We start from the raw sequence: 136,485 nt of genomic DNA, 5'->3' as shown, positions 1-136,485 counted from the left end.
AGAAAATTCTTCCGATTAAAAATCCAAAATTTACCATAATCATCATAAAGCCCAACACATTAAACCGGACGGGGTCACAGGGGCACATATGGCGCAGCAAAGAAAAAAAGGCCCAATGCTACAAGTTTTTATTCGTAACATCTCGAAAAATGCACGTAATTGGATGTCATTATTTTCAGGAAATTCTCCTGATTAAAAAGAGTTTACCATAATCTGTCATAGATCTAAAGATATTCATCATCGAATTATAAACTCCAAGTGTGCACATTGTGTAACTTTCTAGTGGATTTTGTCATTTCATAACACACGCTCTGATCGTGAAAAATGTCATATCATTATTTACAGCAGATTCTCACGATTGAAATGAGTCTAAAATCAAAACAATCCATTTCGTCTGTCATGTGAATAATAATACCTAAACCCATGAATTAAAGAAATCAGTTGGAAATATCCTTTGAACACTTGGCAAGCAGAATATAAAACCTAGAATGTTTCTGTATTTTATCTTTTATATAACTTATATAACTATATATAATTTATGAAATAAAATATGTTTTTTGTTTGTGCCATGTACTCTAATATGTCAGAAACATCATAAAGCTCAGTTAGTCATTGTCATATGCAATTTGAAAGGTCTCATAGTAAAATAAAACAAGTATAATTATTTATAATTATAAACTTGAGTGAGGCATTACTTCAAATTCAAAACAACCATTTCACAACTGTCAAGGACTAAGAGAAAGGCTACCTTGGTTCCAAATGCTGTAACTTTTGATTACTTCATGATATCACCATTAAATGTAATTCACATACAGCACATAACGTTTTTAGGCCTGGAAATTGTTGTTTTAAAATTGCATGGCATTTCCATGTTATTCATGAACAAACAGACCCTAAAAGCAACTGATGCATGCAGTCAATCACTTAAACTGCTGACCAATGTGATTGCGCAAATGCTCCATCACCTCTCCCTCCTGTAATCACATGCCGGATCCGTTACCCCGCTTTGTTCCGGGACCTCGCAATTTACAAATTAAGCACTGCAGAGTCCCTGTTTCATGTTTGTTAGCCCAGGACATTTTACAAATCCAGACCAAACGATGTTCTACGGCCATGTCCGGAATAAAGTGTAGCCTATCCATGTCACACAGTAAGATTTAGGATTTTCACTATATACCTCGCAGTCACAGACCGTATCAACGCCAGTGAGCTATACTAATTGTATTTTGCCACACAATAGGCATCACTGTGGCTTCAACCCTTCGCCTTCGCTTACTCTGAGCTCGATTGCTATGTCTGAGGTAAACCACGCCCTCCTCATTACCCTACGCAGGAAGAAATGTAGGAAGAAATTAAAGCTGCAAGCAGGGATGAACGGGCCCTCGCACCCGGGCTCACCGCCAGCGAGTTGATTTAGTAAAAAGATGAATGGTGAGAAATATGCATTTCATGTCATAAACATAATTGCAATATGTCAAAGTCATTAATATGTGCCAATCTTCATGTTGCCAGCAGGTGACGCTATCATTATAATTGAATATTGGCCTTCAGATGTGTTTAGGCCAGGACTCTTATCAATCATGTGAAGTTTGGGGAAGATTGAACATTTTATGCCTGAGTTACAACAACTTCTCTTGCTGTGGCGAGACATCAAATTTTGTCACGGCACCATGGACACGCCTTTTAACGAAAACTCAAGATCTTCTCAACTAAACATCACACAGGTCTTTAGATTAGACTGACCACAAAAATAACATTGATGACATAAACTTTCTAGGAGTAGTTTGTCGCAGTGTAAAATATTTCCCTTCATGTTGCCAATAGGTGGCGCTATGACTATAACTGAATATTGGCATGCAGATCTGTTAAGGTCAAGAGTCTTATCCAACATGTGAAGTTTGGGGCAGATTGGACATTGTATGTCTGAGTTACAGCAACTTCCTTTTTCATGGCGAAACATTGAAATTTGTCAGGCCGCCATGGACACGCCCTTTAACGAAACCTCAAGTCCTTCGCAATTTAACATCGCAAAGGCCTTTAGATTAGGCATACCAACTTTGGTGTTGATCTGAATGAATCTCTAGGAGGAGTTCGTTAAAACACAACGCATGGAAATGACAAAAATGACACAAAATTTGCTCATAAAATTAAAAATAACCTACTTTCTGTTGGGTTTCGGATTTCGTACCAAGAGACTTTTTTGTAGGTATTGGTGTGTTACATGTGTGTACCGATTTTTGTACATGTACGTGAAACGGAGCTCGAGGCGCGCTATGTTGAAAGTGTATAGGTGGCGCTATCGAGCCATTTTGCCACACCCGATGGAATATTGGCCTAAAGATGTGTTCAGGCCAGGACTCTTATCACACATGTGAAGTTTGGGGAAGATCAGACATTTTATGCCTGAGTTATAACATCTTTTATTCCCATGGCGAGACATCGAACTTCGTCACGGCGCCATGGACACGCCTTTTAACGAAAACTCAAGATCTTCACAACTTAACATCGCACAGGCCTTTAGATTAGACTGACCACAAAAAAGACATTGATGTCATAAAATTTCTAGGAGTAGTTAGTCGTAGTGTAAAATATGTCACTTCCTGTTGCCTATAGGTGGCGCTATGACTATAACTGAATATGGGCATGTAAATATGTTCAGGTCAGGAGTCTTATTAAACATGTGAAGTTTTGGGCACATTGGACATTGTATGTCTGAGTTATAGCAACTTCATTTTTCATGGCGAATCATCGAAATTCGCCAGGCCGCCACGGACACGCCCTTTAACGAAAACTCAAAATCTTCGCAATTTAACATCGCAAAGGCCTTTAGATTAGGCATACCAAATTTGGTGTTGATCTGAATAAGTTTCTAGGAGGAGTTCGTTAAAATACAACTCATGGAAATGGCAAAAAAGATACAAAATTTGCTCATAATATTAAAAATAACTGACTTCCTGTTTGGTTTAGAATTTTGCTCTAAGAGACTTTTTTGTAGGTATTGGAGAGTTACATGTGTGTACCGATTTTCATACATGTACGTGAAACATAGCTCGAGGCGCACACCGTTGAACATGTATAGGTGGCGCTGTCGAGCCATTTTGCCACACCCACTTCTGAAACCTATATCAGATGTACATTTTCGCCGGTTCTGAGGTGTGTGCAAAGTTTCATGACTTTTTGAGTATGTTTAGGCCCTCAAAAATGCGATTCATCCTGGAGAAGAAGAATAATAATAATTAAAGCTGCAAGCAGCGATGAACGGGCCCTCGCACCCGGGCTCACCGGCAGCGAGTGGCTTTAGTAAATAGGTGAACGGTGAGTAATATGCATTTAAACTCATAAATATAAGTGGAATATATCAATGTTTATTCCATATATGTGCCAATCTTTCTGTTGCCAGCAGGTGGCGCTATCATTATAGTGGAAAATTGGCCTTCAGATGTGTTCAGGCCAGGACTCTTATCGAACATGCGAAGTCTGGGGAAGATCGAACATTTTATGCCTGAGTTACAACAACTTCTCTTGCTGTGGCGAGACATCAAATTTTGTCATGGCGCCATGGACACGCCCTTTAACAAAAACTGAAGATCTCCGCAATTTAACATTGCACAGGCCTTTAGATTAGACTGACCACAAAAAAATACATTAATGGCAAAAGATTTCTAGGAGTAGTTTGTCGCAGCGTAAAACATGTCACTTCCTGTTGCCAGCAGGTGGCACTATGACTATAACTGAATATGGGCATGTAGATCTGTTAAGGGCAGAAGTCTTATCTAACATGTGAAGTTTGGGGCAGATTGGACATTGTATGTCTGAGTTACAGCAACTTCCTTTTCATGGCGAAACATCGAAATTTGCCAGGCCGCCCTGGACACGCCCTTTAACGAAACCTCAAGATCTTCGCAATTTAACATCCCAAAGGCCTTTAGATTTAACTGACCAAGTTTGGTGTTGATCTGAATAAATCTCTAGGAGGAGTTTGTTAAAGTACAACCCCTGAAAATGGCAAAAACAACGCCAATTTTGCAGAGAAAATTCTAAATAACCGACTTCCTGTTGGGATTCGGATTTCATACCAAGAGACTTTTTTGTAGGTATTGGTGTGTTACATGTGTGTACCGATTTTTGTACATGTACGTGATACATAGCTTGAGGCGCACTCCGTTGAAAGTGTATATGCACTCAGTTGAAATTGTATAGGTGGCGCTATCGAGCCATTTTGCCACACCTAATGGAATATTGGCCTTCAGTTCTGTTCAGGCCAGGACCCTTATCACACATGTGAAGTTTGGGCAAGATCGGACATTTTATGCCTGAGTTATAACATCTTTTATTCCCATGGCCACACATCGAACTTCGTCACGGCGCCATGGACACGCCTTTTAACGAACACTCAAGATCTTCACAACTAAACATCACACAGGTCTTTAGATTAGACTGACCAAAAAAATAACATTGATGTCATAAACTTTGAAGGAGTAGTTTGTCGCAGCGTAAAACATGTCACTTCCTGTTGCCAGCAGGTGACGCTATAACTATAACTGAATATGGGCATGTAGATCTGTTAAGGTCAGGAGTCGTATTAAACATGTGAAGTTTTGGGCAGATTGGACATTGTATGTCTGAGTTACAGCAACTTCCTTTTTCATGGCGAAACATCGAAATTTGTCAGGCCGCCATGGACACGCCCTTTAACGAAAACTCAAAATCTTCGCAATTTAACATCGCAAAGGCCTTTAGATTAGGCATACCAACTTTGGTGTTGATCTGAATGAATCTCTAGAAGGAGTTCATTAAAATACAACGCATGGAAATGACAAAAATGACACAAAATTTGCTCATAAAATTAAAAATAACCGACTTCCTGTTGGGTTTCGGATTTTGCTCCAAAGGACTTTTTTGTAGGTATTGGAGAGATACATGTGTATACTGATTTTTGTACATGTACGTGAAACGTAGCTCGAGGCGCACACCGTTGAACGTGTATAGGTGGCGCTGTCGAGCCATTTTGCCACACCCACTTCTGAAACCCATATCAGACGTAAATTTTCGCCAGTTCTGAGGTGTGTGCAAAGTTTCATGACTTTTCGAGCATGTTTAGGCTCTCAAAAATGCGATTCATCTTAGAGAATAATAATAATAATAATAATAATAATAATAATAATAATAATAATAATAAACGGAGCAATTCCAAGAGGGTCCTCACACCATCGGTGCTCGGGCCCTAATAATAATAATAATAATAATAATAATAATAATAATAATAAAAATAATAATAATAAACGGAGCAATTCCAAGAGGGTCCTCACACCATCGGTGCTCGGGCCCTAATTAAAGCTGCAAGCAGCGATGAACGGGCCCTCGCACCCGGGCTCACCGGCAGCGAGTGGCTTTAGTAAATAGGTGAACGGTGAGAAATATGCATTTAAACTCATAAATATAAGTAGAATATATCAATGTTTATTCCATATATGTTCCAATCTTCCTGTTGCCAGCAGGTGGCGCTATCATTATAATGGAATATTGGCCTTCAGATGTGTTCAGGGCTGCACTCTTATCGAACATGTGAAGTTTGGGGAAGATCAAACATTTTATACCTGAGTTACAACAACTTCTCTTGCTGTGGCGAGACATCAAATTTTGTCATTTTTGCCATGGACACGCTCTTTAACAAAAACTCAAGATTGCCACAATTTAACATTACACAGGCCTTTAGATTAGACTGATCACAATCATAGATTAATGTCAAAAAATCTCTAGGAGTAGTTTGTCTCAGCGTAAAATATGTCACTTCCTGTTGCCAGCAGGTGGCGCTATGACTATAATTGAATATGGGCATGTAGATCTGTTAAGGGCCAGGACCCTTATCACACATGTGAAGTATGGGCAAGATCGGACATTTTATGCCTGAGTTATAACATCTTTTATTCCCTTGGCGACACATCAAACTTCGTCACGGCGCCATGGACACGCCTTTTAACGAAAACTCAAGATCTTCACAACTAAACATCACACAGGTCTTTAGATCAGACTGACCACAAAAATAACATTGATGTCATAAAATTTCTAGGAGTAGTTTGTCGCAGTGTAAAATATTTCACTTCCTGTTGCCAATAGGTGGCGCTATGACTATAACTGAATATTGGCATGTAGATCTGTTCAGGTCAAGAGTCTTATCCAACATGTGAAGTTTGGGGCAGATTGGACATTGTATGTCTGAGTTACAGCAACTTCCTTTTTCATGGCGAAACATCGAAATTTGTCAGGCCGCCATGGACACGCCCTTTAACGAAACCTCAAGTCCTTCGCAATTTAACATCGCAAATGGCTTTAGATTACACTTGTGTGTACCGATTTTTGTACATGTACTTTAAACGGAGCTCGAGGCGCGCTATGTTGAAAGTATATAGGTGGCGCTATCGAGCCATTTTGCCACACCCGATGGAATATTGGCATACAGATGTGTTCAGGCCAGGACTATTATCACACATGTGAAGTTTGGGGAAGATCGGACATTTTATGCCTGAGTTATAACATATTTTATTCCCTTGGCGAGACATCGAACTTCGTCATGGCGCCATGGACACGCCTTTTAACGAAAACTCAAGATCTTCACAATTTAACATCGCACAGGCCTTTAGATTAGACTGACCACAAAAAAGACATTGATGTCATAAAATTTCTAGGAGTAGTTAGTCGCAGTGTAAAATATATCACTTCCTGTTGCCTATAGGTGGCGCTATGACTATAACTGAATATGGGCATGTCAATCTATTCAGGTCAGGAGTCTTATTAAACATGTGAAGTTTTGGACACATTGGACATTGTATGTCTGAGTTATAGCAACTTTATTTTTCATGGCGAATCATCGAAATTCGCCAGGCCGCCACGGACACGCCCTTTAACGAAAACTCAAAATCTTCGCAATTTAACATCGCAAAGGCCTTTAGATTAGGCATACCAACTTTGGTGTTGATCTGAATTAATCTCTAGGAGGAGTTCGTTAAAATACAACGCATGGAAATGACAAAAATGACACAAAATTTGCTCATAAAATTAAAAATAACCGACTTCCTGTTGGGTTTCGGATTTTGCTCTAAGAGACTTTTTTGTAGGTATTGGAGAGTTACATGTGTATACCAATTTTCATATATGTATGTGAAACGTAGCTCGAGGCGCACACCGTTGAACGTGTATAGGTGGCGCTGTCGAGCCATTTTGCCACACCCACTTCTGAAACCCCTATCAGACGTAAATTTTCGCCAGTTCTGAGGTGTGTGCAAAGTTTCATGACTTTTCGAGCATGTTTAGGCTCTCAAAAATGCGATTCATCTTAGAGAATAATAATAATAATAATAATAATAATAATAATAATAATAATAATAATAATAAACGGAGCAATTCCAAGAGGGTCCTCACACCATCGGTGCTCGGGCCCTAATAAACGGAGCAATTCCAAGAGGGTCCTCACACCATCGGTGCTCGGGCCCTAATAAACGGAGCAATTCCAAGAGGGTCCTCACACCATCGGTGCTCGGGCCCTAATAATAATAATAAACAAAGCAGATACAAGAGGGTCCTCGCACCTCGGTGCTCGGGCCCTAATTAAAGCTGCAAGCAGCGATGAACGGGCCCTCGCACCCGGGCTCAACGCCATCGTGTGGCTTTAGTAAAAAGGTGAACGGTGAGAAATATGCATTTCAAATCGTAAAAATAAAAAATAAAATATGTCCAAGTCGTTTATATGTACCAATTTTGCTGTTGCCAATAGGTGGCGCTATCATGATAATGGAATATTGGCCTTCAGATGTGTTCAGGCCAGGAGTCTTATCGAACATGTGAAGTTTGGGGAATATCGAACATTTTATGCCTGAGTTACAACAACTTCTCTTAATATGGCGAGACATCAAATTTTGTCACAGCGCCATGGACACGCCCTTTAACAAAATCTAAAGATCTCCACAATTTAAAATTGTAAAGACCTTTAGATTAGACTGACCAAAATAAAATGTTGATGTAATAAAATTTCTTGGAGTAGTTCTTTGCAGTGTAAAACATGACACTTCCTGTTGCCAGCAGGTGGCGCTATGACTATGACTGAATATGGGCATGTAGATCTGTTAAGGGCAGAAGTCTTATCTAACATGTGAAGTTTGGGGCATATTGGACATTGTATGTCTGAGTTACAGCAACTTCCTTTTTAATGGCGAAACATCGAAATTTGTCAGGCCGCCATGGACACGCCCTTCAACGAAACCTCAAGATCTTCGCAATTTAACATTGCAAAGGGCTTAAGATTACACTGACAAAGTTTGGTGTTGATCTGAATAAATCTATAGGAGGAGTTCGTTAAAGTACAACCCCTGAAAATGGCAAAAACAACACCAATTTTGCAGGGAAATTCAAAATAACCGACTTCCTGTTGGGATTCGGATTTCGTACCAAGAGACTTTTTCGTAGCTATTGGTGTCTTTCATATGTGTACCGATTTTCGTACATGTACGTGACACGTAGCTTGAGGCGCACTCCGTTGAAAATGTATATGCACTCAGTTGAAAGTGTATAGGTGGCGCTATCGAGCCATTTTGCCACACCCAATGGAATATTGGCCTTCAGATCTGTTCAGGCCAGGACCCTTATCACACATGTGAAGTTTGGGCAAGATCGGACATTTTATGCCTGAGTTATAATATCTTTTATTCCCATGGCGACACATCGAACTTCGTCACGGCGCCATGGACACGCCCTTTAACGAAAACTCAAGATCTTCACAACTAAACATCACACAGGTCTTTAGATTAGACTGACCACAAAAATAACATTGATGTCATAAAATTTCTAGGAGTAGTTTGTCGCAGTGTAAAATATTTCACTTCCTGTTGCCAATAGGTGGCGCTATGACTATAACTGAATATTGGCATGTAGAACTGTTCAGGTCAAGAGTCTTGTCCAACATGTGAAGTTTGGGGCAGATTAGACATTGTATGTCTGAGTTACAGCAACTTCCTTTTTCATGGCGAAACATCGAAATTTGTCAGACCGCCATGGACACACCCATTAACGAAACCTCAAGTCCTTCGCAATTTAACATCGCAAAGGCCTTTAGATTAGGCATACCAACTTTGGTGTTGATCTGAATGAATCTCTAGGAGGAGTTCGTTAAAATACAACGCATGGAAATGACAAAAATGACACAAAATTTGCTCATAAAATTAAAAATAACCGACTTTCTGTTGGGTTTCGGATTTCGTACCAAGAGACGTTTTTGTAGGTATTGGTGTGTTACATGTGTGTACCGATTTTTGTACATGTACGTGAAACGGAGCTCGAGGCGCGTTATGTTGAAATTATATAGGTGGCGCTATCGAGCCATTTTGCCACACCCGATGGAATATTGGCCTGCAGATGTGTTCAGGCCAGGACTCTTATCCTACATGTGAAGTTTGGGGAAGATCGGACATTTTATGCCTGAGTTATAACATATTTTATTCCCTTGGCGAGACATCGAACTTCGTCACGGCGCCATGGACACGCCTTTTAACGAAAACTCAAGATCTTCACAACTTAACATCGCACAGGCCTTTAGATTAGACTGACCACAAAAAAGACATTAATGTCATAAAATTTCTAGGAGTAGTTAGTCGCAGTGTAAAATATGTCACTTCCTGTTGCCAATAGGTGGCGCTATGACTATAACTGAATATGGGCATGTCAATCTGTTCAGGTTTGGAGTCTCATCAAACATGTGAAGTTTGGGGCAGATTGGACATTGTATGTCTGAGTTATAGCAACTTCATTTTTCATGGCGAATCATCGAAATTCGCCAGGCCGCCACGGACACGCCCATCAACGAAAACTCAAGATCTTCGCAATTTCACATCGCAAAGGCCTTTAGATTAGGCATACCAAATTTGGTGTTGATTTTAAGAAATCTCTAGGAGGAGTTCGTTAAAATACAACACATGGAAATGACCAAAATTACACAAAATTTGCTCATAATATTAAAAATAACTGACTTCCTGTTGGGTTTAGAATTTTGCTCCAAGAGTCTTTTTTGTAGGTATTGGTGTGTTACATATGTGTGCCAATTTTCGTGCATGTACGTGAAACATAGCTGGAAGGCTGTTGATTTTCTTAGTATAAGTGGCGCTGTCGAGCCATTTTGCCACACCCTCTTCTGAATCCTATATCAGACGAAAATTTTCACCAGGTTTGACGCGTGTGCAAAGTTTCATGACTTTTTGAGCATGTTTAAGCCCTCAAAAATGCGATTCATTCGGGAGAAGAAGAAGAATAATAATTAAAGCTGCAAGCAGCGATGAACGGGCCCTCGCACCCGGGCTCACCGGCAGCGAGTGGCTCTAGTAAATAGGTGAACGGTGAGAAATATGCGTTTAAACTCATAAATATAAGTAGAATATATCAATGTTTATTCCATATATGTGCAAATTTTCCTGTTGCCAGCAGGTGGCGCTATCACTATAATGGATTATTGGCCTTCAGATGTGTTCAGGGCTGCACTCTTATCGAACATGTGAAGTTTGGGGAAGATCAAACATTTTATGCCCGAGTTACAACAACTTCTCTTGCTGTGGCGAGACATCAAATTTTGTCATTTTTGCCATGGACACGCTCTTTAACAAAAACTCAAGATTGCCACAATTTAACAGTACACAGGCCTTTAGATTAGACTGACCACAAAAATACATTAATGTCAAAAAATCTCTAGGAGTAGTTTGTCTCAGCGTAAAATATGTCACTTCCTGTTGCCAGCAGGTGGCGCTAAGACTATAATTGAATATGGGCATGTAGATCTGTTAAGGGCAGAAGTTTTATCTAACATTCAAAGTTTGGGGCAGATTGGACATTGTATGTCTGAGTTACAGCAACTTCCTTTTTCATGGCGAAACATCGAAATTTGTCAGGCCGCCATGGACACTCCCTTTAACGAAACCTCAAGATCTTCCCAATTTAACATCGCAAAGGCCTTTAGATTTAACTGACCAAGTTTGATGCTGATCTGAATAAATCTCTAGGAGGAGTTCGTTAAAGTACAACCCCTGAAAATGCCAAAAACAACACCAATTTTGCAGGGAAAATTCAAAATAACCGACTTCCTGTTGGGATTAGGATTTCATACCAAGAGACTTTTTTGTAGGTACTGGTGTGTTACATGTGTGTACCAATTTTTGTACATGTACGTGAAACATAGCTCGAGGTGCACTCCGTTGAAAGTGTATAGGTGGCGCTATCGAGCAATTTTGCCACACCCGATGGAATATTGGCCTTCAGATCTGTTCAGGCCAGGACTTTTATCACACATGTGAAGTTTGGGGAAGATCGGACATTTTATGCCTGAGTTATAACATCTTTCATTCCCATGGCGAGACTTTGATGTTTGTCACGGCGCCATGGACACGCCCCTTAACGAAAACTCAAGATCTTCACAATTTAACATTGCACAGGCCTTTAGATTATACTGACCATAAAAAGGCATTGATGTCAAAAAATTTCTAGGAGTAATCTGTCGAAGTGTAAAATATGTCACTTCCTGTTGCCTATAGGTGGCGCTATGGCTATAACTGAATATGGGCATGTCAATCTGTTCAGGTTTGGAGTCTCATCAAACATGTGAAGTTTGGGGCAGATTGGACATTGTATGTCTGAGTTACAGCAACTTCCTTTTTCATGGCGAAACATCGAAATTTGTCAGGCCGCCATGGACACGCCCTTTAACGAAACCTCAAGTCCTTCGCAATTTAACATAGCAAAGGCCTTTAGATTAGGCATACCAACTTTGGTGTTGATCTGAATTAATCTCTAGGAGGAGTTCGTTAAAATACAACGCATGGAAATGACAAAAATGACACAAAATTTGCTCATAAAATTAAAAATAACCGACTTCCTGTTGGGTTTCGGATTTTGCTCCAAGAGACTTTTTTGTAGGTATTGGAGAGATACATGTGTATACCAATTTTCATACATGTACGTAAAACGTAGCTCGAGGCGCACACCGTTGAACGTTTATAGGTGGCGCTGTCGAGCCATTTTCCCACACCCATTTCTGAAACCCATATCAGACGTAAATTTTCGCCAGTTCTGAGGTGTGTGCAAAGTTTCATGACTTTTCGAGCATGTTTAGGCTCTCAAAAATGCGATTCATCTTAGAGAAGAATAATAATAATAATAATAATAATAATAATAAACGGAGCAATTCCAAGAGGGTCCTCACACCATCGGTGCTCGGGCCCTAATTAAAGCTGCAAGCAGCGATGAACGGGCCCTCGCACCCGGGCTCACCGGCAGCGAGTGGCTTTAATAAATAGGTGAACGGTGAGAAATATGCATTTAAACTCATAAATATAAGTGGAATATATCAAAGTTTATTCCATATATGTGCCAATCTTTCTGTTGCCAGCAGGTGGCGCTATCATTATAATGAAATATTGGCCTTCAGATGTGTTCAGGGCTGCACTCTTATCGAACATGTGAAGTTTGGGGAAGATCAAACAATTTATGCCTGAGTTACAACAACTTCTCTTGCTGTGGCGAGACATCAAATTTTGTCATTTTTGCCATAGACACGCTCTTTAACAAAAACTCAAGATTGCCACAATTTAACATTACACAGGCCTTTAGATTAGACTGACCACAAAAATACATTAATGTCAAAAAATCTCTAGGAGTAGTTTGTCTCAGCGTAAAATATGTCACTTCCTGTTGCCAGCAGGTGGCACTATGACTATAATTGAATATGGGCATGTAGATCTGTTAAGGGCAGAAGTCTTATCTAACATGCAAAGTTTGGGGCAGATTGGACATTGTATATCTGAGTTACAGCAACTTCCTTTTTCATGGCGAAACATCAAAATTTGTCAGGCCGCCATGGACACTATCTTTAACGAAATCTCAAGATCTTCCTAATTTAACTTTCCAAAGGCCTTTAGATTTAACTGACCAAGTTTGATGTTGATCTGAATAAATCTCTAGGAGGAGTTCGTTAAAGTACAACCCCTGAAAATGCCAAAAACAACACCAATTTTGCAGAGAACATTCTAAATGACTGACTTCCTGTTTGGATTCGGATTTCGTACCAAGATACTTTTTCGTAGATATTGGTGTGTTACATGTGTGTACCGATTTTTGTACATGTACGTGAAACATAGCTTGAGGCGCACTCCGTTGAAAGTGTATATGCACTCAGTTGAAAGTGTATAGGTGGCGCTATCGAGCCATTTTGCCACACCCAATAGAATATTGGCCTTCAGATCTGTTCAGGCCAGGACCCTTATCGCACATGTGAAGTTTGGGCAAGATCGGACATTTTATGCCTGAGTTATAACATCTTTTATTCCCATGTCGACACATCGAACTTCGTCACGGCGCCATGGACACGCCTTTTAACGAAAACTCAAGATCTTCACAACTAAACATCACACAGGTCTTTAGATTAGACTGACCACAAAAATAACATTGATGTCATAAAATTTCTAGGAGTAGTTTGTCGCAGTGTAAAATATTTCACTTCCTGTTGCCAATAGGTGGCGCTATGACTATAACTGAATATTGGCATGTAGATCTGTTCAGGTCAAGAGTCTTATCCAACATGTGAAGTTTGGGGCAGATTGGACATTGTATGTCTGAGTTACAGCAACTTCCTTTTTCATGGCGAAACATCGAAATTTGTCAGGCCGCCATGGACACGCCCTTTAACGAAACCTGAAGATCTTCGCAATTTAACATCTCAAAGGGCTTTAGATTACACTGACCAAGTTTGGTGTTCATCTGAATAAATCTCTAGGAGGAGTTTGTTAAAGTACAACCCCTGAAAATGGCAAAAACAACGCCAATTTTGCAGAGAAAATTCTAAATAACCGACTTCCTGTTGGGATTCGGATTTCATACCAAGAGACTTTTTTGTAGGTATTGGTGTGTTACATGTGTGTACCGATTTTTCGATTTTGTAATCGAGCCATTTTGCCACTCCCGATGGAATATTGGCCTACAGATGTGTTCAGGCCAGGACTCTTATCACACATGTGAAGTTTGGGGAAGATCGGACATTTTATGTCTGAGTTATAACATCTTTTATTCCCATGGCGAGACATCGAATTTCGTCACGGCGCCATGGACACACCCCTTAACGAAAACTCAAGATCTTCACAACTTAAAATCGCACAGGCCTTTAGATTAGACTGACCACAAAAATAACATTGATGTCATAAAATTTCTAGGAGTAGTTTGTCGCAGTGTAAAATATTTCACTTCCTGTTGCCAATAGGTGGCGCTATGACTATAACTGAATATGGGCATGTCAATCTGTTCAGGTTTGGAGTCTCATCAAGCATGTGAAGTTTGGGGCAGATTGGACATTGTATGTCTGAGTTATAGCAACTTCATTTTTCATGGCGAATCATCGAAATTCGCCAGGCCGCCACGGACACGCTCTTTAACGAAAACTCAAAATCTTCGCAATTTAACATCGCAAAGGCCTTTAGATTAGGCATACCAACTTTGGTGTTGATCTGAATTGATCTCTAGGAGGAGTTCGTTAAAATACAACGCATGGAAATGACAAAAATGACACAAAATTTGCTCATAAAATTAAATATAACCGACTTCCTGTTGGGTTTCGGATTTTGCTCCAAGAGACTTTTTTGTAGGTATTGGAGAGATACATGTGTATACCAATTTTCATATATGTACGTGAAACATAGCTCGAGGCGCACACCGTTGAACGTGTATAGGTGGCGCTGTTGAGCCATTTTGCCCCACCCACTTCTGAAACCCATATCAGACGTAAATGTTCGCCAGTTCTGAGGTGTGTGCAAAGTTTCATGACTTTTCGAGCATGTTTAGGCTCTCAAAAATGCGATTCATCTTAGAGAAGAATAACAATAATAATAATAATAATTAAAGCTGCAAGCAGCGATGAACGGGCCCTCGCACCCGGGCTCACCGGCAGCGAGTGGCTTTAGTAAATAGGTGAACGGTGAAAAATATGCGTTTAAACTCATAAATATAAGTAGAATATATCAAAGTTTATTCCATATATGTGCCAATCTTTCTGTTGCCAGCAGGTGGCGCTATCATTATAAAGGAATATTGGCCTTCAGATGTGTTCAGGGCTGCACTCTTATCGAACATGTGAAGTTTGGGGAAGATCAAACATTTTATGCCTGAGTTACAACAACTTCTCTTGCTGTGGCGAGACATCAAATTTTGTCATTTTTGCCATGGACACGCTCTTTAACAAAAACTCAAGATTGCCACAATTTAACATTACACAGGCCTTTAGATTAGACTGACCACAAAAATACATTAATGTCAAAAAATCTCTAGGAGTAGTTTGTCTCAGCGTAAAATATGTCACTTCCTGTTGCCAGCAGGTGGCGCCACGACTATAATTGAATATGGGCATGTAGATCTGTTAAGGGCAGAAGTCTTATCTAACATGCGAAGTTTGGGGCAGATTGGACATTGTATGTCTGAGTTACAGCAACTTCCTTTTTCATGGCGAAACATCGAAATTTGTCAGGCCGCCATGGACACTCCCTTTAATGAAATCTCAAGATCTTCCCAATTTAACATCGCAAAGGCCTTTAGATTTAACTGACCAAGTTTGATGCTGATCTGAATAAATCTCTAGGAGGAGTTCGTTAAAGTACAACCCCTGAAATGGCAAAAACAACACCAATTTTGCAGGGAAAATTCAAAATAACCGACTTCCTGTTGGGATTAGGATTTCGTACCAAGAGACATTTTGTAGGTAATGGTGTGTTACATGTGTGTACCAATTTTTGTACATGTACGTGAAACATAGCTCGAGGTGCACTCCGTTGGAAGTGTATAGGTGGCGCTATCGAGCCATTTTGCCACACCCGATGGAATATTGGCCTTCAGATCTGTTCAGGCCAGGACCCTTATCACACATGTGAAGTTTGGGGAAGATCAGACATTTTATGCCTCAGTTATAACATCTTTTATTCCCATGGCGGGACTTTGAAATTTGTCACGGTGCCATGGACACGCCCCTTAACGAAAACTCAAGATCTTCACAACTTAACATCGCACAGGCCTTTAGATTAGACTGACCACAAAAAAGACATTGATATCATAAAATTTCTAGGAGTAGTTAGTCGCAGTGTAAAATATGTCACTTCCTGTTGCCAATAGGTGGCGCTATGACTATAACTTAATATGGGCATGTCAATCTGTTCAGGTTCGGAGTCTCATCAAACATGTGAAGTTTGGGGCAGATTGGACATTGTATGTCTGAGTTATAGCAACTTCATTTTTCATGGCGAATCATCGAAATTCGCCAGGCCGCCACGGACACGCCCTTTAACGAAAACTCAAAATCTTCGCAATTTAACATCGCAAAGGCCTTTAGATTAGGCATACCAACTTTGGTGTTGATCTGAATTAATCTCTAGGAGGAGATCGTTAAAATACAACGCATGGAAATGACAAAAAAGACACAAAATTTGCTCATAAAATTAAAAATAACCGACTTCCTGTTGGGTTTCGGATTTTGCTCCAAGAGACTTTTTTGTAGGTATTGGAGAGATACATGTGTATACCAATTTTCATACATGTACGTGAAACGTAGCTCGAGGCGCACACCGTTGAACGTGTATAGGTGGCGCTGTCGAGCCATTTTGCCACACCCACTTCTGAAACCCATATCAGACGTAAATTTTCGCCAGTTCTGAGGTGTGTGCAAAGTTTCATGACTTTTCGAGCATGTTTAGGCTCTCTAAAATGCGATTCATCTTAGAGAATAATAATAATAATAATAATAATAATAATAATAATAATAATAAACGGAGCAATTCCAAGAGGGTCCTCACACCATCGGTGCTCGGGCCCTAATAATAATAATAATAAACGGAGCAATTCCAAGAGGGTCCTCACACCATCGGTGCTCGGGCCCTAATTAAAGCTGCAAGCAGCGATGAACGGGCCCTCGCACCCGTGCTCACCGGCAGTGAGTGGCTCTAGTAAATAGGTGAACGGTGAGAAATATGCGTTTAAAATCATAAATATAAGTAGAATACATCAATGTTTATTCCATATATGTGCAAATCTTCCTGTTGCCAGCAGGTGGCGCTATCACTATAATGGAATATTGGCCTTCAGATGTGTTCAGGGCTGCACTCTTATCGAACATGTGAAGTTTGGGGAAGATCAAACATTTTATGCCTGAGTTACAACAACTTCTCTTGCTGTGGCGAGACATCAAATTTTGTCATTTTTGCCATGGACACGCTCTTTAACAAAAACTCAAGATTGCCACAATTTAACATTACACAGGCCTTTAGATTAGACTGACCACAAAAATACATTAATGTCAAAAAATCTCTAGGAGTAGTTTGTCTCAGCGTAAAATATGTCACTTCCTGTTGCCAGCAGGTGATGCTACGACTATAATTGAATATGGGCATGTAGATCTGTTAAGGGCAGAAGTCTTATCTAACATTCAAAGTTTGGGGCAGATTGGACATTGTATGTCTGAGTTACAGCAACTTCCTTTTTCATGGCGAAACATCGAAATTTGTCAGGCCGCCATGGACACTCCCTTTAACGAAATCTCAAGATCTTCCCAATTTAACATCGCAAAGGCCTTTAAATTTAACTGACCATGTTTGATGCTGATCTGAATAAATCTCTAGGAGGAGTTCGTTAAAGTACAACCCCTGAAAATGCCAAAAACAACACCAATTTTGCAGAGAACATTCTAAATAACTGACTTCCTGTTTGGATTCGGATTTCGTACCAAGAGACTTTTTCGTAGATATTGGTGTGTTACATGTGTGTACCGATTTTTGTACATGTACGTGAAACATAGCTCGAGGCGCACACCGTTGAACGTGTATAGGTGGCGCTGTCGAGCCATTTTGCCACACCCACTTCTGAAACCCATATCAGACATAAATTTTCGCCAGTTCTGAGGTGTGTGTAAAGTTTCATGACTTTTCGAGCATGTTTAGGCTCTCAAAAATGCGATTCATCTTAGAGAATAATAATAATAATAATAATAATAATAATAATAATAATAATAATAATAATAATAATAATAATAATAATAATAATAATAATAAACGGAGCAATTCCAAGAGGGTCCTCACACCATCAGTGCTCGGGCCCTAATTAAAGCTGCAAGCAGTGATGAACGGGCCCTCGCACCCGGGCTCACCGGCAGTAAGTGATTCTAGTAAATAGGTGAACGGTGAGAATTATGCATTTAAACTCATAAATATAAGTAGAATATATCAATGTTTATTCCATATATGTGCAAATCTTCCTGTTGCCAGCAGGTGGCGCTATCACTATAATGGAATATTGGCCTTCAGATGTGTTCAGGGCTGCACTCTTATCGAACATGTGAAGTTTGGGGAAGGTCAAACATTTTATGCCCAAGTTACAACAACTTCTCTTGCTGTGGCGAGACATCAAATTTTGTCATTTTTGCCGTGGACACGCTCTTTAACAAAAACTCAAGATTGCCACAATTTAACAGTACACAGGCCTTTAGATTAGACTGACCACAAAAATACATTAATGTCAAAAAATCTCTAGGAGTAGTTTGTCTCAGCGTAAAATATGTCACTTCCTGTTGCCAGCAGGTGGCGCTATGACTATAATTGAATATGGGCATGTAGATCTGTTAAGGGCAGAAGTCTTATCTAACATTCAAAGTTTGGGGCAGATTGGACATTGTATGTCTGAGTTACAGCAACTTCTTTTTTCATGGCGAAACATCAAAATTTGTCAGGCCGCCATGGACACTCCCTTTAACGAAACCTCAAGATCTTCCCAATTTAACTTCGCAAAGGCCTTTAGATTTAACTGACCAAGTTTGATGTTGATCTGAATAAATCTCTAGGAGGAGTTCGTTAAACTACAACCACTGAAAATGCCAAAAACAACACCAATTTTGCAGAGAACATTCTAAATAACTGACTTCCTGTTTGGATTCGGATTTCGTACCAAGAGACTTTTTCGTAGATATTGGTGTGTTACATGTGTGTACCGATTTTTGTACATGTACGTGAAACATACCTTGAGGCGCACTCCGTTGAAAGTGTATATGCACTCAGTTGAAAGTGTATAGGTGGTGCTATCGAGCCATTTTGCCACACCCAATGGAATATTGGCCTTCAGATCTGTTCAGGCCAGGACCCTTATCACACATGTGAAGTTTGGGCAAGATCGGACATTTTATGCCTGAGTTATAACATCTTTTATTCCCATGGCGACACATCAAACTTCGTCACGGCGCCATGGACACGCCTTTTAACGAAAACTCAAGATCTTCACAACTAAACATCACAAAGGTCTTTAGATTAGACTGACCACAAAAATAACATTGATGTCATAAAATTTCTAGGAGTAGTTTGTCGCAGTGTAAAATATTTCACTTCCTGTTGCCAATAGGTGGCGCTATGACTATAACTGAATATTGGCATGTAAATATGTTCAGGTCAAGAGTCTTATCCAACATGTGAAGTTTGGGGCAGATTGGACATTGTATGTCTGAGTTACAGCAACTTCCTTTTTCATGGCGAAACATCGAAATTTGTCAGGCCGCCATGGACACGCCCTTTAACGAAACCTCAAGTCCTTCGCAATTTAACATCACAAATGGCTTTAGATTACACTGACCAAGTTTGGTGTTCATCCGAATAAATCTCTAGGAGGAGTTCGTTAAAGTACAACCCCTGAAAATGGCAAAAACAACGCCAATTTTGCAGGGAAATTTCTAAATAACCGACTTCCTGTTGGGATTAGGATTTCGTACCAAGAGACTTTTTTGTAGGTACTGGTGTGTTACATGTGTGTATCGATTTTTGTACATGAACGTGAAACGGAGCTCGAGGCGTGCTATGTTGAAAGTTTATAGGTGGCGCTATCGAGCCATTTTGCCACACCCGATGGAATATTGGCCTACAGATGTGTTCAGGCCAGGACTCTTATCACACATGTGAAGTTTGGGGAAGATCGGACATTTTATGCCTGAGTTATAACATATTTTATTCCCTTGGCGAGACATCCAACTTCGTCATGGCGCCATGGACACGCCTTTTAACGAAAACTCAAGATCTTCACAATTTAACATCGCACTGGCCTTTAGATTAGACTGACCACAAAAAAGACATTAATGTCATAAAATTTCTAGGAGTAGTTAGTCACAGTGTAAAATATGTCACTTCCTGTTGCCTATAGGTGGCGCTATGACTATAACTGAATATGGGCATGTGAATCTGTTCAGGTCAGGAGTCTTATTAAACATGTGAAGTTTTGGACACATTGGACATTGTATGTCTGAGTTATAGCAACTTCATTTTTCATGGCGAATCATCGAAATTCGCCAGGCCGCCACGGACACGCCCTTTAACGAAAACTCAAAATCTTCGCAATTTAACATCGCAAAGGCCTTTAGATTAGGCATACCAACTTTGGTGTTGATCTGAATTAATCTCTAGGAGGAGTTCGTTAAAATACAACGCATGGAAATGACAAAAATGACACAAAATTTGCTCATAAAATTAAAAATAACCGACTTCCTGTTGGGTTTCGGATTTTGCTCCAAGAGACTTTTTTGTAGGTATTGGAGAGATACATGTGTGTACCAATTTTCATACATGTACGTGAAACGTAGCTCGAGGCGCACACCGTTGAACGTGTATAGGTGGCGCTGTCGAGCCATTTTGCCACACCCACTTCTGAAACCCATATCAGACGTAAATTTTCGCCAGTTCTGAGGTGTGTGCAAAGTTTCATGACTTTTCGAGCATGTTTAGGCTCTCAAAAATGCGATTCATCTTTGAGAATAATAATAATAATAATAATAATAATAATAATAATAATAATAATAATAATAATAATAATAATAATAATAATAAACGGAGCAATTCCAAGAGGGTCCTCACACCATCGGTGCTCGGGCCCTAATAATAATAATAATAATAAACAGAGCAATTCCAAGAGGGTCCTCACACCATCGGTGCTCGGGCCCTAATAATAATAATAATAATAATAATAATAATAATAATAATAATAATAAGAATAATAATAATAATAATAATAATAATAATAATAATAATAATAATAATAAACGGAGCAATTCCAAGAGGGTCCTCACACCATCGGTGCTCGGGCCCTAATAATAATAATAATAATAATAATAATAATAATAATAATAAACGGAGCAATTCCAAGAGGGTCCTCACACCATCGGTGCTCGGGCCCTAATAATAATAATAATAATAATAATAAACGGAGCAATTCCAAGAGGGTCCTCACACCATCGGTGCTCGGGCCCTAATAATAATAAACGGAGCAATTCCAAGAGGGTCCTCACACCATCGGTGCTCGGGCCCTAATAATAATAATAATAATAATAATAATAATAATAATAATAATAATAATAATAATAAACGGAGCAATTCCAAGAGGGTCCTCACACCATCGGTGCTCGGGCCCTAATAATAATAATAATAAACGGAGCAATTCCAAGAGGGTCCTCACACCATCGGTGCTCGGGCCCTAATAATAATAATAATAATAATAATAATAAACGGAGCAATTCCAAGAGGGTCCTCACACCATCGGTGCTCGGGCCCTAATAATAATAATAAACGGAGCAATTCCAAGAGGGTCCTCACACCATCGGTGCTCGGGCCCTAATAATAATAATAATAATAATAATAATAATAATAATAATAAACGGAGCAATTCCAAGAGGGTCCTCACACCATCGGTGCTCGGGCCCTAATAATAATAATAATAATAATAATAATAATAATAATAATAAACAAAGCAGATACAAGAGGGTCCTCGCACCTCGGTGCTCGGGCCCTAATAATAATAATAATAATAATAATAATAATAATAATAATAATAATAAACAAAGCAGATACAAGAGGGTCCTCGCACCTCGGTGCTCGGGCCCTAATAAATGTATAAATAAATAAATGTATAAATAAATAAATGTATAAATAAATAAATGTAGAAATGAATAAATGTATAAATAAATAAAAGAATAAATAAATATGGAAAAAAAATATATACATAAAAATGGAAATAAATGTATAAATAATTATTTATTTTCGTTTTTTTGCTTTTCTATGTATATTTATTTATATATTTATGTATTTATTTAGTCTTATTTACACTTATTTGTATATTTATTTATGTATTTATTTATCTTTAAAATTGGCAGCTTTGGCATTCCTTAGTGACAACCAAAGACTGAACAAACTGGGGCTTAAATACAAAGACAAATGAGAGTAATTAACAGGACACACCTGAACCAAATGACTTATCAAAAACGAGAGAGAAACTGGTTCACAGGAAGCACATAGGGAGAAAAACACAGCGAAACAGGAACACAAGTCTGTCAATGCGTAATGTTTTTTTTTTATATAAATAAAAATACAAATAAATAAATACTGATTACCAAAGACTACTCTATATATCACTATAATATGTTTTTATTTTTTTATTTTCTGTTAGGTATGGATTTATCTTTATCTTAATTATCAGGTATTAGAAATCAGGTGAAACTGTCTCTAAAAACATACAATACACATCAATATGACTATTTTCTCCATTCAAAGAGACTCCCAACATTAATGTTTTTTCTACCTTTATTTATATCAACATGCAAATAATTACAGACATTAATACACACTTCAACAGCAAGACAAAATGCATTATACAAGCTGGTGTATCATTACATACCACTATTTAAACAAACAAAAGTCAAATCAAAACGACATTCAATTACAACATTCTACCTGGATTTTGTCAAAAGAATGCAGTGTGATTTTTATTTAATTGTATTGCCATTAGTATAACTACAGAATAGCATATGGAAATTTACAGACAATTATTACTTCTTAAATATGTATTCAGATTTTTCTAAAGAGAAAATGTATATAGGATGAACTCAAATGGGTAACATTTTTCCTATAATCTTTTAATCTTTCACAAAGAAAAAAAAAAGTGACTCCCATTTTTTTTTTCATTTTCACTCCATACTCTTTCTTTAATAATAGTTTTTATAGTCATATGTTTCACAATAGTTTTACATATACATACTTCATGATGCCGCCATGTTTGTCATAATTAAAGCTAATATAGAAATAAAGATTAAAATAGATGTAAGAGTATTAGAATTACAAATACAATTCAAAGCATTATATTGAATTCATATCTAAGGAGCAGTTTTTGTTGTTGTTGTTGTTTTGCTTTTGTTCATTATTTGATGCAGTGTTTGGTCTTTATATACCAAACCAAACTACATACTTCAACAACACAGGTAAATGACTGGGAGAGAACCTTATTAGAAATTTCTGTCATTCTGATTCTAAACTAAACAGAACAATCTTCAGTGTAACTGCATATGCAGTCCATTTTACTTCTCTAATGAAACATATTTCCTTTACTAAAAACTGCATATTCCAGGGGAAAAGGTGGGGCTTGATTTTATCCACTGGGAGTTAATTTGTACATAAACAGAGCACAAGCAGTCCTAAATTTTGAGCATACAGCTGATTATTGGAGCCTCAATTTGCAGGGAAGCAAAGCTGAAAGCAAAGTTAAACTATCTTGGCATATAGCTAATGCTTCTTTTTTTTTTAAATCAAAATTTTTCTTAATAAGCATCAACCGGCATTAAGTTGCTGAATTAACTATTAGCAAGATTTTATACTATTTTATATACAATAGTTAGGGATAAAATAATTAGGGATAAAACAATCCCTAAATAGCTATTTGGTTATTATTAGCCTTTGAATTATTAGCAGGTGATGCCAGCTGGCAGCTGTTTTAGAGGTGGAACAAGTTACATTTTGGTGAAAGATTACGAAGGCTAATTAATGTTCCATAACTCATACATTAAAAATTTAAGTATTAATACTTTTTCAATTACATCAGATTTAATAGCAGGTGGAAATTTACAGCTTCACCAAATCTTAACTTAAAATACCACTTTTTGCCATTTAATTTAAAATAAACACATTATGATTTTTCCTCTCTATTTCCTTCCAATTTTTTCATGCACCAGTGATAAAATGTAAGTTGCTGAAGTGGCTAACCTGTACTTCACCACTAATATTTTCTACACAAGTACTATAATAATCAATACATAGGCTAGTAAACATTCCTCATTCTAAAACGTCCCCTTTAATCACAAGTGTGTACTCTCCCCATCGTGAATAAAGTGGTTGAGCCTTTTTTGAGCAGACTCCAGACCAACCATCTCATTTCTATCCTCTCCAGCACCATGGTTGTTCACTTTTCCCCAATTACTTACCATCTCATCCATGTACGGCACTTGTCTGGTGCCGGCTTGTGACTTGTAGAGGTCCATCATGGATTTATTGCTCCTCAGATGGCTGTGATGATCGTGCTGCTGCTCTTGCTGATTCAGAAGCCCAATGGAATGAATCTCTTCCAGGCTTGCAGAGAGTACACGAATGGGAGAGCCCAGGTTACGTACCTCTGTGATCTGGCAGCCATCGCATACTGGACCATCAGGACTCTGCTTGAAGCGAGCCAGGCTGACATCCTCGATAGGAACCGGTAGTGTTTCAGGGTGAACAGTGAATTTGAGATGTGGTATCTGTAGGCCATGATGAGCTTGATGACATTTGCTTTCCTCGCCCCCAGATTCACTCTCCGTATCTATGATTCCTTTTGAATACTGGTTTACCCTCTCCCAACCGCCTTGGCTCTGTTGCCATTGGAAATAAGATGCATTTTCATGACTTCCCTGTGAACCTCTCGGGATGCAGTTTTGTGCCTCCTCTCCCATTTCTGACCAATCAGATTCCTCCTCCTCTGGAAGGGTTCCCAGCGTTTGGTCATCGACATGCATGGAGACTTTGTCATAATGATTACTGTCCATGAACTGAGCTGGAGGTGGTGCGACTGGAAGTGGAGTGATGGGATCATCAGACTTCAAATGTTTCACCAGGGCATCCTGTAGCATTGATGTCACCTAAAGGGGCAGGAATGTCTTAAATTAAGCCAATTCATTCTCATTAGAGAAATATTTGAAATAAGTACGAATTGACTATGAGTTTATGTAATACAAAATATTTGAATAATAAGAGCAAATGTTGTGAAGAACATTTCCAAAAGCAAAAGGGGTGGTGTTGGCGCAGTGGATAAGACACATGCCTTTGGTGTGAGAGACTCGGGTTCGAATCCAATGTGAGACACCTATGTGTCCCTGAGCAAGACACTTAACCCCTAGTTGCTCCAGAGGCGTGCGACCTCTGACATATGTAGCAATTGTAAGTCGCTTTGGATAAAAAGCGTCAGCTAAATGTAAAAGATACGAATGTCAATATGCTTTTTATTTCTAAAATAAATTTGTTATTAAAGGGAATGAAATCATAAAATTATTTCCAATCTTAATTTAAAGTAACTACAGGTGTTTCTCAATAAATTAGAATATCGAAGAAAAGTTCATTTATATCAGTAATTCAACTCAAATTGTGAAACTTGTGTATTAAATAAATTCTGTGTACACAGACTGAAGTAGTTTAAGTCTTTGGTTCTTTTAATTGTGATGATTTTGGATCACATTTAAAAAAAAAAACACCAATTCACTATCTCAACAAATTAGAATTTGGTGACATGCCAATGAGCTAATCAACTCAAAACACCTGCAAAGTTTTCATGAGCCTTCAAAATGATCTCAGACAATCATTGACACCCTACACAAGGAGGGTGAGCCACAAACATCCATTGCCAAAGAAGCTGGCTGTTCAGAGAGTGCTGTATCCAAGCATGTTAACAGAAAGTTGAGTTGAATGAAAACGTGTGGGAGAAAAAGATACACAACCAACCGGGAGAATCGCAATGATGTTTGATGACCATGGTGTTGGTGTGCTTGACTGGCCAGGTAGAGAATCTATAGGGTATTGTCAAGAGGAAAATGAGAAACAAGAGACCAAAAAATGCAGATGAGCTGAAGGCCACTGTCAAAGAAACCTGGGCTTCCTTACCACCTCAGCAGTGCCAAAAACGATCACCTCCATGCCACTCCAAATTGAGGCAGTAATTAAAGCAAAATTACCCCTACCAAGAATTGAGTACATGTACAGTAAATGAACATAATTTCCAGAAGGCCAACAATTCACTATTTCTTTTTTATTGGTGTTATGAAGTATTCTAATTGAGATAGTGAATTGTGGGTCTTTGTTAAATGTGAGCCAAAATCATCACAATTAAAAGAACCGCTTCAGTCTGTGTGCATTGTATTATTTAATATACGAGTTTCACAATTTGTGTTGAATTATTTAAATAAATGAACTTTTCGTTGATATTCTAATTTATTGAGAAGCACCTGTATGTACTGTACTATGAAGGACATCTACATTAATATGAATATTACTAATTAAAATGAACTCAAACTCTCACATTAATGGTCTCTAGACTTTGGATGGTTGTCTGTGCTGCAGACAGTTGTTCTGTGAGCTTTGAGACCCGCTCGTTCAGTTGCTCTCGCTCTCCATCTATATTTTGAGCCTAAATTGAAGTAGCAAAAAAGAAAGGAAAGTGAATAAAGTCAGTAATAATTTGTTGGAATTTTACAGTTATGTAAATCAATGGTCTACAGATATAATGTAATTATGAATCGATTTAAATAAATGGGCTTAATTAGGTTGGAACAATTAAATAAGTCTGAATGGTTAAATTGGGCTTTACCACACAATGCAGTTTCTTTTCCAGAAGATGATTGGTTTGTTGTGTGCAGGAGTAGTTGTCCTGAAGTCTGATGAAATAGAAAGACATAGAAATCTATATGATATATTAACATGAATGCTTTGAAAAAACAAAAAATTTTGGACAAGCCTGAACCAAGGAAGAGGTTTAAGGGACCCATTTCCCCAGAGCCCATTCCAAAGCATGAGTCTGACCAGGTGCAAGAGCTGGTGGATATTTTGAGTAACTTCAGGACATTTTTTAGGAGGATGTTATTGACTGGTTTAAAGAGGTAAATGCAATTCTCCTGAGTTTCTGCTTGTTCCTTCCAGCTCTCCTGCATCTCCTGAGCTTCATGTGTTTCCCAAGTTCTCACCCAGCCTCCCTCTCCCATCTCCTCAATTAGCCAGTTCCTCAGCCCCACTTCTGCTGCTGTCCTTCAGCCCCTCTGCAGCTCCCATTGACATGGATGACCTGCCCAGTGTCTTCTGGCCATCAGCTCCACAAACAGATCAGATCCTCTGGTTCCAACTCTAGCCTCCATACCCATTGCTCCACCTCAGTCTGTCAACACTTCAGCTTAACCTTATCCCTTCCCTTGGCTCAACCGAAAACCATCGGCCATATGGCTTCTCTGGGCTCCCACGTCCCATCGGCTCCACCCTGGTCAGCCGTCGACCTGCCTGTACCTTTTCCCTCGGTCCCACCGGTTCAGCCTCTGTCCTCTGGTTCCTGGGTTCCACCTTGGTCTCCAGGACCATCAGTGTTGCGTGGGCTTTTCAGCTCATCAGCTCCACCTGGGTCTCCATAATTGGTGGCTGCATCTCCAGCAGTAATCCCCAGGGTGTTCATCTATCAAGTTGTTTCCACCATGGCTCCTCTCACCTTCTACTTCATCCTGGGGCCTCGTCCTGGCCGGCCTCTGGATTACAATCCTGTTCTTGGCTCCTCACTGGCTCCTCCCACCATCTATTGCCCCACGTACTGTATCTTCTGGCCCGGACTCTTTGGCTGCATTCTGGTCTTTTTTTTAAAATACCCTTCACTCACAGACTTCCCTCCATCTTGTTTACTTGGATGTACTTCATTGATTATGTTGCATGAGTGCCCACTACTGGCAGAACCTTTGCAATGGGCTGAATTGGAACATCTTAAGCCACATACACACCAGGATGATTATCTTGTGCTTATTATCATCATTTTTCAATGTGTCTTTTGTGTTCTTGTCCAACCGATTTTCGCTGGCGATGAGCCGAGTGAACGTGCAAATTCACTCGCTGTTATTAGATGGCACTTAATGAAAAACAGAAATACCTGGAAAATACACATCAAATCCTATTTGACCTGCAATTCCTCTCCAAAACAACTCTTATCAAGATTTCTGTAATCGCTGTCACATTTGTCATAAAGCTCTTTGTTTTCAGACACCACTGAGACCAGCAGCTCTACATTCATCTTACCTCGATGCATTGTCTTGGTCAACTTACGTCCTCTTTATCATTAGGTATCGAGTGTGCTTGGCCGCCACCAAGTGGCATTTTACTGTAACTTCAGCAGCTCCAGGCACATGAACAAAAGCTTGCATTGTGTTCTATGGAGCATCCTGAAGTGTGTATATGAAGCAGACTCGCTCCCTTGCTTAAAGTCGAGGGTCGGTCCATATAAACTTCCCTCGTTCACTTCATGAAGTGGAACACGCTTCAAAATGGCAGCAAGGATTCCTCTAAGAGGAAGTGCTTAGGGAAGTTTGCAAATGCATGTCTAAATTTGAGTGGAACGCAGACGCTTTTTTTTAATTAACTCTTTGGTTCCTTTATCTGCTTTGTGTACTTAAACCCTTAGTTCTCCCTTTGTCCTTCTTTTTGATTATTTGGAATGTGTATACTGGTTTATTATTAAAGTCTGTTTCCTGTTATTTTTTGTGTGTTCATGTTATTGAGTGTTTTATAATACCAACCTTTACACATGTACTTTAGTACATCAACTAAACACATCAAAATACTTATTTAAAGAAAAACAAAAGGTTATTCAAACATAATGATTTTGATGTACTTTAAAGTAAAACTTTTAATTTGACATTATTAAAAAGTGCACCTTTTAAAAGTGTACGTATAAAAATTTTTATAATTCAGCATTGTCGAGACTGCCCTCTTATACATCCTCTTTATATATCTATTCAACATTAAAATATATGGTTTACTAAATTAATGTAGTGTATGAATATAGTGCATGCTTAAGAATGCACATTGCCCACAGAACCAAAAACCCTGACTGTTTGAAGTTTTAGCTCAAATTATGTAAAAAACAGTATTTTTGAGCAGGTCTATTTTATGTGCATGCATTATATAAGAATAGAATAGAATAGAATAGAATAGCACAGTACAATTTATTCTAGTGTCTCACCTTGTGAATCGCTCCATTAAGCTGCTAAGCTCTATGCGAGTTCTTTGTAACTCAGATTCAAGAAGCTGGTGTCCGGTTTTGAACTCAGCTCCCATACATTCCATTTGCATAGTGGTCTGCAGCAAGCTGTGGTGGAGAGCCTCATTCTGCTCCTGTAACATCCTGGATGGAATAAACACACAGACAGTCCATTAAGCATGCCTCCAAGAAAACACAAACTGCAAGATACAGAATGCTTTTATGAGCTATAACATTCCAAGAAGGGATAATTTGTATCTGAGTGCATCTTAAAGCAAATTGTTTCCCTACCACCCAGACAAAGCTGAAAAGCCATGTCCAGAACCAAATTTAAGGCAATTAGTACTTTAGCAGGCAGCATGCAAAAAAGAATGCAAAAAAACCAAAAACTCACATTAACTTCTCCAATTCTGAATCCTTATCCTGGGTAAACATGAAAGCCGAGTCAAACATGGAAAACCACAACAGCAAATAATTATCAGTATATATAAATATATACCAAAGCAATAAGCAGCTATGGTTTGTAGTGAATTTATAACTGCTAAGAGGTGTTGTTGCCTAAAACCCCCTTAGCTGTTATAAAGCTGTTAGTCCATATACATAGCAAGGTTTCACAAAATAAAACAAAGCAAATCAAATGTAGTGATTTTAATAAAAAACATTCTTCCGCTAAACAATCTAGTTCCTCAGAAATGGTTGTGGTTGCAACAAAGTGGTTGCCGAGCAATACAGAAACAAAGAGGTATATGTTTGTAGAGTTATTTACAACAGTTTAAAACACAACTCAACCAATCAGAATCAAGGACTGGTTCTATCCGTTTTATAAATTTTCATTCTACTTCAACACTAAATAAAAAATTATCACCTTTGGGAATGAGGATGACTCTTGGTAGCTCACTGTGGATTGATCGTCTTGGATAGTGGAGCTAGCTGATGAATCTGACTTGTTAGAATGGGGAGAAGTAGACTGTTGGCCAATTGGAGAGTGGCGAAGATGGCTTGGGTGATCATCATCTTTGAAGTGGGAATGATAATGGTTTGATTCAGAATGAAAGTGGTGATGTCCCATATGGGAATGTTGATTCTGTGATTCTGGATGGTCATGGCGATGATTGTGATCTTGGGAATGGTGATGGTGGGATTCTGGTTGAGAATGATGATGAGATTCTGAATGCTCATGATGTTGAGGATGATTAGTCTCTGGATTGGAATGGTGATGGGCATTTGAATGGGAATAATTGTGGGATTCTTGAGATTTGTGGTGATGGTAATGATCTGATTCAACAGGGGGCTTGTCATGATTTCCTGAGTGGAAACGGTTAGGAAGAGGTTCTGGAGAATTGTGATCACTTTCGTGGTGGAATTCCAAATTTGAAAGTTGTCCTTTAGAATGTGACGTGCTGTGCTTTTGGGACTCTGAATATGAGCTGGGATTATTTTCATAATGATGGGGTGAATTAGAGTGTACAGGACTTTTTGGATGACTGTCAGACAAGTGATGTTGATGAGGATTATGGTGAGTGTCAGTGTGAGAAGAATGATAATGGTGTTCAGGTGTAGAGGATGCATCATGTGAATGAGAGTATTGGTGAGTTTCAGAGTGTGAATCATCATGGAAATTGTGGTGCTCTGGTTCTGAAACTGAAGTGTGATGGTGATGATCAGGGTTTGATGAGTGATTAGGATGGGAATGATGATGGTGATGATGCTGGTGAGACATGGGATGAGAGGACTCATAGTCAGAATGATGATGTTGAGATTTCACACAAAACTGATGTTGTGTTTCTGAGTCAGTAGAAAGATGAGATATACTACTATGGTGTTCTCCATGGTGTTGGAGAGGAGAAGGAGGCGAATAGTGGTGAGATTTTGGATGGAAATGAGGGTGGGAAGTTTCTGAATGGGTGGAATGATGATGTGAAGATGAAGGGTGCTGACTTCCATGGTGGTAATGTGGTGGCGAAGGTGAATGATGATGTTGGTGGGATTCTGCATTAGAAGGATAGTGATGAGCTTTTGAATGATGGTGAGTTTCTGATTTAGAAGAATGTGTTGGACTATGATATGATTCATGATGGTAATGTGATGGAGAAGTGGAACGATTGTGGGAATCTGAATGAAGAGAGTTATCGTGTGGTGATGGGCTATGATGAGTTTCATGGTGGTGATGAGATTCTGAATGGACATGGTTGTGTTGAGATTCTAGCTGGACATGATGGTGTTGAGATTCTTGCTGGACATGATGGTGTTGTGATTCTGATTGAGAATGATGGTGTTGAGATTCTGGATAGGCATGATTACTATGGGATTCTGAATGGGAATGATGCTGAAGGGATTCTGAATGGGAATGATGCTGAAGGGATTCTGGTTGGACATGATGGTGATGAGGTTCTGGATGGGCATGATGGTGATGAGGTTCTGGATGGGCATGATGTTGATGAGATTCTGGATAGGCATGATGGTGATGAGATTCTGGATGAGAATGATGGTGATGAGATTCTGGATGGGCATGATGGTGATGAGATTCTGGAAGGGCGTGATGGTGATGAGATTCTGGAAGGCCATGATGGTGATGAGATTCTGGACTGGCATGATGGTGATGAGATTCTGGATGGGCATGATGGTGATGAGATTCTGAACGGGAATGATGGTGATGAGATTCTGGATGGGCGTGATGGTGATGATATTCTGAACGGGAGTGATGGTGATGAGATTCTAGATGGTCATGATGGTGATGAGATTTCTGATGGATGTGATGGTGATGCGATTCTGGATGGGCATGATGGTTATGATATTCTGGATGGGCATGGTGGTGTTGGGAATCTCGACGGGTATGATGGTAATGCGATTCTGGATGGGAATGATGATGGCAGTTTTCTGTTTCTGGAGAACAAGGACATGAAGGCGAGCTATGATTATCTTTGTTGTAATGGTGGTGTGATGGAGACAATTTGTGGTGTGACGTTCGATGAATCTGTGAATTGAAATGTTCTTTGGGGGCAGTTTGGTGCTTTTTCTGACTTTTGTGGCCAGGTTCAGTCCCAGATGAAATACCTTTTGAAGAAGAACTAGTATAGCTTTTATCACTTTTTGCACTGTCACATCGATGCCTGGGAACAGCCTGGTGTTGTTGTTGATAGATGAGCTCCCTTTTAGGATAAGAATGTTTGTTTGAGCAGGAAGTCTTGCTTGAATGTGAGTGCCGATTGGAATGGAAGCTCTTACTTGAGTGAGAGTACTTACTTGAGTGAGAATGCTTACTAGAGTGCGAGTATTTGCTGACATGGGAGTGAGCAGTTGATGTTATGGAGCTAGCACTACTTCCAAGCCGGCTTCTGGTAATTTTTGACTTCTTTTCTGTTTTATGTTCAGGCTTTTGAGACAATGCCTTTGGATGCAATGAAGTCTGACCAGGGCTCAAGGGCCTGTGACAATCTGTTACCCCAAGTGATGTAAGTCTTGATGGGCTAAGTACCTGCCTTGTGATTTCATTCAGAAAGGCAGAAAACTTCATCTTCTCCTTCACAAAGTTCTTATGAGCCTCTTGTTTCCTTTTCTCCAGCCCTTTCTCATCCAAGTCTCCAACACCAGCATGATCTATTTGCCTTGACAAAACCTCCATAGACTTGGTCTTTCTTATGTTTGCAGCCCCTTTAACACAATTATGTTGTTGCTCCTTATTGCCCTTTTCATTCTTTTGTTGAGAATTTGTTGCAGTCTTCTTGGCAGTGCCTCCACTTTTTTCTTTGACAGTAAGGTTCTTTTCAATGCTTGTGGACTTCTTCAGTTGGCCATCAGCATCCAATAAAGGCATTGTATCTACATCATCCTCATCATCTTCAAACGCTTTCCGTCCTCTGCTGATATCCGTACATGATTGTGAGTGCTTTGGATGTTGAATAGCTCGCTTGGACTCAGTAGGCAAAGGGGCATTTTCCAGACTGGTTTCAGATGACCATGAAGTACATGAACCAGAGGAAGAGGAAGGCGAAGAGGAACAGCTATAATTGGAGAAATATGATTTGTAGGAAGAAGATAAAGAGGAATTGGAGGAGGAAGAGGAATCAGAAGAAGAAGAATCAGAACTGGATGAGCTTGATGAAGACTTAGTCAGAGAACTAGGGGAAGACCTAGAAGAGTTTGAGGAAGTGACTGAAGCTTTAGAGTGAGTTTTCTTTTTCGGTGTGTGATGTTTATCCTGATGTTGTGGATAATGATGATGATGATGGCTGTCAGTTTGGGGGTGATGATGGTTATAATGCTCATGAATGTGATGATGACCACTGCTGGCATCTGAAGTACTATGGATAAAAGTGAAGAAAAAATAATTAGTGGATCCTACTAAGGTACTAATTATTAGTTACTACAAATATAAATTATGAAATCCCCATTACTTATTTATGTATACTCATTTGTGCTGTAGATGTAATGTAGGCCAGCTATTAAGAGCTGTGCAGGTAAGCCTCAGTCCTCTGATTTCAAAAGGGGCACTAGCAACTGACACAAGAGGCTGCAGTCTTTTGCGTCTTTGTTGGCGTTCCCACCTCCCATGCCAGAAACTCCAGTTAGAATCCCACAGTCAAATAGAACTGGAGGGGTTAAATTGGTGCCATGACCTGGATGGAGGTGAGGTTTAAGGTGGTGAGTGTAAAAGAGGCCAGCTAGTAAGAGCTGTGCAGGTAAACTTCACTCCACTGATCTCAAGAGGCACAGCAACGGTTAACACTAGAGCTTGTGGTCTTTACTAACCTTGTTAGTTTGCCCACCTCCCATGCTGAAAACACCAGCTCGAATGTTGCTTGGTGTGTGGCGAGTAAAACCAAAGGGGTTACATAGTAATAACTAATAACTATTATGATGAGTTTTGTTCCACCCGCTTAAATGATAAAAGTACTTGTGCTGTAAAAACTATTAAGACTGTGTCTGTTCCCCGAATAGTGAGGTCAAAATATAATGTAGGATCTAGAAAAAATCTTATCGTAATTAAACCAGAAAAATGTAAAGTAAATGAACAAAAACAATTTTTAAAGTTTGGGCTCATAAATATTAGATCACTCACACCCAAAGCAGTTATTGTAAATGAAATGATCACATAAAATAGTTTTGATGTACTCTGCTTGACTGAAACCTGGCTAAAACCAAATGATTATTTTGGTCTAAATGAGTCTACTCCACCAAACTACTGTTATAAGCATGAGCCCCGTCAGACTGGTCGTGGAGGAGGTGTTGCAACAATATATAGTGATATTCTCAATGTTACCCAGAAAACAGGATACAGGTTTAACTCTTTTGAAATACTTCTGCTAAATGTTACACTGTCAGACATGCAAAAGAAATCTAATGTATCTCTTGCTCTGGCTACTGTGTATAGACCACCAGGGCCGTATACAGAATTCCTAAAAGAATTTGCAGATTTCCTCTCAGACCTTCTAGTTACAGTTGATAAGGCGCTAATCATGGGAGATTTTAATATTCACGTTGATAATGCAAATGATACATTAGGACTTGCGTTTACTGACCTAATAAACTCCTTTGGAGTCAAGCAAAATGTCACCGGGCCCACTCATCGTTTTAATCATACACTAGATCTAATTATATCGCATGGAATCGATCTTACTGCTATAGATATTGTACCCCAATGTGATGATATCACAGACCATTTCCTTGTATCGTGCATGCTGCGTATAACTGATATTAACTATATGTCTCAGCGTTACCGTCTGGGCAGAACTATTGTTCCAGCCACCAAAGACAGATTCGCAAATAACCTGCCTGATCTATCTCAACTGCTATTTGTACCCAAAAATACACATGAATTAGACGAAATTACTGACAACATGGGCACTATTTTCTCTAATACATTAGAAGCTGTTGCCCCCATCAAATTGAAAAAGGTTAGAGAAAAACGTACTGTGCCATGGTATAACAGTAATACTCACTCTCTCAAGAAAGTAACTCGTAGTCTTGAACGCAAATGGAGAAAAACTAACTTGGAAGTTTTTAAAATTGCATGGAAAAACAGTATGTCCAGCTATAGACAGGCTCTAAAAACTGCTAGGGCAGAGCATATCCACAAACTCATTGAAAATAACCAAAACAATCCAAGGTTTTTATTTAGCACAGTGGCTAAATTAACAAATTACCAGACGCCACCTGATTCAAATATTCCACCAACGTTAAATAGTAATGACTTTATGAATTTCTTCACTGATAAAATAGATAACATTAGAAATACAATAGCGAATGTAGATTCTACAGCGTCTAACACTTCAGTTTCATCCATCGCACCCAAAGATAAACTGCAGTGCTTTACAAATATAGGACAGGAAGAGCTAAATAAACTTATCACTGTATCTAAACCAACAACATGTTTATTAGATCCTGTACCCACTAAATTACTAAAAGAGCTGTTACCTGTAGCCGAAGAACCACTTCTCAATATCATTAACTCGTCGTTATCTTTAGGTCACGTCCCAAAACCATTCAAGCTGGCGGTTATCAAGCCTCTTATTAAGAAACCAAAACTAGATCCTAGTGTACTGGCAAATTATAGGCCTATTTCAAATCTTCCATTTATGTCTAAAATTTTAGAAAAAGTTGTGTCTGCTCAATTGAGCACCTTCCTGCATAAAAATGATCTGTATGAAGAATTTCAGTCAGGTTTTAGGCCCCACCATAGCACAGAAACTGCACTTGTTAAAATTACAAATGACCTGCTTCTTGCGTCAGATCAAGGCTGCATCTCATTTCTAGTCTTACTTGATCTTAGTGCTGCGTTCGACACCATAGATCATGACATACTCATAGATCGATTACAAAACTATAGAGGTATTCAAGGGCAGGCTCTAAGATGGTTTAGATCCTACCTGTCCGATCGCTACCATTTTGTTTACTTAAATGGGGTGTCATCTCATTTTTCATCAGTAAAATATGGAGTGCCACAAGGATCCGTCCTAGGTCCCCTTCTATTTTCAATATACATGTTGCCCCTTGGTAATATTATTAGAAAATACGGAATAAGCTTCCACTGTTATGCTGATGATACTCAGCTATATATTTCAACGAGACCAGATGAAACTTCCCAATTATCTAAGCTAACAGAGTGTGTTAAAAATGTAAAAGATTGGATGACAAATAATTTTCTCCAATTAAATTCGGATAAGACAGAGATATTAATTATTGGACCAAAAAACACCACACAGAATCTTGTAGATTACAATCTGCAACTAGACGGATGTACTGTTACTTCCTCTACAGTCAGAAATCTGGGTGTTATATTAGACAGCAATTTGTCTTTTGAAAATCATATTTCCAATGTTACAAAAACTGCATTCTTCCATCTTAGAAACATTGCCAAGCTACGAAACATGTTATCTGTTTCTGATGCAGAAAAGCTAGTTCATGCATTCATGACCTCTAGACTGGACTATTGTAATGCACTTCTAGGTGGTTGTCCTGCTTCATCAATAAACAAGCTACAGGTCGTCCAAAATGCAGCAGCTAGAGTCCTTACCAGGTCAAGAAAATATGATCATATTACCCCAATTTTACAGTCTCTGCACTGGCTACCTATTAAGTTCCGTATCTGTTACAAATTATCATTACTTACCTATAAGGCCCTAAATGGTTTAGCTCCTGCGTACCTAACTAGCCTTCTACCACGCTACAACCCATCACGCACCCTAAGGTCACAAAACGCTGGACTTTTGGTAGTTCCTAGGATAGCAAAGTCCACTAAAGGAGGTAGAGCTTTTTCACATTTGGCTCCCAAACTCTGGAATAGCCTTCCTGATAATGTTCGGGGTTCAGACACACTCTCTCTGTTTAAATCTAGATTAAAAACGCATCTCTTTCGCCAAGCATTCGAATAATGTATCTCTTAAATTGTGAGTGTAGTTGCATCTGCATTTTTATTCTTTAGCTTGGGTTAAACTAATTTTACTTTGTTGGATCAGCAGCTAAGCTAATGATGTCTCTATTTTGTTTCTATGTTTTGCCACGGGATTTACATCCCGTGGTAACTAGGATTTACACAAGCTCCAGTCTGGATCCAGAACACCTGAGAAGAGATGATGCTGACCCTCAGAGGACCCCAGATGATCCTAACCTTGAATCAACAAACAGAACTAACAATTATTGCTACATGTGTGACTGCATCATATAATTACTATTAATTAATAATATTGATAGTTCATCATCTAGCTGACTACGTCTTGTATTATTATTATTATTTTTATTTTTCTAAAATCCTGTCAAACGTGCACAAACTACTAGCTACTACTAAATATTGTAGAAACATAATTTTCTGTAAAGTTGCTTTGTAACGATTTGTATTGTAAAAAGCGCTATACAAATAAACTTGAATTGAATTGAATTGAACATAGACATGAACGATACCTAAAACCATGTGCTTTCTTTTGATTTGGGCTAGTCAACAACCTCTCAGTAGACCCTAGCAACAAGCTCGCAATGCCCTAGAAACCACCCATAATACCATAGCAACCATCCTAAATACCCTAGCAACTGTTTAGCAACAACACTCACATTTTCTTAAAGCTGCAGTCTGTAAGTTTAGCCTCTTTGTCACCATGATTGAAACCTGTAGTTGCAGCTATTTGTGGAATTATTATCTTTGCATGGGTTGTGCATCAGTATAGTTTCTCAGCGCAGCTAAATCTAATGTTTTGAGGTGTATGTGAGTGCTGTCAGTCAACTCATCAGTGTGGATATTCACTGTACTTCGGAATTACAGATACTATGTTTTGGAAGTATGTCCAAAATAAGAAGTTTTGCTGGAAAATGTCATCTGAAAAGTAAGTAACATGTCTTCCAGTATTGTTCTGACCAACAAAAAAAAAAAAAATGTTTACCAATAAATTATGCAACCAATGGTGATTAAATCTAACGATCGCAAATTTAGATCATGTCAAACAGTTCAAATTATTATTATTGATATACAAACAACTTGTTAATGGTAACAACATTATCATTGTGTGACTACATATATTTAGTGTGATCTGTAGATTAAAAATTCTGTATAATCTAATATCTAATTGTCACCAAAATTCATTGAAAGAAATTGTTCTTTTGACCTAAAAAAACCAATTTAATCAATTTCCTTAAAACTCATTCTAAACACATTCTGACAAGTTTTATTATTCCAGCTGCTTTAAGAAGAGGCTACAAATAATCCGCCACCTGCAGCATTCACACATAAAGTATAGCCTAATAGCCAGGACTCCTTTTTATATACACGTTACATAATCATGAATAGCGGCAAACTTGGAAAACATTATTACAAGCTTAAGGTTGTGAATTGTTGAAGGTAAGGAGATAGTTCTGAACACTGATTAGTCATGTATTTGCTCAAAAATTGATTTTGGATCATTTTTAACCAAAGAAAGAATGAAGCTTTAAGAAAATAATGTAATTGCTTCTAATATTGTTAAGTTTTTGAGCTTCAAGATAACAACCATGTGTATATACATTGTAAATGTTTATATATATATATATATATATATATATATATATATATATATTTTTTTTTTTTTTTTTTTTTTTTTGCCTTTCTAATGTTTCTTTTTTTACAAATATATATTTTTATTACCTCTTATCCTCATGTTCCTCTGGCATGTGTGCACCACGATGGTGATGATGAGATGAGTGGTGATGCTGATGATGAGGATGGTGTTGACTATGGTGATGTATATGATGATGAGCCATTGTCTATATTCTTGCTTCTCCTCAGAAAGACAATTTAATTCAATTCAGTTGTTCTTGCTTTGTAAAACTGCTCGTTTCCTGAGCTAAAAATCATCCACAGTGTAATAGAAAGTACTGTGGGAATACATAATAGATATGGTAAAGGATTGGTAGTGGTAATTTAAAATGTAAAAATATGTATTGCCAGTTACAAAGCATCAAACATTGAGCACGTGGTAAAGCATGGAATATCTGACTGAATTACATTTTATAAATTGGCACTTAGATTTTACATTGGAACAAACAGGTTTATATAATATACAGTATACTTGTTCTAAGAAAAATAATATAATAATAAATAAACAGGAATAATAAAATAATAATAAATATAATAAAATAAATAATAAATAAACAGGAATTAAAATAAAATACTTAATGATTATTTACAGGTGTCAGATAAAATTGTAATACATACCTAATTTTTAAAATTAACATAAAATTAAAACTGTTACAAGTTAGCTGTGTGATATTGCAATATCTTACCGCAAAATGTTCAAAAATGCCAACAGAGAAAAGAAGCCAGACTTCCTCAAAGGATTAAAGAAAAATAAATATTTTGTAGTATCAATTTAGCACAATTTCAATTCTTAATTTCAAACAAATGCAGCTTTGAGCAAACAAGTGTTGCTTTATTGAAGGGTTCAAGAAAGATGATGAGAGCGCTGGCATTTTCACAACTTTTCTATCCATGTCTGTCCGGCCCCTTTATCTGACATGGATGATTTTCCAACAGTCATCAGCACAGTGTGAGCACCAGATGTCAATAATTCCTATCTCATTGTCTGAAATGCCCATGGCAAATTTGTACAGCATTGACAATAACATCAGTTCACAGCTAAAATACCGTTGGAGGGGAGATTATTTTCCATGGTAGGCACTAGTGGCAACCTCTTTTAATTTGGGGGGCCATGAGATAAAATAAGCTGCATGCATAATGTTTTTCAATTATGCTTTTGGGTCTTTAGAAATCATTTGTAATTCTATAGAAATACTTTTTTGGAGTTTTCACTAAGTGACAGTCTCATCTTTTAATTTGACCTCAGGGCCCATCAGGACTGCCTATGCATAGGGCCCGGGATCTTGTGCCAAGCCCCTGTGAATCTGTCATCACTATTGATGCATACGTTAATGCAACAGGGATGATGATTCAATTTGAGAATGGAATCATTGAGAATCAATTTGAATTTACAACATTAATCATAATACACGTTCACAGGCACATGTTTCCCCTTAGCGTCCATGCCATCATTTAACCATCCTGATCACAGCACTGATGCCATAGGGAAAAAACAACTATGAAACCTTATGATATAAAAACTAAATAGAGTAGCAATTGAATATACTTCTGATATAAGTTCACAAGTATTTTTGTGTTATTTTGGGTTGATTTCTGTTATATTTTATTATACTGTATTTGACTTGATATAGTACATTCCTAATTATAATAATTAAAATAATACTGACCATCTATTGTTAGGGTAATAATAACTACTATATTTCAGAATAACAATGTAAAAACATTGCAAAAGACAATCCAAACAATATTTATCATGTATAAAGAGAATCCAAATCTAAAGTTTTTAACTGACAAGGAACACACTCAGGAGAATACTATGAGAATTATAAAAATTAACCACATTACAAACAAAAGCAATTACACACACGTTTACAAAGGAACTTAATTTGCAAAATTTCACAGCAAAGCCCATTGCTATGATTTTTTTGTCTTTCCCTGCAAGCTAGGAAGTTGCTATAATTTGGATACGTACACCTCAGAGCAGTCATCTAGCATCCCTAAATGTTTAATGATTCTGGAATATAATGAAAACCCTCTGATTCATGCTATAAAACCTAAAAATGCATATTTCAAAGCCAGCAGTGCAACTGCTTTGACCTGACTGCAATGTATCTGAACAGTCTCCATTTTTCTATAGCTTCATTACATTATGGTAGCAAAAAAAAAAAACATTTTGAATGTTTATCTATGATTTGTTTATATATGATTTATTTTGTTCATAACAACAGAGGCCGTGCTGTGTTGCGCCTAATGATGCTATTTATATTGTGACTATATTCCAAAATTGCACAACCACTTATACCCTTTTGTTCAAGTAAGGCACATGAGGTTGTATTTTATTGCAAATATAAAGTTATATTAAGAAAGAAAATATTTAACTGTGAAGTAGTTTTATTCATAGAAGTCACTTGTACATTTTTTGCTTAAATAAGCCACAGGATGAGAAACAGCAACACCTACATTGGGGGATAAAAGGGAAATTCCTGTTAGAATTGTAGGGGAATCTCCAGGGTCTGTGGCTAGGTAGGTATGAATTTGTTCATTCCATTCCATGCTAGAAACAATCAATGATCAATTATGTAACACTGGTGAGGCACCCAACCGTAATCAATGTCAAACTGGAATGAAATGTAACCTTCAGAAAAAGAACAAATAGCCACAGACCCAATTACAGCTGAGTCCTAAATTAAAAGCCATACAAGGATGATCATTTCCTATCAACTTCCTTTTATTATATAATACCAGAATTCACACATGGCCATAACAGTATGTGAATTCATTGCCAACGTGTCTTCTGGAACTATTCACCCCTCATTGATTATTGTTGTACTGCTGTGCTGTAGCACCACGTTGGATGTTTCTGTCCCAGTGTAATTCTCTGTCATTTTAAAATAAAATAAAGTTCATAAATGTATTAAAATACAAGTATAAAAAAATTATATTCACCCCATCATGGTTTAACAGCCTAGGCTAGGTGAAGTTTGCAGGCAAGATAACTGACACAAATGCCTCCCTAATCAAGATACATGTGTGCAAGTGAATCACGTTTAGTAGCTTGATTACAAGAAATCTTTGTCATGGTCTCACAACTATATTAAAATCAGACTAGTCAGAGCAGGTGATTTAATGTAAATCAACAACAAATGTCTAAGTATTTTATTATTCATGTATTTTATACATGAAATCACCTGCTCTGACTGGTCTTATCTTTTTTTTTAATTGGGTACAACCTAAACTGAGTCAGATATTCTGCTTTTCACTCAAGTCAATATTCTGAAAAATAAGAGATTAATTCTATAAAGCCTACGGTATCATGTTTGAATTCTAAGGCCTGTTACTTTTACCAGAGTAAAAGCCCTTGTAGTATAAAAAAAAGAATAATGAAACCGCTCACCTCGCATTAATTGGTGGCAGTTCAACAGCTGGTCGCTTATGACAGGCCTATTTTGCAATAGTTTGTATATAAACAATATTGCATATTGATATACATCCATGACATCCATGATAAACAAAAAACACTTATGCATTTTTTGCTTCATATTCTATCTCTTAACCTTTAGCAAATGAATCTCATTGGACCTCTCACAAGAAGTGAATCACACATGCTCTGTGTTGCAAGGCAAGTCATGTCACACATTCATGTGCACGTGCTCCACAAACTCAGGAGCAAAGCCTGAGTTGACAAAGAAAGCTGATGATCAGCATCATGGTACCAGCAAAGCCAGATTGGTGTGGTTTGGTTTTGTCAACTCAAAACTAATCCTGTAACCCTGAGTTTGTTTAGCCACCATCATGGTACAGGCCCTTGAAGATCTGTTGACATGCTGCAGCTAAACTAATTGTTTTTTTACTAATTGTTTTAGCTAAACTAATTGTTTTCCTGCCATCTATATTAAAACTTTTTTTTTTTGCATTAATTAACATGGTTTCTTCTCGTTTTGTTTTGTAATGTGAGGAAATTTGTCTTTTTTTGTTTTCATTAAATTGAAGAGCTTCCCAGTTTCCTGTTTAATCCAGCCAACACAATAGCTTCAAAATGTTTTGCTGTTTTCCAGAATGTAAAATTAATCATGTAAAGCCTGACATATGAAGTAATTATCAGAAATAATATGAACGAATATGAAGTAATTTTCTTTTGAGATTATTGAGACTAAACAATATATATATATATATATATTTAAAAAAATTAGTGGTTTTTTTGAGTCATAAGTGTTTTTTGTTTATCAGTTATAGATGTATATCAATATGCAATATTAATATTTATATAAAAACTATTGCAATGTGGGCCTGTCATAAGCGACCAGCTGCTACCAATTAATGTGAGGCCATCCGTTTCATTCTTTTTTTTTTTTTTTTTTTACTACAAGGGCTTTTACTCGCTAAATAAATATGGCTTTCATCATAGATTTGATCATGTTGGCAATTTAGAGGCCTTAGAATTCAAACATGATACCATAGGCTTTATAGAATGAATCAGTTATTTTTTCAGAATATTGACTTGAGTCAGTTTAGGTTGATTACAATTTTAAAAAAAGATCAGACCAGTCAGAGCAGGTGATTTCATGTATTAAATACATGAATAATAAAATACTTAGACATTTGTTGTTGATTTAAATTAAATCAACTGCTCTGACTGGTCTGATTTTAATATAGTTGTGAGACCAAAGATTTCTTGTAATCAAGCTACTAAACGTGATTCACTTGCACACGTGTATCTTGTTTAGGGAGACATTCGTGTCAGTTATCTTGCCTGCAAACTTCACCTAGCCTAGGCTGTTAAATAATGATGGGGTGAATATAATTTTGTTTATTATGTACTTTATTTTAATTTTAAAATGACAGAGAATTACACTGGGACAGAAAAATCCAACGTGGTGCTAAAGCACAGCAGTACAACAGCAGAAAAACTGGAGCAGGTTAGCTGTGCAGCACAAGTTACTATGGCTATAAATGCTGCTAAAACCAAGCCACTTTCGTGATACCTAAAACCCAGGATTGAAACAAAAACCTGGCTAGCCAGCTAATCCAGTTTCATGGTACAGACTCCTCAGCATGCATTGATCCACTCCAGCTGTACTCAGGTTGTTAGATTATTGATGGATGGATTGTACTGACATGCTGATCACACTGCATACAACTAAACAAATGTTCTGGAACCATGTTGGAACATAGTAAAGAATAGTTGCGCATATGAATAATATGATCAGGGGCTTACTCTAGTGGTGAGGCATAGTTAAATCACAACATGCAGCAATGACTGCTCATACTGATTTCTGTATTTGATTCGAAATAAAAAAAAAATATTTTAAAACATTTGAAATGTCTATAGTTCAACTTATCTATAATTTAAAAATACCTATATCTATTTCTTAAACATGTCATCTAGCCAGACAGAATTTATGAAATAGGTCATATGAAAAGTGTATTACATATTGTACCAGTGATCATCCCTTTTGCCGACATTTTATCATAGGAAAAATACTTGAAACTTTTAACAAAAGGATGCAGTTTCAACTCTGACAGGCTACTACTACAAAAGGCTATTTATTAAAATGACAAAAGTTAACAAAACGGATTCATCAAATATGAAAAACAACAACAAACAACAAAAAACACTGAAATAACCAAAAAGAAAGACCAACAAGTTTTTCACCATTGTAATTTAGAGATTTACTGATGATTGTGGCATTTTGAAAAATTATCAGAACAAAACTGTTTGATCTCTTTAAACATGCCAAGTTAAGATTTTGTGAACAGGAAGAAACAGCGGGCAGTAAGCATAATAAACAATAATAAAAGTAATAAGCTGAAAGGTATGACGTGTCCTGAAAATGTCCTGAGCGCATGGGGCTCTTTAGAAATTTCATTCAACAACCAGTTCAAAACTTTCGGCTTCCTCAAACTCAGCATTCATCTTTGCAGCAAGAACGTCCAACTCTGACATCTGAAAGAGCAGGAAAAAAATTAAAACAAGTAAATCAGGTTGTTTAATAAGGGGTGTTTAGTTCCTACCCTGCTCCAACACATACCATGTAGTTTTCAGATAGTGTAGTTTTTAGTTGAATCAGGTGCGTTTAATTAGGGTTGCATCTAAGGCTGCGTTTATGCTTGCATATCGCATCATCAGTCAATCAGAACATGGCACGTTTACACTTGGCAACATCAACTGACTTTTCTATCTAGATAACCGATTTGATCCATCTTTCCCGCACAATATTTAAGTCTGCAGAGAATGGCCCGATGCAGAGTCAACCTGAAGTGGTGGGTTTTCTTTAGAATTTTTTTCATTTTACAAATCAAAGATAAGTGTAAGAGTCTCACTAGTCTCTACATGGGTGTTCTTCATCTTTTTTTCTGACAGTTCGTGAGAGAGGGGGTGGCGTTTTGCGTGACGTCTACCTGCGAATGCAGACATGATGGCTGGATTGCATTTACATTACACAGAGATCCGATGTGTCCTTGACTACCTTTGGACCAGGACACGCTGATCAGATGACATTCCGATCAGAAGTGCGTTTACACTTGTCTATTCAATGTGTATGTGGAAACATCCGGATACAGGTCACATTGATAATGTCAAGTGTAAACGCTGCCCAATAAGCATTTTGTGTTTTGTAAATAAATCAGTTCAGGCATTTTCTTTATAAACCACTACTTCTGAATCTACAATCCATAACTTTCTCTAGTGTTGTCTTCTCGCATCTAAGGGTGCTTTCACATCTCTAGTTCGATTCATTTGGCCCGAACCAAGGGCAAACAATTATACATTGTAGCATTTTTCAGCTTTTTTGGTTCCTTTTCACACCACACTGATTGCTTTGGTCCGTACCAGTTGAAACTAACCAAAATGCAGTCACATGACAACATCTACATCACTCATTGGCCATGACGTATTTCCTAAACTGCTTTTCGATTGGTCAGAATTTACGAGTGGGAAAATTCCAACATAAGAGGAAAAGCCAGCAAACAACACAGAGACAACACAACTGTGCGGGCTGGTTTTGTCCCTGGCCATAATCTATTACATTGTTTGTTTACACCACAATATGCAAAAAATACATTTTTATAATGAAGTGCGGATGCGACTTGAAAACAACGTTCTAATGCACTGCAATCGGCGAGCGGAAATCACGCGTAACTTCAAGCAGAGGCGTGCATTAATTCTTCTTAACTCTGACATGCTCATGGTCATCTGACCAAATTTCTATGAGGCTCCGCACCTCCTCACTACTCCAAGTTTGTCCACGAGCTGCCATGCTAAAGTGCAAACGGTCAACAAACACTTCCTCATCCCATAATGCACAACGCAGCTGACTACAGCAGCTGGTTTAGTCCAAAAATGATCAGTACTTTTTGCAGTCGGGTCTGTTCGAGGCCGGATCACATTCTCACCACAAACGAACCGCTCCAGAGTTCGTTTGAAAGCGTACCGAGACCACCTCTCGGTACGCTTGTTTGGTCCGCTTTTGGTGCGCACCCGAGTGCGATTGCTGCTTTCTCACCTGCCCAAACAAACCGCACCAAAGGGGGAAACAGTTTGAAGTTAAAAACGTCTTCTATATGGATTGGTTTCTTACAAACACACAGCTTTTCACTTTACTAGACATTCATTGATGGACTAGAGTTGTGTGGATTACTTGTGGATTATTGTGATGTTTTTATCCGCAGTTTGGACTCATTCTGATGTCACCCATTCACTGCAGAGGATCAATTGGTGAGCAACTGATGTACTGAACTGATGTACTAACTGATGTTTTCAAAATCTGTTCTGATGAAGAAACACTCATCTACATCTTGGATGGCCTGAGGTTGAGTGCATTTTTAGCAAATTTCCATTTCACTCCACCTTTACATTTAAAGAGATGTTTTAGATCACTATATCCTCCTTCTTCCCCAACTCACTCTCACCTTTATCAGTTGTACGCGCTTCCGCCTGGTTGTCTTCTTCTTCCCCAGGCACACACCTGGGATGTTTTGATCAATTTCTGGTGGGTTTGACGTGCTGTCATCAGCAGCGGACATGTTGAAAGAACCCAGTGAGATGGACATAGAGCCCAGAGGAGCTACTCTAGATCCCTCAGTTTTACGCATCACCTCAGGTGTCTGAAGCCTCTCAAAACCAAACAGGGTCTCTCGGTTGTTGGGAGAAGTGGAAGGTGCATGACAGGATTTGGGGCTTTCAAAGGACTTTTCCCCCATACTCAAGCGACTGTAGGAGCGTCGCACTTTTTGGGACCAAACGGGGTCCTGCTCCGATTCTTTGGGGTGAGAAGATGGAGAGGAAGGAGGCAGGATGGGCGAGAGAACAGCTGTCTTGGGCACTGTTGCCACAGCTGGGGACGATGTCAAGACTCTGGACAGCTTTGTCGGCACTACAGATAATCTTTCCACATTCTCCTTGTTATTGTCAGACAGGGCCTAGAGGAACATTTTTAAATGACAACATTATGTATTTTTGGTAGAGTCCAAAAAAACAAACATGTACTGGGTAGAGTTGGTAAGAAATACCTGAGTTTTCCTGGGTGCAATTTTCCTAACAGTGATTGACCGTTTCACAGCCACAGGTGGAGCCTTAAATGTGAGAGACATATATATATATTTTTTTTTTTGTAAATATGACACCAACAAGACCAACAATCACCCACAAAGCTGCTTAAAAATAACTACTTTTCAACAAAAAACAGTTTAAATTAATGAGAGCTGAACGCTAGAAAGTTACCATTTTATCAAAATGATGACATCACACAATACTTCTAATATCTCCAGAACATAACCCCATACATCATAAGCATTAAAATATGCAGTAGAATTAATATAACTAATATTACGTATTTTAGACAATCATATCTATATTTGTTTTTCAGCTATAATACCTCAAACAAGTCATCAAGGTAACAAAATTGTTTTGGATTTATAAATGATTCACTTAACCAGTTTTAACAGTGAGCCAGAAAAACAAAAATTGCAACAAATGTATACTTGTAATGAGCAAAAAACCTTGCTTGTCAACTCGCAACAGAAAATCAGCTTCTACTTTCATTTATGGAAGTAAATACGAGACGTCTTGTTTTCTTTCTTTCCATTTATTCCTAGCATTTATCAATCAGTGACTGACTTTAGCGAACTCACCACAACTTTAGAGGCCAGACTTTCATCATTTGCAGACAACCTGCAGGACCTCCTTCGTGGTGGACTCTTTCCGTTTGAATCTATGTACAAACAGTAAACTTTTTATAGAAAAACACAACTAACACAAAACAGAGCATACTTTTAGTATTATAAAGTCGTGTTATCTGTCATTTATGCATTCATTATTCCTTCGACATTCGCTTACATAACGAATAACGTTAAATTATTAACAACCTTGTTAAAAGACTAACGTTAACGTTAAATATAGTGTTCAAAGTAATAACACTCACCTCTGATTTCATCGCTGCTTTTCCTCGACGGTAATCGTGTGGTTTTGTTGCTCATCTTGCAAGACAATAACGTTACAGATCCAGAAACGGCAAACTGTTGCTAGACAGTTAACGTTAGCCAACACGACGGACACACGAGAAATGAACAATGCCACGATTACAACAAAAACGATGCATGCAACGTTATACTAAAGTTGTTGTGCCTTAGCTTTACTTACACGGTCCAATCTGCTGTATGGTCGGTTCTGTGGAATTGTATAAAACAAATAATACAAATTTCTATGTTTTTTGACGTAAACGAATATACTCTTCTTTCAAATTCGCCCGCCTTCCCATGTAGGAACAGGAGATGGCGGATGCAGGGGGTGGAGCTAAACCAACTACTTCCTGTGCGTTAAACATGTGTTTTCCTTTAGGGGGCGCTTCAAGGTTCAGAGACAGACGAATCATCTTCATATCAGGATATTTTGGATAGTACAGATAAGACAAAAAATACAGTATTTTCCCAGAAAAATTACCCAATGACCCAAGTGATACATTCCATGTCCCTTTTTATATGTTTTTTCATACATTTAATTCTGAGGAGAATTGGTGATAATCAGGTGATAATCAGTGTCTATCTGTCAGCATTGTATAAATTGACTTGTAGGTAATTATAGGCTGAGGTAATAGCTTGAACACAAGCCTATTTTTTATATTTTACCTTAAAACATGACAATCAAATTTAGGCTGAACAAGGAATCTATACGCATTTTAATACATTTTAAACTTGATTACAAGTATTTATGAAAAAAAAAATGTACTTTTGTTATTAGAAATGTGTACATCGACCTTTCTCGACAGCAATTTAGTTAAAATGATGCATTTATTTTTGTTCAGTTTATATATATATATATAAAAGGTTGGGAAGCGCTGATATATTTGATGGTTATAACTGACCACATCAGACAATTTAAAACTTATTGGAAAACAATGTTTATTGTAACTCACTGCTTCATTTGTCAGTCAGTTTAAGGTCAAAAACAATTTCTGGCTTGGACAAGAGCCAAATAGCCCTACATTTTCTGCAGACAGCTCAGGATGCTCTTTAGGGCCATACACAGTTTTTTTGAGCAGCACATTGGCATTAACATACAACACAACAAAGAATATTTTTTGCACTTAAAAGATATTTCTTGAAGTTTATTTTCAAAAAAAAATGTCCCCCACTTTGATATTTGTACAAATAAATGTCTCACAAACAACCTGGGAAACATATGATGACTTCAAAGAAACAAAAACAGTGAGATGATCGTTCTTTTTTTTCCCCTCCATTTCTTTCCAGGCTAAAGTTGCAATTTTCATAACAGTCATTCTTAAAGGTAATAAATGATTGAAACATACTTATTTACGGTTTTTTTTTTATATATAAATTTTGAAATTTTCACAATCCTAGAATAACTTACTTTTTATATTAACACTTCTCTTACAGCATCCAAACTCGTTGATATGTGAAAGGCTGTTGAGAAATCAAGCCTCCCTTCCACTAGAAGTCAGCACTGAAGTTCAAAGATCTACAACCTTTTAACCATATAAGAGAACCGTTGATTCCAGATTTCATGGTTAACCACCATATAAAGAATTAGCATTCACTACAAGGTTATTTCAAAGTGAACTTAAAACCCTCTTTCATCCTAATAGTCATTCAGTGCAATAAAAGGCAGGTAAATTTGCTACTGAGTAAACTACAGATGCTTGCTTTTAAGTGACTGAAAGGTTTAGGCTTACATGGTGGTAAACACACAAGTGAAAACCCACACAAACTTACAATAGTCTTTTGTGCACTGTTTGATTCAAGGCATAGTATTGCAATTACATACAAATGTTGCGGGATCATGGAAGCAGGACCCTAGAAAGTTTGATCGTCATTGCAGGACTCCGTCCAGTGGCCGAAGACCTCACAGATGTCACAGTAAGGTCTTTCATCATTGGGACTGCCGTGATAGGTGGTGTGTGGTGGGGAATCTAGCATCTGGTCCTGTGTGGGACAGTCCTCTGTGTCGTGTAGGTCAAAGCAGTCACATATGTCACAGAAGACACGGGGAGGGGGTTTCTTTTTAATCGTTGACTCGGTGTGACTAGGTAGAGAAGACAAGGGTGTAAGATACTATGTAACAGTGTATTTACAGCTTTTTTGTTTGAAATTTTTTATTCAGTTTATTTTTTACACATTTTGCATATCATCATAATAAAATGATGGATGAAGCATGGATAACCCAAGCTGAAATAATAAATTTAATTCTAAACAATACATATGAATTAAGTAAAAAATATTATACATTTAGAAATACTTTTCTATGTATGTATGTACACAGATTGACATTTTTGTTTGAAGAATTGAAAACCAAGTTACAAAATCTCTACATACCCAAAATCAACTAATATAAAATCAGTAAAGCTACCAATTAAGTGAAAAATCAGTTTGAAGATAAAAAAAATAAAATAATAATAATAATGGTGAATTCTTGGGATTGTATGCTGACATTTAAAAACAAAACACCTGTTATGACTGTCCATTTCACTTGGACCATTTCCATTGAGCGCTGCTTCAGCCATCTTCTCTAGTTTCGATTTTAGGTCTTCGTTCTTCCTCTGAAGATCCACAATAACCGAGTTCAGGAATTCAACCTTTCCAAAAAAAATAAATAATAATAATAATAATATAAATAAATTAATTAATCAACAAGTTTCTCAATTCAAATGTGCAATTCATACATTTATAATATTATAAACCTGCAGAAAGCCTGTCCAATTTTTCTAAGATTATTATATGGCATCTATTCTTATGGCATTGCTTATATATACCTATACGATTGATTTATAGTTTATAATTTAGCTCCACACCAGCTACCACAGCTATATTTATGGTGAGAAACAAATAAAAAATAAACTATAATAAACTATATAAAACAACTAATTGAATCTGTATGTGATGTTTGTGATGGTTAACCACAAATTCAAATTTGTAGGAATTCTTTTACACACAAAAATATCTGTAAATGTGTTAAAAAGCCAGTTTTAACTTACCATGGACAACAAAAGTAAAGAGATTCATGAGAAGATTCTGACAAAAATATCCTATATATTATAATTAGAATACTGATTAAATTTAATTGTGCAACTTTTAATCAGATTAATTTAATTAAATTTGTAGACAACTTAGATAAAAAATAAATAAATAATAAATTAAAAAAGTTCTGTGCGTCAAATGCCTAAAAAGAAATTGCATTAAAAAAAAGTTAGAGGTTAATTTAAGCAAACTTTTTTAAAGCACGATTTAGAGTGTATCTGATGTTATAGGACAGTGGGCCAAACTAACAGTATGCCATTACAATAATGGACAAAGATATACATTATAAAGATAAAACTTTCCACTCTACATACCTGCCGCTCAGCATTCTCCTTTGCCTCCTTCCATGCTTTTAAAGCAGAATCATCTGGTTGGAGCGTAAAACATACAAATCTGTCATGTAGATTAAACATAAGCAAGCAAGCAAGCACATTTTTTATTTATATAGCACTTTTCTAAACAAGTTAATGCAATTCAAAGTGCTTGACAAGGAAACAATAGTAACAGCAATTAATAAAATTAAAAGAACAAAAAAAAAAAAAAAAGTTAATTAAACCCATTAAGATACATGATAAAAATTGAATTTATAAAAATCAAAGTATGAGTAAAAATAAATAAAAATACATCATTACAACAAAGCAAAGCACAATATAGAAAGGTTTCATAAGATTTTATAGGAAGGCCTGACTAAAAAAATATGTTTTTAATTTACATTTAAAGCTATTAATGTTTTCAGCACATCTTATGTTCTCTGGAAGGTTGTTCCAGAGGTGAGGAGCATAACGGCTAAAAGCAGCATTACCAAATTTTTTTGTTCTACTACAAGGTACATTTAAAAGAAAAGAATCTGAAGATCTCAGAGTCCTTCTCGGTTCATATACTGTAATCATATTTGAAAGATAGTCAGGAGCAAGTCCGTGCAATGCCTTATAAACTAATAAAATATTTTTAAAATCAATTCGAAATCTAATAGGTAACCAGTGTAATGACTTTAATACAGGTGTAATATGATCTCTTTTTTTGACTTTTGTCAATATGCGAGCGGCGGTATTTTGGATTAATTGTAATTGGTTAATTGTATTCTTTGGTAGACCTGTAAGAAGGGCATTACAATAGTCAAGTCTGCTAGTAATAAATGCATGCATTAATTTTTCTGTATTGCTCAAAGAGAGAAATGATCTTACTTTAGCAATGTTCTTGAGATGATAAAATGCTGTTTTAGTAATATTGCGTACATGTGCTTTAAAATTAAAATCAGAATCAAAGACAACTCCTAAGTTTTTTGCCACTTGGAGGAACCCCACATGGTACTTTATAATATTCAGACAAGGTACTATTAATGGATACTACAAATGTTCTTTCACTAAGATATGATATAAACCAATTTAAAACTGTTCCAGATAGACCAACAAAGTCACTTAATCTATTTAAAAGAATCTGGTGATCTATTTTATCAAATGCTGCACTCAAGTCAAGAAGCACCAGAACTGAAGGCCAATTTCTGTCAAGGTTTATGTTTATATCATTTACTACTTTAATAAGAGCGGTCTCTGTACTATGATATTTTCTAAACCCAGACTGAAACATCTCTAGTTTCTAATTATCATTTAAGAATGTACTCAACTGATTAAAAACGATTTTCTCTAGTATTTTACTTAAAAATGTAAGATTTGAAATGGGTCTACAAGTACAACACACTTATAATAAGTTAGATTTAGGTCAGTTTAAGGTAACAGTTACAGCATATAGGTATTTCTAAGCAAAGTTTGATCCCAAAATGCAATGGCAGAACTACAGTCTTTTATATTTACATTTTATATTTTTGTAATTATTTTCATTTTTTTTTTTTTTCAAATGTGCATTTCAAAACGTTTTATTTACTTTTAACTGCTGGAATAAAAAGTTGTAGCGTTGTACCTGAGGCATCATCTCCTTTGCTGGTGATCTGAGCGTCAGCTAAACTCGTCTCCAGATTCTTCACTCGATCCTGCAGTAAAGTATTCTCACTCTTGTGAGACTTCAGATTGGACTGCAGTACCTGTGTCATATCATGCAGACCTGCTATCTGCTTGCAAGAACCGCAAAGAAAAAAGAAAAAAAATCAAGCAAAACAGAAATTTGCACACACACACACAAACCATAATTCAAAAAGATTCGTAGACCTCGTTTCTCAGAGAGTCTAATTCTTTGTCCTTCTCTGAGATCAAGGCACTCTTTGTTTGGAGAGATTGCTGTAGTTCTTCCTTCTCTTTTTCCGTTTCTTTTGTTAAAGTACTTTCCCTGTACAGAAGACAGATTGCATGATGTGAGTATTCTCCATTCATAATGCAGGAATGTATGGTCAAGAATGTCTATATTAAAAAAAAAAAAACAAAAAAAAAAAACAAAGCAAAGATATCTACACATGATAATCAAAATAGTATAAAAGTTCCTGTAGTTGCTCACCTCATTTTTATCTTCTTCAATTGACTATTAAGGCTGTCACACTCCTTTTTGAACTGTAAGGAGGAACAAATCAATATTTATGCAAAAAGTACAAAATTATTAACAAAATATTTTGCAACTTAGTAAAAGAGCCTATAATTTAGAAACCATAGCTCACATAATTCCAATAGCATGAATAAATAATAAAAAAAAAATATATAAAGATATTTCTGCCCTAGTAACCCTGACCTGTAAAACACTTGTATTAATTTTATATGTGCAATTTCAGGACTGATTTATCTGAAAATTAATATACCACAATAATAAAGACTAAAGGTTCTTGCACACGGAGTCCGAAATTTTCATATGCGTTTTTTTTCATATCCATCATCCTAAAAATTCATCATGCACAGAAACCTTGCACATGGAGTCCAATGCGTATTAAATAATCTGTTGTGAAAAAATTTGCAAAACAGTACTAAATACAGTCTCCAAGCAGGATTTTGTAGTCCCCTCGCTTCTTAAAAAAAGAAAGAAATTGGGTCCATCGAATCCTGAGATATAGAGAGGAAGGAAAGTTCCCCATCCTTATTAAAGGGTTAGTTCAACCAAAAATGAAAATTAGGCTGCATTTTACTCACTCCCGAGGCATCTTAGGTGTATATGACTTTCTTCTTTCAGACTAATCCAGTCGGAGTTATATAAAAAATTGTCTTTGATCTTTCAAGCCATTTCATGGCACTCAACGGGTGTTGCATTCCTTCAGTCCAAAAGACATGAAATAAAAAGCGCCCTGCCATTAAAAAAAAAATTGTCTCAGACGGCTCCAGGGGGTGATCACAGGCCTCCTGTAGCGAATCTATGAATCTATTCTGAGAAAAAAAATCCTCAGAACTCACTATGCAAGGATCTTTACAGTACTTTGTGTCGCAAGACTGAGTAAATGACCTTGACATTCGGAAATTGCAGAAAATTAAACCCGAACCAAATTATTTTTTTTTTAAGAGACAAACATTTTGGACTCAGTGAGCAATGGCCTTTACAAGGGAAAAACTCCACAGTTCCAGTCTCTGAACAAAAACAAACTGTCCAAAAGTAATAATACGCAATAGTGAAAGTCATATATTTTAAGAAATGTTGCAGCTTGGAGAATTGCTTTACAAATATGGTGTGTAAATGTATCACTATAATTATTATATTTGAAATATATGCACAATCAGCAATTATTGGGGTTCAAGTACTAGAAGCTCATGTAAATAAATACTAATGTATGTACTGTTAAGTGTGTTTGTACTTAAGAGTTTACTTGAATTTAGAATCTCCACTAATTTTGTAAGTTAGGGTTTGATGAAACAGCTTAGAAAAATACAAGAGACATGCTTATGGACAATATAAGTATTACAGCCCATCGACCATCATTTACATATAAATACAGATAAATCGCTAATCATTCAGAATTAGCTTTTAGCCCCCATGAAAATCAGAAATTTATTAAATTTGGTGGGGCTTTTCAGACTATGATATTGGCCATGTGTAACCAAGTTTTCTAAAGAACATTGCATTCACAAGATGTAGGCCAAAATGTTATAATGGACCTCACGCACAAATATAATAGCCTACATCTCTACTTTATGAATCAAACAGTTGCAATATTAGGGTTTAGGTTGCAAACTGTAGTGTCCTCAGAAAGTCCTGATGTCTATGTAAAAATTTCTGTAAAGCTTGGACATTGTGCTCTGCAAATAAAGGTAAATTGGTAAAAATGTGAAAAATGTATTATATCTTCACAATGCTCAAATAAATTAAATTACTTTGACAAAAGATAGCCTCAAGTCCATTTTACTCTGCTCTTCAACAATTTTGAATTAATTTATTTTGGATGTCAATATGTTCTCGTACTGAGATCACCACTATTATTCTAATCAAAACATACAAAAATATTACATAAACAGCCACACTACCTCATTTCTCAGAGAGTCTAATTCTTTGTCCTTTTCTGAAATCAAGGCACTCTGTGTTTGGAGAGACTGCTGAAGTGCTGCTTTTTCCTTTTCTGATTCGGTTGTTAGAGTGCTTTCCCTGTGCAGAAGACAGATTGTGGGATATAGTTGAAACAATTAAACAAATTCCTTGATACACGACTCCATAAATAAATTCTCTGTTGTTCCTTGCCTTATTTTCATCTCCTTTAATTGATCATTAAGGTTGTCGCACTCCTTTTTGAGCTGTATTCAGGATGAAACAAATATACCTCTCAGATTTAACACATCAATCATCGCAACATTGCATTTAAAACTAAATAATTTACATAAAACACATCATTGATCCATTTCATTTTTTAGCATTGAAAACTGCTTTGAAATCAAACAAAAATGAATTGTGCTTAATGATCTAGACAATCGGTTAACATACATTTAGCAGAATGTTACTGTCTTTGTGGCTGCTGGCAAGTTCCATGGTTAACTTTTCCTTCTCATCTTTCAGAGCCTCCACTGCCTGGGCTTTTTCAGCAGCAGCTTGTTTCATCTCCTCACTGAAACACACAACCAGCGTTTATTCAGACAACACAGAGACACAAAGTGAAATCACAAAGGATTCCTATTCCACTTGTTCTTGAAACAACTATAAAACGAAGCAGCTCTCAACAATTATCTAATCTATTAATTAGGCTATATTTGCAAAGACTGTTACACTAAAACTTTGGTGACCGCTATTTACTGTAGACCATGTGCTTGTCACACAGGCATTATATAGTACTAAAATGGGGTGTATGTCCATATATGTGACCATAGACCCCAAAACCAATTGTCCATTTTTCGAAATTGAGACTTAGATATCACCTGCAAGCTGAATAAAAAAGCTTTCCATTGATGTATGGTTTATTAGGATCGCACAAAATTTGGCAGATATACAGAAAATATGGAATCTGAGGGTGCAAAAATATCTAAATGCTGAGAAAATCTACTTTAAAGTTGTCCAAATGAATTCTTAGCAATGTATATTTCTAATCAAAAATTAAGTTTTGATACATTAACAGTAGGAAATTTACAAAATATCTTCATAGAACATGACCTTTACTTAATACCCTAATGATTTTTGGCATAAAAAAAAAAACGATAATTTTGAACCATACAATGTTTTGTTGGCTATTGCTTAAATATACCCCAGCGACTTAAAACTGGTTTTGTGGTCCAGGGTCACATATATATATTCACATTTCAAACTAAACATTCAAAAGGATGGTTCACCCCAAAAATTTTAATTCTGTCGTCTTTAACTCACCCTCAAGCAGTTCCACACCTGTATGAGTTTCTGTCTTTTCTAACACTAGAGAAGGTATTTTGAAGAATGTGGGTAACCAAACAGTAGCTGGTAGGCACTGACTTTCATAGTCCTGAAAATAATACTATGGAAGTTAATGGGGACCAGAATCTGTTTGCTTACCTTTAATTCTTTAAAATAACTTGTTTGTGTGTGTGAGTGAGTGAGTGAGTGAGTGAGAGAGAGAGAGAGAGAGAGAGAGAGAGAGAGAGAGAGAGAGAGAGAGAGAGAGAGAGAGATCAATTACATGAGGGTGAATAAATTACAACAAAATTTTCATTTTAGGGTGAACTATACCTTTTCCTATAAGAAGGAAAGAAAGTTTTCCTTCCCTAGTATTATCTAAATATAGTTGAATTACAAACAAAGAAAACTTAATAAATACCATTAGCAGTGTGAGGCAAGATTTAAACTGACTGAAAGCTGTTGAAGACACTCACATCTCTTTACGGAGGCTGCAGATCTTCTGACTGTCAGAACTCAGACTCTCTTGATACTGTGAGTTCTGCTGCTTCAAAGCATCCAGCTACAACAAGTACAGAGAAAAGCATTTAGAAACATCCTCTGATCATCTAAAAATATACACATTATAGGACAAGGATGACCTGAAGCAGGCAATATAAGAATTATGCAAAATTCTGAACACATCTGACAAGAGATTTGCATAAAGTTCTGCTATCTCATGTTTTTAGATAACACAGACTCTTCCTCCAGTTTGCAAAAAAGAATAGAAACTGCAGGTGCAGGGTTAAGACATTCTGCAGGTTAAAAAGCAGAAATGTGAAAGTTCATACTTTTGTTCAAGCATTTACAAGAATTATTCAGCAATACTAATACTGCATTATTACTAATTCATGTTATTTGATCTGTAAACTGGTCTTAAAATCATACTTGACTTTGTAGTTGGATAAAATTCTGTTTATGCATTACTGACAATTTTGGTGGGTGAAATTTTACCCATGTATCCTAGCTAGTGATTGAAAGACTTAATATAACTGTACATTTAAGACTAGTAAGCACTTATGGTCACATGTATATTTCCTAAGTTTTGTGGCAATACTTTCTAAACAAAACAATTTTCGAGTCACCATGCAATCATAACAGACATTTCTTTGTTATAATTCTAAATTATTATAAAGTTAAAGGTGATTTATCAATTTCCATTATTATTTTAATGTGCTCTTACAATCTTTAATCAAAAACATTAATGATAATAATCTGTCCTCCTCAACAACCAATCACTCACGTGAGATCACAGTGATCGCGAACAATCATTTCACAATGGACATAATTACATAACCATATATATGCCTACTTTTATTGTTTTACACGTACAGTTAATGAAATGTTGGATGCGCTAAAACATTGTTTTTTATTTCTGATAAATTCTTTAGCAGTTGAAGATGTTACCTCGTTTCTCAGAGAGTCTAATTCTTTGTCCTTTTCTGAGATCAAGCCACTCTGTGTTTGAAGAGACTGCTGAAGTGCTGATTTCTCCTTTTCTGATTCACTTTTGAAAGTACTTTCCCTGCACAGAAGAGAGATCGTATAATATGTGCATTCTGCATGCAAGGAACAAATTTAACTTTAGTCATCATTTACTCCCCCCTCAAGGCGTCCACTTCAGTGGAATGTTCACACTGCTGCTTTCTATGAAGTAAAAAGCATGCAGCTCCAAAAAGCATAAAGTTTTCAGATTTCAAATCACATATTCCTTCACCAGCTGAGTGACTGGAGATTAACAGAAATGCCATTGCACGACTTCTGAAGACTTATGTATAGTTCACAAGTCATAATGGACTAATTTTATGATGCTTTTAACATTTTCTTTCAGAGAGATTTCCTGGTCATTTTAGGCTCTCATTGTATGGAAAAGAGCAGCTTGAACATTTTCCTAAACATCTCTTTTTTGGTTCCACTGAAGAAGGAGAAAGTAGATGATGACAATTTTCAAATATTCCTTATTATATGAGGTAGAAGTAGGTCAATGACAGAACTAAAAATCAGGCCCAGACCTAAAAGAGTCTATAAAAACAGCCTATATGTCTATAAAAAAGCATGTATAAATTGCTATAGGACAGATCAGTTGAAACAAACACAGTCACTGTCCGTAACGCCATCTTGATACTGCAACAAATTCTCCTCTGTACATATATGAACTTTCAAAAAAAAAATATATTACCTCATTTTCATCTCCTTCAATTGGTTGTTGAGACTGTCACACTGCTTTTTGAGCTGCATTAAGATAACAGCGAAGAGAAATCAGGATATTTACTTCTCACAAAATATATAACAAATAAATGAGAACAAGATAATATAAAAAAACAAACAAACACAGAAATTAGTTTAAGCATCTGGATTTTGACAGTAAAATATTACACACATTTTGCTTAACATACATTTAGCAGAATGTTACTGTCTTTGTGGCTGCTGGCAAGTTCCAGTGTTAGATTTTCCTTCTCATTTTTCAGAGCCTCAACTGCCTGGGCTTTTTCAGAGTCTGCTTGTTTCAACTCCTCACTGTAATACACAAAATTATGTTTATTAAGGCCTCTTTTGACTCCTTTGAACTGCAGGAGAACCACTGTTTTACGCTGTTCCCCAAAAAACCACACTACAATGATGTCACATTCGAACTTTGTCACAAGTGAATTTGGTGTTGTTGATTGAATGTAGTGACGCAGACAAAAAACATGTAATGATAACCAAAGAATTTGAGAAAAAGACATTTATATAACTACTTCAAGGATAAAAAAAAAATAAAAATAAAAATCCCACAATAGATGTTCTATTAACGGTGTCAATTATTTGTAACATGTTAACCGGCAAATATTAAATCACAGATTTATTTTGCCCAGCCCTAATAATAATTTGAATGAATATCATACAGAAATTACTTAAAAGGTAAGTTCACCCAAAAATGAAAATTAAGCCATAAATTACTCACCCTGAAGTCATTCTAGGTGTATATGACCTTCTTATTTCATACAAACCAAGTTGGAGTTATTTTAAAATTTGTCTTTTATCTTACAAAAACACTGACCTCTATACGTCATCCGCCCGGAACTGCTTCCATTTTACAACAGTGAGTGCAAGGCTAGATTAAAGTGATTATTACGTTTTCAATATGGATATTTTTCTTACAAAAACACATCAAATCGCTACAGAAGGCCTTTGTTCACCCCACCGGAGCTGTGTGAGACACTTTTTTTTATGGATTAGTTTTTTATTTAAATTATCTTGGACTGATGCAGGGCAACAACTGCTGAGTGGCATCAAACAGCTTGAAAGATCAAAGACAATTTTGAAAATAACTCCAACTGCATTCGAATGAAAGGAGAAAGTCATATACACCTAGGATGACTTCAACGTGAGTAATTTATGGCCTAATTCTCATTTTTGGGTGAACTAACCCTTTAATCTACACAATTCCAAAGAATTCAGTTGTAGACACTCACATCTCTTTACTGAGGCTGCAGATCTTCTGACTGTCAGAACTCCGATTCTCTTGATACTGTGAGTTCTGCTGCTTCAAAGCATCCAGCTACAACAAGTACAGAGAAGACAATGAGCAGCATGAAGTAGACATTACTAAATATAAATTATTCTAGGAGAATTATCTGAGGAGAAATAGCCTATATGTAGGATTTAAAAACAAATTTGCAGCTCAAATTGGCATTTACACAAGTTATCTGAACGGCACATTTGTATAAATTGCGCTTTTACCAGCAGGCCAACTTTCCCAGGAAGATGAATGTCTATTTAGACCTTACAGATGTAATTCCTGTAAGTTTTTACAGTTTTTCCTCTCTGTAAACAGTACTTTGAGGATAGATACAGCACATTTCTTTATTTGTGGTGCTACACATTTGCCTCGTAAGCTTCCATTGTGTGACAAATAATTAATTAGTAATTAATGTACAGTCGAAAGTACTTCTCAAAGTAATAATAATAATGAAGAAGAAGGTTCATTCTAAGGTTCTATAAAATCATAAATTCAGAAAAGTTAAAATAGACTGCTTAATGTCTAAGTGCAATAATAAAAAATACATTAAATTGTTTTAATGACATGCTTTTTAATTATTAATATTTTTTTTAAACCATTAACATAGAATTTACAAATATTGAAACTGAAAAAATAAATAAATATTGAACGGATTTCGAAATTTAGTAAGGTTAATAAAAAATATTTTTTTATTCAACTTCTAATAAATTAAGTTTCATGATTTCAATAAGACCTGATTTTGATTACCAAAATCTAATTTAACCATTAAAACAGAATACACAAATATTAAAATTGAAAAACAAAGAATCTAGAAAAATTTAAATGAAAAAAATAAAATAAAATTGGGAAACAATAAAAGGTTTAAAAAAAAATATTATTAGTAGTAGTAGTATCTGTGAAACTCAAGCCCCTTTCACACTGCAATTCCGGCAAATACATGGGTAATGTGTCCCGTTGATCTTCCTTCAAAACACCTGGTAAAAGAGTCGAATAACGTGCATCATCACTACGACATGGCATTAGATCTGGCTTTTGTTCACACAGCGCTCGTTCCGGGACTGAACCCGGAAATGTCACTAGGTCCCCGACCAGGGATCAGTTCCGGAATCAATCCCGGGACGTGTTTGCTTTCACACAGAAGGCGACCCGGCACAGAAGGTTTACCAGTGAGACTAAATAAAAGTATGCTATATAAATACATTATTCCAAAATGTTAAAATCAAATAATGTTGGTGCGAATAAAACAAAGATGCAAAGTGTTTCATTCATCCAACTAAAAGAAAACAAATTAGGGTACTGATTCACATCTATATTTTTTTACTTGAGCCAATGAAACACAGCTTCAGTGCACGCAGAAAAGGCTCTTATTTGTGCACCTGTACACCAACGGCTGATCGCTTCCTGCTATCTGTGCCTCAGACATGTAGCTCTGCACTTCCAGTGCTGAACGGTTGCCCGTGTCCTGAGCACAGATTTCAAAATACTTCCACACAAATGACATGATAGCGAACGATTACAATGTAGTATGTGCACGCGGGCGCATTTCTGGAAAAAATCAGCCGAAAAAAGACCAAAAACCGGCCGGTTCCGATTTATGGCCGGTCAACCGGTGCATCCCTAGTCAGAACTGCAAAAAAAAAATGGTAGAAGTGTCACAATCCTGTTACCAAAGACTAGAAATCACACAGAGATGACATGACTGTGACACTTCGTCCCTTTTTGTCCCTTCTATGACAAAGGTGTTAAATGTTTTACCTTGGAATAATTCTTCTCTAACCTCAGCATGATTTTACCTTGCACTGAATTTCTTCCATTGAGTTCTTGAGCTGCGTTACCAGAGCCTCAGCCTCAGACTTGTCTTTCTGAAGTTGTTGGTTCTCCTGGGTCAGTCTCTCCAGTGAAGCCTGTGTAGTCTGTTCTGCTTTCTCTGAGACCTACGTGCAAATTAAAAGTAGGTGAAAAGTTCAACCTGAGGTCACATTCTGGTTATGATTAAACATCATGAGACATTTAGCATAGTACAGATTAAATGCTACATTTGATAAATTTTACCATTTCTTCCAATAGTTTTTATGGATTTTTAATCTATTTGTCTATTCTAGTATTTTCACTGCAAAGTTTAAGACCTACACTTACAACTGCAGTACATGAATAGTCCAAATAGCCCCATGCTCTTTCACAAATTAAGTATTATGGTCTTACTGTAGCTTTTTCTTTGAAGGTCTTCAACTCCTCAATCTGTTTCCTCAGCTCCAGGCTTTCATCCTGAGACACTTGGAGCTCCTGTTGCACTTTCTCAAACTTCCTGTTTATTTCCTGCATTTCTTTTGTATGCTGTTCCACAGCATCTGCAAGAGCTTTCTCTCCCAAAGCAAGCATGTCTTTGGATTTAGCCTGATTGTCTTCAGCACCCTTCTCCTGAGGAGTCATGGGAAAATGGCAATTTTCAAGTCATATAAGAGTGCACTTGATAAGCAGAATGAAAAAGGGGAGAAAATGACCAGAACTGGCAGAAAAGTTCAAATCAATTTAAATTAAGAACAGGAATTTTAAGAAAATTAGAAGTGTTAAAGAGGATAGTTAATCCAAACATGAAAATTTAATCAACATCTAGTTATGTTGATCCATAAGACTTTGGTTAATCTTTGAAAAAAAATGAGGATATTTAATGAAACCAGAGAGGTTTCTTAGAAAACTTTTAAGATCAACAAAGTTAAATCTGCTCAACGTATTAAGTAATCATATCTCTTCAAAGGATAATAAATCCTGGAGTAAACTGACTGATTCATATGGATTAATTTTACGCAACCTTTATGACCCTTTAGGATCTTCTACATTTAGGTTACCTGGACCTTTAATGGTGAGACAGAAACCTTTCAGGTTTTCATTTAAAAGTTTGTACTTTGTGTTTTGAAGATGAATAACGTGATGCAGGTGAGAAAATGATGATAACTTTAATTTCTTGGTGAAATAACCATCAAATCATTACACTTAAACAATAGAATCAGACAATGTCTTTATTCCGTTGGGAACACCAAGTATGTGATGGGAGGAGTTTAACAGTTCTCACCAAAAGCTTGATCCTCTCCTGCAGGTTGGAAAGCTCTGCCTGGTGTCTCTTCTCAAGGATTTTGGCTTCCTTCTCAGCCTGGACTTGTGCTTGAGACCATTTCTCCTCAGCCTGAGCTGCCTTCTCCCGCTCCTCTTCAAGCTGGTTCTGAAGCTCGTCTAGTCTCCTGAAATAGGTAGGATTTGTGAATTGGGTATGAATTACTAAAATAAGGCTTAATTAGTAAGATTACAATTTAATCTACCAAAATATAAGGCCTCACAAACTAAATTACGCTAAAGTAAATGGAGATAAATACTTTCTGTACAGTATTGTTTGTAAGCATTTTAATCAAGCATATTAAAGCAAGACCTTTCTTTCTCCTTGATATCCTCATTCAGCTTTGTTATTAGAGTAGAACTGTCTCCTGATGACTTTGTCATGTCCATAATATCATTCTCAAGTTTAGATTTGTCTTTGGTCAGCAGCAGTATCCTTTCTTCGTTTGCTTTCAAATTTCTCTGTAAACCTTAAGATGGAACAAGATACCAAACATAATTACAAACATGACATTTTAATTAGTTCTTTCACAGATTCATATTTCATTGAAGAGCTTGGTACTGACCAGCAAACTGACTCTTCATATCCTGTAATTCAGCAGAGAGAGATGTGCATTGTTCCTCTTTATTCCTGAGCTCCTCACGTAATTCTGAAATAGACAGCAAATTAGCCGTGCTGAATGTAAAGTTCAATAAGGTTTACAAAATTGTACATATTTCAAGTCATAACGGTGTAATCTGTGCATACACATACCTTGATTAGTCTGAGCAGATTTGGCTTGATCATTAGATGTTTTTTCAAGATTCTGTTTCTAGAAAATTAAGAATGTGAATTGTGAATTTAATTCCTTGTATTTGCTTTGTTATTTTGTTGTGTTGTGTGGTGCATTAGAGGATCAGCACAGTCAGAGTGGTTTTTGAGTTTAACTCCTACATTTCCTAAACGTAGACCCCCAGAACCCCACCTTCACCACTGCCACTCAAGCAGGCTATAATCAGCAATGTCATTATTTCTGCCTTTCACATGTACTTGTGATACTTAAATAAATTGTTCACCCAAAGATGAATGACCTCTGTGACTTACTTTCTTCTGTGGACCACACAAGATGATATTTTGAAAGTCAGTGGGGTTTACACAACATTGGACCACACTGACTTTCACTGTATGGGCAAAAAAAAAAACAGTAAATGTGAATGACAGAATATTCATTTTTGGGTGAACTATCCCTTTAAGTGCTTCTACTATCAGTTATTTTAGTGCCATTTTTTTTTTTTTTTTTTCTCCATGAGATAATTTAACTAGTCAGTCAGTTTACATTCAGTTATCTTTCCACAGTCACTTACCAGCTCACTAACTTCTTGCTCCAGAGAGCTCTTTTCATGCAACAGGCCATTCAGCTCTTCCTGTTTACCCTCTAGTACGGAGTTCAACTCAGTGACCTAAAGCAAGGTGTAGCACCATAATGGAGGGAAATGATGGGGGACAAAACATGAGGAAAGTCACACACAAAAACTCAAAGTTGCCAGTCATACAAATTGGAAAATAAAAGTGAAGGACTGAAATATCATGGAAAATAACATCTCAGAACACTCTTAAGAACAGTGTTACCATTGATGTATAGGGCTGCATGATTTGAAAAAAAAAAAATCGGATAAAAATTGCGATTGTGAATTAAAATAATAAATAAATCCAGGTTTGTTGGGTCACACAATTTAGCAAAGAAAAATTGTAATTGTATACATTTTATATGGCTATAAAACAAAAATAGCAAAAGGAATTCATAGTACCAAATAAAAATATAAAATACTAAATAAACCAAATAAATATCTATTATAATATTTTACTATAAAATAGGAAAAACATTAGAGTGTGTGTGTATATAGATAACACACATAATAATTTGGTTTGCAAACACTATTAATTTGCTTTTCACAGCAACAGTGTTCCTTTTACATAGTAGCAGTTTAAAATATTTATTGCAGCCTAAATCTCAACTTATAACATTAATGTAATTAAAATAAATATAAAACAAGCTATTTGTCACTGCCAGGACATGAACGTTTTTATAGAAAGTATTTTATAGTTTGTTATAGAAAAACAAGTTATGTTCAGAGTCTAGAGCCTCGAGAGGCACCTTCCTATGCACGATCGCGGGACCCATCGCAGCAGAGTGCGGCGTGGGACAACACTTGATGGGTGGGTAGAGACTCGTGTGAGCAGGATGTGGGAGAATAATTAGGGTATGCACACACTAGGCAATCTTAACCGTGCCGGAGCGCGTTTGCCCCCCAAAGTGTGATCGTTCCGTTTAGCAGTCCCTGGCTCAGTTGTAAGAGGTGGGCAAGAGTGCGGTTCAGTTATATATAGATCAGTGAGTGTGAGCGCTAACCACACCAGAGTGCAGATCTTCTGATACATGCTACATGATTACGTGAATATTTCCAAACCTACCTCACATCGAATTCGTCCAAATTCGTACGAAGCGATATATCTGTAAAGCAATATATTGTGAGAGGGACATTTGTTATTGGGTCCCATACAACTCAAAATAATAAACCACAAACAATCGATTTTTAACAAAACGATTTACTCCACGTGCTATCGGAATCTTCCTATTTCCAACTTATAAAGTCATGATTACGAGCTTGTTGCATTCTTTTCTGTTAAAAATAACAGTGGACAGTGGTTTGTGAATGCTGATGCTTAGCCTAAATAATTTGATCGGGAGCACCCCCTCCTGTGACCCATGATTTGTATGTATGTGTATTCACTGCCAGTGAGCAACAGACTTTCATAACGCGTGATAAAATAATTGTCGGCGTTAATCAATTAATGCGTTGCCCAGCCCTAATATATTATATTCATTTACATTTATCATTCTTTACCTCACATTGACATACTGACAGTGTCAACCTGTTTGCACATTTGCCTCTTGTACATTCCTGTGTATCTTAATATTTAAGACTACAGTATAATGCACATATGCACATTTTACATCCCTGTGTATCTTAATATTTAAGACTACAGATTACTTTCATGCACATTATTTTGGGTTCTATATTTAACTCTACAATATACATCTTTTTTATATTTTATTCTTATATTTTTATTGTTTACTTTTATTTCATTCTTACACAGCTATATTTATGTATATTTTCATCTGTGTTGTTTTCTTTAATAATTGCACTGTCCATGGAGTGGACCTGACTCACATTTCACTGCTGGTTATATATGCTATATATAATTTTGTATGTGACGAATAAAAATCTTGAATCTTAAATCTTATATATATATATATATATATATGCACGCACGCACACACGCACAGATAGATAAGATAGATAGATAGATAGATAGATAGATAGATAGATAGATAGATAGATAGATAGATAGATAGATAGATAGATAGATAGATAGATAGATAGATAGATAGATAGATAGAGATTGTAAAATTACAACACTAATATTTATGGCTATTTTAATATCCATCAAACTTTTATTTTGACAGCAAGTAGCTGCAAAAATTGTTGGCACATGTTGAGTTCCCAAATGCAGGTTAAAGATACCCAAACTCAGCATAGATGCAGATATGTAGTTAGTTTGGAGCAGCATTTACTGTGAACTGAGCCGCTCTGAGATGCTGCAAACAATGGCAGATCATAAGCTGCTCATGTATGAACTCAGTGCTGCACTTCACTCAAACACAGCACATATATTTTCTTAATTAAATCAGTCTTTGAAAATTTACAATTTGCACTAAGCCATACTGTGATTGACCTTTTTTTTTTTATTAATCATGCAGCCCTATTATGCAGAATGTACAAATGACAAAATCAAACCATAAGAATGAATGACTGAAAATGAATGACCTGAACACCACTGATGTCAAATTTGGCACAATGCGCCTTCAATTTGTCAAATGAGATTTGAAAACTAAAGCAAACAGAATGATTCCTGCCTGTTTGTCATATAAAGCTATTTTATGGCTTCAGAATAGCGGAAATGCTCCTAAAATTATTTTAAAATGACTTATCACTGAGCTTTTATGCTGAATAGAAAAGAACAACTTGGACATTCTGCTAATGGTATGTGTTGATAACAGCATTATATTTATATTTACTCTCATTGCATTGTATGAGGCATGCAATCAATGTTTCTACAAAATAACTAATAGAAATTATTTTTTATATAAACTACAAATAGAAATACTATTAATCAAATTAATAAGCACTCAACTAGTGCTTTTTTGTTTACAATCTACATTTGTTATTTTTGATCTAACCATTATTTAATCACTAAATGGTTTAGGGTGTCTTGGAATATCTAAAAATAAATGGAGTTCTCACTTCAAAGAACAGCTTTTTTGCCAAAATCTTTGGCAACTTCTGTTGATTGTTCATTATCAGCCTTTGTAGATTCCTTGTTATGCATGTTCTATTTGCAAATGGACAGGAAGGCCTACCTTTTCTTCCTGAGATCTGGACTGGCATTTTGCCTCCTCTATTTGGGTCAATAACCTTTGCATTTCTTGGTTCCCTTGACTTTGCTGTGACTGCAGAGTCTGAATGGCTGTTTTTAGCTCCAGAGCTTCTTGTGACTTTTCATTCAACTGCTGACCTAACTTAACTCCCGTGTCCTCTAGCTCTTTTACCCTGAGCTCAGCACTGTGAAGTTTTCCCAAGACCTCCTCCATTTCCACCAGGTGCTGCTCCTCTGCCTTCTCCAAATTGGTGCGTAGTGTTTCTACCAGCCGTTCATTCTCTTCTGTGACTTTCAGGAGCTGTGCCTGGTGCTCTTTGGCTTCACCTGTCCACCCCATGGTTTCAGAAGCATGTTTGTTAGCAAGCTCTTCGAGCTCCAGTTTGTGTGTGAATTTCAACTGTTCCAGAGCATTGTGTACCTCTAGCAGCTCAGATTTGCTTGCCTCATGGGAGGTTTTGAGCTCTTCCAAGGCTTGCTGGTGTGAGGACTCAACTGATGCTAGTTTAGCACGCCACTCCTCAATGATATTTGAATTCTCCTCCTTGGATTTCGCCAGCTGACCTAAAAGCTGCTCGTTATCCTTCGATAAGCGACCGGAGGATGACTGGAGCTGTGACAGAGATTCACTGTGTTCTTTTTCTCGAGACGCAAGCATCTCACGCAAGGAAGAGAGCTCTGCTTGGTGACTATCCCTTTGAGTGGCCAGCTGTGTACTGAGGGAACAGAGTTCCTCCTGGAGTACTGCCATGGTGGAGTCAGTAACCCCATCCTGCCCTGGTAAAGCTTCCAGTGACTTACGGAGTGCAGCTACCTCCTTATTCCTCAACACAAGATCCCGCTCCAACTCCAATATACGGGACTTCTCAGAGACTGTGGCCACCTAAAAGAAAAAAATGCTCTTTTAGTTAACTATTGTATGTGTGCTGTATGGATAAGTGAGAATGAATCTGGTGGTATGGATATGCCCATCTTTTCAGGTTTAAGTGGCTAATTTAAATATATTTTCATAGAAATATAGTTCCATTCAATTTATAGGAGCAATGTTGTGTAAGCCAAGTAAAAAAAATAAAAAAATAAAAATACTGGGACAGAATTGGGAGGATTAAGGACTTTACAAGAGGGTGAACAACCACCAACCCAAAACTGTCATCTAACTGGGTTCCCACACTTGAATGGATTTACATTTATATGCCAGTTGGTTTGATTTATCTTAATCCAATTTAATTGAGTAGGACCTTCAACCCTCTGCTTTACACTACCTCTCTATAAAAGACTGCAATAGCTGGGTTCAGTAAGTAAAAAAAAAAAAAAAAAGAACTGATTTTTAACAATAACCTATAAACTTTTAAACCCTGCTGAAAAAAAAGTACATTACCCATATTTGATGTAGTGGTGAGTGATTTTGTAATAAACATAAAATATATTTTGTCTATATATACAGAAGTGGCCAAAAGTGATGTCCGGTCTAGGAAAATAGACATCATTTATTAAAACATTTTAAGGATTTTGTAAGCATAGTGAATAGTTGTGCTATGGGTGTAAAATTAATATATCCACTTAACTGTTTCATTTGTAATAATGCAATGAAACAACTTGTATCATACAAGAAAAAATAGTTAATAATTATATTCTTATAATGTTCTTATATTCTTATGTTTTTAATGTATCCTTTTATCTCTAAGCTTTTTGTTTTTCTATGCATTTTTGTACATAGTAAAATAAAATCCACATTCAGTGATAAACTGTAGTTTGCTTTTTGCCAAGTAATTGTGTCCGCTAAAAACCTTAACTAAGTGTTTTCATCGTCACAATATATTTAGATCTTGTAGGGTCATTAACTCTTTCCACCGCCAAACAAGGAATTTTCCAGGCTTCCTCTGTTATACACATGGGGGCGCTATTACGCATCTCCTGATTGAATGAATGATTCAATGAATCCAGAATGTCCTGATGAAATGTTACTTAGTGAAATGTCATTACTGGAAGTGGTAAAGCACTGTGCTAGTTTTGGGGGTGCTGATGGAAGCGATCTACTGCATCTTTGCTTTGATGATGGTAATGAATATTATATATAAATGCAATATCGCAATTCCGCATTATTGACAAGTAAACCGCAGAGGAATGCAAGAACCTCAGCAACTGCTACCGGTTTTCTTTTTTCATAAGGTTGTGCCCTTCTCGTTTACACTTAATGCATGTGGACTGAATATTAACCAAGTAGAGGGTCCATAGAGTCACACTTAACAAGCCTAAACAGACAGTGAATGAGAGCGAGATCGACTGAGCCTGTGCGATAACTTGTGTCTGTCCTCCAGGCCTCCTCAACTTTTTGCTCATAATGGTGCTATATCCCTCTATGCTTTGGGTTGCTAGGGTGCTCTAAATGGTTGCTAGGGCGTGGCTAAGAAATCTTGAAGGTGATTTGTGATTGGCCGTTAGCTGCCCCGAGTCAATCGAGCCCTCCCTCATGTTTCTATGACACTTCTATCCAAAGTTATTAATTTTATCTTTTTCAATGGAAGTCTATGGAGCTTGTTACTATCGTACTCTATATGGTTGCTAGGGCGTGGCTTGATAGCTTCATAATGATCCTGAGAGTCTGATTGGTTGCCTGATCAAAATGAGCCCACCCCCTTGTCTCTATGACACTGTGATCTAGAGTTATGTTCAATACAAAATCCCTATGTAATTTCCCATAGTAGGAAAAACACAGTGTTTCATGGGCGATCTCTCACCATAGTATGTCTATGGGGCAACTTTGGGGGGCTCATGCGCCCCAGGGGTACAACTTATACCCCACTGCGGGGTATGTTCTCGCACAGCCTGATAGCCTCTCCAAATGTGGTGATTCACATGTTTCTGCAAAATTCTCTCTCGGAGCTACGATCCGTCAAAGTTTTCCATAATGCATTGTCTATGCGATTTTTTCGGCTGATTTTTCGCCCGCTGTACGAACATCGTACGCCCGATCGCTTATAAAAGTCATAGCACACCATTCCCGAATAGGCCGCACGATTTGACGCCTGTTTCGTTGGTCTGTGACAAAAACTCTGGGACGAGTTACGCGCCGAAATTTTGTACGGAAGAAGAAGAATAAGTATGTGAGATAATAATAGTGATGCTTTGCCTCCGGCAAGCACCACTAACTTTGCCTCCGGCAAGCACCACTAATTATCAAAAATGCTGGCAGTGGCTGGCAACTTTTTTCAAAAAGTCTAGTAGAGAAAGAGTTAGCAAATTAGAAATATCCTCTCCGGACATCGGTTTTGACCACTACATATACACATAAATCAACTTTAATCGAGTAATTTTATATTTCTTTACATTTCTTTGAAACCGTTAAGTACACTCTTAAACCTTTGTCTTTTTTCCGATTTTTAAATACAGGGTTCATACAAAAAGTGCTAAATGAAATTCAGGACTTTTAAGCACTTTTCAAGCACTACATTTTTGGTTTTCAAGGACTAAAATCAGTGAACTCGCTTATCAAACAATATTGTTATTATCTTTAAAATTCTAATAAACTAATAATACAAAATGGCAACAATAAAGTGCAGCACAAACACGTGCTTATCGCTTTCCTATTCAAAATGTTTTTTTTCATGAATATATGATTGAACTGAAGATTGAAAGCACTTGGGAAACAATGAGCTATATCACCACTTATCAACATTAGGGTGTGACACTACACTTAGCTCACAAGATATACAGATACTTGATTATTTTGACAGTTGAGTCATCTGATATTTTTAAGCAATACAATTTTAATTGAACAACCCTGATAAAATAGGCTTACATAATGTAATATGCCTACACAAAATATGAAAATAACATTAAGTATATTATGTATTATAATGTATAATAAATATAATTATAAACCCAAATGAACAGCACATGCAATAAAAGGCCGAACAACATAATGCAAGCACTATCAAAAGTTTTACCACAAACACTACTTATACTAATATCGCGAGACCTCTTTTCACCTCGAGTAATTTTGCGCTGCATCGTTAATTTTGCATAAAAATATGGTTTTATAGAGAAAACAAAACACTTATTTCATATATACTGCCCTTCAAAAATTCAAGTACTTCTCATGTACCTTCTCCAAAACATGGCCGTTTACAGGACTTACATTTCAAAAAGTCAATTCAAGTACTTCAAGCACTTTATGCACCTTGTACGAACCCTGTAAATAATTTTGTGCTTCTAATAAAAGTTGTAGTAATTTGCTTTATAGGTGGTGGTTTGGTTCATGGCTTAAAATGCTTTAACAAAAAAAAAATTTTTTTTAATCCCTATGGGAAAAATACATGGAAAAACCAAAATCCAGAACCAACCAGTGCACTCTGTATATAAAATATATACAGTGGAAACCAGATATTTACATGCACTTCAGAAAAAAAACACAAAAACTTTAATTTCTTTACTGTCATACATTAAATCAGAGTAAACATTTTCTGTTTTAGATCAATAAATATTAAAATATTTTTTGCATTTGTTAAAATGTCAGAATGTTTTATCACTTTCATCAAAGTCAGAAGTATACATACACTAAGTTTAATGTGTCTTTAAACAAAAAGAAAACTCCAGATGATTCCATTCTGAGCTTAAGTAGCTTCTGATAGGTTAATTGATTCCATTTGAGTTAATTGGTGGCACACCTATGGATGCATATAAAGGCACACCTGAAACGCAGAGCCTCTTTCTTTGACATCATGGGAAAATCAAGAGAAATCAACCAAGACATCAGGTAAAGAATTGTGGACCTCCACAAGTGTGGCTCATCCCAGGTCTCACGTTCATCTGTTCAGACAATAATACGCAAGTATAAAAAACATGGGAATGTATAACCATCATACCGCTCAGGAAGTAGACGGATTCTTAGTCCCAGAGAGGAACATTTATGGTGCGAACTGTGCGCATCAACCCCAGGACACCAGCAAAAGACCTTGTAAAGATGCTAGCTGAAACTGGTAAGACCGTGTCATTATCCACAGTAAAACGAGTCCTGTACCACTATGAGCTAAAAGGTTACTCTGGGAGGAGAAAACCATTACTTCAGAACAACCATAAAAAAAGCCAGACTACAGTTAACTGCACATGGGGACAAAAATCTTAATTTCTGGAGACATGTCCTGTGGTCTGATGAAAAAAAAAAACGAACTATTTGGCCATAATGATAAACGGTATATTTGGAGGAAAAAGGGCGAACCTTTGAAGCCTCAGAACACCATCCCAACCGTGAAGTATGGGGGTGGTAGTATAATGTTGTGGGGCTGCTTTGCACTTCACAAAATACATGGCATCATGAGAAAAGAACATTTTGTGCATATTTTGAAGCAACATCTGAAGACATCAGCCAGGAAGTTAAAGCTTGGGCGCAAATGGGTCTTCCAAATGGACAATGACCCCAAGTATAACTCCAAATTAGTTACAAAGTGGCTTAAGGACAACAAAGTCAAGGTATTGAAGTGGCCATCACAAAGCCCTGATCTCAATCCCATAGAAAATTTCTGGGCGGCACTGAAAAGGCGAGTGCAAGCAAGAAGGCCTACAAACCTGACCCAGTTACACCAGTTCTGTCAAGAGGAGTGGGCCAAAATTCCAGCAAACTATTGTAGAAAGCTTGTGGAAGGATACCCAAAACGTCCGGCCTAGGTGAAACAGTTTCGGGGCAATTCTACCAAACACTAAGGAAGTGTATGTATACTTCTGACTTTGATGAAAGTGATAAAAAAATACATAAAAATTCTCCCTCGCTCAATTCTGACATTTAACAAATGCAAAAGATATGTTAATATTTATTGCTCTAAAACAGAAAAAGTTTACTCTGATTTAATGTATGACAGCAAAGAAATAAAAGTTTTTGTGTTTTTTTTTTATGTAAATCTGGTTTCAACGGTAAAAAAAAAATTTTGTACAGATTTCCACAGGACAACTTGTAATCACCTGATGTTTTCAAGTTCTCTATGACTGAAGGAACCCTGGTACAAAACAAATTTCCATTCTCCATACTTATGTATATTAATTCACCACAATATTATTAAAGCAATTAGATATTTAGTGTGTGTTAGTAATCGTTCCTCAAATTAGTTATTAATTAGAATAATTGAACATCATGCATTGAAGATCCCTCACTGATGCCCTGACATAGAAAAAATGTTGATGTATTGTAGCATATCTTCAGTGACCCTTGACCCGTAGCCCAGGTGAAGATCCATTACCCTAGAGTCTTCTAACTCCCTCTGAAGTTTGTCAGCTTTGGTCTTTTCAAAGAGAAGACTCTGTTCAAGCTCCTTAAGAAGGGCATGCTCCAACTGCGTCTGCGTCTGTTAGTACAGAAAGAGGAGAGGAAGAAACACAACCAGTGCCACCATCACATGCCAGCCTGATGCAGAAAGACGAGGGGTGAGGAGGACAGTTGTGGAAATGTAACGCAGAAAAACAGGAGCAGGAAGATGTTGTGATGAATGCAAGTCAAATCAATGCCACAACTGAGGAAAGTGTGAGGAAGTAATGCAAGAGTATTGGTCCACGCTTATAGACATGCTGATGATGGCCAAACAAACAAATAAAACGCCAGACATTGCCAAACGCCATGCAGAATAATAATGGTTAGGAACAATAACAAAAACGGTACTTTGACCACAACAAAGAGGAGAGGAACAATAATAATAACAATAAAAAAGTTATTCCTAAGCACTAAGCACTAAATCAATTAAAACATGATTATACTGAAGTTCGCACAATGAGATCTTCATGTATGTTAGTGACTTGTTACACCATTACAGATTAATTCAGTATTTATACCTCTACCAAATGCAACAGACTTCCAAGATTATTTTTAAAGACGAATCATTTGAATTTAACATCATGCTGTACACTTTGTGGGCTGGATGAGCAACTTGACAAATTAACTTGAAAGTTGATAATATAGTATCCATTTTCCATGGAAATTCACTTGTAAAACAAATGACCTTTTTTATTTTAAAACAATTTTACTTAGTATAGCTACAAATGATCAAGTATGTAAAGCATCTCCACAAGAATTCATTGTCTAAATGATTTGCATGTTTTACAACCTAAAATCATTAGCCAACAGTTTCATGAATTTTAATGGATGAAAATAACCTACGAGTTATTTTTTAATAAGTAGGTCTCAAGACATGAAAACAACTCAAATGTGCAGTAATGAAGGCTGGAAACAATCAGTGAACCTATCAAGAGTACTTGATTCATGAATAGGGCAAGAGAAAACCAGAAAATATAAACTAACAGACATCACAGCTCTTTAAAATCTTATTATGCAGATGATTCATACAAATATATTGAACTCAAAGTAGTGTGACCAAGACATATGTATAATATTTGAAAATGCATATAATTCAATGTCTGCTGAATGGGTACATAGAGAAATTTCATTGTTAGGTCAACAAAAAACTGGCAGTCCAGTCTAAAAATAAAACTGGTAAAAGTGGATTCATCATTATTTGGCTTGAAATTTAAATTAGAGTAGTAAATATAGATATGGTACCACAACTTAAAGTAGGGATCTCCAATAGGGGTGTAACAGTACGTGTTTTTATCACTGATCTATAATATAGAACTGGATTGCTCATGACGTCATTAAAGTGAAGCCACCGCGCCGCCATATTGGTAATCCCTAGTGTGCATAAATGTTCCATTGAATTAATAGGAAATTGTATGATTTTAATGAGAAAACATCACCTAACAAGTCAGCGTTTATAAATATGAAGTATCTCTGTACATTATTACACTGCAAACACCCCCTAGGCATGTAAATGGTTATTTTTTTAAAGGTCGCGAATTTCCCCTACTTATTAAAAAGCTACGTTCATTACAGTAGTTAGCATCATGAACATGATAAACATCAGACAGACATGACCTCAACATATATAACAAACTACAAACTGCTCATTCTGAAATCTGAATTTATTCAGAGAAATAACTGACCATATACAGTACGGATTTAAAGACAAAGCTTTATTTACCAGATAGTAAGTTAAGCTTTTCATTTATAGAGCAATATTAACAACATTATTATATTATCCATTGTAATATATTCAAATCCATTTCCGATACTAGTACTCATGTTTAACAATTCCTGAAAAATTATGTTCATAAAGAAATGGGCTATATTTTGTGTTGGATCAGTTACCTGTGTCGATCCAGTCATATATATAGATCAGTGGTTTTTATACAAAATGGTTCACTGGGCAAATTCCAAATGGAAGTGATCACCCATATGCCCTTCTGTGTGATCATCCATATGCCCTGTACCGTTAATTACCCCAATCTCCAACCCTGCTGCAGGACAGCACCCATCCTCTAGACTCCAGCTCCACCCCTACTCTAACACACCTACCTGCCTGTAATCATGAAGTAATTCTGAACACCTTGATTATCTGGTTCAGGTGTGTCTTACTGGGGTAGGAGCTGAATTCTGCAGAGCAGTAGCTCTCCAGGAGCAGGGTTGGAGACTCCTGCCTTAGGGCTTCCGTTATAAACAAGAAACATGTAAATAACAGACATGGATAACACTGAAAATGTGAAAAACATACCATCTACTCAGCTTTCCCACAGCACTGTGGTACTTAGGACGTCTATCGGTCACGCATCTTGTCATGTAAATTCAGTGAATGGATCAAAGTCTAGTGTGACCACAGCTGTGTGTCTGAATGTTACATCAGAGCAAAAACTTTCAAATACCTCCAAATCTCCTTTGGTAATGCAAGCTTCCTCCACCCGAAACTGCAGGTCCTCCACCTTCCTGTTTGGGACAATAATTCTTTGTCATTGTCAGTTTTTATTTTCTTTTTGCGATTTCATGTAATTTTATTCTGAGATAACAACCGGCTGGATGTACATTATCCCATTTATTACATGGCTACTTGCCACATAAGTAAATACGCAAAATATTGATTTGAGTTTAAATATTTGAAGGCAAAGATTTCGTGAAGACAGCATTTGCAGCAAGCAACAAATTCAAACTATACAGACATTTAAGGGAAACGGTGGAGTCAAACCACTTATTACACAACATTCCGCCACAAAAATAATTAAGGCAATAAAATTAAGACGAAAATGTTTTAAAACCTTACCAGTTTGTTAGCAAAATAGTAGCAGCTGTGTTTGTATGAAACGAGTCCGCAATACCAGGATGACATAATTAAAGAATTGTACACAATTTTGAATCGAGTTTTAATATTTTATTAGCTAAACAAACACAAAGCTTCCACAAAGAAAACAAATTCAAGCAAGAGTACAGTGCTGAGTGCTGTTACCCGGATGAGCCCATGTTATCAGCTTTTCCAGTTGTTGTCAAGGGATAATATACCTTGGAATGTCATGACTGACCAATCAGAATCAAGTATTCCACAGAGCCATTTAATAATCGGAGTAAAAGGTCACCAAAACTGGTTACCAGCAATCTTCAAAATATCATCTTTTGAGATTGGCAGATGAAGAAAGTCATACAAGTTTAGATTGGCAGTATGGTACATATATTAAGTCAGCATTTTAATTTCTTGGTAAAGCCCATTCTCATTCTATGAATATTATTGAATAAAAATGCAAACGCCTCTAAGTGCCATCTAAAGTTTTCTTCTGAAATTAGCATTTTTCTCAGGCTCCTAGGTGTGGGTATAGTAATTTTACTTTAACGGCAATGAATGGATTCTTTTTACGGCCATGAAAGTGAAATAACTGAAAATAAACATATGAGCCTGAGAACATTTCAGGTGGCAGTTATAGGCTTTTGCATCTGAACACTTCGTATGCCCCTTCATCAACAATATTAATATTCATTATCAATGAATACTCTGTCTACTAGCTCTAAGGTTATTTATATGCAAATACATTTATAAAAGTCATGAAAAGCCACAAAATTCTAACTGATTTCATGGAGTCTTTAATATGAAGAAATCTTAAATTGATTCATTAATACTACACCTCTTCTCCTCCTCCAGCTGGTTGAGTAGTTCCACCTTCTCTCTGTCCGCAGCCTCCACAAGCGCTCGCAGCTGGTCCATTTTGGCATCAACCTCCAAGACATACTACAGAAACGATTCAAAACATTTACATTTAACTAATCTAAACGTATAACTTGCATTAATTATTTTTATCATATTTTATATATATATAGTGCTGTGAAAATATTTTTGCACGATTATTTATTTTTTTGCATGTTTGTCACAGATTTTCAAACAAATTTCAATATTACACAAAGATAACCCAAGTAAATACAAAATGCAGTTTTTAAATAATGATTTTATTTATTAAGGGAAAAAAGCTGTCCAAACCTGCCTGGCACTATGTGAAAAAGTAATTGTCCCCCGTAAATCTAATAACTGGTTGTGCCTCCCTTGGCAGCAACAACTGCAATTAAACATTTGCGATATCTGCCAATAAATCTTTCACATCGCTGTGAAGGAATTTTGGCCCACTCTTCTTTGCAGAATTGTTTTAATTCAGCCACATTGGAGGGTTTGTGAGCATGAATGGACTGTTTAAAGTCATGCCATAGCATCTCCGGACTTTTGATTGTTTGATTGAACACAAGTGAGCTTGAGGTCACAAACTGACGGCAGGACATTCTCCTTCAGGGCTTTCTGATAGGGTGTAGAATTCATGGTTCTATCAATTATGGCAATTCACCAAGGTTCTAAAGCTGCAAAACAGCCTCAGACCACCACACTACCACCACCACGTTTGACTGTTGGTATGATGTTCTTTTTATGAGATGCTGTGTTGGTTTTACAACAGATGTAATGGGACACACACCTTCCAAAAAGTTAAACTTTTGTCTCATAAGTCCACATAACATTTGCCCAAAAGTTTTGGGGATAATCAAGATATTTTCTAGCAAATGTTTGATGAGCCTTTGGGTTCTTTTTGGTCAGCAGTGATTTTTAACTTAGAAAAGACTGATGCACGTAGACTATTTTGTTTCTCATCTGTTTTTTAATTTCTTTAGATCGCGGCATTTGTTGCTCTTTAAGCATGCTTCACTTTGTCAGACAGTATCGGTTTAAGTGATTTCTTGATTCAACAGGTCTGGCAGTAATCAGGCCTGGGTGTGGCTCATGAAATAACTCCGCTTTCTAAAATAATGTGGTTAATCACAGTTCTTTCATGACTTAACAGGAGGGGACTATACATTTTTCACGTAGGGTAAGGTAGGTTTGGATAGCTTTTTTTTTTTCTAAGGGCTGGGCAAGTTGACAAGTTATTATGGTGTTAACACATTAATTGATTAACGCAGATAATTATTTAAATCGCACTTTAACAGTTTTTTTTTTTAATTATGAAAGTCCGTCGCTCACTGGCAGTGAATACACATACAGACAAATCATGGGTCACAGGAGGGGATGCTCCCGATGCTAAGCATCAGCATTCACAAACCACTGTCCACTGTTATTTTTAACAGAAAAGAATGCAACGAGCTCATTATCATGACTTCATAAATGGGAAATAGGAAGTTTCCGATATCACGATTGTTCTGCTCAGAAATATTCACGTAATCATGCAGCATGTATCAGAAGATCTGCACTCCGACGTGGTTAGCGCTCACACTCAATGATCTATATATAACTGAACCACGCTCTTGCCCACCTCTTCCAACCGAGTCAGAGACTGCTAATGGAACGATCACACTTGTCAAATGAACCAGGCTTTGGGGGTTAAGATTTACTAGTGTGAGCACACCCTAATTATTCTCCTGCATCCCGCACACACGAGTCTCTACCCACCTATCAAGTGTTACCCTGTGCTGCACTCCGCTGTGATTGTGCAGGTCTCTACTCAAAAGAAGCCTGTTGTAATGTTATGATCGAGGCTCTGCTGTCTGAGCATAACTTGTTTTTCTATATATATTCTATAAAAACAATGTCCTGGCAGTGACAAATAGCTTGTTTTGTATTTAATTAAATTAATGTTAAAGATTTACAAGAAATAATTTAATAGCTACTACGTTAAAGGAATACTTCTGTAAAAAAAAAAGCACCTTATTTGTTTAAAGTGTTTGCAAACCAAATGTTATTGCACTTTTGCACATATAGCAGTACTTTTAAATGAAAAAAAGTGCACAATACACTACTTTTGAATGCATGATTAGTTTTGTGCATAATGCGATTAAATAGCAGACAATCATGTGATTAATTGGGAGTAAAAAATTTAACCGTTGCCCAGCACTAATATACACTATTTTTTACACACACACACACACACACACACACACACACACACACACACACACATATATATATATATATATATATATATATATATATATATATATATATATATATATATATATATATATATATATATATCAGTACAGACCAAAAGTTTGGAAACATTACTATTTTTAATGTTTTTGAAAGAAGTTTCTTCTGCTCATCAAGCCTGCATTTATTTGATCAAAAATACAGAAAAAGCAGTAATATTGTGAAATATTATTACAACTTAAAATAATAGTTTTCTATTTGAATATACTTTAAAAAAAATAATTTATTCCTGTGATGCAAAGCTGAATTTTCAGCATCAGTGAGCTGGACCGCAGACAGCGCACCCCTAAACCATCTCGATTGGGTTCAGGTCCGGTGACTGTGGAGGCCAGGTCATCTGGCGCAGATATATACAGTACAAACCAAAAGTTTGGACACACCTTCTCATTCAAAGAGTTTTCTTTATTTTCATGACTATGAAAATCGTAGAGTCACACTGAAGGCATCAAGGTCTATTTGACCAAGAAGGAGAGTAATGGGGTGCTGCGCCAGATGACCTGGCCTCCACAGTCACCGGACCTGAACCCAATCGAGATGGTTTAGGGGTGAGCTGGACTGCAGACAGAAGGCAAAAGGGCCAACAAGTGCTAAGCATCTCTCGGGGAACTCCTTCAAAACTGTTGGAAGACCATTTCAGGTGACTACCTCTTGAAGCTCATCAAGAGAATGCCAAGAGTGTGCAAAGCAGTAATCAAAGCAAAAGGTGGCTACTTTGAAGAACCTAGAATATGAAATATTTTCAGTTGTTTCTCTTTTTTTTTTTTTAATCTATATAATTCCACGTGTTAATTCATAGTTTTGATTTTTTCCCGAGCGAACAAAAAGACACAAATGTATTAATGAAGATTTTAAATATTTAAGAAATCGCTAAACCTTTTTCTCAAATATGGCTAATCTGAGAGATCGAGATATAATCTCACAATCTCAAATATATGAGTGTGTGTGTGTCAGTAAGCATTTTATAGAATGGTAATTAGGGGTATAAAATAAAATTGGGACTAGGCCTTACTGTCATACACACACCCTTGTTATCCCTTTTAAATAAATAGAGGTGACCCAGGGTCAAAAGCCAGAGAAATATCTAGAGATAAAGTTAAAACATTATGTACATGCCGTAACTGTAGTATTAGTAGATTCTCTAATCAATCAAATGCAAATACATTAAGGCAACACACTGCGGTCATAGATGAATAAATTAAATAAACAATATGACGTTTATTAATTTATTTCACAACCACTACTTCTGAAACAGAAACTATTAAGTGGAAGTAACAAGGGGAAGAAAGGCTTTTATTAGAACCTCAGAGTCTGAGGACTGACGAAAATGAACGCTCATTCTTCCTCTTCATTAGCTTATAAAGGCTATAATACTTCTTTATATGCTGACAGCATTTCACAAATGTGCATTTATATAATTAAAATCTGTATTTTAATACCTTATAAACATTTCATTCCACAGTGTATACTTTCGCAAATGCAGTTAAACCTAACATTCTAAACTGTGCATTAAAGTCTGCTTAAAAACATGAATTTTGTGTGCAAGATCTGTGCAAATGGTACATATTTAACTAATTTAATTCATATAAATGTGTGATTAGTTGACTAATTCCATGTTTAGAAAGTCTTTAATTGTGGGCTGCCCTAATAAACATCTATATTTGTGATCTTCAGTGTAAATGTTTTTTTTTTTGTTCATCTTATTTTATTCATTTTTAAATGATCCATTCCTAAAATTAAACAGGTAAAAAAAAGTTCATAAAAAAATAAAATAAAATAAAAACCCTGTATCAGTTAACCACCACTCATGAATTAGTCTTATGTTATATTCAGTGTTGGGGAGTAACTAGTTACATGTAACGGCGTTACGTAATTTAATTACAAAATTATTGTAACTGTAATTAGTTACAGTTACTAAGAAAAAATGAGTAATTAAATTACAGTTACTTATGAAATTTTTAACGATTACAAAGGGGATTACATTTGAATATTTACACACATCCACATACAGATTTAACTGATTTATTTCCCAAATTGCACTGACTATTCTGAGACATACCGCCCTAATAATTTCCGGGATGCGGAAATACAGTCTGGTTCGTAGAATCCAGTCATAAAAACGGAATGCCTAACGCGGACGGAATATGCCACATTTTGGATGACTAAATCAAAAGTAGGTCAGTACACTTGAATCAAAACATGACATGGACTAGTGTCTGTGAATATTAAGCCCCAAAAATGCAATATATGACTTGCACATTCTGCGTGTCTGTGGAAATCAGGCGCGGACTGGACACCGGGAGAACCGGGACAATTCCCGGTGGCCTGGCAGCTGATTTTGCCCCACTATTTAATATCATTATTGTATAATTGCCTGCCGAATGTACTAAAGCGATCATTTGCGAATCCGCCATTTGATAATTAAATCTCTAATAAGTCATGAAGTGTTAGTCATGACTCGCGTGCTCTCCGTGCCTCGGCCAAACGGTTTGGATCAGACTCAGAGTAATCAATGCGAGAGAGAGAGAGGGAGAGAGAGAGAGAGAGAGAGAGAGAGAGAGAGAGAGAGAGAGAGAGAGAGAGAGAGAGAGAGAGAATAGAGAGGACTGCTGGAGCAGAGAAGTAGAACTCCTGTTCAGGGTTTCAGGTCAGTTTCATCTGTAAAGATGCTTTTTTTGTATTTGTTTTTTTATTTATTTAATCAAGCAGCAGCACGTTGCTCATCAGTCATCACTCAAAATACTATATAAAGGACATCATTATTATCTGTTGTAATGTTACAGTAGTAATTTAGCTGAAAAAAAAATCTGATTTTTTTTTTATAGGTTTAGGGGGAGCTACGACAGACAACAACACAACCCTTACGAAAATTAACATTTTAATATTTAACTATAAATCCAGAGAAAATGGTTACTATTGTTTAACTGTGGTAACCAAATATGTAAAATTATTTTACAAATGTATTTATTTAAAAATAAATACAAATCCATTTGCAAACAAAAAAAAAGGTTATTTTACTTTTATATAGGCTAATAAAAGCATGTTTAACTTTTGTAAGGGAAAAACATGACTCGTGTACAGTATTAGGATTTTTCTATAAAGATATTGTAGCATTGTAGAGTATTGTATTGTAAAGTATAGTTTTGTTCAATCTTGAGTATTAAAGTCATGAGAGAGATGGATAACAGGGCAAAATAAAGAGACTGAAGAGAAAAATGGAAGTGAAGGTGCATATCAGGAGAGAACTTTTAATTATTTTGCATGTCCCCAAATTAAAGATTTAAACCTTTTTTTATGTCAGGTCCATACAAAAAATAGTTTTGTCCATGAACTGGTTTGTATGAGTTTGAATTTTCCAGTCTGAATTTTTTTCCCAGTCCGCCCCTCCTGTAAATTAATGGCAAATGGGGAAGTCGTGGCCTAATGGTTAGAGAGTCGGACTCCCAATCGAAAGGTTGTGAGTTCGAGTCCCGGGCCGGCAGGAATTGTGGGTGGGGGGAGTGCATGTACAGTTCTCTCTCCACCTTCAATACCACGACTTAGGTGCCCTTGAGCAAGGCACTGAACCCCCAACTGCTCCCCGGGCACCGCAGCATAAATGGCTGCCCACTGCTCCGGGTGTGTGCTCACAGTGTGTGTGTGTGTGTGTTCACTGCTCTGTGTGTGTGCATTTCGGATGGGTTAAATGCAGAGCACAAATTCTGAGTATGGGTCACCATACTTGGCTGAATGTCACTTCACTCACAAAGACATGGTTTCATTTACTACACATAGGCCTACTGAAGCTCGCAGTGTTTTCAACCTCTGCCGCCTCAATATAGGAGTACACGAGCACATAAACATCATTTCTAGAACTGCTCTGTGCCACTTCATGTGCATTTTACTTATTTTGAGAAAAATATCATCATATACAAAGAGACAGCAGTTTAAAAAAAACACCAATGTTTCAGGAGTTTATTACACAGAATACGTCACATGCTTATTAGATAACTGTATTTAAGTTGATGTATATGCTTTTATTTATTATTCTTTAATTTTCACAAATTTATAAAAGTAATCAAAAAGTACTCAAAAGTAATTAGTTACATTACTTTAATAAAGTAATTGAAAAAGTTACACTACTATTACATTTTAAACAAGGTAACTTGTAATCTGTAACCTATTACATTTCCAAAGTAACCTTCCCAACACTGGTTATATTCCGAAACAAATCTATGAGCAATTGTTTTATGTTATGGTTATTCCTTGCTAATCATCTTGGTGTAAAAAAAAGAAAAATAAATAAATGGAAACATCATCATAATCATCTGAAAAATGGTAACCTTACTAACATAAATGAAGTAGTCCCAGAACTCTAAGATCAATTTCGGCTGTCCAAAACTTGCCTACTCTTCTGTTACACATTCAAAAATATCTATAGCTTAAAACACATATGGCTACAATTAATTTTGGAATTGCATCCAGAAAAGTACTCAGAATCGTTGCATCTGATAAACTTTTATACATTCAGACTACTAAAGGCTGGAATAAACTATACAATTTTTGCCCAGCTTATGAGTCTGGTGAAGCTGATTTTAGCTGCCGAAAGTCAGAGCCAGTCTGCAGATTTGTGTTGAGATTTCATAGAAAATTGCACCGTCTATGATGGTCACAGTTATATACATCCTGCTGGAAGATATCAAACATGTAATATATTTTGGCCTGATTTTAGAACACACTTCATCTTTTCATCTGTCATGCATCTCCTCCGAACCAGGTGCAGGTTTTAAAATCGGTTCAGATTTTACAAGTTGTGTATAGTACTCCAGTCTTAAGCCTTGTACACACAGGGATGATTATTGCGTGCACTTATCATCAAAGGTTTTCGATGCGGATTTTGTGTTCATACCCATGTGATTTTCGATACCGATGAGCCGAGTGAACCTGCAAATTCACTCCCTGACATTAGATGGCGCTTAAGGAAAAACAGAAATACCCCAGTATCGAATCCTATTTGATCTGAAATCTTCTCCATAACTCCCTCTTATCGAGATTTCGCTGTTGCATTTGTCATTATGCCCCTTGTGTTTAAACACCAATGAGACCAGCAGCGCAACATTCATCTTGCGTCGATGCATCTTCTTGGTCTACTAAATTCCTCTTCATCGTTAGGCATCAAGTGTGCTCGGCAAAGACCGTTTTGTGCTTGTGCGCCACCAAGTCATGTTTTACTGTAACTTCAGCAGCTCCAGGCATGTGAAAAAAGTGCCAATCTCATTGGTCAGTTTTTAATGTGGCGCGACAAACCAACATAATGAGCAGATGCGATTAAAAAAAAATTACTTTTACATCTCCCGTTTTGCACGTCAGTGTGCACACTCACATTGGCGCCCTTTGTTTAGTCATGAGGCATTACACATCAGCGATAATCGCGCATGATATTCATCCTAGAGTGAATAAGCCTTTTAGCTGCTAATTATTTGAGCATTGAAAAAAAAAAACTTTGGTGTAGAAATAATTTGTACTACTAGTATGTTTCACATGTAAAACATTGAATTAAATGTAAAATTGTGAAGTAGAAGAGACTAAAAAGGCTAAAAGTAGTTTAACTGAGGTATTGACCACATTATATTTCTAGAGCATTTTGCTGCCTCGCAGCCTTCTGCATCCTGTGTTACTAGTTAAAAATAGCAAAATTCTAAATACTAGTTTAGAAAACGCAATGGAGCATTGAGATAATGTGTAATAAACTAGTTTAGAAGACCGTTTAGAATAGAAAATTATAGAGAGAGAAAAAAAAAAAAAAAGTTTGTGTTGAGGCATTACCACGCATTATTTTTCTTTAATTCAATGGCCTGTTATCAATTATTCCTTCCTTGATAAAAATAAATAAATAATAAACAGATAAAAGAAGACACAGCTGGGTCTAACCTGCTCCTGGCCTTCTCTCAGTAACGTAAGCTCCTGCTCCACTTCGCCCACATGACTGGTTGCCTTGGCAACCTCAGCTCTCTCCAGGTCACGCTCGGCAAGGAGTTGCTCAATGTGTTGCTGTTTCTCCTTCAGGGCTTCCTGAAGTGCCGTAGTGCCAGAGATCTTCCTCGCATACCTTGTAGATGTCTCTGTCAACTTCAGAGAGAAATTCATTCAGGATCTTTAAAATTACAGATACTGTATTGCCTGTTTCATATAATATTTACTCCGATATAGTTTTCAGATATGACCTTATGACTTCATGACTTATGAAGTAAGCAGGTGTTCACACCATTTTTATTACCAATAAAGCTGCATTTGCACTGGGCTTTGATTCCATACAACTGCAGAAGAACATTATGTTTAGATAAACTGAAGGCAGAATGCTGGAAAATTTGATCCTGCTATCAGACCTAACACATTCGGTGCATTTTTATCATAACAGCTGAACAATTTGTGAATCGTGAGATGGCTTAGATTACAAATAGTAAAAGGCTGCAATTTAAAGGGCACCTATAATGCAATATTCATTTTACATGTTGTTTGAACATAAATGTGTGTTGACAATGTGTCCATACAACCACCCTGTAATGATAAAGATCCACCCGCTCTTTTCATTTTTTTAATTCCCATTAATCAAGCAGTGTCTCAGAACAATCCGTTGGCAGAATACATCAAATGTTATGCCCCACCCACAACTGTTGACGGACACTGCTGTTTTAGCAGAGACCCCGTCCTGAGTGAGCTGCACATTATCCGCCATGTTTATCTTCATGCTAGAGCATTTAAAAGCAGATGACATGATAATCAAAACCAAACAGAGTATCTGAGTTATGAGCTGTAAAGGCACAGACCTTTTCTGGAAAATGTTGCAGGGAGAAGCAGCTTATCTGCATTTAAAGTGACCACTCAAAATAGACAATTTCAAAATGATTTAACAAGCCTTATTTGAGTAGAAAACTGACATTTGCCTAGCAAACCTATTTATAAGTTGGTTTCCCTGAAATGCTGCACAGTAAAACAGTGCAGCAGATCTGTGAATTTGTTCACGTGACTCTGCTATCAAAATATTGCCCTATTTGTTTGAGACCTGGCTTGTCAAATGGCTCAGTCAATCGCTTCAGTTTGCCAAACACTAAAGTTTGCCAAAAAATAGCTGATGGAAAAACACAGTCTGGGACATGATTGCAGTTGCATTTTGCTGCTGCTAATATTCCAGAAATGACATATTTTGGCCCAGCTAAGCATGCCAATGTTATATAACCAAAGACATGAATGCATATGAGGAGGAATGTATCTCACCAATCCTGTTCGGCTTGGCTTGCAACTAGCAGATGAGGCCACAGAGCTCATGGAGCTAATGGAGGAGGCACTGGGGCTGCGTTTCAGTCCTGATGGTGTGGTCGCTGTCTTCCGCACAGTGGTCTTTGCCTTTGCAGGAGTAGTGGAAGGAAAACCTATACGGGTCACCTTGTGCACTGGTGCAAACAGACCGTACTTGGGCTGACACTGGAAATACCTGATGATACACAATTCCATTAATGAAAAACTCTTTTAGTGTATAAAGGGTAAATGTAAGTTCAGGCCACAGTACCTGGTTCCAGCCACAGCACCATCGTTCTTTCCCAAGGGCTCATCCAGCTCAACTCCACACCACTCACCCTTGGCAAAATCGGTTTCGCCTAAGAAACGCACTACACCAGCTTTTGTGCCAGCAACCTAAAATATGTAAATGAAACAAGGACTTAACATGCATTCTGATACACTGTGGAATGTAGCAGCTTCACTGTAACAGCCTGATAATTCACTGGTACAATGTTTCTCGAGACAGAGTTTAAAGTTTAATACCTTGTTTATTCTGATAGATATTAAGAGGCTCATCATCACTTTCTTTTTTAGAATGCAATATTCAGGCATTATAATGCATCCATAACATGAGAAGCAAGTAAACATAAAATATATGTTATTTTGATTGTTTTTATTTTACAATTATATCATACAGCTGCACAACTTTGCCAAAAAAATATATAATGATTATTTTATCATATATTGCAATTTGAACTCTCAGATTCCACTTCATACGAGGCTTCTCATATTGCTACTGCTGAGAAATTGAGACACAAAAACCAACAGACTCTGCTGCTAGGTGAAATAGTTATTTAAGAGTGTTCACACTTGGGTTCACTTTTCACAAGAACCAGATAACACTACACGTTACAATACAAATATTTGTCTTGAATGCTCCGCTTTCAAATATTCAAACTTTCTAGGTTTTAACATGGCAAATCTTTAAGCTTTTACACTACCGATCAAAGATTTTTTTAGACGATTTTTAATAAAAACGACTTCTCTTATGCTTCAGTGTCACATGATCCTTTAGAAAACATTCTAATATGAAGATTTGGTATCAATATTAAAAAAAACTGTATATATATTTTTGGAAAATATAGTTTTATCAGGATTCTTTGTTCAAAAGAACCACATTTATTTGAAATAAATTTTTCAAAAGTTAAAAATTTCTTTACTGTCACTTTAGAATAACTTAATGTGTCCTTGTTAAACAAAGGTATTAATTTATTTTACTATTTAACATTTTTCATATAAAAAAAATTATAATATACATATATATTTATATATTAATAATAATAAATATATATTATTTTAAACATTAGCATGATTTCTGTAGGATCATGTGAAAATGAAGACTGGAGTAATGAAGCTGAAAGTTCAGCTTTGCATCACGTGAATAAATTACATTTTAAAAATATATAAAATAAAGAAAACTTATCGTTTATTAAATCATTGTAATATTTCACATTATTACTGCTTTGTATTTATTGATAAATAAGTGGACCCTTGGTGTGCACAAAATATGTTTTAAAAAACATTAAAAAAAAAAAAAAAAACTTCTTTCCAAATTTCAATCTTTTGACCAGTAGTTTAAAAGCTTGAGGAAACACAAATGCAAGATAAATATTTGTACTGTAGCTTGCAATGTTATATAACCTTATTATTCAGATGATACAACAAACACTTTTTATGGAATTATAAATGCATTATAATGCCTAAAAAATGTCCTCAATGCATTATAAATACTGTACAGGCTTCATAGAAATGGACTGCAATCACTAAATTAATCATAAAACACGCATAAATAATGAGTATAAAGGAACTTGTAAAACTTGTGAACTTGGGACCCCCAGCACATTATTTACATCTCCCTTTTTAACACCTGATTCTGATCATCAGCTTTAAGAAGAGAGATCCATGTACTGAACTGTGTGTGTCAGACAAGAGAGATATACAAAATGTGCAGAGCAGGACTGGAATTGAGAACCACTGCTTTAAATGACAATCATAAATCCTTTAATTATCCTAACTTGACACACAATAATGCTCATCACTATATGTATCACAACACTCTCACCAGCACTCGATCGTTGATCTTCAGCTCCCGATCACCTTTCTTGACCGAGCCAGTCTCTGACAGATTGGACACTGACTCGCTCTTTGACCGCACCAAGTCTGAGGCTGGTGGAGCAGTTTTAGTGGGTGAAGCTGGTTTCTTGGTCGAAGCAGACACTGATGTAGTGGAGGGTGTGGGTGATGCAGCACGGGACGGAGGAGCCGTCGTTGTGCCATCTGGCTCACCTTCTGTGCTTGAAAGCTTGGATGGCCGTGTGAAAATACCCTTCAACGGTTCACACTGAAAATAGCGCACACCTGACACTGAACCATCGTTTTTCCCAATTGGCTCGTCAAGTACAATTCCGGCCCACTGGCCCGGGGCAAACTGGGTCTCTCCTAAAAACTGAATGACGCCTGGCTTATTGCCGTTAACCCAGACACGATCCCCGACCTTGAACTGCTCTCCTGCATCTTGGGCTTCAGCTGAGGATTTGTCACCTTGTGTTGGTTTAGCAGCACCTGTTCCAAAGGAAGGAAAGAAATAGACTTTGTTCAAAATTCCAACTACAACAATGCACTTACTGATTCTGTATTTGATATACAAACTGTCATTATGTCATTATTAATTTAGAATGGAATTTAAAACTTAAAATAACATAGGCTGCTTTTATTTTTGACCTGATTTCATTACCGCGATGGGTCTGTTTTACCCAAAAAGTCTGATTTACCAAAAAAGTAATTTAAACAGATTAAACAGCCATATGACTACAGAAATACATTTTTACAATAAATTTTGGATTTGAAATTACACAAGGTAGTAAAGTGAACCTTATTAGTTCATCCCAAAAATTTGACAGATTCTTGCTTCTATGGAACATAAGATATTTTGAAACATTTGCTGGTTCCCATTGATTTCCACAGTACGGAAAAGGCCAATATATATATATATATATAAATATATAAAAAGAAGAAAAAAAATACCAAAATTTTTTTGACAGAGCTACATAAGAAACAATATTATTAAAGATATTAAAGATATATATATATATATATATAAAGAGATGGCTCTTACCTACAGAAGGAGAGGTCTTTGTGACCCCAGCATTGGCCTGTTTGCCAATTTTGCTGGGCGCTTTGAGTCCACTGGGTTTTGATGTGCTCATTGTTGCTCTGAAATGGTCTTTCTATATTTGCACGTTTCCTCTCCAACAAACATTGACTGTTGAGTTCGAAGCAACAGTGTAGGAAAAAGTAAAAAAAAAAATATATATATATATATATATATATATATATATTAAATTCAAAAAAAAAAAGTTAGGGAGAAAGTGGTGCAGCAATGTCTGTGCAGAAAAAGAAAATAGAAATATATCAGCGTATATGATATAGCTAGCATGCATGACATTTGCAAGGATGGCTTGCTTTGTGCCTTTACAGTAATTTCATGCAGATAGTTTATTTTAATAAACAATTGCAGCCCTTCCTTTGCACTGATTGTTGTATAATGATGTCATTGCATATGCGTTTCAAACAATCTGATGTCACTGTATATCTGTCACATTTAAATATTCACATTAAGTCATGTGCAAATGCATATGGCAGATTATTTATTTGACTTGAGTTAATGAGGTTAGGTGTCACCGTTTCATTCTGTGATCCCAGATGTCAAATAACATATCACTGACAAATATTCATAATGATGAATATCATTATGAATATTCATTAGCCACATTTAAATGTGGGAGTGAATTCACTAAATAATTCTTTTGAGAGTCATTCTTGAAACAGTGAGAGAAACAGTTTGACCCTTATTGTAGAATTTGCTGTATTCCACTTGAAACTGTAACACACCATTCCAACATAATTATCTTTTGTGGTTGCCTTTCACAAGCATTTATGACAATAAGTGAAAATTCAGTTGAAACAAAGCAGTTGGAACAAACAACCTATAAAAAGTCAACTGGCAATTTAAAAAGAAATGTGTAAACAAATGAATGAAAATATTATTTTCTACTCAAAATATTTAAAAAATATAGTTTTTTTTTTCTTTCATCAGACTCAAATTGGTTGACTATAATGGACAAGTAACCTCTACTAAACCACTAAGAGATGGACTGACCCATAAATGGAGTACTTCAAATGCCATTTCTTTACTTACGGCAGATTATCATGGTTTAAATGAATGCAAAAAAATAGCATAACATGGTGCAAAGATGCTGAAATAATCCCCGCAGAGTGAAACAACATAATAACTTGGCTACACATACTGTACCCATGGTCACACATGTTGCACATGTGATTGAGATCATCCCAAAAGAGAAAAGCTGCAAGTACTTAGAGACTAATTCTCTGCTGAACACAAATATGCCAAAACGTATAATCCGGGAAATTCCACTGATGAAAAAAAAAAAATAATTTCATTTTTCCCAGCTACTGGTCAGTAATATATCCACCACATATATTGTATCATGGTACATCATGCATCCCTATTGGTGTGATAACAAAAGTCTGCAAAAATATTTCATGTGCTGCTACACAGTTTAAATTGCTAACAATAAAATCCACTTGAGAAAGCAACAGGCGCCAGATTCATTTTATTTTCACATTTGCAGATCATTTTTGTGTACAGATGTTTACACCATTTCAATTGAAATGAAAATCATTTATAAACATGTTAACTAAACACAGAAACTAAAAAAGCCCACTTGCAGCTTTACACCAAAAAATAAATAAATAATAAAAAGAAAAACGTAACGTATGTAATTTTACTACTCTATTAGATTGAATTTAGATATTTTTATAATAATAATAAAACATTTATTATTTTAATAATAATAATAATAATAATAATAATAATAATAATAGGGATGTGCATTTCAAGCAAAAGTAATAATCGATAATCGTTGGGTATTATTCGATTAGTAGTCGATAATCGCCCCCCTCTCGCGCATGTACACACGCACGCATAAACACACCCCCATAAATAGAGAGAGGGAGAGAGACTATTCAGGCTTTTAATCTGTATGATAACAAACGGTTTAATATATTAAAGAAAGGTCTATCCTAACCTAAGCCAATTGAGGGTTGTATGATTGCTGAAACATTAATATAACATAACTGAATGACGGCACTTATTAACATAACAGTCCGTCGATTATCCATGGCTCACAGGCTGTAGGAGCCTATGACATTTCTATTTTTAAATTGAGCATGACCATTCATAGCATTTTTTTTTTAAGTTTACAGATTAAGATGAATTAAGACGGCACTAATTTGAACATTAATTTTAATGTCTGTATTTATAACAATAACCTATTTTATATTTTTATTTTAATTTTTTTAAAAGAGCATGTCCACAGTTCTAGTCATTGGTGTTGTCTCCCTTCTACCGCTGACCTGTGCTCACACTGCACTTCACGCTCTCTGCTCAAACCAGTGATTTGAGCATTTTTGATGAGTTTATCCTTCTAAAAAAATAAATAAATAAAAAAAAAAGATTATCATCATAATATTTTAGGAATTAAGTCACAATTACGACAATGAAATCATGTTACATTGCATGAATTAAAATGGAATATATTAAACCTGTATACTCCACCAAAAAAAATGTATAATTAAAAAAAAGTATGTGGCACTTGTCATTCTTCACGTTTAAAACAGAAAACAGCAATTGGCTTACTGACGATTTTTTTTAACTCGAATTGATTTATTTCACGAGACACTCGTTTGTATTAAATTGCTCTGTGTTTTTTTTTTCAACATGCACTCAAATATTTATTCGTTATAATTTCATGTTGCAAATATTAAACAGGAAAATATATTTTTCACAGATTCACATGCCACATGAAAGGAGGCAAATATCTCACTACAGATTGAAGAGCGTAAAAACTTTTATTGTTTGTATTTTATCTTAAAATTGACAGAAGCCTGACATTTTATTCCTTCAAAAAATAACAAATCATTTTAATGCAGCTAGCTCATAATCATGACTTAATGCGTGGGAAACAGGAAGTTTCTCGCTCACCACAGTGGAGTGCATCGTTCTGTTAACTTTGTGGTTCATTATTTTGAGTCGTTTCGGACACGGTGACGCAGAAGACCCTCTCACAACATATTACTTTATAAATCTATTGCGTTTGCTGCTCAGAAACGTTCACGTAATCATGCTGCACGTATCAGTAGTTCTCTTCTCCGGTGTGAAGCCCTGTTTCACACATACTCCGTCTGCAGTGCGTATGCAGTCCGTGTGTGTTACATATGTGGTGCAGAAGCAGCACGGACTCATTGTGCTTTCACACAGGACGCGTTTGCAGTCCGCTACTGATCCGCGGAGCTGTTTAGTCCACAAACACAACATTTGTTCATTATTTAGATTTCAAATCATGTGAAAAAAAAAAATATATATATATACATATATATATCATTTTCAGCATTGTGACTTATCACAGAACAGTAACAATCTTTCATAGTCATAGACATAGTTTAAACTCAAATATAAACAACGTATTATTCATGCATTTGACATGCACTGCTCAAGCAAGCGGCAAAACATTAAAACACAATAATTAGTAGAGCTGAAACAACGAATCGATTTAATCGATTAAAATCGATTATTAAAATAGTTGTCAACTAATTTAGTCATCGATTCGTTGCTAAATAACTTTTATTTGCCGTAAGTGGCTCATTTCGTGCATATTTCAAATCTGCGGTGACCAAAGTGTGGCAGTAATGAGCCACCGGAGGTTTTACTCAGCCAGTACAACAGGAGAAGTAGCGAATAGCCAATAGCTGGCCTTGTTTTATGTCACGTGCTTCCCGAACAGCGTCTCTGCAGCCATAGAAATCATATGATGTCTATGTCTGCAGCATTCAGCGTGATGTGGGAGTACTTTACATTGAGCCTTTAAAAAAAGAAGAGTAACCTGTAAACTCTGCTCTACTGCACTGTTTAAGGGGACGTTCACATATCGCGTCTTTTGCGCGCTCAAGTTCGTTATTTCCAACACCGCACCGCATCGAGTTAAAAACATTTAAACTTTTCAGAATGCCGCAACCGCACCGCGGGTCATGTGACAAGAACTAACCAATCAGCTTCATCCTTTCCCGTAACAACGTTAAAAGCTCAGTCAAGATGAAAGGAACAGCTGATCATAGTTGTATATGGATTTCCATTTTGAAATAAACTTAGTAGCAGAGCTACTGCAAGCGATTTATTTGAGCTGCAAATCCATTTATCCTTTGCTGAAATTTCCGCGTCTTCAAGGAGAGAGCACGTCATGGTTGCTTATCAAAGGCAGACGCCTCAGGGGCGCTTCTGTGCGAGCGCTTTGGAAAGAAGGAGAAAGCGGTGCGCCTAGCGTTTTCCACGCGTTTTTACGCGCGATTTGTGAACGGCCCCTAAGACTTTCATTTGTGCAGATTCTCCAGTACAATATTGTTTGCAAATGTTTAGTCGTAAAAGCTGATAACATTGCTTTTTAACTGTTAACATTTAAAGCTTTACAAACATGTTCTGTGATCAGTTTGTCGTTTACCAGTTCAAAATTCAGTCGTGCAGCCTAATTATGACTGAATGAGAGAGGTAAATGTAGATATTTGAAATGCACTTTTTTTTTCTAAGTATTCACTGCTCTTTTTCACACAGCAGGTTTTTTGTGTGTGTCCTATTTTTTTTCTGGACAACCTTCTGATGGATTTTACTTTAAATTGTGAGTTCCATTCAGGTTTCATGCCATTGGCACTTTTTTTGAAGGATTGTTTACAATTTCACAGCAAAAGCTATAAAGCTGTTTCCCAGTAAATAATAAAATACAATGCACCCATACTCTAGCAATTTTATTCTGTTTTATCCTTATTCTTCGTGAAAATATGTTCTGAAAGATTCCTTAATAAGCTTTGTTCAGGATGTTAAACTACTTTAGGAGCTCTAAGGACTGCCATGGTGAAAACATTATTTTAAATCTCCTTGTGAAATTTGCTAGAGTATGGGTCAGTGTTCTGATTGCAGAAGAGTTCGACAAAGGATTACTAACACAATAAAACAACTCCAGGTATATTTTTGATGAGGATATGACAGTGCAAAATGGTTAAAATCTCTTAAATCTATGCTGAATGATAAAGACCATTTATTAATAATTTACCTGGGGAAAAAATGGAAAAAACTAAAATATAAGTACATAAACCGATTAATCGATTAATCGTAAAAATAATCGACAGATTAATCGATTATCAAAATAATCGTTAGTTGCAGCCCTAATAATTAGCCTACTTTTCTTGTTAGGATATCGCAAATATTTAAAATTAAAACACCATTGACAGAAACAGTCGATTCTCATGCCTTTTGCATTTAAATCTTTATCTCAAGCAATCCCACGGGTCTTAATTAACTTTGTTTTTCTGCTCCCGTAAAAGTGCATATATTATGTTGCCTCATTTATCTAAAGGTGCTCTTTTAAACCTAGCCAAAAACCCATGTGTTGCGTATGAAACACAGTAGGCATTGATTAGTACACATTTATTGTGAAATTACTGCATTTCAGTGTCAATCCATGTTCATTTTTACCGCGAACAATGCGCTGTCACTTTAATTCAGCACATGCAGCACAGCAAAAATAGAGTCTGTACGTAAATGATCGCTAAACTGTTGCAGACGCACTGCTCCTGGAATGTACTGACAGACCGCAACCACGTGCAGTGTGAATGCTGGAATCCGTTAACATGGGTGCTTAAAAAAATACGCTACACATACGCACTGCAGACGGAGTAAGTGCTCACACTGCATGCATACTGCACGCTAATTAAACTGAAGCGCTCTGGTCCACTTCTTCCAACCAACCACGTTCGAGCGCAGCACGGAACTATCACAGTCAACAGAACCGGCCTTGGGGGTAAGACGCGCTCGGGCACGGTTCACATCCTTATAAAATAATCGCACAGCCTAATCGATAATCGGTCATTAAATCAACTTATCAAATATTCGAAAATCGTGACCCATTGTATTATTAAAACAATAATACAAAACAATAAAACCTGACTGAATTTGCTATAAACAGTATAAACAACACTGTTATAACTGAGTCTAGGTAGGAAGTCAATCCAAAGACATTTCCACGGTTGAATTTAATCATCGAAAGAGGTCTAAGTTGGTTCTTGTACAGACTGAACTTCAAAAAAAGAGTGTAAAGTGTAATCTTAGCAGCAATATCAGATATTTTATATGAGATTAAATGCCAAATTAAATACAAAAACTCTGTATGTGACTTATTGCTGCAATCAATACAGTGGTACAAGTCCAAACCACTACTGTATATTTCAGTAAAATAACTAGTCCTCAGTTGTTCAATTCAGGATTTTCTTCACCTTAACTTGGATACTTAAAGGGTTAATTCACCCAAAAATTAAAATTAGGCTGCGTTTTACTCACCCCCGAGGCATCCTCCTAGGTATATATTACTTTCTTCTTTCAGACAAATCCAGTCAAAATTACATTGAAAATTGTATTTGATCTTTCAAGCCCTATCATTGCAGTCAGTTGGTGTTGCATTCCTTCAGACCAAAAGAAGTGAAATAAAATGCACCAATCCATAAAGATAAAAAAAGTGTCTCACATGGCTCCGGGGGTGAACAAAGGCCTCCTGTAGTGAATCGATGCATTTTTGAAAAATATCCATATTCAAAACATAAAAAAATCAGTTGTATCTAGAAAGAAGGTGATGAACGCGGAAGCGCAGTGGAGAGATCAAAACAAAATAACGGTCACTAATTAGAAGTACAAAACAAGGATTTGTAAAAAAGAATGTCGGAGGATTTCGATATAAGCCAAGAGGAGACTGGTTTTCCTTTGCTAAAGTAAGGAAACTTTGCTTCCTTTGCTCCTGTAAACAAACGTTGGTTTTAAAGCTGAAACAACGAATCGATTTAATCGATTAAAATCGATTATTAAAATAGCTGTCAACTAATTTAGTCATCAATTCGTTGCTAAATAACTTATTTGCCGTAAGCAGCTCATTTCGTGCATATTTCAAACCTGCGGTGACCAAAGTGTGGCAGTAATGAGCCACCGGAGGTTTTACTCAGCCAGTACAACAGGAGAAGTAGCGAAAAGCCAATAGCTGGCCTCGTTTTATGTCACGTGCTTCCCTAACAGCGTCTCTGCAGCATTCAGCGGGATGTGGGAGTACTTTACTTTGAGCCCTCAAAAAAGAAGATTAACCTGTAAACTCTGCACTACTGAACTGTTTAGTTTTCGCGACGCGTCCGTTTTTCCAGGCGCGTCCGCACCGCGCCGAGTTAAAAACATTTCAACTTTTCAGAATGCGGCAAGCGCACTGCGGGTCATGTGACAAGAACTAAATAATCAGCTTCATTCTTTCCCATAACAACGTTAAAAGCTCAGCCAAGATGAAGGAACAGCTGATCATAGCTGTATATGGATTTCCATTTTGAAATAAATTTAGTAGCAGAGCTACTGCAAGCGATTTTTTGAGCTGCAAATCCATTTATCCTTTGCTGAAATTTCCGCGTCTTCAAGGAGAGAGCACGTCATGGTTGCTTAGCAAAGGCAGACGCCTCAGGGGCGCAACTGCACGAGCGCTTTGGAAAGGAGGAGAAAGCGGTGCGCCTAGCGTTTTCAGGCGCGATATGTGAATGGCCCCTAAGACTTTTATTTGTGCAGATTCTCCAGTACAGTGTTGTTTGCAAATGTTTAGTTGTAAAAGCTGATAACATTGCTTTTTAACAGTTAACATTTAAAGCTTTACAAACATGTTCTGTGATCAGTTTGTCGTTTACCAGTTCATAATTCAGTCGTGCAGCCTAATTATGACTGAATGAGAGAGGTAAATGTTTAAAGATATTAGAAATGCACTTTTTTTTTCCTAAGTATTCACTGCTCTTTTTCACACAGCAGGTTTTTTTTGTGTGTCCGTTTTTTTTTTTCCTGGACAACCTTCTGATGGATTTTACTTTAAATTGTGAGTTCCATTCAGGTTTCATGCCATTGGCACTTTATTCGAAGGATTGTTTACAATTTCACAGCATAAGCTATAAAGCTGTTTCCCCAGTAAATAATAAAATACAACGCACTGCAATCTTATTCTGTTTTATCCTTATTCTTCGTGAAAATATGTTCTGAAAGATTCCTTAAGCTTTGTTCGGGATGTTAAACTACTTTAGGAGCTCTAAGGACTGCCATGGTGAAAACATTATTTGAAATCTCCTTGTGAAATTTGCTAGAGTATGGGTCAGTGTTTTGATTGCAGAAGAGTTCGACAAAGGATCACTAACACAACAAAACAACTCCAGGTATATTTTTGATGAGGATATGACAATGCAAAATGGTTAAAATCTCGTAAAAATCTATGCTGAATGATAAAGACCCTTTATTAATAATTTACTTGGGGGGGGGGGGGGGGAATGGGAAAAACTAAAATATAAGTACATAAACCGATTAAACGATTAATCGTAAAAATAATCAACAGATTAATCGATTATCAAAATAATCGTTAGTTGCAGCCCTAGTTGGTTTTCCACAAGACTCACCGGCACATGTGCAACGCTGAACTCATACGTCATCCGCCCTGAACTGCTTCTTGTGTACAACTGTTAGCGCAAGCTAGATTCAAGTGATTATTATGTTTTTATTATGGATATTTTTCTTACAAATATGCATCGATTTGCTACAGAAGGCCTTTGTTCATCCCCTGGAGCTGTACGAGACACTTTTTTTTATGGATGGGCACTTTTTATTTAAAATATTTTGGACTGAAGCAATGCAATACCCGCTAACTGCAATGATAGAGCTTGAAAGATCAAAGACAATTTTATACAACTCCGTCTGGATTCGTCTGAAAGACAAAGGTCATATTAGGGCTATGCAATTAATCGCATGTGATTGTCATGTGCATCTCGTCAGTAAAGCCGGTCCCGCGATTAGTAGTAAATCACCATCACCTGCTTTCAGATTGAGCGGAATTCACTACACAGAGCCATAGTTCACTGATAAGCTAGGTGATATAGAGTTCAAAATTTAATGCGATTCATCTGCGATTATGAACACGATATGGTCTAACTGTCAGTGAACTACGGCTCTGTGTAGCGAATGCCCTAATCAAGGGAACGGCTTTACTGACAAGATGCACATGAAAATCGCATGCGATTAATTACACAGCCATAAGTCATTGAGTGTGAGTAAAACTCAGCCTATTCTCATTTTTGGTTGAACTAACCCTTTAAGAACACTGGAATTTTTAAAATCAGTAATATAAATTTTAATTGCACAGACACGGAACTGAATTGAGCATAATAATAAAAAGATTAATCTAGATTAAAATGCCTCATTTGAATTCTGCCGAAGGCATTCAGAACGTGTGTGCTACCCAAATAAAATAATGACTAAAGTAACGTTAAGTCTTTGAGAACGGGTTTCTCAAGACAGGTGGTGCATTAGACCAGGGGCTCATCTCCTGTTTCCAAAATGCATCACAAACTGCTTGAGAAAGCTGTAAACGAATTCCACATTGCACAAGGTGCAAACAACCTTACGCCTGTTACACACATAATCCGTCTGCAGTGCGTATGCGTTTCGTATATATTTTTTTACGCACCAGTGTTAACGGATTCCAGCGTTCATGCGGTTGCGGTCCGTCAGTGCATTCCAGGAGCGGTCCATCTGCAGCAGTGCAGCGATCGTTTACGTACTGAGTAGTGGACTGCAAAGGCGTCCTGTGTGAGAGCACATCGAGTCCGTGCTGCTTCAGCACAGGGATGGCAATTAGTACCCGCCACCAGCCAAATGCGGGTGATTTTGTGTTGTGGCGGGTAAAGTTGCTTCACCTACCGGCCACCGTGGCGGGTAAATAAAAATAGCATACTGTTTCACCCTGCCGGTGGACAAAAAAAAAAAAGTTAATTTTCATCGCTGGTGTGTGTACAACACTCAATAAAGTGTAATATCATCAGAAGCAGCTCCGTGGAGAAAGGCAGAGTAAACCGGGCTCGAAACGGTGGCGTTGTTCCCAGTACAGTGTTTGCAGCTGAAGTTGATAGAGTGATATATTTGTTGGTTATTCACAGTACGTTTTATAGCACGCGCTCATGTTATACAAGATCGCGTGAAGAGTTGAATTTGTTATCGCGCACAAGTTTCCGCATACTGTCACGTCTCTGTCAAACCCAGGTAAGTTCATTTTCCTCCAGCATTCTGCAACATTTTAGATTATATGGAAAGTTTGTGTTTATCTTATTGTTTTTATGGCATAATAAACAAACTAACAAACAGTATAATCGGTCGCGTGTCTAATAACTGCTGTCCGGGGGATGCATTTTATTTCCAGCCTTCAAGTACTTTTTCAGAAGTTAGCTCTGTGGCTACTAAGTCAACCCTCTACATTGCGAGTAAATCACTCTCATATGCGACTTAATCTTCTTTCTGGCTACTAAATGATGTCTAATATGAGCCAATGGCTAATAAATTATCTGATTTTACTCGCCAGTGTGTTAGTTGGAGGCTAAGTTTAGCACAGATGTTTTCACTCGCGAACACTCTCTGACTCTCCATCAGACGATCTGTGCTTTTTTTTCCTCAATGGATGTGCAACGCACCTGTATAATGTACCGTAAACTCTAGTGTTAAGGAGCACAAATCGCAGTAGCTTTCTCTCACACTCACATAGAAAAAGAGAGAGAGGGGATTGACGTGCTACATTTAAACATCATTATTTGTTATATTTTCCTGTTAAAATAACGGCGTTCCTATGGAAGTCTTCAGCTTTTAAGAACAGCTGGGTTTTCCGATAGTGCTAGTGGGTGGAGTTAATGCGCGAACGGCAATCTCATTGGCTGGCACTCACCTATTATCGTCCCTGTTTTGATTTCAGCAAATCAGTTCGAGCGAACACACAAAACCTGATTAATATTCATGAATCCAGCAGCTCATTAAACCTTAGTAATCCTTAGTGTATTTTATAGTTTTTATTAGTAGGAATCGTATTATTATCTTAGGAGTATTTTTGTAAGGTTTTTTTTTTTTTTTTTACAGAAACACTTAATGACCAAAAAAGCACCACCACCAGTCCATTTAAAATGATCAGTTAAAATGACTATTAAGCATTCAGAATCAGAATCAGAATCAGAAAGAGCTTTATTGCCAAGTATGCTTGCGCATACAAGGAATTTGTTTTAGTGACATAAGCTTCCAGTAAACAGAGACAACAACACACAGACAAAAAAAAATAATTTACAGGAGAATTACAAATTGGCAAATAAATAAGTGTATAAACAATTGTGCTATAAATGATAATGGAATAGGATTGAGTGAGATGCAGGAATGTTCTAGGATGGAGGGGTAACAAATAAATATAAGGATATTGCACATTTTTGCATAAGCATACGTTTAAGTGGGAAACATTTAACTGTTCATGAGGTAGATTGCCTGGGGGAAGAAACTATTCTTGTGCCTTGCTGTTCTTGTATTTGCGGCTCTGAGGCGCCGGCCAGATGGCAAAAGTTCAAAGATGGGGTGACTTGGATGTGAGGGATCCAGAGTGATTTTCTGAGTCCTTTTCCTCACTCTGGATGTGTACAGTTCTTGGAGGGTGGGCAGGGGAGCACCAATAATCCTTTCAGCAGTCCGAACAGTTCTCTGTAGTCTTCTGATATCTGATTTTGTAGCTGAACCAAACCAGACAGTAATTGAAGTACACAGGACTGACTCAATGACGGCTGAGTAGAACTGTTTCAGCAGCTCCTGTGGCAGGTTAAACTTCCTCAGCTGGCGAAGGAAGTACAACCTTTGTTGGGCTTTTTTCACAATGGAGCCAATGTGATTGTCCCACTTCAGGTCCTGAGAGATGGTGGTTCCCAGGAATCTGAATGACTCCACTGCAGCCACAGTGCTGTTCATGATGGTGAGTGGGGAAAGTGCAGGGGGGTTTCTCCTAAAGTCCACAGTCATCTCCACTGTTTTGAGCGTGTTCAGCTCCAGGTTGTTAAGACTGCACCAGACAGCCAGCTGCTCAACCTCCTGTCTGTAAGCAGACTTGTCACCGTCCTGGATGAGGCCGATGACTGTAGTATCGTCTGCAAACTTCAGGAGCTTGACAGAGGGGTCTTTAGAGGTGCAGTCGTTGGTGTACAGGGAGAAGAGCAGAGGGGAGAGAACACATCCCTGAGGGGCACCAGTGTTGGTGGAGCAGCTGTTTGACATGAATTTCCCCAGTCTCACTAACTGTTGCCTATCTGTCAGAAAGCTGGTGATCCACTGACAGATAGAGCTAGGAACAGAGAGCTGGGTCAGTTTGGTTTGGAGGGTTGTTGGGATGATGGTGTTGAAAGCCGAACTAAAGTCCACAAACAGGATCCTCACATAAGTCCCTGTTTTGTCCAGATGTTGCAGGATGAAGTGCAATGCCATGTTGATTGCATCATCCACGGACCTGTTTGCTCGGTACGCAAACTGCAGGGGGTCCAGTAAGGGTCCAGTGATGTCCTTCAGATAAGCCAGAACCAGTTTTTCAAACGACTTCATGACGACAGACGTTAGAGCCACAGGTCTGTAGTCGTTAAGTCCTGTTATCTTGGGTTTCTTTGGAATGGGGATTATGGTGGAGCGTTTGAAGCAGGAAGGCACTTCACACAACTCCAGAGATCTGTTGAAGATCTGTGAAAAGATGGGGGCCAGCTGGTCAGCACAGATTTTCAGACAGGCTGGTGTAACGCCATCTGGGCCTGGTGCTTTTCTTCTTTTGTTTTTCTTGAAGACCTGGCGCACATCATCTTCACAGATTTGAAGAGCAGGAGGTATGGAGAGGGGGATTGCAGGAGGTGTTAATGGTTGTGTAGGGAGATGGTCAGAGTGGGTGTTGGGGGTTTCAAATCTACAATAAAACTCATTCAGGTCGTTAGCAAGTCGTTGATTAGCCTCAGTGCAAGGGGATGGTGTCTTGTAGTTTGTGATGGCTCTCAGTCCTCTCCAAACTGAAGTAGAGTCGTTGGAAGTAAACTGGTCTTCCAACTTTTTAGCATAGGTCTTTTTAGCCGCTCTAATCTCTTTGTTCAGTGTGTTCCTGGCCTGATTGTACAAGACCCTGTCCCCATTTCTGTAGGCATCCTCTTTGGCCTGACGAAGGTGTCTGAGTTTTACTGTAAACCATGGCTTATCATTGTTGAATGTTAAATAAGTCCTGGTAGGAATGCATATATCCTCACAGAAACTAATATAGGATGTTACAGTCTCTGTGAGTTCGTCCAGATCGGTGGTAGCAACTTCAAAAACGCTCCAGTCTGTGATGTCAAAACAAGATTGTAAATCCTGCTCTGTTTCGCTGGTCCATCTCTTCACAGTCTTTACTACAGGTTTAGCAGATTTAAGTTTCTGCTTGTAGGTCGGTATAAGATGAACCAGACAGTGATCAGAACGTCCCAAAGCTGCTCGTGGAACAGAGTGATATGCATCCTTTATTGTGGTGTAACAGTGATCCAGTATATTACTGTCTCTGGTGGGACAGGTAACATGCTGTCTGTATTTTGGCAGTTCACGGGAGAGATTGGCTTTATTAAAGTCCCCAAGAATGATTAAAACAGAGCCCGGGTGTTGTTGTTCTGTGTCTGTGATCTGATCAGCGAGTTTCTGTAAAGCTGAGCTCACATGCGCTTGAGGTGGAATGTAAACACTAACCAGAATGAGCGAGTGAAACTCCCGCGGCGAATAGAACGGCTTGCAGTTGATAAACTGCGTTTCTAGATCAGGACAGCACATCTTCTTTAACACAGTTACATCTGTACACCACCGTTCATTGATGTAAAAGCATGTCCCGCCGCCGCGCGATTTCCCCGTTGATTCTGCGTCACGATCCGCTCTAAACAGCTGAAAGCCCGGCAGATGGAGTGCGCTGTCCGGTATAGCGTCATTCAGCCAGGTTTCCGTGAAACACAGAGCAGCAGAGTGAGAGAAATCCTTATTTGTCCGAGAGAGCAGAAGGAGTTCGTCCGTTTTGTTGGGTAGAGAGCGGAGATTTGCGAGATGGATGCTAGGCAACGGCGTTCGAAATCCGCGCTTCCTGAGTCTGACGAGCGCTCCCGCTCGCTTTCCCCGTCTGCGCGTCCTGAAGCGCTTGATCAGCGCCGCTGCTCCTCCGATAACAATGTTCAGTAAAACGTCTGTATAATAGAAATCCGGAAAAATATCATGTGGTGTGTTCTGCCGAATGTTCAGCAGTTCATCCCTGGTGAAACTGATCGTGTTTGTTAAACAAAAAACAGGAAAAACGAACAAAAACAGTACAAACACTGGAGAGCCAAGCACTGAAGCAGCCATGTGCGGCGCCATCTTGGATTGGATTCAACATGGTTATCAAGTTTACTTCTAATTACTAAAGTTCTATTCTTAAATGATACTTGATTATTATAAAGCTTGACTGACTGGCGAGTAAACTAAAATAATTACTAGCCAATGGCGATTCAATTGCCAAGGTGTCGTAGAGGATTGTAAGTTGCTATGTAGAAACAACATTGCATCACTACACATGATTGACAGCTCTGGCATGACGAGACCCATAAAAACAATTAAAAAAATGCTGTGCATTCGTTTCTTTCAGTGATACAGTGTTGAACAAGGGACTTCAGCTTCGATACAGTGTTGAACAGGGGACTTTTCCCCACGTGTTCCCTCAACCACAAAAAAAAATATATATATACACTTACACATACAAATACTGGTGAATCCTTTCCTTTGGAATTAAATACAACATTATTAATGTGTACGAAAACAGTGCAGTGTATCATCCGGTTGGGCTATGGAGTTGAGAGAATGAGCTACTTCAGCAAGAGTCGGCTGTTTGAAAGTAAAAGTGACATGACATTCAGCCAAGAATGGTGACCCATACTCAGAATTCGTGCTCTGTATTTAACCCGTCCAAAGTGCACACACACGGAGCAGTGAACACACACTAGGGCTGTCAAAATTGCTCAAAAATGACGTTTCGAATATTCCCTCTAAAAAAAAAAAAACACGAATATTCGAACTATTCGAACATCTAGTTGCGCCTGTCGTCAATGACGCGCATTACGTCAGTAACAGGACAAAATAATACAAAGAGACATAACTACTTGTATAGGTAGTCTATTTAAGTTTAAACACATTTGACAACGTATTACCTACACAAAAACAAGGAAATCAACTAATGGCCAAGACTGCAGACCTCTCACCCTCTCACCCTCAACGGTTTAAATGAACAAACAAATTTTGAGTGCTGATCAAGAGTTTTGTGCAAGCAATTTAAAGTCGCGACTGTTGTCCCAAGGCTTCATTCAGTGATTGAAACAAATATTATTAATATTAATTGAAGTTTTACAGCATATAGAACTGACATTGAATGCTCCGAGCGAGCTGTGCTGTGGTAAACATGGAACTTTTCCTTGACATGAAACGATAAATAATCAAACCTCGGTTCCATTGCTTGACAGAACTCCCCGAAGCCTGCCCCATCCGCAATACTGATCGGTCTCATGTCCTTACATGTCCAAATGAACAAAATTAATTTATCCGTTATGGCCTCTTGTCGTGTTGCAGACAAAGAGTTTGTGGCGGGCGATGCAAATTCACGAGTTCACATCTACGTATATTTAATACAGTAAGGTTATGCGTATTTGGCGTGCTGTCCGGGTGGAGGGCTCCGAGCTCGGGATGTGGCCCGAACCCGAGAGTACTTCCCCCTGTTGTGGTAAGAGTAGATGGATCTATAAGTGAGGAGAAATGGGGTGGAGGAGGGATGCTGAAAACTATCAATGAACAGAGGTAGGTTCTGCTGTTATTTATACCTTGTCATGAGTTGATTACTGATTGGTCTCCACTTGTGTTAATCAGGTTAATGAACTGCGACTGCTCCTCCCGAACTTTGTTATAAAACATCATGTAATGTTAAGTGTCAAGACGTGACTGTTTAGCTGGAGTTCCACACATTATGCCATGCTCATTTGGGTGCGCATTTTTGAGATGTGACCTCATGTTGCTAGTGGTCGAATGGTATGCTAACTGTATCTTAAATAGCTAGCATACAACTTTATCTCGCGGGTCAACAATTTTACCTCGTTTTCTCTGCTGCGGTCAAGTTGGCCTCTGCACTTGCTGCCATCTTCCATGAAGACGCGTCAACTTTTAGCAATGATTTTGTGCCAGACAGTGCGACTCCTGTGACCTGTCCCTGAACCCTCAAGCGCGCTAGCGCGCCCACTCGCAAAGTAGACAACCACGTCTCTACTACCGCAGGCGTTTTTTTCCACTTTTTTTTTTTATTCGAATGTTAATTTTCACCTTCGAAATTCATTTTTTTTAAACTATTCGAATATATATTCGACTTTAGAATATTTGTTGACAGCCCTAACACACACACACTGTGACCACACCCGGAGCAGTGGGCAGCCATTTATGCTGCTGCACCAGGGGAGCAGTTGGGGGTTCGATGCTTTGCAGAAGGGCACCTAAGTCGTGGTATTGCTGGCCCGAGATTCGAACCCACAACCCGAGGATTAGGAGTCAAACTCTCTAACCACTAGGCAACGACTTCCCCTGGTTTCAAAACCTAGTAAGCTGCCTAGATAGGCAGCATTTTTGAGCATCACTGAAAGAGAAAATGTCAGTATTTCATTGAGACTTGAGATTAAATAAACTGCTTAAGTATTGTAGATCTTGTAGTATTAATTTTCACATGCAGTTACATATTGTCGGTTAAAAACAAGAAAGTGGCTGTTAAAAACATTGAGTGGCTGGTAGATTTTGAAATCCACCGGCCGACAAATTTTTTTATTTCCATCCCTGCTTCAGCACCACATACGAAACGCACACAGACTGCATACACACTGCAGACGGATTATGTGTGAAACAGGTGTGCGTCTTGTCGAGGTTTCCATTGGGAAGCTTCTTTTAAAAAAATTATAATTTCCCTGAAGCAAACCCGGTGGCATTTTAGATACACACAGGTTTAAAGACTCGTTCTCGCCCCCCTACAGATTCGGCTAGGTATACATCCGAGCTAAAATATCAAGGTGAAAGTCATTATCCGGGAGTGACGCACGAAGTGCTGCTAAGATGGTGACGGCCGGCTCCGCCCACTTCAAACCCTATATATCACAGTTTCAAAAACATTCTTCAGGAACCTACGGGTAACATCAGGGACACAATACGTCCATGTTTTCTATTACTTAGAGGAAAAGTTCAGCCCAAACCAATTTGCTGTTAATTTACTTACCCTCTGGCCATCCAAGATGTAGACGACTTTCTTTCATCAGTAGAGACTGGTTTTTTGACTCTCAAAGTGATGGCACTCCTTGACTTGCATAATATGAATCACCAAGGACCATGGATTCAGCTAATCATCTCAGTCTCTACTGAATAAAGTCACCTACAATTTGGATGGCCAGAGGGTGAAAAAATTAACAGCAATTTTTGCTTTTAGGGTGTACTATCCCTTTAATAATGTCAATAATAGTGCACTAAAAATAATCAACATGAAAAAAAAATGTAATGTGTAAAACTTTCAACCCACGTTATATTAACTGTCCGTAAGTACTGTATGTACTAACCTTTAAATTTACCATCTAATACAATCATGTGTACATGCCCATCATACTGTACTTCCATTTACGATACTTTCATGTAATTTCATCTGTAATTAATTTCTATGATTACATCAATAATCACTTTTGACCCTACCTCTTAACCCACTTTTAAACATAACCAAACCTGTAACCGTATAGTACCTCGATAGTAGCAAGTGTTTTGCACTACATCATGAACAAAACTACTTTTGTTAAACAAAAGTAACTGGTAAAGCCACCTAATATAAAGTAGAAACTAAACTTCTATAAAAGATGACAACTCAGAATTGAGTTTTGTTTGACTCTCCCTGACAATATCTCACTTTTTAACCAAAATAAGCTTCCAGTTAAACGATAAAAACTGACCAAGACAGATCACAGCAAACGCAAACAACTCGTTCAAGCAATCGGTTTCATTTTGTAGTGGCAATGAAATATTAAAAAGCCACTCAAACGTTACTCTGGCATAAGATCAAGTGCAGCATTACAATCAGGCGCCACATCTGGGGCTACAAAGTCTGAGCCGATTTACCCTACAGCTTGACCAATGCGAGTCTGGTTTAGGATTTCAACCAAAACAACGGCCCAATATGAAGAACAGGATATCATTTGCAACACCTTTAAATAAACTATAGGTTTGACGAAGAATGCTTAGCAGTTTCGACCTTAAATGAGTTGTTTTAATGAGATAGTTTTCCAAGAACATTTTCAAGGAGTTCAGAAAAAAAGTTGAAAGAATCCCACACAAAATAATATACCACGTCACAAGAACTAAACTGATATGTGGCGAGTGGCGTCACAGGACTTTCCCCCTTTCAAGTAAGTTACACTCAAGTTTCAATACGCGCTGAACATGGAGAAAGTTCACTAGTCTTCATGACGACTTTCCGTGATGTCACATCTTGGCTAACGTTAAGTTAATCGAACCAAAACAGAGAGCCGCAGTCAATAAAACCGCAGTGCTAGTCAGCGCACCCCTATCATCAACGCGTTTATACTACAGCTTTTGTTTACGGAGAAGAACAGCTGATGACAAATCTAACAAAGGTAACGCTATCTAAGGTTAGCGTGTGCTGACCGAGGGCCGAAGAGCAACCTGTATTACATGGGAAATTTTGACTTAGCAACTTCCGATGGTAAAATGCGGTGATCTCCTCGGGATCCACGCCACCCTCTCATCTGAACACTTAACCCAGCGATCGCGTGCTCACCTGCTGGCTTCTGGCCGCGTAGAGCTACCAAAAATGAATTGCGCCGAGTTCTCTTCAATCTACTTTGCTTGACGCCCGCGTTGGTTAAGGATTTAACCTGGTGCGTTCAAGGACCCACTTCACTAGTGACACGAGTGGCGTAATGACGTACAGTCTCTGCTCCGCCCAGGCCAACGGGAACCCTGAAGAGGCGGGCAGATGAAAAAAGCAAATGTGGTCGGTCATAGTAAAAGGAATTCCTACTATTTATTTAAAAGCCACTTATGGCTTTTATAATTCAGCTAAATTTAGTAATGTTTTGAGATATATTGTGCGGTGTGTACAAATACAATGTCTATTATGCAAATTAATTATACTAAACCTTTCCAAACCACCATAATTTTACATTATTTCTGGTATAAAACCTAAATATATGTGAAAACATCAAATACTATACAAAACACAAACCATTAATATCTAGAAATACTATATGCAATTTAAGACAGACTCCTTCCAGGTCTCTCACACAAATTGCATCCGGCTCTGAATCATCCTCACCATTTACACTTACCCAGTGCTTTAAGTGGCCCAAAAGAGGTGCCGGTACTCTATTATAGCCTATATTTATATATATGTATATATATATATATATATATATATATATATATATATATATATATATATATATATATATATATATACACCTTATTCGCAATCAGCCAATCCTAAGGAAAGTAGACTGACGTATAAAAACTGAGTCATATAGTAAAACACACAGACAATCACATATGAGACATTACTGCTGTTAAATCACTGAAAAACTGATCACAGATTAATTACAGTAAAGAATCAACAACTCTCTCTTTATCATTTACACACAGAGACACCATAAGAGATTAAATATACATAGTGGCGAGCGGGGTGAGATGAGCCCATTTTTACAGATGGTGTGTTTAAAGTGAGCACATGACAGTAATGGGTCCAACTTGCATATGTACATACATTTCAGGATGTGGTGCCTCTGTAGGGATAATGATTTTGAATCTAAAACAAACTTTCAAAATATAGCTTCCCAAAAGTTGTCTCTTGGCTCAACTTGCCCCCAGTGAGGGCTAAATTGAGCCTAGGGATAGGATAAGTTGAGCCACGTGGAGTTAAACTGTGCCACTGATTAAAATAAAACATTTTCAGCTCATGCTATATCAAAGGAAAAGATATTCAATAAAAAAACTTCTTGTGAATGGAAATACAATTTCATAAAAACTTAAATGGCCATTGTTCATGAACAATTAACAATTACTCTTTCAGAAAAAATAAAATAAAATTGAAAACAAAGAATGAAAATAAATAAAAAATAAATAAATACAACACAGCAATACATTAAAATAATAGTTTATAAACAAAAGAAGGGGTGATCCACTAGCTCAATTTACCACACTCCTATCATTTTAATAAACTTGTATCATCCAACAGTTCAGAGCTAACATCATGCTAACAGTATAGCCTCATATTATAACTTCCTAAAGCACAAAAGGTTTTTTTTCTTTATACCTAAATGTAGTTGCCAATTATCCAATGGGCTTCTTTCCATCACAGGGTGAGTAAAATGAATTACTCTTCATATATTTTTGGTCATATCACCAATTTTGTTTAAGGTTGCCTAAAAACAAGGAGTAGCTCAGCTTCCCTGCAGGCTAAAATCACCCCACTCTCCCCTACATAAATCAACCACAGAATTACAGGGTTAGTTCACCCCAAAATGAAAATTCTGTCATTTATTACTCACCGCCATGTCGTTCGAAACAAATAAGATCTTCATTCATCTTCAGAATACAAATTTGTATTAAATTGGAGAGCTCTCTGACCCTCCCATAGACAGCAACGGCAACGTAACTGTACTATTCCTAGGTTCAAAATTGTAGTAAGGACATCAGTAAAACAGTCCATGTGACTTCAGTGGCTTAAGTTAAATTTACGAGAATACTTGTGTGAAAAAAAAAGATCTTATTCAACAAATCTTCTCCCCTGAATTACAGTCTTCCACCATTTTAGAGTATCACAATGCATACGCATGCTTTGCCCTAAGCATAAACAACGCTGAATATGCAGATTACGTTCATGTGTGCGTGCTTTCCCTTGAACGTAAACAACGTTGATTACATCGAATATGTTCTTGGATACTCTCGATTTTTATTTTTGTTTTCTTTGCGCACACAAAAAGTATTCTCATAGCGCTGCAAAATCAAAGTGGAGCCACTGATGTCACATGGACTGTATCACCAATGTCTTTACTACTGTAAGTTTCTGGACCTGGGAACATTACAGTTGCGTTGCTCTCTGATTACATCAAAAATATCTTAATTTGTGTTCTGAAGATGAACAAAGATCTAACGGGTTTAAAATTTACATGAGGGCGAGTAATTAATCACAGAATTTTGATTTTTTTTTTAGTGAACTATCCCTTTAAACTCTGAACAGTTACAGTTACAAGTACAGAGACTAAAACAGAGCTATTATATTCTCCAATTACACACAATGGAGGTCTGTTACTGGACTTGGGTCATTTTAAAAACTTTAAATAAAAATATACTCACATTAGGATAAAGTCTCCAGTTTATAATTGGATCATCCTTCAGATCAGATAGATAATTCATACTAGAATATCTGAAGCCAGAACAGAAAAACCTTCATCTGTGATGCCACAATTCATCAACCTGTAGATAACAATGACACAATTTGAATTGTAGTGCTGCGGCTGTAGCTTGTTATTCAATGTGGTTTCAGAGCAGGAGAAGAGATATAATGACAAATAATTACCACATACTGCTGCTGATGGAATTAGATTGGAGCAAGTTGGTGCTCATTGAAACTGTTTGAAACTCATGTGGCTTAAGAACCGAACAGACAAACAAAGCTGAATGTGATTTATTGTTTCATAGTGACATAAGAACGGGTCTGTCTGGGAACAGTCTCTCGCAGCTTTAATACACACATACAGGATGCTACTTGCTTTACTTTGCTCTTTCCCATTACATATCATTTATTGACTTGTGATCAAAAACATCATTTTTTCATGTTTGGTCTAATCTGGCAACTAAACTCAATAGCTATATTCAAGGTCATAATATACTACATTTTAGTAATAGGAATTACCATAAAGGATGTTTTAATAATAACAAAGATTTTTTCCTATTAGAGAGATGATCTTACCACAGTATCTCCAATTTACAGTGTGGATCCTCCAGTACAGCAAAAAGCAGATTCACTGACTTTCCTAGTTTATTTTCAGACATATTCAGATCTCTCAGGTGTGAGGGGTTTGATCTCAGAGCAGAGGCCAGAACAGCACAAGTTTCATCAGTGATGCCACAATTATTCAACCTGTAGAGCACAATGACATATTCTTAAATGTTTACTTCAGATCAGTTTAGCAGTGAATCAATTATTAAAGAGAACTTAAAAACACCCAAATCTGTATGAGGGATCATTGGATTGAGGTCTAAAATGTCACAAAGCTTAAAACATGATCATAAACATCTTAATACATCTTTTTTATTAATGACACCATTCACTTCATAGCTTTTAGAGTTCTACTCCATAGAGTTTTACTATGTTGTGTGTATGTGTGCATACAGGTGTACCCTTCATCACCAAGCACAGTAAAATCAGAGATCACCCGGATTTACATGCAAGTATTTTTAAAACATAATTATAATGTAAAAACATGTATAGACACAATAAGTGCATTATATCAAATTATTCATTTAAATGTAGTTAAGGCCACCTAATATAAAGTGGGACCCATATTTCTTGTATAATTATATTTATTATACCATGTTGACATGCAAATTTCCATGAAGAGAGCCACATTTTTGAGCATGATAACAGTATGAACTGTACATGGTCAATCTGCCAACCTGCCCAATCAATTAGAGGACACCACTTCTAAGTTATATATTATAATAACCATTGGGCACATTATTAGCACTATTAATGACCTGTCAGACACTTTATTTCCATTTGTTTTAAAGTTTTCTTAATTTTTCTTTAAAATAAACACATCCAGAGCTAATATGCAATGGAAAAGTATGGGATCAGGAAAAGGCATATTTGTATTCATGTTGGTGTCCTTACTCTCCCTCTTACAATAATGACTTTTTTCTTTTAGAATATTTGTTACAGATAATTAATTTAAAAGGTTTTGTTATTGCAAAAGCAGGTTTAAAATGAACACAGAAGTCCACACGTGTACAAGACAATTTCTTTTACTTTCTGTACATGGTTTGTCCAATCAGTGGTAAGTATTCTGTTTGATATCATAACCCAGAAGAGAAAGACTAATTCGCTACTGGTTCCACCAAGATTTTCCTGTTGGGTTTTATAATGGAGTTTTCAATTTATGAGTAAAATAAAGCCTGTAGTAAACATATCTTTAGAATACTTTGGCATTTTGTTTAATTTTGAAGCTGTTGTGTTTATTTTTGAAAATGTATTTTTCTAATAAGTAAATAATCAGTCTCTGTCCCTTGTTGTGTTTGTTTTATTTCTTTCCAGGTGTTCCCTGCATATTGTGTTAATTTTAAGCTCCAGGTATTTCCTATATTGTTTCATTAGTCCCAGGTGTTCCTCGTCTTCCCATTTGGCTTGTCCTGTGTTTAAATAGTGATTCCAGTTTAGATTATCTTTGTTGGCTGTTATATGTCTTCTGTAAGTTCCTGTGTTTTCCATGTCTTTGAATTAAAATTCTATGTTGAATAAAAATCTCCAGCATCTCCTGTGTCTCCTTGCTTGCTTGTCCCTTTTTGTTTTGTTGTAAAAAGTATATTGTTTTCCTTTTCGCGTCGCTGCCCTATGGATGAACGAGCGATGTTCATTGCAGTGGCTCAGGCAGGCCACGACACTGTCATGTATGCGAGGACGTTTGTGTCGCTCACCATTGCCAGCTCCCTTGAGGGGGAAATCCTGGTGACACTGTTCTAGATTGGGATGATTTACCATGGCACCGCGGATCTCTTAGACACCACCAACCTCGGCTGGAAGGACGCAGTCATCCGGTGTCTGGAGAGCCTCTGATCCCAATCCGGCACCCATCAGCCAGCCGTCCCCAAGTCAAGCCCGTTGCCGGTTCATATACCATGCCAAGTTAAAAGGACTTTAATGTGGCAAGTCCAACGAACATTAATATGGCAAGCCCAACGAACATAAATGCAGCAAGCCTGCCAGCCCCAAATCTCACTCTAGTGCCTATTCCTCGTAAGTAACTCGTAAATGCCTTCCAGAACACCCTCCAGTACCCGATTCCCAGTTAAGCCCAAGATGGCCTCCTGGTCCCCCATCAAGCCCAGGAAGGGCTCCAGGCCCTGAGTACAGACCCGTACATTTCCCCAAGTTTTTTTTTTTTTTTTATCTGTTCTGCCATGGCCTACTGAGTCCCCACATCTGCCATGGCCTCCTGAGTCTCCTGTTCCACCATGGACTCCCGAGTCCCCAGATCAGCATGGAGCCCCAAACCGGTTCTGCTCTTGTAGGCCACTGTCCAGTGCCCACCCCCCTGCTCCATTGGATGTTATGTGGCATGAGGTCACGCCTTCCAGAGGGAGTGTTATGTCAGACTCTGTACTGTGTTTTGTATGTTTGATTTTTTTTCCAGGTGTTCCCCGTGTATTGTGTTAATTAGCGCCAGGTGTTTCATATGTTGTTTCATCCAAGGTGTTCCCCGTCCTCCCATTTGTCTTGTCCTGTGTATAAATAGTGATTTCGTTAATAGAAGATTTCAAGTTCCTTTGTTGTCCTTTCGTTAATAGTAGATTTCGAGTTCCTTTGTTGGCAGTTATACATCTTCTGTAAGTTCCTGTGTTTTCCACGTCTTTGAATTAAAATTCCATGTAGAAGAAATCTCCAGCATCTCCTTGCTCCTCTATCCCTGGGTAGCGTGACAATAAGCCAATAATCTTAAAAATAAAAACATTATAAATCTCTTTGGAAAAATTTGAAGGAACTGGTGGCAAATTAGTCTTCCGGGCTCTGATGTCATACCTGCACCACTATATACCTACCTTTTCCATTTTGTCTGACTTGTCATTACATTTTCTGACTTTGTTTAAATTTTCGGTTTTATTTTTGGATTTGTTATTTTGTTTTTAAAAATTTGTTTTGCACCTCATAAACAATTTTTGGTACCATTTTGGTATTTTTGGATTTTACCATAGTATCTCCAGTTTACAATGAGGATTCTGTAGTACATCAGAAAGCAGCTTCACTGAATCTCCTAAATTATTAACAGACATTTTCAGTTCTCTCAGGTGTGAGGGGTTTGATCTCAGAGCTGAAGCCAGAGCAGCACAACCTGCATCTGTAATCCTACAGTATGCCAACCTGTAAAAAACAATGACACCCTCTTCACTCTCTCAGATTAGATCAGTTTAGCAGTGAACCTATTATTAAAGATGAGTTACAAATGGACCAATCTGTACATTTGATGGATTATTAGAATGAGACCGAAAATGGCACAGAGCACAAAACATGATTATAAAACATCTCATTCAAGCAGATAAATTTTTATTATATGCACCATATCTGTATTTTATGTAAGATGTCTGTCTTATGCAAAATCAAACATAGCATATACGAGTCATATGATCTTTCCTCAGTTTCTCCAGTGTACAGTGAGGATCCTCCAGTACAGCAGAGAGCAGACTCAGACTTGAAGGACCGAGTTTGTTCACAGACAGATCCAGTTCTTTCAGCTGCCTGGGGTTTGATCTCAGAGCTGAAACCAGAACAGCACAACCTTCACCTGTGACGCCAGAATTCCACAACCTGTCAACAGATAAAAATCATACATGTGAAATGCTACAAAATCCATCAAACAACTTGCTGCAATGAAAAACAAACCAATATCCCGGAGTAATTAATTTACTCAAACAGTACACTGACTGAATTGGTGTGAAGAGAGAACTGAAGATGAACACTGAGCCGAGCCAGATACCGAACAAAAGATTGACTCTACTCTAGTCAAGAACCGTTTCAGTCAGACGCGTCCGATTCAACAACCGAGGAGCTGATGATACTGTGCATGTGTGATTCAGCGTGAAGCAGACTGACACACAAAGCGTTTGAACCGAACTGGTTCTTTTGGTGATTGATTCTGAACTGATTCTGTGCTAATGTTATGAGCGCGGGTAAACCGAAGGCTTGAATGAAGTGCAATCATCGCCAATGACACCATTACGTCGAACGCAAAAGAACCGGTGAAACGTTTTCTTCAACCAGTTTATTGAATCGACTCAGTATCGGGCTCAGCTCGGTGTTCATGTTCAGTTTTCTCTTCACAGCAGTTCAGTCAGAGTACTGTTTGAGTAAATGAATTACTCAATATTTACTGAGTAAATATTGGTTTGTTTTAACTCAGAGGGAGTGTCAGCCACATTAAAAAAGTTAACAGCTTAAGTCGTTTGTGGATTAATACGTATTGGAGACGCGAACCGCTTAAAACGATTCAGTTCGATTTGGTGAACTGGTTCAAAAAGATCCGGTTACATCGAATGATTCGTTCGCAAACTGGATATCACAAACTGCTTTGTTTTTAACTCTCTCACAACAGACACGGAGGAGAAGACAATGATGAATAAAGTTGTAGTTTTTGCTATTTTTGGACCAAAATGTATTTTCGATGCTTCAAAAAATTCTAACTGACCCTCTGATGTCACATGGACTACTTTGATGATGTTATTCTTACCTTTCTGGACATGGACAGTATACCGTACACACAGCTTCAATGGAGGGACTGAGAGCTCTCGGACTAAATCTAAAATATCTTAAACAGTGTTCCAAAGATAAACTGAGGTCTCACGTGTTTGGAACGACATGAGGGTGAGTTATTAATGACATAATTTAGATTTTTCGATGAACTAACCCTTTAAGCAGCAAACTTTGCAAAACACAAAATTTATGTCACTGCCAAAACTTTTGGCCATGACTGTAATCCGCACCCTAGACTGTAAACTGGAAGAAAGTTCATGTGTTCATTTGTCAAGTTTGAGACCAGCTCTTATAATTTCAGATGCCCTTCTGTAAAATGTCAAAACTCATAAAAACAAACAAACAAAAACGTATTAACTACCTAGTAGATTTTAGCTGTTGAATTCAAAAGATGTATAACAGCCATTCAAAAGACTGACCACTAAACACTGGAAATCATCTGCCGCACTGATGATTTATGAGCTTTTAACTTTGATGTTTTTAATGTTTAAACCGTGAATGTATTGTTCTCCGTGACACTTACTGAACTGATCTGGATTCTATAATCACAGGCAGCAGCTTCTGAAGAACTTTCATATTTTCATGTGTATTCTTTCCTTTAACAAATTTATCAAGACGAAACTCATTCAGCTCATCCTCTGACGTTAACAACACAAAAAAACTAAAGCTTACCACTGAGATGAAGAGAGTTTGGCTTCACTTATTGTTCCAGATTCAAGATAATGTTGTATTTCTTGCACTAGTGAATGGTCACCCAGTTCATTTAGACAGTAAAAGAGATTTATGGTTTTCTCTGGAGAGTTAGTGGTCCTGATCTTCTTCTTGATGTGCTTAACCATTTTCTCACTGCAGTAAGTTTCCTCATTGCTGTCGGTTTTCTCATTGCTACTTCTTGACCATTTTATTAGTCGTTGTAGGTGAACCTGATGAGTCTTCACTGACAGACCCAGAAGAAACCGCAAGAAAAGGTCCATATGTCCATTTTTACTCTGTAAAACCTCATTCACAGCTCACAGAAACATTTTTAATCATGAGTTAAAAAAACAGCCTTTACCTTCACACAACAAACTCTGTTTGGTGATTTGGTCAAAACCATTTATGTTGTTGCTTGTACAGGAGAGGTGGGCATATAGAGCTGCTAGATGTTCCTGAATGCTCAGATGAACAAAGCAGAAGACTTTCCCCTGATACAAGCCAAACTCCTTTCTGAAGATCTGAGTGCACAATCCTGAGTACATTGATGCTTCTGTCACATCAATGCCACACTCTCTCAGGTCTTCCTCATAGAAGATCAGGTTTCCTTTCACAAGCTGCTGGAAAGCCAGTTCACCCAGTTTGAGAACCATGTCTTCATCTGTCACATTCTTCTCATAGTCCTTCTCATGTTTGATGTTGGTCTGAATGATCAGGAAGTGTGTGTACATTTGAGTGAGAGTCTTGGGAATCTCTTCAATCTCTTCTTCACTCTACATCTTCTCTAGAACAGTGGCTGAGATCCAGCAGAACACTGGGATGTGGCACATGATGTAGAGGCTCCTTGACGATTTCAGGTGTGTGATGATCCTGTTGGCCAGGCTCTGATCGCTGATCCTCTTCCTGAAGTACTCCTCCTTCTGTGGCTCATTGAAGCCTCGTACCTCTGTCACTCGATGGACACACTCGGAGGGGATAAGATCAGCTGCTGCTGGTCTGGAGGTGATCCAGATGAGAGCAGAGGGAAGCAGATTCCCCACAATGAGGTTCATCAGCAACACGTCCACTGAGGCTAAATTAGATATATTACACAACCTCACATTGCTCTGAAAATCCAGCGAATAACGACACTCATCTAGACCATGAAAGATGAACAACACTTTAGATTTGTCACTGGATATTTCCATGTCTTTAGTTTCAGGGAAGAAAAACTGCAGGAGATCTGAAAGACTGAGTATTTTATCTTTCATCAAATTGATTTCTCTGAAAGGAAGTGGAAATATGAGATGGACATCCCGATTCTCTTTCCCTTTAGCCCAGTCCAGAATGAACTTCTGCACAGAGACCGTTTTCCCAATGCCAGCAACTCCCTTTGTCAGCACAGTTCTGATGTGTTTGTCTTGTCCAGGTAAAGGTCTAAAGATGTCATTGCATTTAATCGTTGTATCCTCTGTTGCTGCTCTCCTGGATTGTGTCTCAATCTGTCTCACCTCATGCTCATTGATGATCTCACCAATCTCACTCTCTGTGATGTAAAGCTCTGTGTAGATCTCATTCAGCAGTGTTGGGTTTCCCTGTTTTGCTGTTCCCTTATTAAGACAAAGAAATTTCTTCTAATAATAATAATGAGTTGATGAGTTGAATCTGGTGTGTTTGAACAGGGAGACATATCAAATATGCAGTGTTGGGGTTCTCCAGGACCAGGATTGGGAGCCACTGCCTTATGGGACACACTTATGTGTTTACAGAGATTTTTAGTTTTTATTATTATTATTATTATTATTCAACTTTGCATTTTAAAATAAATTCTAAATCTCTTTTCATTAGTCCCTATTACAGAGGACAATTTAATTTTTGGTGCTTCTAATTAAGTGAAAAAAAGCAGTTGCAAATGATGTACAAAATAAATATACTTTTCTGTACACCAAGAAAACGTGCAACACTTTTTTTTACTACCAAATTATTCTCAGTATCTAATTATTATTATTATTATTATTATTATTATTATTATTATTATTAATAATATTTCACATACATTGGAAAGGTTTCCGTGACCAGATCAATTACACTACTGATAACAGTCCTTTAAGCATGTAATATTTTTTAAAATAATTAATATGAATATAGCTTCCTATTATTGACTAGCTTTTAATAATAGATGCATTTAACATTTAATTATACAGCATCTTTACAGAGGCTGCTTTTATGGTTTAAAAAAAAGTAGCATGTAATGAAATAATATGTCCTTCCTTTCTGTCTTTCAGGATTGTTTGCAGATAATGCTGTTCTTCTCCATCTTGCACAATATCATCTCGGTTATGTATGTAACCTTGGTTCCCTGAATAGGGAACGAGATGCTGCGGTGACGTCACCACGTATGGGAACACTTTCGGTGTGACGAATGTCTGAAGCCCTATACCATCCCGCCAATCCTATTGGCCAAATAGCGCGTGGCTATTTGGCCGCGCGCCATTTACCTCAGATTTCATGAGTGAAGAGGAAGAAGAAAGCTATCAAGGTATGGCACGGCCAGAACCGCAGCATCTCGTTCCCTATTCAGGGAACCAAGGTTACATACGTAACCGAGATGTTTCCTTTCATAGGTCACTTCGATGCTGCGTTGACGTCACCACGTATGGGAACGCTATACCATAACGCCTGACGTACCTGATAGCTGGGATCCAAGGAAGCATCTGCTCAAGCGGAAAGAACCCGGGAGCCAGGAGCCATCCTCACATCCAGGCTGTAAGACCTGATAAAAGTACTCGGTGAGGACCAGCCTGCCGCAGCACAAATATCATCCATAGAGGATCCACTGAGAAAGGCTTGAGAAGAAGCCACTGCTCTCATGGAATGGCCTTTAACTCCTAAGGGCGAAGCGAGCCCGCGCGCCTCATAGGCAAAGGAAATAGCCTCCACCAGCCAATGGGACATGTGCTGTTTCGTGACTGCATGGCCCTTATTCTTATGTCCAAAACAGACAAACAGCTGGTCAGACTTACGCCAAGGGGCAGTACGATCCACATAAGTCTTTAATGCTCTCACAGGGCAAAGACTTAGATCCCCAGACTCGGCCACAGCAGGGGAAAAAGCCTCCAGGACCACCTGCTGAAAACGAAAGGGATTAGATGCGACCTTAGGAACATAATTAGGCCTAGGTCGCAACAACACTTTCACAGAGCCCGGTGCAAACTCCATGCACGAGGGTGAGACAGAGAGAGCCTTCAAATCCCCAACTCTCTTGAGGGAGGATAAAGCCATGAGAAGAAGTGTCTTCAGAGTCAGGATTTTATACAGTTTCCAGGGGCTCAAACGGATGCCCTGACAAACCAAGCAACACAATGGATAAATCCCACGCAGGAACTCGCACAGGGCGGAAAGGCCTCAGCCGTCGCGCACCCTGTATGAAGCGAGAAACCAGTGGATGACGACCCACTGAGACACCACCTATATACTCGTGGTAAGCTGAAATAGCCGCCACATAAACCTTCAGGGTAGCTGGTGTCACTCCATCTTAAAAACGGTCCTGAAGAAACTCCAGTACTGAAGCCACTGGGCAGTAAACTGGATCCACATTATGAGTTTCGCACCAAGTCATAAACAGTTTCCACTTGAAAGCATATAGGCGTCTCGTAGAAGCTGCCCTAGAGTTTAGTAAAGTCTCGGTGGTCTCAGCAGAAAGACCAGGACATATCAACTCACTCCGCTCAGAGGCCACGCCCACAGATTCCACAGATCTGGCCTCGGATGCCAAATCCGTCCTTGTGCTTGCGATAATAAATCCTGTCTGAGGGGAATCTCCCACGGAGAGCCCGCTAACAGATTGATCAGATCCGCAAACCACGGCTGTGTGTGCCATCGCGGAGCCACCAGCAGCAGCTGTCCCACTCTGTCCCGCCGTATTCTGAATAATACTTCTGGGATCAGACGAACCGGGGCAAACGCATACAAACTGGTCCTGGGCCAGCTGTGAGCTAGCGCATCCAAAACCAGGAGTGATGGAGGACATAGGGAGAACCATAGCAGGCAATGCGTAATCGTGCTCGACGCGAATAAATCCACTTTCGCTTCCCCGAAAATCCGCCATAGGAGATTCACCGTCTGAGGGTGCAATCTCCATTCCCCCGCTCCAAAGCCTGTCTGGATAGAAAATCCGCTCCGAAGTTCAGTTGTCCGGGGATGTGAACAGCCCGGATCGACAGAAATTTGTTTTGAGACCAAAGAAGAATACGTCTCGCCAGCCTGCACAGGGGGCGAGAACGCAATCCTCCCTGATGATTCAGATAAGACACGACCGCTGTGTTGTCCATTCTGAGAATCACATGACGGCCGATCAGTAGACTCGAAAAATACTGGAGAGCCAGAAAGACCGCCAGTAATTCCAATTTGTTTATGTGCCAGCTGCGTTGTGCCGCTGTCCACACTCCGTGGGCTGGGCGCCCCTGACAAACCGCCCCCCAACCGGTCAAAGACGCATCTGTCGTGACAGTCTCTCGGGAAGCACAAATCCCCAGCCGAACCCCGGTGCGGAGAAATTCGGCTGACGTCCATCGTTTTAACAACATCACACACCTCCGTGTCACCGAGATCGTTCGATGCGGAAGACAACGGGGTGAAATATTCCGTCGTTTCGTCCACCACTGAAACGGGCGCATGTGAAGCAAACCCAGATGAACTACGGGAAGCGCCGCTGCCATTAGACCTAACAGTCTGAGGCACAATCTCACTGTTACAGCGTGACCCGCTCTGAAGTGCTGTACGCATGATGCAATCGACTGAGCGCGCGGGAGAGAAAGCTTTGCTGTCATCACGCGAGAGTCCAATTCTATTCCCAGAAAGGTAATCCGTTGAGAGGGGATTAACACACTTTTCTGGAAATTCGTGCGTAAGCCCAGGCTCCATAAATGATTCAGCACAAAGTCCCGATGAGAGTGTGCTTGAGTCTGCGATTGCGCTAACACCAGCCAATCGTCCAAATAGTTCAACACACGGACGCCCCGGAGCCGCAATGGGGCCAGAGCTGCGTCCATGCATTTCGAGAAAGTACGGGGAGCTAGCGCTAAGCCAAAGGGAAGAACGCGGTACTGATACGCTTTGCCCTCTAAAGCGAATCTGAGGAACTTCCTGTGTCTCTTGATGATCTGAATATGAAAGTACGCATCCTTCAGATCGATCGTGACAAACCAGTCGTTTGGTTGAATCTGAGACAAAATAGACTTTACCGTCTCTGCAGTTGATCCAGAATGCAGCAGCGAGGGTTGTCTTCAATGAGCCAAAAAAAGTTCATGTTACTCCTCTCCTCATCAGGTTACACTGGCTACCAGTAGCTGCTCGCATCAAATTCAAGGTACTGATGCTAGCCTACAAGACGACCACTGGCACGGCACCAACTTACCTAAACTCATTGGTTAAATCTTATGTGCCCTCCAGAAGTTTGCGCTCTGCAAGTGATCGACTCCTTGTGGTACCATCCCAAAGAAGTTCAAAATCACTCTCACGGACCTTTTCCTGGACTGTGCCCAGCTGGTGGAATGACCTCCCAATCTCAATTCGTACAGCTGAGTCCTTACTCATTTTCAAGAAACAGCTAAAGACTCATCTTTTTCGCCTGCACTTAACCAACTAACACTAGCACTTTTCCTTTTCTTGTCTTTTAATTAAAAAAAAAAAAAAAACCTACCTATGCGTTCTATACTAGACTAACTGAGACTTGTCATGGCACTTGTATACTGTTGTTGTTCTCTTGTTGACCTGACTGCTTCTATTGTTCTCATTTGTAAGTCGCTTTGGATAAAAGCGTCTGCTAAATGATTAAATGTAAATGTAAATGTACCGTCAACATCTTGAATTTGCTCGGCCTGAGAGCAAGATTCAGACGGCGTAAGAATGGGTCGTAATCCGCCGTCTTTTTTTGGTACCACAAAATAATGGCTGTAAAACCCTGACTCCATCTGAGAGGGGTGTACTTCTTCTATAGCCCCTTTGCTCAGTAGAGCTGACATCTCCCGTCTCAACACCGCTATATCCATCGGTTTGACCACCGTGGAAAGAATTCTGCGGAAGGGGGTGGGCCTTTCCGAAACTGAATGGTGTATCCGTGACAAATTGTGCGTAACACCCATTGAGAAATGCCGGGCAAGCGTTCCCACGCGGCCCGAAAGAATGTTAGCGGTCTCAAAATGTCAGTTTCCTTCAACGCACACATTGAAATGTCCGGGCACTAAAAACTTGCGGTGTTTGTGCACAGGGGAAGTATATGCATAGTAGTCTGCCGCTAGCGAAAAAGCGGCGGCTGTGCGAGCCGTCATGACGGGCCGTTCATGAAAGACCCCTTGAAGCGTCCCTCGAGCTCTGAAAACTGGATCGCGCAGAGTATCTGAGGGAGCGTTTGGCGTTGCAGTTCGCTCCAATGCTGTACGAGGCGCTGTTTGCGGCGAAACAGTCAAAGTTTGAGCATGGGGACTGCAATGAGAGTGTTGGATGCGCGAAAGCGGTCCAACGGCGCTCTCTAGCGGAGGGCACAGTCCCTGGCAGGCAGCAAAAGGATCAGGAGCTGCTGTTCGGTGCCCGAGAACGAGAGGCATTAGCTGTCGAACTCAGGTTCAGCCTTTTCCGTTGGCGTTGAGCCGGTGGAACAACCCTAGGGCCCCAATCCTTGCGAGGGGGCGCCATAGGTGAAAGCTCCTCCCTAGAGGCTACTCGCTGGCGGTGAGAGGATGTTGAACGAGAGCGCGCGGGCGCCTGTCGGCGTTCAACCTCTCTGGGTCTGCGGGGAATCAGCTGGTGGAAAGCGGCTGATTGCTGTTTCGCTGCCCTGAATTTTTCCACCACTGAAGTGACAGCCTCTCCAAACAAACCGTCCTTGGAGACAGGGGCGTCCATAAGAAAAGATTTATCCTTCTCCTTTATGTCGGTGAGATTAAGCCAGAGGTGGCACTCAACCGTAATCAAACCAGCCATGGAACGGCCCACTGTCGAGCAGTATGTTTGGTAGCACGAAGCGCCAAATCAGTTGCCCGCCGTAGTTCTTTTACCGCTTCAGGTGTAATGCCCTCCCCTTCATCCAATCCTTTTAACAGCTCCGCTTGGTAGGCCTGGAGGACCGCCATAGAATGGAGCGAAGCAGCCGCTTGGCCAGTGGCCATGTACAACCCGAATTCCGGAAAAGTTGGGACGTTTTTTAAATTTTAATAAAATGAAAACTAAAAGACTTTCAAATCACATGAGCCAATATTTTATTCACAATAGAACATAGATAACGTAGCAAATGTTTAAACTGAGAAAGTTTACAATTTTATGCACAAAATGAGCTCATTTCAATTTTGATTTCTGCTACAGGTCTCAAAATAGTTGGGACGGGGCATGTTTACCATGGTGTAGCATCTCCTTTTCTTTTCAAAACAGTTTGAAGACGTCTGGGCATTGAGGCTATGAGTTGCTGGAGTTTTGCTGTTGGAATTTGGTCCCATTCTTGCCTTATATAGATTTCCAGCTGCTGAAGAGTTCGTGGTCGTCTTTGACGTATTTTTCGTTTAATGATGTGCCAAATGTTCTATATAGGTGAAAGATCTGGACTGCAGGCAGGCCAGGTTAGCACCCGGACTCTTCTACGACGAAGCCATGCTGTTGTTATAGCTGCAGTATGTGGTTTTGCATTGTCCTGCTGAAATAAACAAGGCCTTCCCTGAAATAGACGTTGTTTGGAGGGAAGCATATGTTGCTCTAAAACCTTTATATACCTTTCAGCATTCACAGAGCCTTCCAAAACATGCAAGCTGCCCATACCGTATGCACTTATGCACCCCCATACCATCAGAGATGCTGGCTTTTGAACTGAACGCTGATAACATGCTGGAAGGTCTCCCTCCTCTTTAGCCCGGAGGACACGGCGTCCGTGATTTCCAACAAGAATGTCAAATTTGGACTCGTCTGACCATAAAACACTATTCCACTTTGAAATAGTCCATTTTAAATGAGCCTTGGCCCACAGGACACGACGGCGCTTCTGGACCATGTTCACATATGGCTTCCTTTTTGCATGATAGAGCTTTAGTTGGCATCTGCTGATGGCACGGCGGATTGTGTTTACCGACAGTGGTTTCTGAAAGTATTCCTGGGCCCATTTAGTAATGTCATTGACACAATCATGCCGATGAGTGATGCAGTGTCGTCTGAGAGCCCGAAGACCACGGGCATCCAATAAAGGTCTCCGGCCTTGTCCCTTACGCACAGAGATTTCTCCAGTTTCTCTGAATCTTTTGATGATGTTATGCACTGTCGATGATGAGATTGACGTTGAGGAACATTGTTTTTAAAGTTTTCCACAATTTTTTTACGCAGTCTTTCACAGATTGGAGAGCCTCTGCCCATCTTTACTTCTGAGAGACTCTGCTTCTCTAAGACAAAGCTTTTATAGCTAATCATGTTACAGACCTGATATCAATTAACTTAATTAATCACTAGATGTTCTCCCAGCTGAATCTTTTCAAAACTGCTTGCTTTTTTAGCCATTTGTTGCCCCCGTGCCAACTTTTTTGAGACCTGTAGCAGGCATTAAATTTTAAATGAGCTAATTAAGTGGATAAAAGTGTAAAATTTCTCAGTTTAAACATTTGCTACGTTATCTATGTTCTATTGTGAATAAAATATTGGCTCATGTGATTTGAAATTCCTTTAGTTTTCATTTTATTAAAATGTAAAAAACGTCCCAACTTTTCCGGAATTCGGGTTGTAGGATTTCCCCACTAAACTGGACGTGACTCGACACGCCTTCGAGGGAAGGAGGGGGCGGGACTTCCACGCCGCGGCCGAATTAGGCGCAAGGTGCTCGGCGAGAGTCTCTTCCACCAGCGGTATCGCTGCATAGCCATGGTCCGCCATATCAGAAATGGTGGCGAAATCTGCAGCTGCAGCATTCGTGATCCGCGCCGAAAACGTCTGTTTCCAGGACCTCGAAACCTCCTGGTGGAGGTCTGGGAAAAAGGGCAGAGGCCTCCGGGCTGCGCAGGCGTATGACTAGTCAAAAAACGGTCGTCCAGCTTGGAAGAAGGTTGGGCCTCGGCCTTCTCAACCTCCCATTCCAGCCCCAATGTACCCACCGCACGGGAAACCACATCCAACAGCTCACTGTAGGAGGGGGAAACACGCCTCTCCTGTCCACTAGGAGGGAGAGGGCTCGTGTCGGCCGCGAAGTCCTCAGACCCCGAGGCCGCGGTGGATAGAACGTCGTCCTCATGGCGGTCACAACCGAAGGAGATGGCAGTACATGCCTCCAGTGTGGGCCATAAATCCTTACAGGAAAAGACGACAGGCCGCAGGCCATCGCAGTGGGGGCATGAAGAAAGGCCGCTAAGCGCCGCCTGTGCGTGGTGTAGGCCTAGGCAAACTACGCACCTGTCATGAGTGTCCCCCTTGACGATGTACCTGGTACACACCTCTTTGCACTTCCTGAAACTCATCGCGTCCGCGGAGAGGAGAATACTGCTCGTGATGATCGCTGTTGAACGCGAGACAAAAGGGCACAGAAGATTCGCTTCGTACTGAAGGAATGAAATCTGAGGTAAATGGCGCGCGGCACCAGGTATATATATGCGTACGCATGCATGGGTGGTGCCACGCGCTATTTGGCCAATAGGATTGGCGGGATGGTATAGGGCTTCAGACATTCGTCACACCGAAGGTGTTCCCATACGTGGTGACGTCACCGCAGCATCGAAGTGACCTATGAAAGGGAACTTCCCACCACACACAGAAATGCTCCCTTGATCAGTGTTTAGACTTTGCAGTGGTTTGATTTTTGCAGAAAATGCAACTTTGTTTTAATTCTAAGCTTATAATGAATACATTGTGACCTTCCAGCAACCCATATATTGTATACAGAACCAGTGATCAAAACAATAATTGAAAATAGTATTTTCGTATTGATAAAGCATTGTGTTCTCTTTTTCAAGCTTCATACAGTAAACTTTACTTCTGGTGCTTTTATCATAAAAAAAAAAACATCAGTTCTCATCAGGAGTTTTCGTAAAGGATGTATTCATGCACAGCCATCCCCTAGTTCCAGTCATGAAGTGAATGATGTTATTGTCAGTTTTATTTCTGCATTTTTATGTAGCAGGTGTTTGTTTTCCTGAACACGTTATCTTTCTTCCATTGTTCGGACAATTAGTGTTTATTTGATGCTGTGCTGATGGAGTTTTATAGATGATATTGCACACTTGACATGCATGTCTTCATGGTTTTTATTTTCTGAGTTTGAAACAGTGTGTTGTATCACTTTTTGGTCAGTTAAATTATCCAGTGTTATAAAAGTTTTTGCAAAGTATTTTTATTCTTCATAGTAGCAAAAACAAGCTTATTGACAGAGGATGCCGCGCAGTTATATGGGCACTTTGTCTTTGAATTAGTTTTTTCTTTCTGTTTTTATTGCTAGAGTTCAAATGGTAGAGAATGGCAAATCACAAAACACAAAAGTGAATAATTTTTATAACTTTAAAACACAACATAACATACAATGTAAATGTTAGAAGCTAATCATTTGATTAGAAAATGTACTTGTCTTTGAAAAAAAAATCGTATATTTAATGAGAGGAATCGTTTAGATAGAACTGCGAATGCATGTGCTCATCAATATTGCCCAATTTTTGTCAAGCTGAACAACAATAATTAGAGCATTTGCATTATTGTTGGAGGAAGGTGTAGACGTTAATAAGACACAATCTAATAGGTAGCAAATGTTATTGATTGTTAACCAATCTATCCCTTCAGCCGAAAAACGAAATACTTTTTTTTTTTTTTTTAATTGCAGAACAACATACATATGGAAGGAACGAACACAATGTATTATTACATTCAAAACAGCATCAAAGAAACAATTAAAATAATAATAATAATAATTACACAGGGGAAAATAAAAAAAATTACAAAAAAAAGGATTTCAAAAATTCTATACATCCGTTTCGCTTTTTTATTTCTTGATTCTTTTAGGGCTTCAATATAATGTTTAAGCTCAATTTCAAATAATATGATGTTTTGTTGGCCAGATATTGACCATTTCTGCTTGTGTATATGGTATTTTCCATACATAATTATTAAGTTAAAAAAACGAAAGACATCGGTCATAAATGGATAAGGAAGCTTGACGCCGCTGCTCAGCTTTGATATCATTGGTTGTCAATGTCCCTTGTCACCGAAGGATTGTCTGTGGTTGGACTATCTTTTAATTGTGGTTATTGTATAGAATGGATCGAAGATGCCAAAAAGAAATTCAACGAGACATCTCAAATGCAGTGTTTGCGAACAAAACACAATAATAAAACGCAAGATCATAATGCTCCCATGTGCATGATAAAATACTCTGCACTGGGAGCGGAGTTTCGTAGAGTCCTAAACAAACATTGGCATATTATTTCAAGTGATCCTAAATTATCAGGTGTTTTCAAAAATGGTCCGAAATTAGTTTTTAAATGTCAAAACAATCTTCCTGACTTGTTAAATCTGAATATCCTTCACGTGTCAAACAAAGTATTCCTTCTCTTCCTCCTGGTAATTATGGATGTGGTAAGTGTGCCCAGTGTGCTTTTACACATAAACGTAAATCGTTTAGTCATCCACGCACTGGTCGTGACATTCTGATACGGGGTACCATTACCTGCGTTTCCACTCATGTAATTTATCTAATTCGTTGCCCTTGTGGTCTTGCATACGTGGGTAAAACATTCAGACAATTACGCACTCGTATTAGTGAACATCCGGTAACATTCGAACTGGAGATATGCGCAGTCCTATAGCATCTCATTTTAGACAAGCAGGCCATAACGTCAGCGTTTTACAGTATATCGGTATAGAAAAGGTAACAAAACCCTTAAGAGGAGGAGATTATGAGAAGAAATTATTACAGAGGGAACTTTATCTTTTAACCCATATTAAACAGCGCATCGTGTTACAAAAGTATGTTTTGCTGCTATTATCACATTAGTAATAGATTAAGTCAACAATTAAGGGTTGCTATGTTGAAAAAAATTACCTCTTTAGCGAGATCCTAACCCTAACCCTAAGCATAACTTCAATGAACTACAAAAAACAGCGCCTAGTTTTCCCTTTCCATAGATAGAACGACGGAGGCTTGTGGGTAATGTAGTTTAAATCGTTTTATTGACGAAATGAAATAAATAATATATTTAATGGAAAACTGGATATCTAAATATTTTCATTGTGTAAACCTCTGTGATATAATTGAAAGACAGAGTGAAATTTGGTATTTTAGAGTGAGCAATATTTAAAATGCCTTTATGACACATTTCCATTTATTTCTGAAAACTGTGCCCGACATTATTTTATCAGCATAGCATAAGTAATAATCCTTCCGGTTTTCTCTTTGATTCATTAATTGGCTTTTCCAGGGGGTGCTACTGGGCCCCTGGGGGTAGAAGGGCAGTAAAACCTACATACTGTATATGTATTCGCCTCGTCATGAACAACAAACTGAGCTGAGTCACATTTATATCTGACAGTTTTCACAGTCCACACTTTTCTATTTTTACATCATGGCTAGTAAAGCATTTGAGGCCATCTGATGAAACATAGAAAAATTATAAAAAAAATTATTTAATAATAAAAATAATAGATTATTTCAGATTATTTCTTTTATTTTTGAAGTTAACAGTAATAAATATAATGGATAAACCTGCAACAACTTGCTATTATCTATTCCCCATTGTTAAGCAGTAATCAAGGAAAATGCATACACATTGTGATACTTCACTATTACACAAGGAAGAATTCATTGAGAACTAAGAATACTATATATATAAACTAATTAGCAACAATCAGTGTAAAAATGTCCTCCTTACCCCCTTATCTTGCTCCTCGGGTACTGGACATCAGTAATGTGCATGCTCTTGGTTTAAATGGAGTACAAGATCATTCCTGCTACATTCTCATTTATCCCTCAAGTGTTTGTAACAATAAAGCAAATGGCTTTTCAAAATAATTCATCTAGTATCTCCCTTTATATATATATATATATATATATATATATATATATATAAAGGCATATTTGTGATTAAACATATACAATAATAACTTTCTGGTATATTGTTGTTCCAGGTGTCATTAATCTGATAAAAAAAAATTATGTTTTAAGTAAAAAATAATCCTGGTAATTAATAATATGTAGTTTTTCAAGTGTAGATTAAACACATATGAGCCTACCTAGTAAAATTATGAATTTACCAAGAATTTTCAACACACAATATTTACCATATTAATTTTATTGAAGCATAGACTATGAAATTGATAAAGTATCATCAAGACAAACACGATTCAAGGAAAATAATAATGGATCAAAAATTTATTAATATCATAAATTAATCAGTTCACACAGATGAGTGATGAAATGTCCTTAAAAGTAAAAAGATTCCATCCAGTCAGCTGTGATTCAGATCATGTGATACATATAAGACATGTGATACTGTTTCAGAAAATAATGATTCCTTATCTTCACATCTAAACTGGTTTCATCTCCCCATCATAATCTTCTTCTCTCGTGTCTGGAAACAGTTTGTGGCTGATATCCAGCACTGATGTGGTGTAGCTTGTTCTCAGCCAGAGGATCTCTCAGTCCTAACATCCCATTTTCAGACAGTTCCCAGACCTGGTCAAAGTAAAACAAAAAACACAAACAATTCAGATGAAGTTGTTTAATGGACAGAGAGCTCAGCTTATGTTCTGTGTGATTTTAGCAGGGTGAGCAACTATGACCCTTGTAGTACTGTACACTTACCATTATTCAAGCTGTTTTAAGACCTTTTGAGAAGCTTTTTCTCTGAAGACAATTTACCACATCCTCTTCTTTCACTCCATTCAAGAGCATTACTTCGTCAAAAACCCCTCATTTGGCTGATGAGATCATCTGTACAAATTAAAATACTGATCATGAGAAACCCCTTAGCATGTGACAGAAATTTTAGCCTCTATAATTCATCTATTGCTGCAGTAAATGTGTCTTTTTTTCCTCTTGAATCTTTCTCCAAAGTTCCTGACTTCTCTCACAAATGTGTTTTAGTCTGTGCAGTGTAAGGCCTTGCTTCAAACCAATCAACTATCAATCCACAATTTATAACAAAACATTTATGAAACAATGAAATAATGTAAACCACTTTTATAAAACTTGTATTCTTTTATTTAAGACAAAGAGGGGGTGTGTTTTTTTTTTAAACTAAAAATTTAAAAATGTTCCAGTCACACTTTGCCAACATGCTATAATTGTAATAGCTGTATCAAAAAAAAACAAAAAAAAAAACACCATATTACAAAAAATAATTACGGCTGAGATGAACATTCCTGTGAGATAAAATCATAAAGTGCTGTAACACATAACACAGAATTGCTTCAACACACACATACCAGAGGACTTCTGTTTGTTTGGGCAAAAGATGGCCGTCTTTATTCCTCATCCTGAGCAAATAATTTCCTTGGTCTTCCTTATCTTCTGAAAAACAAGATAATCTCTACTTACTCTGTGTGCAATTTATATTGCTCATTAAACATATAATTAAGTTAATTTAAAATAAGATTCAGACCAGAGCATTTGATGAGTAAATGTTGATTCAAAAATATTCTAAACAAATGTACCTGGGAAGAGCTGATCATAGCAAGATTCTCTGAGACTCAGTAATAGCTCTTTTAGTTTTTAGAAAGGTTTGTGAGGGTTGGCTCACCAAAAACTTCTGAAAAAGAAGAACAGCATTAGCTGCAAACAATCCTGTAAGACAGAAAGAAAGGAAATATTACATTACATTACATGCAACTTATACATTACTGTGTGTGTGTAATTATACAGCCTCTGTAAAGATGCATCCATTAATAAAAGCAAGTCATTAATAACAAGCTAAATTCATATGACTTATTTTTAAAATTATTACAAGCTAACAGGACTGTTATCAGTAGTGCGCAAGTCTTAATAATGCCAAAGCGCAGTGCCCTTAATGCACACTAAACCCACACTATCTCCAATACCGCTCCGGAGCTCTATACCAGGTTTAGTGTATCCCATCATGCATCATGTTTTGGAATAAATTGTGAGACTTTTTGCCGAGATCTCACAAGGGGTCACGGAAACCTTTCCAATGTATGTGAAATATTAATAATAATAATAATTAGATTTTGAAAATAATTTTTTCACTTAATTAGAAGCACCAAAAATTAAATTGTCCTCTGTAATAGGGACTAATGAAAAGAGATTTAGAATTTATTTTAAAATGCAAAGTTGAATAATAAAAAAAAAAAATCTAAAAATCTCTGTAAACACTTAAGTGTGTCCCATAAGGCAGTGGCTCCCAATCCTGGTCCCGGAGAACCCCAACACTGCATATTTGATATGTCTCCCTGTTCAAACACACCAGATTAACTCATCAGCTCATCAGTGTAGACTCCAAGACCTCAAAAGTGTGTTTGTCAGATAAGAGAGACACCAAAACCATGCAGTGTTGGGGCTCTCCAGGACCAGGATTGGGAACCATTGTCATCAGGTCATGAAAAGTTCGACACACACTTTTGGTCATCATGCTCACTCGAACACTTGGGCTAAACACAGGAAAGACGTCAAATAAATAATCAAGTGCTCAAGTGCAAAGATGGCAAGTGTGGGTATTTGGACAGTGCAACAGTTTAAGAAACAACAAATGCTGTGCAATTTATAACAGCAGTTTGATAAAAAGGTAAAACTAACACTGACTTACTGCTGCAAATGTCTGCCTCCGCAGCTTTCTGTCTTCTCCATTTCTGAAGGAATACCTCTCCAGAAACACCACAGGGCTGACTGCTTCCTTCACATCTTTTCAGCTAAAAAAAATAAATACAATAATAATAAAAATAAGAAGGGGGGGGGGGGGGGGGGTTAGAATAAAATAGAATTATAAACAGAATTTTAATAATGTTTTGTGAGCAAAATATTTAAAATATAAACTGATGAACTGCAAGAGGGGAAAAATGTGTCCTTTTATTTATTTACTTTTTTTGGATTTACATAAAAAGGTATCTGTGATATCTGTCATATAAAAACACATCAAAAACGACCATTACAGTTGTACAACCATAGTTAGTTTGATGATTATTGTATTGATTATTAATATACCATAGTAAAACTACAGTTACTGTGGTAAAAACATGGTAAATGTCCCGTTCCTGGGTTTTAACTTCAAATTTAATTTGTTACTATTGTACGCGTCGTGGTTACCATGATTTTACTACAAATTTACATCTTTGAACCTGAAATGAATATATTGAAAGTCTATGGCACGTCACGTGACCGACAGAGTCACGTGACGTGCCACACTAATGTGTTTAATCACACTAGTTAGCAGGTGTGTTCATTTAGTTAAACGCAAAGAAACTCAAAGACAGCCACGGATAAATTAAAAGATGATGAAATAATGAAAGTTCCCTTTGGAAAAGGAGAGGCCAAATCATTAATTAGAAAAAGCAGTGAGTGACGAATGGCAGAACAAGTGGGACACAGACAATAAAGGGAGACACTATTACAGTATTCAGAAATCTATTAAAGTGAAGGGTTTCAAAGGGAAATATAGAAGAGATTAAGTGATTTTTTCAAGATTAAGGCTTGGACATACTGGGTTAAAATCAACGCTGTATTTAATGGCAAAATGTATGTCTGATAAATGTGAGGTATGTAATGTTCCTGAAAATGTTGAGCATGTCATAATGAAGTGTAGTAAATTTGATTTTGAGAGGAACATCTTACGTGATAAGATCTGTGAATTAGGACGGGGATGGAATTTAGAAGGGATACTGGGGATAAGTGAGGAAACATGGGAGTGTTACAAAGCTCTCTTTAACTTTCTTAAATCTACAGGATTAGACCATAACATATAGTTTTTTTTCTCTCTCTCTCTTTCTTGGGTTGCTGAAATGTAACCTGAAATACTAAAACCTTGAATTACACACTCCGGTACAGTAGGTGGCGGTATGCACCTGAAAAAATTGGTTGTGACCCGCCATTAATACTAGAGAAAAATGGTAAATGGACTGCATTTATATAGCACTTTCAACAGACCACATGACCATCCAAAGCGCTTTACAATTTGCCTCACATTCACCCATTCACACACTGACTGTGGTGTCAGCCATTCAAGGCGCCATCCAGCTCGTCGGGAGCAGCTGGGGTTAGGTGTCTTGCTCAAGGACACCTCGACACTTGGTCAGGTGGAGCCGGGGATTGAACCACCAACCTTCCGGTTTGTAGACAACCTAAATGAACCACTGAGCCACTGCCGCCCCAGAAGAAGAAGACAGCCACGGATGAGTAAACAATACGGCGCTAATCTGATTAATAAAGAAGACTGAATAAATTTTATAACAGGCATTAAAAGAGCGTATTTACATCTACTCACCGAACCTGTGGCACATGTAAACTGATGGCAAGTATCGCGATGTGTGCTGAATGAGACTTCTTGAACGTGATTTCATAGTGATAAACTATGAATAAGCAATAAGCGAGAATGGGTTGTAAGAAAATGGTTAAACTGCTTACTTGCACTCGCCTTGGAGCGTTGTTAAACTCACCTTTTAATGCCGTTTTTCCTGCAGCTGAGCATTGCTTTGGTCAAACTCACCGCTGAATGCTGTTTTACCTGGAGTTGAGTGTTGTTAAACTCACCGCTGAATGCTGTTTTACCTGCAGTTGAGTGTTGTTAAACTCACCACTGATGAACGCGCTAAGCCTTTGATATCAGATTGCGAGGATTTTTAAACCTCAGAAACAGTTGGCGGGCCAGATAAAAACGATCTCTGTCATATATAATTTTTTGTAGCCTATTCTTTTTTATTTTTATTTATTTAGTCTCGTTGCGGTGTTGCTGACCCAAGATGACCCAAGATGACACATTTAAATGCTGCTGAGTTCTATAGAAGTCTATCGGACTAACCTGCACGTTGAAAAATAACGCCAAAGGTATACCCAGTGTGTCAAAAAAGTGACGCCAGATCCCTTGACCATGCGTCAGACATTTGACGAGTAGGGAGTGAGACTGTGTTGAAGGCATCAAGGCACGTCCGAAATCAATGTCAGCTTCATTTCCTGTCTCCTGAGATGCCTCCATCTGGCCGGTTTTTGCAGGGGGCAGGGTTTCATATTTTTTTGAAGCACCCCTGGGCGCCGCCATTGGCTAGCGGACCCCCACCTGCTGTTAGCATTCCATTGACTCCCATTCATTTTGGCGTCAATTTGACAGCGAATAACTTTACATCTGAGGCGTTTAAAGACTCCATTTGTCCATTAATTATTTCTAAAGAAAAACGAAAATGTATAAAAGGCTCCATTACCTTGTATCTTACGTTATGGTCCCGTAGAAGCAGTTTTTGTAAAAAAATAGGCTAACGATTGCGTCATAACCAGCAACTCTCTGTCGCACAGTAGAGAAATTACCGTATGGGCAGGAGGAGAAGCTCGCAGCCAATCTTTTACTGTCTATGAGGCTATCAGGGGGACG

At 37.8% G+C, this 136,485-nt stretch overlaps 3 protein-coding genes and 1 pseudogene across 9 annotated transcripts; all 4 read right to left on the bottom strand.

Annotated features, from left to right (window-relative positions):
• Positions 1-23,923: 23,923 nt before the first annotated feature.
• LOC132140789 (LIM domain-containing protein A-like) lies at positions 23,924-39,528 on the bottom strand. 3 transcript variants are annotated; one of them, XM_059549769.1, is made up of 8 exons: positions 39,394-39,526; positions 38,756-38,985; positions 30,014-33,449; positions 29,543-29,571; positions 29,131-29,292; positions 26,731-26,797; positions 26,443-26,550; positions 23,924-25,012 (listed from the first exon to the last, which is right to left on the bottom strand). In XM_059549769.1, the coding sequence occupies exons 2-8, from the start codon at positions 38,869-38,871 to the stop codon at positions 24,200-24,202; spliced, it is 4,731 nt and encodes a 1,576-aa protein (XP_059405752.1). In that variant the 5' UTR covers positions 38,872-38,985; positions 39,394-39,526; the 3' UTR covers positions 23,924-24,199. The 3 variants fall into 3 exon arrangements, with proteins under 3 accessions (XP_059405752.1, XP_059405753.1, XP_059405754.1); XM_059549770.1 differs by lacking the exon at positions 39,394-39,526 and having other exon boundaries at positions 38,756-39,027; XM_059549771.1 differs by lacking the exons at positions 23,924-25,012; positions 26,443-26,550; positions 26,731-26,797; positions 29,131-29,292; positions 29,543-29,571 and having other exon boundaries at positions 30,069-33,449; positions 39,394-39,528.
• A 4,704-nt stretch (positions 39,529-44,232) lies between these two features.
• LOC132140788 (sororin-like) lies at positions 44,233-48,507 on the bottom strand. 2 transcript variants are annotated; one of them, XM_059549768.1, is made up of 6 exons: positions 48,345-48,506; positions 48,127-48,223; positions 47,837-47,916; positions 47,216-47,278; positions 46,616-47,125; positions 44,233-44,651 (listed from the first exon to the last, which is right to left on the bottom strand). In XM_059549768.1, exons 2-6 carry the CDS (start codon positions 48,179-48,181, stop codon positions 44,571-44,573), a joined length of 789 nt encoding a protein of 262 aa, XP_059405751.1. In that variant the 5' UTR covers positions 48,182-48,223; positions 48,345-48,506; the 3' UTR covers positions 44,233-44,570. The 2 variants fall into 2 exon arrangements, with proteins under 2 accessions (XP_059405751.1, XP_059405750.1); XM_059549767.1 differs by having other exon boundaries at positions 48,127-48,507.
• A 570-nt stretch (positions 48,508-49,077) lies between these two features.
• LOC132140785 (CAP-Gly domain-containing linker protein 1-like) lies at positions 49,078-109,693 on the bottom strand. 4 transcript variants are annotated; one of them, XM_059549761.1, is made up of 31 exons: positions 109,544-109,693; positions 90,817-91,084; positions 89,764-90,263; positions 87,931-88,055; positions 87,639-87,855; positions 86,295-86,492; positions 78,052-78,155; positions 76,810-76,870; positions 74,304-74,408; positions 68,057-68,956; positions 64,938-65,033; positions 64,348-64,405; positions 64,160-64,243; positions 63,907-64,063; positions 63,556-63,721; positions 62,688-62,903; positions 62,279-62,419; positions 60,439-60,524; positions 59,380-59,500; positions 59,163-59,215; positions 58,391-58,508; positions 57,421-57,506; positions 56,072-56,192; positions 55,832-55,884; positions 55,621-55,738; positions 53,681-53,733; positions 53,398-53,515; positions 53,153-53,300; positions 51,550-51,602; positions 50,666-50,793; positions 49,078-50,243 (listed from the first exon to the last, which is right to left on the bottom strand). In XM_059549761.1, exons 2-31 carry the CDS (start codon positions 90,905-90,907, stop codon positions 50,015-50,017), a joined length of 4,704 nt encoding a protein of 1,567 aa, XP_059405744.1. In that variant the 5' UTR covers positions 90,908-91,084; positions 109,544-109,693; the 3' UTR covers positions 49,078-50,014. The 4 variants fall into 4 exon arrangements, with proteins under 4 accessions (XP_059405744.1, XP_059405745.1, XP_059405746.1 ...); XM_059549762.1 differs by lacking the exon at positions 64,938-65,033; XM_059549763.1 differs by lacking the exon at positions 74,304-74,408 and having other exon boundaries at positions 109,544-109,692.
• Positions 109,694-112,172: 2,479 nt separating this feature from the next.
• LOC132140176 (NACHT, LRR and PYD domains-containing protein 3-like) lies at positions 112,173-122,740 on the bottom strand (annotated as a pseudogene).
• Between the last annotated feature and the right edge of the window lie 13,745 nt (positions 122,741-136,485).

The sequence above is a fragment of the Carassius carassius genome, chromosome 5 (assembly GCF_963082965.1).
Source record: "Carassius carassius chromosome 5, fCarCar2.1, whole genome shotgun sequence".
Taxonomy (NCBI): Eukaryota; Metazoa; Chordata; class Actinopteri; order Cypriniformes; family Cyprinidae; genus Carassius; species Carassius carassius.
The sequence above is the reverse complement of the archived record's forward strand: the minus strand, read 5'-3'. Positions and strand labels throughout refer to the sequence as shown.

Coding starts and splice junctions, on each gene's coding strand:
- LOC132140789 (XM_059549769.1), bottom strand. CDS start 38,871: ATGGCTCATCATCATATACATCACCATAGTCAACACCATCCTCATCAT. Junction 29,293..29,542: donor TCAGAATTGGAGAAGTTAAT/GTGAGTTTTTGG, acceptor TATTCCATCCAG/GATGTTACAGGAGCAGAATG. Junction 26,798..29,130: donor TTAATGGAGCGATTCACAAG/GTGAGACACTAG, acceptor CTATTTCATCAG/ACTTCAGGACAACTACTCCT.
- LOC132140788 (XM_059549767.1), bottom strand. CDS start 48,181: ATGAGCAACAAAACCACACGATTACCGTCGAGGAAAAGCAGCGATGAA. Junction 47,917..48,126: donor AAGCAGCGATGAAATCAGAG/GTGAGTGTTATT, acceptor GTTTGTACATAG/ATTCAAACGGAAAGAGTCCA. Junction 47,126..47,215: donor TTGCACCCAGGAAAACTCAG/GTATTTCTTACC, acceptor ATGTTCCTCTAG/GCCCTGTCTGACAATAACAA.
- LOC132140785 (XM_059549761.1), bottom strand. CDS start 90,907: ATGAGCACATCAAAACCCAGTGGACTCAAAGCGCCCAGCAAAATTGGC. Junction 86,493..87,638: donor AGCCAAGCCGAACAGGATTG/GTGAGATACATT, acceptor TTCTCTCTGAAG/TTGACAGAGACATCTACAAG. Junction 53,516..53,680: donor TTGAAGAAGATAAAAATGAG/GTGAGCAACTAC, acceptor TCTTCTGTACAG/GGAAAGTACTTTAACAAAAG.